The sequence below is a fragment of the Phyllopteryx taeniolatus genome, chromosome 3, assembly GCF_024500385.1.
Source record: "Phyllopteryx taeniolatus isolate TA_2022b chromosome 3, UOR_Ptae_1.2, whole genome shotgun sequence".
In the NCBI taxonomy this organism is placed as follows: Eukaryota; Metazoa; Chordata; class Actinopteri; order Syngnathiformes; family Syngnathidae; genus Phyllopteryx; species Phyllopteryx taeniolatus.
In genome coordinates, this window is record NC_084504.1 from 20,275,769 (window position 1) to 20,382,952 (window position 107,184).

The following is a 107,184-nucleotide window of genomic DNA, read 5'->3' on the forward strand; positions in this document are numbered from 1 at the left end:
GAGGGGGGGGGGGGGGTTATGAGGGAGAGACGGAAGTGTTGAATAATTCACCTTCAAACGCTGGGAAAATAAAAAAAATCACACACACACAGTCCATGTTGACGTTCTGTCAAATTCTCGCCTCTGTTTTAGGCTTTAAACTTTGTTTCAGAGCCTAGTCGGGATCTCAGCAGTTCCTATGCAAATATTTGTGGTGACAATTGCATGCAATTGAAGTCTAAAGATTGAAAAGGTTTATCTTTGCAGTGGCCTACTTTCAATTACAATCCTGTTTCTCAGTATTGGCGTATGTTCCATTCATTTTATATACAACTGGGTGATCCCAGTGAGTGGGAATTGATCTCGTATTAGCTATGTGAACCACAGCATTACAACACTGTTACTTTTGGAACTTTATTAGTATTGATTGAATAATTTAAATGATAATGAGGTAGTATGCTGGGCCTAGTGGTTAGTAAAAAAGTAAAAAAAAACAAAAAAAAACACTATAATATTTTACTTGATAATAACATAATTAGATAGAAATAAAGCGGCACGGTGGCCGACTGGTTAGAGCGTCAGCCTCACAGTTCTGAGGACCCGGGTTCAATCCCCGGCCCCGCCTGTGTGGAGTTTGCATGTTCTCCCTGTGCCTGTGTGGGTTTTCTCCGGGTACTCCGGTTTCCTCCCACATCCCAAAAACATGCATGAATTGGAGACTCTAAATTGCCCGTAGGCATGACTGTGAGTCCGAATGGTTGTTTGTTCCTATGTGCCCTGTGATTGGCTGGCAACCAGTTCAGGGTGTACCCTGCCTCCTGCCCGATGACGGCTGGGATAGGCTCCAGCACGCCCGCGACCCTAGTGAGGAGAAGCGGCTCAGAAAATGGATGGATGGATGGATAGAAATAAATTAAAGCGATTGAATCATGATTAATTCATTGTGGCTCCCTCTGGTCTTTGTCAGTTGGCCACCGGAGGGCAGTACAATACAGTCATGCAGACACAAATAAACAAGAGTTTCACAACGAATACAAGTGCCCCAGTAAAATGCTGTAATTTTTCGCAGAGGGTATAGAATATATGCCTGTGTGTGAGTATTTTTATATTGTCTGTCTCCATGTGTTGCTGCACTGTTTATGTTCAAATATCCATTGCTTTTTAACACCACCACTCAGATGCTATCTGTTAGCCTGTCAATGGTATTTCCCATTATGTGTGACCATTAAGCTAGTGGACTTAAAGGCAAAGTTATGTGGTTGTTTTAAATATACATGTAATTCTCTTTGTTTTGTTTAGTTTGACAGCAAACACAGATGACTGTGAGTGGCATTAAACAACTTGAAGCCTCTTTTTTGGTCGATAGGTCGAGCCACCGAACTTCTGCTTCTTGGGATTTAAGTTCAGTTTACTGCCACCAACTCATATCTCAATTTTTTAGTCACAAATCCAAGCAAAAAGAACAGCCCAACGACGGCTAATATCCCAAAGAGAGAGAGAGAAAAAAACAAAAACCTTACATTGGGTCACTCGCATCTCAAGGCGCCTGTTTTATTATTATTGTTATGAAAATGAACTGTATTCACCACTGCACTACCAATGGCCACTGGAGACATATTTAGGACTTTAATAATAATAATAATTATTATTAAAGTCCTAAATAATAATAATAATTATTATTATTATTATGCGGCACGGTGGACGACTGGTTAGACCGTCTGCCTCACAGTTCTGAGGACAGGGGTTCAATCCCCGGCCCCGCCTGTGTGGAGTTTGCATGTTCTCCCCGTGCCTGCGTGGGTTTTCTCCGGGCACTCCGGTTTCCTCCCACATCCCCAAAACATGCATGGTAGGTTGATTGGCAACTCTAAATTGCCCGTAGGTGTGAGTGCGAATGGTTGTTTGTTTCTATGTGGCCTGTGATTGGCTGGCGACCAGTTCAGTGTGTACCTCGCCTCCTGCCCGATGATAGCTGGGATAGGCTCCGGCACGCCCGCGACCCTACTGAAAAATGGATGGATTATTATTATCCACTCATTTGCCGTACCGCTTATCCTTATTATTATTACTACTATTATTAGTAGTAATAGTAGTCGTAGTGTATCATTCGGTTACATTGGGAAAATGTACTTGAGAAACTAAAAATAGTTCCACAGATGCAACATTTTGATGTCGTACTAAAGATGCCAAAGAGCAGAGAGAGAGAGAGGTTGACGATGGTGTGTTGAAGCAGAACGAGGAAGCTTATTATTTATAGCAAAGACATTTTGGAAAAAAATAAGAGCGTGTGAAACCCTGTGAATGTGGAATTATTTAGGCTAGCCCTTCTGTTGATACCACCTTTGCATGTCTATAAGTGATCTTTAATAATTTGGAGATACTTTAAATATTTGATATTACTAGTCCTGTAGGTGTCAGTAGAGAGTAGAGAGGTTCTTATTTTTTTTTATTTTTTTTATTTTTTTGCTGCCTGCACTTTGCACTTGCCGTCACTTGCTTGTCACATCAATCACTGAAGTTTGGTGTTTGTCTACAGGCGTCTCTGGAGTGAACAACGCAGAGCGCGCACCTCTTTCAGTCTCTGTAAGGAAATTGCACAGACGAATTCATGATGGGATTTGCTCCCTCCAAACACTTCATGAATATTTGATCCTTCCTTTCTCTACATTCATGTCAGTTCTGCACATTATTAGACCAGCACTCACATTTATTGTCTCCCATAAATCATTCTCTTAAATAACTGAGGGCATTCATCTAACTTTCATCCATCCATTGTCTGAGCCGCTTCTCCTCACTAGGGTCACGGGGTGCTGGAGCCTATCCCAGCCATCATCGGGCAGGAGGCGGGGTACACCCTGAACTGGTTGCCAGCCAATCGTAGGGCACATACAAACAAACAACCATTCACACTCACATTCACACCTACGGGCAATTTAGAGTTGTCAATTAACCTACTTTATCTAACTTATTCAAGAATTTATATAAATCTCACTCAAAGAAAAGCAGTACATCTACTGTATGTTACAATAAAGATGTAAAACCAAGGGTGCGGACAAATTAATGGGGATAAAAGTGAACTGGGGAGCATGGGTGTGTTCTGAAGGGATTTTAAAGGCTCAAATAAAACCTGGGTGCAATAAAGCACATCTGAAAGCATTCCCTACAGCCGAGTCCAAGGGCATGCGCCACCATGAAAAATCACTGGCCTTCAGCTGCCCTCCACGCTGGGAGAGGATGAAGGATGACACTGGGTCAGCGAGGGGGGCAGGGTGGTACCACAAGCATGCAGACAACCATCTGCTGAGAAGTTCACCACGAGATGCTACACACCCCATCTACTAGCTCATGACAGCCGTAATATTATCATCCCCATTGGGTGGATAATGGCCAATAGCCGCTGCATAATGGATGTGGATTATCACAGTGTGCATTTAAACCTTTCCCATTGTAACTGTTGATGGTCTATTTTGTAATTAAATGGTTTAACTAGAAAAAAAAAACAATCGCACTGAGCTGAACTGAACTGAAAGAAAGCCAGAAGAAAAATATGCAGTATTTACAGGAGTGTTTAAATTGGTGGCAACAGTGTAGGCTTATGTCTCAATTTAAAAGAAAGCAGTGGTTTGCAAGGAGTGCCTTCAGAGCCTTCTCTGCTGGCCGAAACACTATCAAAAGCACTTACCACAATTACAACTTCATTAAATTGTTAATGAACTTTTATTAATATTTATTATAATATATATCAAAAAAATCAAACCTATAATAATATGTTGTCATTTATTTCCAACAGTATTTGTTCTTCATTTCATAGTGTGTGTCTTGGCTGCCCAGCTTCCAGTCATGTACAGTGTATATATATATATATATATATATATATATATATATATATATATATATATATATGTGCAATCAGATTTCAGTTTTTGTGTTGCCATATAAATATAATCTGCACAACAAGGCCTTCAGAATCTTGAGTGCAGGTGGCACACACACCTACACACACCTACACACACACACACACACACACACACACACACACCTGCACCACACGCACGCACTGTTGAAATGGTCATCTGTTTGTTTTTTGAACCAATCAGATTTTAGATTAACCACTGCGCCCTCGCAAAAGCTCAGAGTGATGTCGGCCCTTTTCCGTCCTCTGATTGGTTCAGCTAAAGTCTGCTGTTTACCCCTTTGATTGGTTGAGCCGAATATGCACATGAGCTTGATATACTGGGGAGGACAATGTCGGACATGTTTATAAATTATTTTCCAAGGTCACTTTGCACGAAAAACTCGACTTTGTGAGGCTAGGTCAACCAACATACTTGCTATCTGACTTGTTTCAACCCGGAAAAGGACACGACTGCTAGTTTACACAGACAGGCAGGAGAAATGGAAGAAGGTCTCCTGCGTCTGTATCAGCATCTCCAGTGACTACGATATATATATTTTAAAGTTTTAACGTTTTTGTCGGGTTATTAGATATATATTCATCGTGAACTGCTATATTTTGGTATATAACCTACGACCTCTAGAGAGATTTGGAATTGTTTGGAGGTGATGTATTGGAAAGTAAAGGTTATTGTTTCTTGCTTTAGTGATAATGGTATTCGTCCTCAAATATGCAAAATGTTGCCGTCTCTTTTTGAATGTCATGCAAGTTACATAGTGTTTTTGTACATTATTTTGTGACTTCATGGTGTTATTAAGAGGTGGATTAGGTCATTGAAGGCCCAGGTCCGAAACTCACCACCCATCGCGGAATAAAAATAACTCAAATACAGATTGCTATCCAGTATATAATATATTCTAATTATATCCAGTGGTGGGTCAGCAAGGGCTTCTCTGCTCACCTAAACATAATCAGAAAGACTGACCCACATTTACCCCCTAAACTTTAACGTTTCCTCCATGAAATTCTATTAATTTATTCCCAACAGTTTATTCTCTTCAATTCATAGCATTTCCCTTGGCTGCACTGTTTCCAGTACATGTAGGTGGATGATTTCTTTTTTTTTTTCTTCTTTTAAATCAACCAGAAAGGTGGTATTAAGCGGTGAATTAAGACAAGCAAGTCCCCACTGAAGTCCCAGGTACCAAATGAACGGCGCGCCATTGGGTATATTTCCTTCCTTGGGAAAATAACGTGCGCACACGTTCTCTTTCTGGGTCGCTCCCTGCAGTTTGTGGTTCAGACAGAGGTGCTCCGTCACAGAAGAGCTGCCGCCGCCGCTGATGGTGGTGATGCACATGAAACGACTCCTGACAGCCATCAAATGCAGCCCCGGCAAAAGTAGAAAATATTCACAGGAGAGCCTCAAACAGAAGGAGTGCTGTTGTTGTAGCACTGAGCGCCTCGTGCCTTGTTTGGTGACAGGGTACCCGAAGAGTTTATGATGACACACTCGCGCAGAATATGAGGGCTTCTCTGCATACATCCAAGTATGTTTAGAAGTAGGATTAGCAATTCGCTAAGAAATTCCACGAGTGCTAAGAGATGCCGTCGTGGAGCTGAAATGCCGATGAAATAAATCAGCGCTTGTTCAAACATCCTAGCATTTCATAGCCATCAGCGTATACCATTCGAATATGACTGATGTTTTAAAATTAGTATTATTTAAACATTTGTAAAAAAGAAAAAAGACTTTCCCCCTTGAGCTACAACAGTGGTGCCTTGAGAGACAAGAAACAAATCTCTGAATTCACTTTCCAGGGTCTTTAAGTGGATGAGGCACCAGTGACTAATTGGAGTCGATTATGCTCTTACTGTACATTCTTGAGCCGGCCCATCACTGCTCATAATGTCACGCAGCAAGGGAAGGCTGGCGAAAGGTCAACATGTTTCCTAGGAGCATAGCTGTTTTGCTTGCATGAAACGTGACATTGTGGCCATGTGGGAAAATCCCATGTCAAAGACATGGTGCCCACAAGAAGGTTTTTATTTGTATTCTCCCCCCAGCCGGGGGTGATGGCGGTTGGTGGGGGAGAGGGGAGGTGCAGGGTAGAGGGATTAGGCTCCATTGCGGCCCCTTATCATTTAGTTCAGTGTGCTGGCTCAGCGGCAGGAAGAAAATTGAAACTAACAGGATCTGCCGTAGCTACTACCTCGTCATAGTAATACGGCAGCCATTAAAGGATTACCCTTCATGCTGCCAAAAGAAGTGCTGTCCCCTAAACAAAAATCACTTTGAGCATTTGTTAATATGGGAATCCATCTCCTGGAAGTGAAAGCCAAGAATATAGATTGTGCAAGGACGCTGTTCTGCACCGACTTTGGTAATTCATTAGTATAGTGCTGTGGATGTGGTTTGGAATGTAAAAGCGCTGGGAAAACTGCTATTCCGCCACATTTATTGACTCATTGCATCACTGCACACTTGTAATTTACACTTCATTTGAATAACCGGCATGACGTGTCATATTCACTTTGGAAGTTTTAGGTAACATTTTCCACGATAAATAATTTGTCACCTTGTGCTGGTGCAGTCTAAAATACACCCCCTCCACCCCCATCGTAACTGTGACAAAAGCAACCTAAGTACACAGAAGCACATGCGAGTTCAACTCGTTTTAAATTCGAAACATACGCTAAGTTTGCTAGCTTCCAACGTGGAATAAGACCCTTGAGAAGAAGCACCTCATTAAAAGCTAAAAACCTTAATTGACCCAAGCATGACTTTTTTTTCTCTCCAGAGGTAGTTCACATCTGCGGAGTCTAAAGAAACTCCGCTGATTCACTGTTAAAATGTATTAATCTCACAACTGCTCAAAATGTTACACATTGAAATGCAATGCTCATATATATATTCAGTAGGCAGAACATTTTTTTTATTCAATGACTAGTAAACACAAAAAGTCCTTCCGGAATATTTGAATTACAACTCTGTGTTGACAACACAGACAGCTAAGTGTTGTCTGTGTAGATGCAGAATACAGTACAGTATGTGATAGCAGTAAGGCAAACAAGTATTTTACTTCATCGATTGCCACACATCATGGAGTCCACTCTCTCGTTTCACTCTCACATCAAATCCAACACCAAATCTGTCTTTTTCCTCGTCAAAAATATCTCCAGACTCCACCCTTTCTGATTCTATTGCAGAGACCCTCATTTATGCCTTCGTCTCATCCCACCTGGACTACTCCAACGGAGTCCTGTTCGTGCTTCCCAACAAGGCCCTGGACAGGCTCCATTATGTCCAAAAATTCAGCTGCTAGGGTCCTAACGCTGCGCCAAGCCCTGGCAGCACATCACTCCCACTCTCATCCATCTATCTCCATTGACTTCCTGTTAAGTCCCGCATCACCTACAAAATCCTGCTCCTCACCTATAAATCCCTCCATGCACGTGGCCCCCAGTACCTATCAGACCTCCTTCACCCATACACCCCATCCAGGGACCTTGGGTCTTCCAACTCTGGTCTCCTCTCCACCCCGACTACCCGCCAGTGGACCCATGGGGCCAGAGCCTTCAGCGTTGACGTCCCCACCCTCTGGAACTCTCTCCCCTCAGACATCTGACACGCTCCAGTTCTGGAAACCTTCAAACAAAAACTCTAAACCCACTTGTTTCACTCAGTTTTTGATTTTTAGTGTCCTTTGTTCTGTGTTCTTTGTTCTTTACTTTGTGTAAAGGGTTCTTGGGTCCCTTGAAAGGCGCTATATAAATGCAAGCTATTATCATTATGAAAAATAAGAATGATAAAACCCGCGGTCATAACTTTAATGACGACGGCACAATGTCTGTTTATCTCCTTATCAATGGAAGTGTGAAAAGAAGTGAAGCTCTTATTTGACTTAGTTCCTTTCGTTTGTAATGAGTGTTTGTAAACAGCACAAAGGCAAAGACAAAATGGTAGTTCGAAGTTTAGTGCGTCTTTAGAGGGGTATTCCCCCCCCCCCCCCCCCCCCCTATATTCTGGTAGAATTCCAAAGTTTAGAAGCGTTTCATTTTAGAGGCTCGACTGTACAATTAATGAACAGGAAAAAGAAAAAAAAACAAGCCGAGGTCTCCCCTCTCCTGTCAGCTGTTTTTTATTCATAATTAATCACTGCCAAATAAAATATTTTCAGAGGAACGTCTGCACAATAAAACAGTATCCTATCATTTTACCCCTCGGCTACACTTCAATGAATAGTCTTATTTTGATTATTCCAAAAGTTGGATTGTGTGATTAGATGGATGCTGATATTCTTCCAAGGGGAAATCACACACACATAAAAGTGCAGTGAGAAGATGCTATCGTGCAATGAGATGTGAACAATTCACTGGCGCCTGCTGGGGAATTGAAATAATGCAGAGGGGACTTGAAGAAAAAGCATCGAGCCACATAGCGCATGAATAAAGCAGAAGGGAGATGGATGCAGCAAGGGCTCCACTCCAGCCTCTAATCGGACGGCGCAGGTCGGCAGGCATCCTTGGTTTTAATCAGGCTCACCTCAGCGTACCTCAGCGCTGCCGTGCTATGATGGATGACCCACAGCGCTACATGCAACTGCAAGGTCTCCGCTAGGCTTTGCGTCGGCCAATTCGAAGCATGAGGACCAGTGAGGCGTGCACTCCAAGCAGTTTGCAACAATTCCCCCTTTCTTAATTATGCCGCGTCCCCACTTTGTGTCTTGGGGAGATAATCAATGGGAACGCTCCTGCGTGAGACCTTCAAGTGAGGACACAAAACGCTTCCGGGGCTTTCCTGACATTTTGTCTTTTATACCACGCAGCGGGAACGTGCGTGCGTCATTGCGTTTTGCTCGCGGACTAACATCATGTTGTGCTGATCGAAAGATGTCTTCTTTTCGCTCCCGCGCTATACATTCTGTTCTTTGACAAGTACCTAAGGCTCACTTGAATCTATTCACACACTCCTTTTCACGCCGGTCGGTGCCTTCGAAGGCCGAGGCTACTGCTGCACACGTAGCACTCCTTGTAATTGTAATAAATTATGTATGATTGATTAAACAGTCTGGGAATTCGCAACCGGTTGGCGACTTCTCGCTGAATAAGAAAGTTTACCTCAGAGCTTTTCCGCTCTTGTCACACCGTTGTCTTATCAGGAGTTAGACAGCTGCTGCGGATCAAAGAGCGCTCAGTCTGTTTGAAAGTCTGCTTTATTACAATGCATTGCAACGTTTCAAGTTGGCTGCGAGAAAAGAAAGGCGCCCCTAATTTTGTCTCCCAGAATAAGTCACCTGCCGAGTGTCAGTGTGAGTACCGAATGTGAGTGCCAAGCGGATTTAATTAGCTGCTTGGAGCAAATGTTTTCATGCTTCAGAGACTCACTGGTTAAGGTCAGAGAAAGATGGTCTTCTCAATTCATTATGAAAAAAAAAAAAAGAAAAAGTGCATTGAACTTCAATGAATAAATTTACTTTTTAAAAAATTACAGAATAGAAGCATTGGTTGCAAACGGCCTTGCTGTTAAATTCTTTTTTCGAAAACTACTGAAATTGACTGTTGCATATTTTATTTATTTCACATGTTTCTCAGTCTACAATGACAACAATAACTCATCTTTATATGTCTTTTGGCCAAATAATCCTCCTCCTTTGTATTCAACATTTGGACAAAAAAAAAGGCATTAATTTCACGAACAATTCAAGACTACTTATCTGGTGCTATTGGCTCGTGCTACGTTTAATGATTAACATGTCAACTGACCAATGTCTGCTTGAAAACCTTGTCACGTGTGACCAATCTCTGCATGTAATAATTGACGTAAACTGATAGATCTGCACGATGACTCAACCACGTGATTGTTCTCAACATTGGTGCTCCTGAAGGCTGGTGTCCCAGTCCATTACTGTACTGTATTATTTAATTAAAGATGGTGTGACTAAACTTTGCAGATGATATTTATTGGCCTTATTACCAACAATGACCTGTGTGTTTGGTGCCTCAAGAACAACCTATTGCTGAAAGTTGCAAAGTTATCTGACAATTAAACAAAAACACCTAGGGGTTGTATGTGAGTGTGATTATAATTTTAGGATTGTTGAACAGGATGTTTTATCTTTATTTCCTTTTAATGTACAGCATATGAAGAATATAAAGGTGCATCTGAATAAATCATAATATGGTGGAAATCCACTAATATATTTCTGCAGCACTTTGTGGTTTGATCTTCTGTGGCCGACCCTTGACCTTCCTGCCTTCGTCGTTCTCCCAGGAATCTCCTCATTCTCCACCAGTTCAGCCTTAGCACGTTTGCCCGTCCCCGTGGCTGTTTGGTGTTTTTCTACAATGGAAAGTGTGAGTTTCCCACCCTGGACTCTGTGGTTTACGGAGCAATACAGGACCTGTCCATCTCCAACTAATTGCGGATTACGGAGTCAGAATCTTCAAAGGCTCTTTTTCTGTACTTGAAGTTAACTTCTCTGGACTGTGCAGTTTACCCATTTCTCACTGGAATTGTCACAGTTGATTTTAATTATCATTTCCAACTATTGCTGTGGTTCGGTATACTGCACTTAGGTTCACTACACAGAGAGTGAAAGAGATCTTGATTTTGTGTTTCATAATTTGCATGATTATAGTTTACTACTAATAAAAAAATCTTAATTTAACAACTCCAGAAATTGCAATATTACATTTGAAACAATCCAAATGACTTTTCAAATTGAAATTCGGGAGGAAAGTATTTTTCTGTCTTGAATGACTCTATAATATATGTGTTTTGAATTTGCAGTGAACTACTGAAACTGCCCTACAATATTGTAATTTCGAGTGATCATCTGTCTGACTGATTGATAGATAGATTGACCAATGCCTGGATGAAGACTAAGTTACATTATCGTTCCATCGCTTTTTGTGACGATTGATACGAGACTGATCAACGACTGCATGAAGCTTTGCATCACATCCTCTATTCACGGGCGCCGTGTGCAAGGATGAATGTGTACACAGGCCAATGACTGTGTGTAGTCTTTACAGTTAGTGGAAGAAGTTAAAAAGAATGGCAAGTAAATGGCATGCAACAATATGGCTGTGCCTGCGATTGGCTGGCGACCAGTTCAGGGTGTACCCCGCCTTTCGCCCGAAGTTAGCTGGGATAGGCTCCAGCACACCTGCGACCCGAGTGAGGATAAGCGGTATGGAAAATGAATGAATATGGGTGTGCATCTATCTAGAAGACCAACATTCAAATATTTACAGACTTTGTGCTTGGGTGACATGTTTGTATTGCACATAATAGAAGGAGTGCGGTTCAAATGGTGTTGTTCGCATCGCTAGATCTTTACAGACCGTAATGTATTCGTACAACACTGGGAAAACCTTCGCTTTATCTTCCAACCAAAAGTTTATATTTCACTAAATTCTCCTCTAATTAGCGAGGATATGAACCGAAGCAATTTCAGTTGCGTGGGTTGGGGATCAACGCACCAAAATAGATGGAATAAAACTGAATCTCAGCGGTTCAAATCAAGTTCAACGTCTTGTATGTTTTAGATCTCATTTATAGTCTATTGTCAGGCTGTCGAGCATGACAACCTGCATGCCTACGATGCTAAAACAATTCTGCTATCAATTCTAGAGTTTCCAGTGTCATAGTATTTGTCCATGAGTGTAGGCTGAATTGGCAGTTACAAAGAGGAAATGTTACGAAGCTCAACTAGGGTTTTAGAGGAATCTGGAGAATATGTCTAATATTCCTGATGGGAGTATGGTGCGAACACAAGCAGTCAAGCAGAAAAGCATATTTCTAATTCAACTGCCAGTGTCTTTGACAGACTCTGACCTTTCACAGGCAGGAGGCACTTAAACGCTTTTTCAGGGTTTTTGTGGAAATGGAAGTCATTTAAGCTAATGCCTTGCTGAGGCACTCACCAAATCCAATAAAGCAGGAGGTTATAAACTGTCCGTTCAAGTCTCCCACCGAGCCATTGAGCGGCCCTGGCTAAACGCGCGTATCTTGTTGGGACCCCACGAAAGTCAAACTGAGCGGACAGGTCAATAACAGAAGTCACATTGACTGTAAGAAGCCATGATGCCCCACTTGATGCTGTGCAATTTCTGGGGAAAAATGCACCTCTAAAGTTGTGCAAAAACTTGCGTGACAATGCGGGGCCTCAGCCTACTATACAAGACCTCAGTTGAGCAAGCAACAAATGATTAACTCTGCATGTTTTGCAACAGCCACAAAGTAAGCGCACATCCAAATCAGTGAGGCTCAATTTACACCGCATGGTTCAATTGACACAACTATGATCATTTTGCTCTCAAGTAGCACAACTCGGATATGAGTCACGGCAAGCAAAATAATTGGTCAGTAGGCCAGTGGTGTTGTGTCGACGTTACCCTCATCTAAATCCATGAGATGAAGACTGTCCCCAGGCCAACTAAGGGATATGTAATATTTAATATTTGTGTTATGTATTCTTTGTTGTTTACTTTCATGTTGTCACTACTGCCGAGTGTTGATGCTTGTGGAGTTACATACAATTTGGGTGTCAACAAAACAGGTTGAGTTTCAGGCAATGAGGCTGACCCGCACATTGACAATTTGGTGTCAGAATGTCAGGAGAAACTTATCTCTGTGCAGACCACGTCTAATGTTTGGTCTAATGTGATTCTTTTGAATTTGATCGGGGCGCTGCATGGACATGTGTGGTGGACGACAGATGTATTTCATTCCTAAATATGTGAACAGCGGGCATCGAGCCCTCTGAATCATTGTAGAAATTAATTCATTGAACACATTATTATTATCATTATCATTATTATATTTTTTTTAAATCATCCCACTGGCCAACAAACCGGGTGTGGATAGATACGCCGCCCACTGTTATCACCAGCTCATACTGTATTGAATCAAGTTGTCTGTTACCACATCAGTCAAGAGCAGTGACAGTGCTCCAGTCACGCACGGATCGCTCTTCCGCACAGACGTCTCCATGCGTAAAAAAAATATATAAATATATATATTTATTTTATTTTTTATTATTAGATGTCTTTGGTATATCAATGATGCAACACGCGTTCACATAAAGTCATTCAGGTTTTATTGTTTTTACATATTAATAAAGTAATTGTGCACAGTATAGTAATGGGCATTAATGGACGAATATTTGATTGTTCCTACATAAACAGTGTGTATCTTGTAGCTTTAGTTTCAGATGACTCTGAGCAAGGCAGTGCTGATGCTATACAATTTTCTAGCCTGTCATTGACAGATAGCTCTCTTCGGGCTCAAAATGTCCCCCCTCATTGCAGATGGAGAGCAGCGACACAGCTCGGGGAGGTCCATTACCTTTTAGGAGCGTGCCTCTGCCTTCATTCTTTATATCCCCTCCATTAAGGCCAAAATCGGCCGAGCAAATACCAGGCACAATCAATGTAGGCTAAGTGGCCTAGAATTTGGAGTCAATTTGTTGTTGAATGCACCAAACATTTAAATGTATTTACTTCAAACTGCTGCAAAAGGCTGCAGTATTGCACATGTAACTGCTATTATGATTTATCTTTTTTTTGGAGTGGTCAAATTCACAGATGGAATCAATTTCTAAACATTGATTTAACTCCCCCCAATGACTGAACTCTTAGGTAAGCTGTACATTGGATGTGATTTGACGTCGTGATTCTTTGCCAACTCCAACTTGACCACAAATTGTCTGCTGGCAAAACAAAACCTAGCTGAAATGGAATATGTGCACTCAGTCTAATGAAAATGTGGAGGAGGCACTCTGGGATCCGTCTGAATTTTATGTCCGCGAGAGAGTGTGAATACATAAATGCAAAAATCCTGCAGACATTTCATAACAATACAATGTGACAAATGAATCTGACAGTGAAAATAAAGAATTATATTATGGTAATTTGCCTTCCATGCTGTAAATTATTCCTTTATTTCCACTCACCCACGTGAACAGCGAAAAGGTCTTTATATACTCATGTAGACCCACCGATGTCCGGAGTCACATGATCAGAGACCTTCCCAATGTTATTATTATAATAACAATAATTATTATTATTATTATTATTATTAATGTTTATTCTGTACACATTCCATATGAATACAATACAATAAATCCACCAGTAATAAAATAATTATTGGTTCATAATTAGGTTTTCCATGCCATATTATTTCTTGTTTGACATATACTCTTTTTCTTTTTCTTTTTCTTTGAGAAAAATCCAATCCAAAAAAAGAGGCAAATTTCTGGGGGACATGGTGGATCGGTATCCACCATGTCCCCCAGAAATTCCATATGCTTCCATATTAAGGCTTGACATGTAAACATCCCAAAAGAAGGACAGCCACAAGGTTAATAGCACGACATTCTTCATGACTGGGGAGGATGATTACTTTGGTAATTTGCTGTTTATAAGAATAGAAAAATATATAAATAGTGGAAGCTCTGCAAAGTGGCAATGTGATTATGGCTTTGGCGACTCCAGATAAGCAAATCGTGTTACTCGAAGTAAAAAACCCTCCCTGGGATTCACTTTCCTCGACCTAGAAAGTCCCGACGCTCCCACTCAGCCGCATTCTTATTTCCCCCTCAAGATGTTTGAACAAGTCCGTTACGCTCCAAAAGAAGCAGGTCCTCTGCTGGTCGAAAATAGCTTGTCCTCGTTTTGCCCATGTTCAAATGTTTACAGCTATGTGAATCAAAATGGGACTGCTCACTTCATGATGTCATTGGAATGTCAGGCACTCGCTGATTGGGATTTAAAGGAATTCGCTCAGACTTAGACGGGGTTTAGAGCATTAGGACAATAATGAGTCAGCTATAAATTCACTATTATTATCTCACTAGTTGATAAAAATGTCCAATAAGAAGGCTTAATGCTGCAAAATTGTGGCGGTACAGCGGAAACTCTAAAAGTGAACGCCATTGTGGCTGAACAATTTGTAATTTGTCAAGATTCAACATTTAAAACCCAAATCAAAACTTGCACCCTCACTCTAACTGGAAATTTGCACTCCACCTGTTTGTTTGACTGTTTTACTCTGTTTTATTGTTCCTGTTGTTTTATTCATGTCTTATTGATGTTTTACTGTACTTGCATTTTAACCCTGCCGTACTTTGTAAGGTCACCTTGGGTGACATGAAAGGCGCCTCTAAATAAAACAAATTATTCTAAATGGCTTTTCTATTATCTGTCATGTTTCACTTTTTATTTGGCCTTCCAAAAGAAGGGTCAACCTCAACATGGGCTGTTAAGAGAAGAACATGAGGAGAGGGGCGGGGGGGAAAGGTTATACATCAAAAGTTAGTAGAAAAAGTGTGGTGGACTCCCACTCAAAGCAGTAACATCACTATGCACATTTTCAGATGCTTTTACCTTTTAGTGGTTAACTTGTAGTCACTGTGTAGTGGATTTTAGAATGGTTTACTGCAGGTTGGGTCTGGGAAGGATATGGAGAATGGATGAGATTTGGCGATAAAATTAAGTTACTTGAGGCAAGAGGGAGGACTATATGGGACGTAAGAATTTAACTCGTCCTTCTGTAAAATACAATATGTGCGTTAGTCACCAACTGATGAACCTTTGGCTGTTACAAAACAGCAGTTGTTTGTTTACATTCAAATTCAGCTTGTAGCAAACGTAACGTCATGCACGCTGTGTGCAAGGAATAAAACCCTGCGTCAACAGAAAATAGGCGTGTTTTTCTGCAAATAACAGTATAGGTTCAAAAGATAGAATTGTCAAATAGGTGAATTTCCGAGTAACTAATGTTGATTAGTAGGCAAACACTGTATAATAGGGTGGTTAACCTAATTTTTTATAGTTGTATGACAATCAGTCTGTTCTATTGTCTTGATCAAGTTCTCCTTTTTGGCTTGCCTTCACTTCATTTCTGTTTCTATTATTTCTACATTGAAAAATAGTGTGTTCGCCCTTGAAAGTGCCCATATAATAAGGCTTGCCTGTTGTCAAGTCTAAATGAATGCATACAGCGTGTGCAAATTCAACAGGAGCGCTTACTGTAGCACGAACGCCCCTGTAAAGATGGTGTGTTTACGCTTTTACGGATGAGCTTTATTCAGGTTGCGACAGGTTGTGATTGGGCGATTTGACTCAATAGCTGTATGTGTCGCAGCACCCAGTCAGCCATGCGATATTTCTCAGAACAGTAATGTTCACTTGAGGATCCTTGATATCTGACATATAGTTTGGAGTGTGAATTCTACATTTGCCTTAGCTTGTTAGCCCTATAACACCTTTAATGTTAGCGTCTTTCGTTCGTCCTCTGCTTGGCCATGCAGTCATGAGTGAAATGTGAATATAGACACAGATTTTTTTTAAACATCAGTAAGGAATAATATCGCCACGAAACACACTAACACAAAGGCTTTTGTTTTGATATTTTATGCGTTCAGAACCCATTCAATTTTGTTGAGATTCTGGATAGGTGCATCAAATAAACTGTCCAGAATAAAAAAAAAATAGCGTACGTATTCCTCCCTGAACCAGGAAGTAGCTTGCTAATATCTGATATGGGCCCGATTAGCTATCCCGGGGGATTTCCCAATCTGGCCAGACATATTTTGTCGGGAACAATAAAAATTCTTGTTTTGGCCCTACGACGCCAAAATGAAAAGTCTAGCATGTTTGATTTTTTGGGGATATCTTCCGTGTGGTGTGACATACCAACGACAAAGCTCCAACAGACCAATAGGATTGCGCATTGCCTCCTGTGCTTGCCGTTGTCAACATACTTGGTCGCCGTTGTCAGGATTTATTCACGCGCACAAACCGACGCTTACCGAAGCTTTAGTGCACGATTTGATAGAACGCAGGCATGTTTACGTACAAACGTAAGTGCTAGCGCTAGCGTGCTAGGCTAGATAACATTTTGTTGCCTGCTTGCGAGCCGTATCGTATTAAAAGTATGTGAACATACCTCAAGCAATCCTTGAATGTGCAGCTCAAAACGTCATCTCCCGAGCACGTTTTATTCCTCCTTTTGTTCTTTTTCCCCCAACATTCCCCACCACGATCAATTGTATGACATCAACTTGTTGTTGTAACAGTTGTATGCGGTTGTGGTGAAAGGTTACATGTTTTCTTATCACGCCTCCCCGACAGTGTTTGATTTGACAAGATAAAGCCCAGTGATCGGAAAAGACGGGATACGGTGGTTTTGGAATACACGTCTTGTATGTTGCCAGTGTTCTGACTGAGATATGGCAAGATTTTATGGCAGGAGTCTGACATAGTGCCATCATGAAAGACCAATGTTGTCTTGTAGTCTGATCCAGGCATAACTAACACAGCAACTCGGTCAGGTACACAATTTACTTTCCAATTGCAGGGCACATATACACAACTATTTACACTCACAGTCACACACCTAAGAACAATTTACGGTCTTCGATGAACCAAACATATTTTTGGAATGTGGGAGGAAGCCAGGGAAACGCCACTAATGTGGGTGATCCAAGGTAAAGAGTGTGATGTTGTTTCCCTAATTACAAAACAATGATTTTTAGGGGCGGTACGCAATTATCACATATCGATGCTTTAAACGATCATTATTCCCTACTGACGTGTGAAACCAAGGCAACAAAAGAGCTTCGAGTGAGTGACCCACTTCGTGAGCTGCCAGTCCCTCACGTTCCCAAAGCAATAACGTCAGCTCCTGATTGAGGCGACTGGAGGCTTCATATGTAAGAAGACGCACTCAACAATCACATTGCTCCACGGGCGAAGAGCTGCATGCTTTCTGGTGCCTTTGCTTGTTAAGCTGTCACAAGAGCAACACATCCATACTGATCATAGCTTACAGTGTAGCTAAACCGTCTTGCAGCACAGTGTGAAATGTGTATGTTTGTCTATATATTATCACAGCACAATATCCATCCATCCTTTTTCTATACCAGTTATCCTGTTCGGGCCCACAGCAGGTGATGGAGCCTGTCTCAGCTGTCACAAGTGAACACAGGGCGAAAGTGAATGAGCATCAAGCGACCTTCGATTTCACACCGGCTGCATGAAACTCAGCTATGAGAACCAATACACCACCTGCAAAGCATTATTTTGTTGCATAATACTCTGACATCAGATCGCTTGAAACCTTAACTTCACCATCATTTCAAGCTAAAGAAACTTCGAAACGTTATTCAAATCAGTTTTCCCCTTCAACCTTTCTGGAAATCGCCACAGGTTGACTGGATAATCTCAATTAATTGCAAGACTCCAATGTTAAAATACACCCATTAATCCATCCATCCATTTTCTATGCTGCTTAGTTTACCTCCCGTGTTCATGGTCACGGGGAACTGGGGCTTAGCCCAACTGACTTTGGGCAAAAGGCCGACTCCCCAGTCAATACAGGGCACATTTAAAGATAGACAACTAACTACTCACTGAGTGGGAACTGAAGTCAGCCCACAATGTCAACATACATATTGTTACTTTTTGTTACCATGTTTTATTGCTTTTACAATTACCAGTGGTGGTTACCATATTTGTACACTTTTATGACAATTAAAAATGTTAAAAAGTGAGACTTGAGGTAAATCTGCAAGCTATGGTTTTTCCTTGTTTGACTTCTTTTAACCACGCTGACCAAATGAGTGACATCGGGCAGTGATCTGCAACTAGCTTTCATGGTGATGTCAAGGAAGTCATCGAGAGTGGGCTGGAAGGGACCCCGGGCCGGTTCAGATGAAGTTGGAATATCTTCTTAGATCTAACTTTGAAGTTTAAAGCTCCCATGCCATCAATTTTTCTTTCTTATTTTTCATTTCCTTTTATCAGGGTTGCACGATAATTTGTGTTGAAAATGCCAAGGCCCTTTTTCAAGCTAGTCTGGTTGGTCTTTTCTGCCTGGCATTTGAGATGGCCGAAGTTCTCGTTAATATTCGATATGGAAATAAGCTTTGCTCTCATTGGATCATTGATATTTCAACTTTAAAGATGGAAACAGCATTGCTCTAATTGCTCCTTGGTGACATCTCGGAGACCATCTTAGGGTGTTCAAGCGTTCATAGCGACGTTGCGACACCCATGAACGTGCCTCACTGTGGCTCAAGCATAATGCTGCACATCAACTGAGGACATACAGCATATACAATGTCTCTTTACAGCTGATGTCTAAACGTGTCGTAAAACTGACCATCTTTGACGAATTCTGTCTAAACATACTTCCCGATGATGTCTCTAAATTGTCTTGAGGTGAAAATGTGAGTGTAAATGTTTGTTTGAACTGATTGTTCTGTTCAACAAGTGCTCCTGATGTCACACTCCTTCTCGATGATTGAGCCAGACTGCAGTTAGCGCATTAGCGAGCTAATATTTGCCTGTCAGTGTGACTGTCAGAGCTCAGAGTGATGGGAATGTGGTTGCTTGACACGAAGTTGGTTGGTTGGAATGAGGTCCACGCCAAATGACTTGTCAGCCTCCAACGTGCGGGTGATTAAAGTCAGCGGGGTTCCTGAATATTGGACCAAAGTTCACGTCAATGCATCCAACCTTTGAGTTATTTTTGATGTGAATGAACAGCCCAGTGAGGTCCCGAGAGCCAACAGAAGTAATGAAAAATGTGCTTGTGTCAGTTTGAAGGTTAGTGATGTGGATGAACGCATCTCAGCTATCATCGATATGTCACGCTGCCAGTGTCATAGCAACCTTGTTACTCTCGCTGGATCCATGCTGGCGGTAGCATGATTTAATAAAAAAAAAAAAAAAAAAAAAAAAAGGAACATTATGCAAGTGAATAGAAAGAGAATCATAATAATTGGAGTGCAGTTCCTTGACCTAGTGGTGAAGTTGGTGAATTACAAATAAGCACAAACTATCATATGTCCACACGCAATTTTCAGAAAGTTAATTTTTGTTGTTTCTTGACCAAATTAAAGCTGGTGATACCCCTCAATCCCAGCTGATTTTGGGCAGTGTACTCCCTGAACTGGTCACCAGCCAATCACAGGGCATATTGAGACAAACAAGCATTCACACTCACATTCACACCAAAGGTCAATTTAGAGTCTTCCATTAACCTCTTTCCCAAAGTCAGCTGGGGTAGCCTAAATCTCACTCGTGACCCTGAACAAGGTAGGTGGTAGATGATGGATAGATGTAGTATAATTTTAGAACTTCAGTGTACCACATGGACGACAACCTCAGCAGGTGCAAATTTGTTAACCAATTTGAATAATTTAATGTAGTTGCTTTTTTTTTTTTTAATGTTTGTCTCATCTAAAGTGATTTTGGAATACCTTTTGCTGCAGTCAGCAGTTGGCACAAGACTACATGCAATGTGTGGAAAAAAGATTTACCATAATGCACAACACCCCTTGAGGTAGCACAAAGGGCAGATGTCTTTTCCTCCAAACCCCCTTCATTTAGACCGGGCCTTCTTTTGTCATCACTGTTGCAAAAAAAGACAAAGAAAAAGCAAAACACACTTTAGCTTTACAAAGGGTTGGTGTGATTTTGTGCAAGACTGCTTTATGGAAAATGTTTTGCAAGAAACCGCAAAACAGGCACAGGGTTATTCCTTACTGTTAGGGCAAATTCGTTATTTCAGACATGTGTATCAAACTGGTAGCCGTTCACATTAATCAGTAGCCCAAAAAGTAGCTCTCAGTGTCCAAAAGTTTGCTGACCCCTGCTATACTGTGTATTAAGCCTCGTTTTGTCTTTTCTTGCTTGATTTTAGGTTTTCGATAATAGCATTGTACTCAACGGACAAGCTGTGAACCGGTGAACAACCTGTTAAACTTGTAGTCAAGTTCAGTTTAAGGCCAACAAACCGCACCTATTTTGCCCCTAAAATTGGAAATAGTGCGAGTGAATTATTCATCTATTTTGGCATGTGCGACCAGTAAATTTGTTTTTTTGTTTTGTTTTGGTTTTTTTGCCACAAACAGGTGGAGTGCTTCACATTTCAGCCCAGTCGTTGGGGGGGGGGGGGGGGCAGCCACTGTGATTGGCTAATGTGTGAAAAGAGGCGGGTCTTGGGGTTATCGTGCAAATGTACAGGTTTCACATAATTTTGTAAACAAAGAACAATGGCGAAGAGGACTCTCAGTGCTTACTTTCTCCCCAATAAAACTCTACAACTCCCATTTAAGCTCTATAACTTGCTCATTATGTTGTTGTGTCTTACACAACAACGTGTGAATTTGGAGCCCCGCAATGGACAATTTATAGTCTTCAATTAACTTAACATGCATGTTTGTTTGTTTTTGAGAAAATGGCAAGCACGGGGAAAACATCCAAACTCCAATTTGGAACCCCAAACCTCAGAACAGTGAGGCAGATGTGCTAACCATAATTCTTTTTTTTTTTTTTTTTTTTTTTTAAAGTGAGGAGAACAACTGCATGTGGCATGATGACATTAAATATAAAGATTTTGGGACCCATTGTCTGTGAGTGTTATTGCTCTGAATAATGAATGCTACAACGTCAGCAAAATGTCTTTTTCATTTTTTACAACACACTACAGTAGATTCCGCCACCACTTAGGCTAATTGCAGTCACAGAAGGATCTCAGATACCCTGGAAGGACCGGCGCTAAGTACATTGGAAATTCGAATTGAAACACTGTGTTGACAGTGAGGGGCCATAATTAAAGGTTCGTGGGCAGCACACTGTCTGCGCTAAGCACCAACAAGTGAACCGCAAGGACGACGTGCGGTTTAGCATCGTTAGCATACAGCGTGAAAGACAAGTCGTCGGCGGGCGCCGTGACAGACTGTGTTCAGACGTGTAGCCCCACGCGCGCAAATGCACACACGTCGTCTGAAATACAGCGTGACCTATTTGGTGTCATCCCGCTGCCTGCCTGTCGCCTTGACGCGTTTGAGTCCACTTTGCGCTGACAGCAATGCCGAGATGCGAAGCTTCGTATTTACATCAGCTTCGTTTTGACACGTTTCTACACACACACACACACACACACACACACACGGATGCAGAGACCACTCACAATGCTGCTCTTCATGACTCACTGTTAAACCCCATTGCCTTGATTTCATGGGCCTTTTCAATGTTCAGCATGTACCCACTGGAAAACAGACAAGCATGAAGACCTCCAGACAGCTCTTCGTGCTACGTGTTGGCAATCGTTTCTGGAACAACACTTTGTTTTTGTAGCCGTTGTTGTTCTTGTTGTTTTATCACAGGCTAACAGTTCTAAAGTGCTCATGGAGTAAATCAGCGTTCACTGATAAATGTGTCAAAATCATCTCAAGTCATCAATGAGTGAACGCATAGTGTGTCTGGTGTGATTTATTTGTGTTCAGTCCTCCACCAGCTATTACCAAAGCACACCGTGGCCTGTACGCCAATAAACTTTGGAAAGGAAAGGAAAGGAAATCACCACTTTTTTAAATAGTTCTTAGTTCTTAATTTAAAATAGTTTTTTTCTTGTGCTATGTTATCAAAACATATATTGTATTTTATTGTATCGTGGTGAAACTGTAGTTGTGTTATGTGAAATGGTGTTAAGAGTTCTATAAGTTCCGACTGTCTGTGAGGCAATGAAGCTGTCTGAATGGGATTTGTGATTGGATGAGTGACTCATGGGGGGAAGCGAGGAGAACAGGTGGAGAGTTAAGAGTTAAAGGTCAACGGACAAAGATGTTGAAATTTTTATTGATAACTCTAGAACCCCTTTACAAACCACATCTGCCATTTTGAAGTGATTATATAGCAGATATAGAGCAGTTAAATCGCTAAATATGATGCAGAATGCGCCTTCTGCTTTTTGCATCCAGCACCTTCCGGTCTTCGTATCTTTCCGGCACTGTGACGTCACACGAGCCAGACAGCTTGTTCATTCGGCGTTGTGTGCTATTGTTCCATGCTGTTGTTCCCGTCCTTGTGTATTTGTTGTCACATGATTTAGCGATGTCACCATGGTTTATTGTGTGTCATTTGGTTGTACAAATGGTTCAGGCAGTGGCAAGAGGTTTTTTGGGCTTTCCAAGTGAAAAAGGAATAGGTGACCAGTGGATAGGGAAAGTCACGCGACAGGGGAAGAAACGTGGTCAGCTATGGGTGCATAGCAAGCATTCCAAACTGTGCTGATCACTTCGAACCGGCGTGTTTTGAGAAAGACTTAGCAGAAAGCATTGGATACAGAGGTAGAGGCTGAAACCAGCTGCGGCGCCAACTATTTTTCCTACGGCCAACTAAACGTTGCAGCCGCTACAGTGACGCGGCGAAACGGCGCAGACAAGAGGTGAGCATTTGCCTGTATGTACCTATAACACTATTATGGTTACTATGCACTGGGCAGTAGGACAAAAAGACCCACGCAGTACTTTTCAGTACTGTCGTCTGTACTTTTGCCGATATGACAAGCCAAGAGACACGGCAAAGACTTTCTGTACGGCGTGTTATAACGCGAGGGGCACACAGTATTTCGGAATACTGCATCCTATGTAAAAGCTCGTGCCGTGTCACTGAAACATGTATGACTATATGATACGTATAGTCGTGCTAAAAAAAGGCACAACGTCCCAACTTCATTGGAATTGGAGTTGTACATTATTTGTAGTAAAGTTTTCAGACCAATGAAGTGAAATTGGATAATTTCCTGCGGAACACCTGATGATCTCTCCCTGCTTTAGAACTGCATGTTTTGAAGTGTATTGTTCAGTAAGACACAAGATCCATGATACAACATGAGGCCAGGAGGCATCGGGTCTGCCTCTCAGAATAACAGCACAGAACAAAAGAGATGTTCTTTTCGATGCTGCCGTCTTCCATGACAGAATAATTCTTGGTTCATCCTCATCTGCCCTCTTTATCGGTATCTTCTTTTCAAGCTCTGTAATCTCCGCACACTTTCTTCATCTTGTCTTAATTGCTATCTTAGCTGCCGGGCTCGTTCATCGACGTTTACCGCGTGGCCCTGAATGGGTGACAGAGATAAATGTCAAGAGGCCTTGGTGACTTTTTCGCTTGTCGGATTTGCCCCGAACGATAAAGTGGTGAGCAACCCCGACGACGCCTCCCCCACGCTCTTTTTCACTCTTTTCTAACTTCTAATCTCTCATTTACATTTCGAAGGCACCACTTTACATGAGCAGAGTCGGAGAGGTTGTTGCTGGATTAAATGGAGCAATGATGAGGGTCTGCTTTTCTTTTTTGATTTCCTCCCCCTCAAAAATGGAGTTGATTCTCTGTCTGATGGCAGGGAACAAACCCAAACATCGGCATCGTGTTTGCACCCTGGTGAACATCTGCTTGACTGCAATTGACTCGTTGCTAAGCGATCATCAGACATGATGACTATTACCAGATGCTCAAGGTACGTCTTTGAATCTGGTGCGAAAATGAGAGAACGAAGCCTCAATGGGACTTTGAAGCAGCCATCCATCCATCCATCCATTTTCTATCACGCTAATATAGAGCACCTATTCCAGCTGACTTTGAGCACAGGTGTCAAATTGAAGGCCCAGGGGCCAGATGCTGCCCCCTACATTTGTTTATGTAGCCCTCTAAAGCAAAGCATGTGCGTCTACTTCCTGTTTCTTGGGAAAATCTGGACCAAAATTGACTTCACTTTTAATCATGTTGGGATACTGCAAGCAAAGAGATAGGGGTTGTGAATAAAAGCCCGACCATGAATGGCGAAAACCCACAAATAATCATTGTAATTGCATGAAAGAAAAAATTGTGAAAAAAACCTTCAATAAGCAGGGTCAGTTAAAGAAAATGCAAATAAGACGGGAATCAGGAAAGAAATACCGTGAATAAGCAGGGGGTTCCACGAATAACCTGGGATAGGGTTCCCCGAAAGTATAAAAAAACAAAATGTGAATCTGCCCAAGCCGGCAAGAACATGCAAATTCCACACGGGAAACTGAGATTCAAACCCTGCGCCTCTGTTAATCTCACATATTTATACCACTATTATTAAGTAATATTGAATTTTTTATTCGTGTGGCTTCATTTAAAAAAAAAAAAACACAGAAAAGCAGACTCTCCTTTGATTCACTTTCTTGTCATTTTAACTATTTTGTACAGTTTATAACAGCAGATCCTAAACTTTTCTACACCTCATCGCAAAGTAATTTCATTTGAAGATGAAGACATGAAATTAATTGCATGCAAATGATGAGCAGCCAATTTTCCTCTATGCAAAATCATTAGACGAGTGATTCTCACTAGGGTATGGGTACCATTAGTGGTAGGCGGACTCTCTAGTGGTACGTGAAAGAATCACTGACAAAGTACAGTTCAGTTGTATTTAACTTTTAAGTTCAATACATTTGCATTTAATCTTTAAGAATTGTTTTCATCATTTGATGGTTTGTCTTTAGTTGGTTTTGTTCTTTAATCCGGTGCACCACGCACTGACATGATTAAGAATTCTGTAATATTTGTTGCATTATTTTAAACTTTTTGTCCGCTAAAATTGCATACTTTTTTTCATATACAGTTTCTTGTATAATAATTGTAAATATTACAATTTCAAAGTTTTTTAGAAAATGTACATATACAGTCAACATGTTTCTGTTTATTTTATTAAGTAATTAGTTAATTCATTATAATTATTTTAACAAATATTTCTTTTTTTTTAGCTCATTTACAAATGACTCGGTCCATCTTTAAAAATGTAATGTGGCTCTTGAGCACAAAATTTTGCCCACCCATGGGCGAGGGGCATTCAGGTTTTGAAATTCCACTGGGTTCGAGAATGTGAGGGCATCCATTCCCAGACACTTCATTAGGTTCAATACAAATCAAAGATTGTAGCTTTTTTTTTTTTTTTTTTTTTTAAATATAGCGGTAGTAGATTGGTGAGAGGTGTATCGGTCTGTCAAACAAGCCTGCAAATGTTTCAGGCTGATGTGGTTTTGATGTTGAAGGTTGCAGCGTGTCAGAGGAAATAATAATCATGTAAAATCAGATTAGGTCCATCAAGATGCCATGAATACAAAGAAGACACTCCCCTGTCATTTCTTGTGGGGTGGAAGGACGATTACATGCTTTGAAATGTCCATACACAGAAAAGACCTTGTGGCCGTGCTCTGATTGGTGACATTGCACACAGTCGCGGGTCTTTGTTTCCCGCCAAGGACGCCGCTCCGACGCTTGGAAGAAGGACTTTCTCGTTACAAGAATTTTCATGCTGGGATTTTCATTAAAGGGCCTGAACAATATCTTGATTAGACTCTGTATTTTCATTTAAGCAGTGTGTCGTTTTGCTTTTACATTAGATGCACCATCCTGAATGTCTTTGTTGGATTCTTATACTTGGACAAAAAAGGCAACTGTGCCAACTTGTGTTTTTTTTTCTGATGAGTAGAAAAGAGAAACACGACTGTTTGAATGTACAGGTTGTTCTCTTGTACCTTGTTATAGTCCTTAATGTAATAAAGACATAAATATACAAGAGGCAGAATATAAATCGGAACAAAAGGTTGTCGCAGTACTTTACTTATTTATAAGTGCCGTTTCCTGCATACAAATCTTCATTTCGTAGAGTGCAACCTAAGGATGTTAAATAGCTTTTGGAGAGCTCATTAAAATACATTTCTAATATTTTTTTGGTGTGATTAATGCACACAACTGTGTCAGTTTTGGTTTAAAAAAAAAAAAAAGTTAAGGAACTGGGTTCTATCTTGTAAATGTCCTTTCGTGCAAACCTTAAATAACAAAGAGTTTATTGCTTTAGTGCAATCAATTGTGTGCCCCTGGGACTATCTTGTTCTTGTTAATTGTACCACTGCATGGACACTTTTAACTCACAAGCCACCTCATCAGGAGTTACTGTAATGACATCCAATACAATTCGTCCTTTTTCATTTTCTGTAGGTCTTGTCTTCATCAGGGTCGTGGGTGAGCTGAAGCCGATATCATACGGCAACAATTCGCACTCACATTCAAGTCGTGAGCGGGAATTGAACCCACGCTACAAGTACAAATAAAGTGCGGTTAAACTGTTATTATAATGGCATGCTTCGATTTTGAAGGCTTTTATTTTGTCGGAGTGTTTCCGAGCAGACCGGGAGGGTTGTTATTGCCTTGAGTTGTGAATAAAAACTTGAATTGTGGAATACACCCTCCCATCTGTTGAACTCTTGATAGACAATATGACAGAATGTTCCGAGTACCAGCCATTTCATAAAGAAGCTGAGAAAACACAACTGAAATCAAGAAAGAACTCGAAAATGGCGCCCCTCTCCCGCTGTCACTGTATATGCCATAAAGAGTCTTCGATAAGGTAAAAGTGATGTTAAATGTTGATATATCCACGTCAATAGTCATGTATTTACTGTATTCCACAGTTTTTGTATGTAAATCTTCTATAAAATGTTTTATTGTTAAGACTTTTGGGTTTCTGGAACAGATTTGTCTTAAATTATTTTCTCTGTGAAAAATTGCTGTGGATTTCTTACAGTTCTGTTGTTGTCACATTTTCTGGAACGGATTATTACCGAAAAGCATAGTTCCACTGTATCTAATATTTTGGTGGTCTTATTCTGTTGTCTGAAGTTGCAGCTCTGTTTCATTCAAAACGGCAAGCATAATAACAAACATCGACAATCTTGTCAGTCAAAAAAGGTGAGCATTGTTACCTTTGTGTGAAGGGAGTTCTTTGATGCATCTCTCTCATTAAATTGCGCAGACAATAAATTCACTGCAACAAATAAAATAGCAGGAAACCTCGTAAATATTTTTAGCATTCTCCCCAGAGTAAACCAACTTGCTGAAAGGTAACTCTGTTGTCATTTCCTATTGAAAAAGTTGCACTTCTAATAAAGCAAGGAGCAAATAGTCACAAGGCTTTTTCTTCTATTAGCAGAAAGCGGCGATGCTCTGCAGGAGAATTATTCATCTTCCTGCAAGGATGCTGTTGACAGCGGTGTCTCTTCTCGCTCTCTCCGACTTCCATTAGGCCCTGGAATTGCAATCCGATGTATTCAAAGGCTCGGCCGCCTTTAAAAGCCTCGGAAAGCGGTAGTGAGAGCGAAAGGCAAAGAAAGAAAACATTTATTGTTTATGAATGTGGTGTCACACAGGTCCTGTCGGGGGAGAGAAAAGGAGGACCGGTCTTGATTTGAGGTCTGCAATGATCCACCTCTCTCTCTCGCTCTCCTCCCGACAGGCAGCTGCACTTTGGATTTGTTCCCCTCGAGAACACTTAGCACATTCATTTCAAAGCGGTACATTTGCCATTGCAAAAGACAGTCTAACATTCCACATGACAACTATTCTCAGTGCAAAAGATACCGTATAATCTAAAATAATCCTAAAAAAAACTGTACCCTTGAGAAATCATAAAAGTCCCTTCACTTAATTGCAGTGGTTTTCAAAGTGTGAGGTGCAGCAGCAGCAGGAGAAAAGTAAGATTTTTTTTTCAACTGTAAAGATAACTTTTTTGCTTTTTGTTCTTGTCATGAGAGGAGAAAGCGTGGAAAGAACAGAAAACCTCAGAAAATAGGCTCCAGAAAAACTATTTTCAGTGTTTGACCCAGTGCTTGTTCAAAAATTCTTTGACTTAAAACTTCTTTGCAACGAGTTTTTAAACTGTTGTTAAAATGAAATTTAGTGGAATCATTTTGGCGTCCGAAGCACTCTGACATGTTAAAAACTCTCAGACTTGAACATTCTTAATCATACTTAACTTAGTTTTCAAACTGTTGTTGAGAGGAGATTTATTACAAGGATTATTGAATTCTTGTGATTTCAGACGCATCGTGATATGTTAAAAAATTTCACTTGAAATGTCTTCATCTCTTTTCACTTAGTTTTTGAATTGTCTTTTGGATTCACTAGTTGAGAATATTCAGGTTTCACTGTGATATGTTGAAATATATTCTAACTTGCAATTTCTTAATTTCTTTCCAATTAGTTTTTAAACTGTCATTTAAAATCTAATTTAATAGATATATTTAAATGTCACTGTGACATGTCGAAAAATATTCTCCCTTGAAGTTTCTTCGTCTTTCAAATTAGTTTTTGAACTGTCATTAAAATTAGATTTAACAAATTAATGAATTCTTGTGAATTCAGACACATGCTGTTATGTAAAAAAAAAATGCTCTTGACTTGAAATGTCTGAATTTCTTTCCAATTGGTTATATGGGATGGTAATATGTAGATTAATTACTTATGTGTCACTGCGATATGTTGAAAAAATACTCTACCTTGAAATCTCTTAATTTTTGCACTGCTGGTAAAATAAGATGTGCTAGTTAGATTAATAAATTCCTTTGGTGTTAGACCCCAGTGTGATATGCTAAAAAAATGCTCTGTCTTGTCTCTCTGTATTACAGTAATTTCTTTGCGATACCTTTTTAAGCGGTTTAAAGTGGATAAATAATAGGATTAAATAGATAGATTCATAAATTCTGTCAGGCGCAGAGTGTAATATCTTACCTTGATATTTCTTAAAGGCTTGTAATATGCGTCTCCCTTATGGGGATATTTTGAAGTTTGTCTTGAAAACTTAAGGTTGTAAGGAGCCCACACTTAGAAAACCCTTCAATTGAAATGCAACCAGCCCGTTTCAATAAATAACCAACAGAAGCAGTTGTACAGTCAACGTCAGATAGCAGCCTTGACTTTGAATGCATATTCACAAACAAAAGCGCGTGTACTAGTACAGCACACACTCATATTTCATTAGAATGACTTATATTATACATACAGCAGTAATACTTGCACTTGTCTCCATGGTAACTTACAAAAGTGTGAAAGACGACAGTGTGAAGCCCCCGCGAAGCGATCGCTCAAGAGCAGTGAGCGAAAACCACCCCCGAGCATCTTCGATCCGGGTCAAAATCGATAGGAGTCATTCTGCCATGCCACATCCATCCATCCATTTTCTATAGCACTTGTCCTCATGAGGTCACGGGTAAGCTGGAGTTTATCACAGCTGGCTTTGGGGCAAGAGGTGGGATACACCCTGCACTGGTCGACAGCCAATCGAGGGGACAGAATCAAAAGGATAACAGAACAATCTGAAGTTTGACGACCTCTTTGGAAAGTGGGTCTAACGTATGAATTTTTCTTTTGACCTCAGCTGCCTAAGTCAGTCATCGATAGGGTTCTTGCTTTGACCCAGTACAATAATAGTTGAAGTTGAAATATTACTTGTGCCCTGCAGAGTGCTGAAAAATAACATACTGATTTGACTTTAGCCTTCAGCTACCTCGCCCAACTGTCCTAAATCCATTAAAAACAATGGGATCCTGGCTTTGGCATTGTACAGTAAACCTTCAAGTTGGAAGCAGACATTGTAAGGCCCGTTGCACACCGAATGAAGCGGGCGAGAGCGACTGAACTGTCGCGCAGCGTGCGGGGTTTGGCATCTTCTTCCGAGACAATTGCGCTATGTTTTTGAGGTTCAGTAAAAGCAATACATACAATACAGTGTATTGTATGTGGCGCCTCAAAACCCGATATAGGGTCGCAGTTTTTCCACTGTAGCGTGAGATGTGCGGTGCTCAGTAACCTTGTGTGCGGCAAAATCACCAAGTGTAATTTTTTCAAAATGGTCCACTTCAGTCATGCTGCTCGGTGCGCGGTGGGCCTAAGTTGTGACCTGTCGAGATCTGAAAAACAACTTGCACTGATTTGATGTTTGACCTCAAATGTATTCTATTAAAATCAATGGCTTTAACATGGCACGATTGACCTACAAGTTGAAACATTAGCTGAACTCTGTCGAAAGCTGAAACAGAACACCGATCCAACGTCTGACATCGGCTTCCACTGTTACTTTTGTTTAGCTATGTTACAAGTACTGAATTTGGCTGGCAAGCAGTCTAGGGTGTACCCCGCTTCTGGGATAGGCTCCAGTTTACCCACGAACCTAATAAGGACAAGCGCTAAGAAAATAGTTGAATGGATGTTAAAAGCAATGAGGTTCTTGCTTTGACTGGGGAAAATAATCCAGCTGTCATAAGACTATTACTGTTGTGAAAGGGCTGTTGTTGTGCCCATTGTTCTCTCATCCCTCCCCCCGTCGCTCAACCTCTCTAGTCTGTTTTCTCTTTCTGTCTGTCCCTCTACGCTGTCTCTCCATCTCAACCCAACCGGCCGAGGGAGACGGTCGCATCACAAAGCCTGGGTTCTGTTTAGAGGGTGTTTTTCCTTGTTGCTGTCACCAAGTGCTTGCTAATGTAGGGTTCAGTTGGTGGTCTTATATATAGATACATGAGGTGTGTGGTTCTTGATCTGGCCTTGAGATAACTTCTGATGTGAATTGGCGCTATATAAATAAAATTGACTTAACTTGACTTGGTTGGTTGGTTGGCTGGCTGGCTGGCTGGTTTAGCCATACATACAATAATCCTGAAGAGTTTAAACAAGATTGGTTGGTGAGGAGAATTCCGATGAGAAAGTCTACTGATCGAAATCGTGAGGCGTTGCATCGCTTCACGGGGGACAACAATTGTAACTACGACAAGTTGATCAAATCAAAGAACGGGTCATTATCTGCATAAAAGTATTTACAGCTGTTCTTCAAGTTCTGTGGCTTATTTCCCGTGTGAACGTCCCAAGTCAAAGAAGGCAATGAAGTGTCACTAAGGTAGAAGAGGGGGAGGGTGAAAGTGTAGGAGTTTATCAGCTGGTGCAGATGCTGTTTATGGAGATGATGGCTGGGTCGACCAGGCCTAGTTCCTCATGCTCGTTGACGCACAGCTGATACCCGCAGCCTCGCCTACGTTTCAGCGGCGTCACCTTGGCGTCGGGTTTGGCGCGGGGTGGCAAGAGGAAACCCACGCTGCTGGCGATCAGCATGTGCCAGATACTGTGGATGTAGAAGTAATTCTCCTCCGTCTCCACAAAGGCGTAAAGGGCCACGGCGGATGTGGCGATGGCCGTGCCCGGGAAGAGGAAGAAAACCCAGCGCTTCCAGGTGGGCGGGTAACATCGCCGCCGCCGGATGGTGCGCACCGTCTGATGGGCCCAGAAAGAAAGATATACTGTATGTAAAATATTCGGCGGGAGGCCTTAACTTGTACAAATGCATTTTGTCTTTTTATTATGTACCCCACGTACCGAGGGTTGAACGACTTCCGATATTTTGTGGTTGACGTTAAGGTGATAACAATCGAGTTGACATCGACTAATCAATGACATCATTTATATCTTTTCAGTTGTCTACTCACTTCCCACGTAACTGTTTGCCTTCAGCCTACAAATACAAGCTCATGCTCCTCGTCTTAGATTTACAGTATGCTCCCCGCCGTGTCTGGGTGCAGTCACCCCACTCCCCGACTCACTTATCCAATCGCGTTCAGACACTCGTTCATCCAATTACATTCAGACACTTGCACATCCAATCACATTCCGACACCTTCACTACCTCGCAGACAGTCGATAATTGTTTACTTTGAACTCGAATTCTCTTAACACAACTGCAGGGTTGCTACTTGCTACAGTACTACTGTGGACCCCCACCATTCATGGGGATAGGGACCAAACACGACCAAAAATAGAAAATCTGCAAATAATTGATGCGCTTTTATAATTGCCATGAAAAAAAATTCTAAAAGAAACAAAAAACAAATAAGCAGAAGATCAGGTGAAAAAAAATACAAATAGGTGGGGGTTTTGGCAAGCAACGGGTTATTGGTTCCAGAAAAATACACTAACAGGTAACTTTGCGAATGTCGAACCGCGAATATGTGGGGGTCCACGGTATAATTTTAGAAAAAAATTGTTAAAAATCACAGAGGGGACTGCAATAATGTATTGTAGCGAACCCGGCTACCCTCCATTTTACATGGATTCTTCGTAGAGTTCTATAAATTCCAACTGTCTCTGAGGCAGTGAAGGTGTCTGAGTCTGACTTGTGACTGGATGAGTGAATCTGGAGGTGGGGTGACTGGAAGGAGGAAGAGAAGCGTGCCGGTGTGTCTGTCTGCAGGAGCCAAACAATAGTTGGATGTTGTTTTTTTTTTTACTTAATTATGGTTGACATTCCACCATTCATTTTTACAATAAAAAGGTTGTTGAGCGACCACCGCTTGTCCTCATTTCATCATCTAAGCAGATGCTAAAATATAATCTCCGATAGCCTTTTCTCTGTATCAGGAGGGCGTTTGGTGAGCTCTCTGACAGCTGAATTGAGGATTTAAAGAACGAAAGAACATTATGTGGAAATACTGAAGTAACATCTCAAGACATCTGGCAGGAAGTTAAAGCTTGGGCGAAAAAGGTCTAAATGTGTCCAAATGGACAGTGACCTGAAGCATACTGCCAAAGTGGTTACAAAGTGGCTTAAGGATACAAAGTAGTAATCTTTTTTTTTTTTTAGGGGGGGGGGGGGGGGGGGGGGGGGGTTCAGTTACACCAGTTCTGTCAGAGGGAAGAGGCCAAAAGTCCTGCTTCCTATTCTGGAAGAATGTCCAAAAGGTTTGAACCAACTCATACAGTTTAAAAGCAATGGTAACAAATACTAATGAAATGTACTCTATATGTAAATTTTTTACTTTGAATAAAGTAATGAAAAATTATCTAAAAAAACATCCTTCTCTCATTATTTTGGCATTTAGCAAAAATAAATCATTTCGGTTATCCTAATCGAAACAGAAAAATTTAGTCTGATTTCATGTCAGACAGAGAGAAAATGTATAATGTATGTGTTATATAATGTATGTAAACTTCGGGTTTCAACTGTACACGTACACTATATATGTTGGTGTGTATGTAAGGGAATATATACTGTATGTGTGCTGGGTTGAAAACGAAAGAAAAAAGAAGTACAAGCGCATGTAAGTGCAGACGCACAACTGACTTCTTAAAACGAGTTTAAATCTTAAATATGGATTTAGTGTTTCTGGGTAACAGCTTTCATCGCAATTAGCATTTAAAATTTTCACAACTCAGGGACTATTTTCTTTTGGAATTGATTTGATGTTCTTGCTCGGTGAATGTAATGATCATACTTCACGTTTATTCGAGGCGGCAATCTCGCAAGCCCAGAACGTGACGGTTGTGACAATCAACTGATCGATGTTTTCATGGCAACACTGCACCTCGGCTGCCATTAAACATAATTAATGTTGTTATTTGCGCCTTGTTGTTCCCCTGTGTTGCGTCATAACTGGATGTCATTTTAAGTTTAATATGGAATATTCTCATCCACACATAAGTGGCCCAGAAAGGCTGTAAATGCTGACCAGATAGATTTTTCATGTCCCTCTCATCTATACATAACTGTTTTTCCCTCTTATCCCCACTTCTTAAACGCTTATTGCTTGCATTATATGTCTCCCAAGGTTATAGATTGTGAAGACAGATATAGAGCACCCATGAGTGACCAGAATAATTACATGGATTCCAGGTGGAAAACGGCCGTGATTAAATTACCATGCCGAATACATGAGAGGTTAAAGAAATAATTTAAGTGAAGCCAAGTGAAAAGAACACTGCTGTGTTTTACTGTCTGTTTGGACTGGGAAGGCCTTTTTTATGCATAAGTCAGGAAGCTCATTTAGTTTGGGGAATTAGAGAGTCTGGCAGTGACACATTTAGACCACGATGCACACGACACTTCCTGCAAAGCCGCCGCCATTCGGTGCCCTCCACTTGACTGATCTAATTCGCTTCTTTCTGCGAACGTACACAATGGGCGCATCTGCGGAGTTTAAATGAAGACGCCCTCGATGAAAATGCTCCAGATAGAGATGTGCGACATGTATAGAGGAGGGACTCCGAGCAGACGTAATCAAAGTACTTTTACACGGCAACGTTATTGTTCAATTGCGGCTATCATGACCTGTCGGCATGTGCTTTATTGCCGTGCCAACATCCTAGACTATCTGTCACTGCTTTAATCAGCGCGGACAAGATGCGCGCGTTCTTTTCTGTTGTGCAGATCTCATCATTGTATATCACACAACATTTGCATACGCATGTTGGATGACAAACGAAGAAGTCATTGGATTAAAAAGCAGTTGAATAGTTGTCGCTCACGATGGCCGTAATAATCAAATCTTAGTCGAACCCCCAAAGGTCTTTCATTTCACATACAGAAACTGGAGAAACTGGTGTCAAACTCAAAGCCCGGGGGGCAAATCCGGCCCGCTGCGTCACTTTATGTGGCCCACGAAAGCAAATAAAGTGTCCAGCTAAATGGGTTTGGGCTTTTCATTTTGGGCAAATTCTATACCGAAATTGCAATTTTTCTCCACTTGTAACAGATATTACAAGCGTTTCTCCACCAAATCCCTTCTCAATATAAATTGAAGAACAGTTTACGAAATATTAACTCCTTCACTACTGTGTATGTTTATCTTCATTATCTGGAATCCAACCATTTACTGCTACCCACGTATATATTCGTCAAGTACATTTTTCAACAGGTAGGCGTGGAAGAGGATTGTTTGTGAAATTCAGGTTTTGGAAACCGCTGTAATGACTAACCGATCCCTGTAGATGGCAGCATTGCACTTGAGATTTGAGATTAGCACAGTTTTTGAGTAGACGATAAAAATTAGGTGGTGAATCTCGGCTTGCAATCAACTTCTCCCCCCACACTCTGACCTCTGCGCATCCATCATTCCTTTAAAAATAATCATTAAGAAATAAGAATGAATCATTAATTTTCCCATTGGTACCACCTAATGATTTTGAAACGTAAAGAAGAGTGAACATTTGAATTGTTGTAGGACTGAAGGAGTGTCGTTAAGGGAAAAAAAAGACTCCTGTCTGTGATAAATTAAATAATCTCCTATTTCTGGTACGAAAAACAAAATGAAGGCAGTCGATTTAAACATCCACGATGTCTATAGGGTCCCTCGGCCTACAAAACTCCCGCATGCATCAATACATTGTTTTCTCAGTGGAAGCGACACACTGTGTTCTTGCCAACTCCTAACAGAGGTGTGCTGTCTTTTTCTTACAACCTGGCTTGAAAGACTTATTTTTTATGTTCTCAGTTCGGAGAGCACACAAGGTCTGTGAGAAGAGTCAGTTTAAGTACAAGATGACTTGTAATGGAACTGCAAGCCATGACTAATACCCACGCAGGCTGCAGAACATTTAAAAGCACCTCAGTGATAATGTGAAATAGCTTCATTGGTCAGAAAGGCATGGTTCTTAGCTATGCACATGTGAGCCTAAGTGACGGATTACACCGACAAGCAGGAGGAACGGGAGAGCTGGTGCACTCAAACATGCCCTGACCGCATTCGCTTCAACGAAAATATCCCAATGTTGCATTGGTGTAGTCTAATAAGGGTTGCGAAGTAATAGGAATTTTCAAAGGTGGAAACATTCCATTAAAAAAAATATGGGAATTAACAGAAATGTGTAGTAAAAAACATGACATTTACAACATTGAAGGTTGGCTCTTAATGTAGAACTTAAATATACAGGGTGTCCATACATAGGGGATAAAAATAAATAAATAAAAATAGTGAAAACCATTTTATTTTTTTTTTATAACTTTAAACATGCCCTGCATGACTACTGTGTTTTTATCCTCCACTAATGAATTAATCAGGAAAATGTAAATTATTGGAATAATGTTCATTCTGACTGGATGAGTCAGATGAAGAAAAAAAGTTGCCGGAAAATTGACGCTGTGCCAGGATAAAGGGGGACAAAATTATTGGACTTTTTTTTTTCTTGATGGAAATCTTAATGCTGAAAAGTATTTTAACATATTGCAAGAACAGATTTTTCCATCCCTGGTGAATGAGGATGGTAACTTCCCAATTTACTTTCTGCAAGATGAAGCTGCTTCTCATTTTGGTATTCATGGGGATCATTGGTTAGGTTGGATTGGTCGGCGCGGTCGGGTGCAGCGGCGTCCCAGGTCACCCCACTTTATTATCATGGGGGGATTTGGGGTCGTTTGAGGACCATGGTGTATCAAAAAAATTAACAAAACGTAAATCTCAAGGAACCCTGAACTGGTTTCCAGCCAATCGCAGGGCACATACAAACAAACAACCATTCGCACTCACATTCAGAACTACGGGCAATTTAGAGTTGTCAATTAACCTACCATGGATGTTTTTGGGATGTGGGAGGAAACCGGAGTGCCCGGAGAAAACCCACGCAAGCACGGGGAGAACATGCAAACTCCACACAGGCGGGGCCGGGGATTGAACCCCGGTCCTCAGAACTGTGAGGCAGACGTTCTAACCAGTCGTCCCACCGTGCCCCGTATTACATCATAAAGACAGTTTTCATTAACAAAAAAAAGGGTCATGAAAATCGCCTCAAACATACAACAACAAAAAAACATTGAACTTGACTAGGGCCTGTGGTACATATCAAATCCCAGCAAAGACAATGCGTAGTTTAAAAAAAATTACACTGGAGAGTAAATATTTGACTTACCCATGCCACTGCCATGATGCCCAGAGCAAACAAGCTGGGTCCCAGCAGGTTCCACAGACCGTGACGGTCCAGCTGCAAAGCCATGGACAGGGACATGGCCCCCAGCAAATACAACACCTAGAGGGGGGGGGAAATAACAACAACAACATGCATCAATGTCGGGTTGCGCTAAACGCTGCAACCGCAGAGAATCGAAGGGTTTTCCTTTTTCACATTAAAATAGGGCACACTAAAGAGACAATAATAGCAAAAAAAAAATAAGAGGTAGAAAATATCTTGCCTGCAGCCATTTGGTACCACACTAAAAAAAGGTCTACTGGCTTCAACTGATTGGTTAGAAAGCATATATTGTGAGGTCAGTTGTCTTTTGTGTGATCAGACAGAATAATCAGACAGGAACATCAGTGGGAGTGCATTTTTCCATTGAATGCAAATGTTGGCATCCCGGTTGAAAATCTGTGTTATGGGCAGCTAGAGATAAGAGATCAAAGTCAATTTTCTTGTCAATATTCAACCTACAAATTCACAACCAATGAAATGCATTTACCAGATGTATCTAATCAGGTGCGAACAGAGTAATATTTACAGGTCCAATTTAGCGAGCATATTAGTTGACTGGAAGGCTTGATGACATCAACATACGCATAGCTGTGACTCAAATACTGCATCCCTCAACTTAAAACACTCATCTCAAATCATCTTTCCCCACTGAAATGAGAATGTAAAGAACTGAAGTTTGGGCATTGTGCTGGTCCTTCTGATGTATGCACCTTGGCCACCAAAGGGCAGTATAATACATACAGACACTAAACGACACATATGTAGATTTGATGATGAAACAGAGTTCTGCCGAGCAACAAGTGACTGTGTGTGTTCCATCCAACCATCCATCCATCCATCCATTTTCTTTACCGCTTATCCTCATTAGGGTCGCGGGCTGCTGGAGCCTATCCCAGCTATCTTCGGGCGGAAGGCGGGGTACACCCTGAACCGGTCGCCAGCCAATCGTAGGGCACACAGAAACAAACAACCATTCACGCTCACATTCACACTTACGGGCAATTTAGAGTCTTCAATCAACCGACCACGCATGTTTTTGGGATGTGGGAGGAAGCCAGAGTACCCACGCAAGCACAGAGAAAGCAGGCAAACTTCAGACGGGAGGGCCTGAGCCGAGTTTCAAACGCAAAACCACAGAACGGTAAGGCAGACATGCTAGCCACGAGTAAATCTGTTGATACCAATTATACTTAGTCATATAGTTTATATAATAATTTACTTTTTACTTTCACTATTTACTTTTTGTCAATATCGTACAAGTACATTGATTGGATATGACTCAAATGTGAGATTTCGTCTGGAAATCATGCTTTGTGGTGAAATTATCTTATTAGTCATTCTTTATAGAGTAGTGATTCCATTATGAAATTAACGTAAATTTAAACGTCTTTCATCATCTTTCAATTGTTCATTACAGCCAGCTCTCCCTGCCCTTTTCTGGTGATTAGATAAATTCTGCCGAGCAACAAGAGACCACTCGTGATGTGACCAGTAGAAAAAAAGAAACACTGCACAGTTAATATCTATATATTTTGCAACTCTAACAAATACATGAAGTGATCCTTCTCTCTGGCAAGAGGCCCGTCACAACAATGAAAACAAAGCACAGGAAGGAGGATGTAAGGCAAAGTCTATAAATAACCAGCTTAAGTTTTCTTTTTTGTCAAGCTCACAATTTGACACAAAGCCACAAGCATGTAAGGAAAAGATAAAGTGAGATTGGGAGGGAGGAATCAATAAGATATGCCACACACGCCTGGTGTCTACGTTGTGTCTGCTCGGGGAACGTGAGGAGACATTTTCAGTTTTCTTCAAGCAGAGAAGGGATGACCCGCCCGCAGGAGAACAGGACTAATTGGAATAGATGAGGGAGGAGGGGAGCGGCGTCGTGCGGCAGCAGTCATCAGTCATGGCGCACCGCTGGGTCACACATTAGCAACAGCCCAACACGCACGTAACCCGTGTACTGTATGCACGCACGAACGCGTGACCGCTCGCTGGCAGGCCGGGCGCCTTAGTGAATCGTCATATGTCATCGTGATGGACGAGCGATGTGAGGATTCAAGTGGGAGGATTATTTTTATCTGTCATTTACACTCTCGCCATCACATGTGAGGCATAAAATACGTACGCATGATTACCATGTTTTTGATGAATCTGTGTCGAATGTCAATTCAATTACATTAGCACTCAGTAAAGTGAAGACATCAGCCAAGATTTAACTATGAACAATCGTAGATTAAAAAAAAAAAGGAAAAAAAAGGAATGTAACGTGTTTGTTTCATCACATTTGGCGAACAGATTCTGTAATCAGCAAGGTACGCGTTAAGACCAAGGCAGTTGATGTTAAGGAATGGGCTCAATTGTGCACAAAAACGACTCCAAAAACGACCAGATGTCTGTCCGACTAACTCCTGGTTAGGCGTGGGCCAGTTACCGGTTTCCAGGTATTAGCGCTATTAGCTGTTTTTGTTGTTGTTTTTTAGTCGTCAGTGCAGGAAAAGTGACACGACCCCCTCCCCATTACGCTGTTGCCGTTTTGTTGTACTACGTTTTGATTTTATTTCTTCTGTGTGTTGTTGTTTTAAAATAAAATAGTTTGCATTCAATAGAAAGAAGTTGTTATTTACTCAAACATTTCCAAATAATACATTTTACAGCTGTTATTGCAATACTGTGATAGCGTGAAACCGCAATCATTTTGGCCACGGTTATAATACCGTCAGAATCTGATAAGTGCCCATGCCTACTTCTGGTGGAACATTCAATTCATTCATCCATTCATTTTCTGCAGGCCTTGTCCTCATTAGGTTCCCGGATGAGCTGGAGCACGTTGTAGCTATCTATTAAGGATGTGCTTTTTTGGTTTTTTTTTGTAGCACATCCCAGTGGTCTTTTTATATGGAAAAATTATGGGGCACCAACCACCTAGCTAGCTTCCATACCAGGAAAAATACAATACTTTCTCTTACTATCACACAAAATCCTATTCCACTTCCCACCACTATGTACTAAACCTCCAAGACAATAAATTGTCAATGTGATTCATTAGAAGACCACAACTGAAATAGAATTTTAACTTTAGAGTAAGGAAGTGCATTCTTCAACGAACCTAACGTGTTTGTGGAATTTGGGAGGAAGCAGTAGTACCCGGAGAAAACCCACATGAGCACAGGGAGAAAATGCTCAGTGAAGGCCAAAGCCAAGATTCGAACCCTGAACCTCAGCAGTGAGCCAGACGTGCTAACCATTAAGTCGACGTGCTGCCCTGTAACATTAGATCTTGTTATTAGAACAGAACCTAAGTCCCCAAAAAGCGTTTCATCTCAAATCAGCTTTCCCCATTTAAATAATGGAAATAGAATTAATCTGTTCCACCCCCAGCCCCCCAAAAAACCAGCAAGCATTTTTGCATGTTTTTTTTTAAAATAAGATAGCACGCTATAATATTGTACTTCATAAAAATATACAGTAATGACATAATTAAATAGAATGTAAAGAATTAAACAGTTTGTCACATTTTTTTTTTTTGTGGTTCAATTCAATGGACATTGTGCTGCTCCTTCTGGTGTCTGTGCCTTGGCCAACTGGGGGCAGTAAAGTACAGAATAATACAGAGACACACGAAAAAGAGCTTCACAATTGACTCACTAAGATTAGTCATTTTCACAAAGGATAAAGAAGATATGCATGTGACGTGAGTATTGGTATATTTTCTGTCTACATGTGTTGCTCCACCATTTCTGTTCATAAATCTGTTGCTAAAGGGCTATAACACTGCGAAACCGATACCATTCGTTAGCCTGTCTGTGGTGTTTTGCATCGTTTGTTAGCATTAAGCTAAACTGGCTTTATTAAGGCAGAGCTATGTGGTTGCTTTAAATCCACAACTCTTTATTTTATGTTCATTTTGATAGTAAACTTTAACCAGTAATGACAATAAACAGCTTGAAGCTTCTTTTTTGAAGAATTGTTCACTATCTGTCAAATTGTTGCTTGTCAAATTTTTGCTCGTAAGTCAAAGAAATCAAATCAGCCGAATGATTGCTCATATCACAAAAAAACTCTTAAGTCGGGTAACTCGGGGCAACACAGTATTTTTTTTTGGGGGGGGGGGGGGCACAGGAACTCTTGTCATGATGGCAAAAAAACGCAAAAATAGAAAATAAAGCCCTATAAAAGAAGTAGAAAAAAATCATGTAGCAACATAGTTTTGTCAGGTTTCTCATGGAGAATGACTTCACATGGGAAAAGACGAGTTGTCCCATTGTAACGACGAAAAGAGACTTCCGTGCTGGACACATGCCAACACGTAATATTTCTCATCCTCACGCTTTCTTCCTTGGCGCCGGTAATAAACTGACAAATCCATTTTGTCTTTAAATACAAGTGTTTGGTCCCACTCACCGCTAAAGTAATTACTTGAAACACATTATTATAGTATTAAGTCATTTCATTTTAAATCACACTTGGACTAGTGGGTCATTTTTTACCCTTGTGTGTAAACTTGAGGAAATATATTTTTGCTAATAATCTTTGATAATTTAAAAAAATAAATAAATAAAAAATAGATATTTAAAGACTCATTGGGGTATTCAATCATAAAATAGATGGACAGGATGAAATGACCTGGGAAATGAATGTGGGTTATTTTGGACTCACCTTAAGCATGTTAAGCTGCTTCGGCAACTATTTCTCATGAATGACGGTAAACACGGCCTCCTTGACCGTTAAGCAGCTCAATTATCACTTTTCAACTGAATAGAATATTAATAAGCGAGTTTCTACCTAACGACTCTCATGGACAGACAGTGGTCTCTCTGCTAGGCATGCTAACGACTGTCCCTTTTTTACATTCCAAAAGAATGATACCATCCATGGTTTGAGGGTGTGCCTGCAATTTGGAGCATTAATAGTTGAGTTTCTCCACAGCAACTAGTCTGTCCTAACTAAGTCTTGCTGCATGAACTGATGACGCCTGCGAAACATCTTCTAAGACACCCAGAACAGTCCAGTTGCGATCGATTCAATGCCCTGAGCATTCTTAACATGGTTCTCAGCTTTTCTTTTGAGTACAATGCTATCATCCAATTGTAAAATACAGGACAAAACCACAAAGAGAGACGTAATACACGGTCAAGCATAGACCTGAAGTGTTGTAGTGTAATATTTGATTCGTACTGATTGAAGGCACATTAACCTTGAGTCGGTGAAGATTAACGGCTCCCTCGAGGCTGTTACAAAGTCCTTGTGTGAAATTTTAATTATAGTATATATTTACAAACAAGCACGCTCTCTGGTCCTTCGCTGCTGCTGCATACATCCACACACACATGCATACACACACACTTCTTTGTCTACAAACACACACAACACACGGTTGCACTTGCCAGTCCTGACGCGCATTTGATTAGAGGCTACGGACTGCAGCGCTCAGCAAAAAAGGAAAACTCTAGAGGACAGCAGATGTTCATACCCTCCCATCGGTTCCCCGCCCACTTTCTGTCTCATTTATGGACGCAGATACAGACAGACAGACACACACACACACACACACACACACACACCATCCTGGCTCTCAGCAGGACCACGGTGACCCATGGAGAAGCCGCACCTGTTAGTGTTTGTTCACCGCATAATGTCAACAAGCAGAGAATCACAAAGGCAAACATATTGATCTTTATGTTTGCCAGACACAAAAATCATTTTGACTTATTACTCCTTAGCAGTCCACTCCTTCATCAGACCTCAGCGGTAAAAGTAGAAGAATAAAGTAGAATCTCAGTAAACAGCCATCCATTCTCAATAGGGCTTGTCCTCATTACGATCGTGGTTAAGCTAGAGCCTATTCCAGCTGGTTTGGGAGAGAGGCGGGTACACATATATACTACTCACAAAAAGTTAGGGATATTGGGCTTTGGGGTGGAAATTCAGAGTGACTTTTGAATGCACACGCCCAACAGCGTGTGAATATGAATGTAGAAAACTAAGCATTCACACTGACATTCTCACCAACGAACAACTGAGAGATCTCAGTCAACGTACCTGTTTGATGATGGACTTCAGCCTGGCCATGGCGATGACCGTGACCCACACTGACATGAGCGAGCCGAGGAAATCGCAGAACTGCAGAACGTCATACTCCATTATGCAAAAGACCACAATGCCCGGCTGGTCACATGCGTGGTAGAACTGTCGGGAGGCAGACAAAAAGTTAGATGTGAGAAGATGTAGTAATAATGCATAAAATAGGGCTGACATTGATTGTTTGAACTTTTTTTTTTTTTTTACTTTTTATTTAAGATGTGTCTGGTCATAAATCTGACAGACACACTTGTACAGCCGTTCTGGATTAGCACTTAATCTGTCCAAGAACCCTATTGTTTTGTTAATGTATACAGCGGCCCTTCTAAAATCAAATGCCAGTAAAATCGTCCATCCATCCATCCATTTTCTACCGCTTAGTCGTGGTCGGGTCGCGGGGTCAGTAGCTTAAGCATGGACGCCCAGACTTCCCTCTCCCCAGCCACTTCCTCCAGCTCTTCCGAGGGGATCCTGAGGCATTCCCAGGCCAGCCGAGAGACATAGTCTCTCCAGTGTGTCCTGGGTCGTCCCCGGGGTCTCCTCCCGGTGGACGTGCCCGGAACACCTCGCCAGGGAGGCGTCCACAAGGCATCCGAATCAGATGCCCCATCCACCTCATCTGGCTCCTCTCGATGTGGAGGAGCAGCGGCTCTACTCTGAGATCCTCCCGGATGACCGAGCTTCTCACCCTATCTCGAAGGGAGAGCCCGGACACCCTGCAGAGGAAACTCATTTTGGCCTTGATCTTTCGGTCACGACCCACAGCTCGTAACCATAGGTGAGGGGAGGAACGTAGATCGACCGGTAAATTGAGAGCTTCGCCTTTCGGCTTAGCTCCTTCTTTACCACAACGGACCGATACAAAGTCCGTATCACTGCAGACGCTGCACCGATCCACCTGTCAATCTCCCGTTCTATTCTTCCCTCACTCGTGAACAAGACCCCAAGATACTTGAACTCCTCCACTTGGGGCAGGATCTCATCCCCGACCCAGAGAGGGCACGCCAACCTTTTCAGACTGAGGACCATGGTCTCAGATTTGGAGGTGCTGATTTTCATCCCAGCCGCTTCACACTCGGCTGCGAACCGCTCCAGTGAGAATTGGAGATCACGGCTTGATGAAGCGAACAGAACCACATCATCTGCAAAAAGCAGAGATGCAATTCTGAGGCCACCAAACCGGACCCCCTCTATGCCTCGGCTGCGCCTAGAAATTCTGTCCATAAAAGTTCAGGAATCCCCGAGGGACACGGTCGAACGCCTACTGCAAGTCCACAAAACACAAGTGGACTGGTTGGGTGAACTGCCTTGCACCCTCGAGGAACCTGCCGAGGGTGTAGAGCTAGTCCAGTGTTCTACTGCCAGGACGAAAAGCACACTGCTCCTCCTGAATCTGAGATTCGACTTCCCGACGGACCCTCCCCTCCTGCACCCCTGAATAGACCTTACCAGGGAGGCTGAGGAGTGTACTCCCCCTGTAGTTGGAACACACCCTCCGGTCCGCCTTCTTAAAAAGAGGGACCACCACCCCAGTCTGCCAATCCAGAGGCACTGTCTCCGATGTCCACGCGATGTTGCAGAGGCATGTCAACCAGGACAGCCCCACAACATCCAGAGCTTTTAGGAACTCCGGCGAATCTCATCCACCCCCTGGGCCTTGCCACCGAGGAGCTTTTAAACCACCTCGGTGACCTCAACCCCAGAGATAGGCGAGCCCGCCTCAGAGACCCCAGACTCTGCTTCCTTATGGGAAGGCGTGTCGGTGGAGTTGAGGAGGTCTTCGAAGTATTCTCCCCACCGACTCACAACGTCCCGAGTCGGGGTCAGCAGCGCACCCATCCCCACTATACACAGTGTTGGTGGTGCACTACTTCCTCCTCCTGAGATGCCGGATGGTGGACCAGAATTTCCTCAAAGCCGTCGAGAAGTCTTTTTCCATGGCCTCACTGAACTCCTCCCATGCCCGAGTTTTTGCCTCAGCGACCACCAAAGGTGCATTCCGCTTGGCCAGCCGGTACCCATCAGCTGGCTCAGGAGTCCCAGAGGCCAAAAAGGCCCGATAGGACTCCTTCTTCAGCTTGACGGCATCCCTCACCATTGGTGTCCACCAACGGGGTTGGGGATTTCCGCCACGACAGGCACAGACTACCTTACGGCCACAGCTCTGGCCGGCCGCCTCGGTAATAGAGGTGTGTCATTGCCCACGGGAAAGTCCCCCAGTAGAACGATGGAGTCCCCAGCGGGAGCGCTCTCCAGCACCCCTTCCAAGGACTCCAAAAAGGGTGGGTACTCTGAACTGCTGTTTGGTGCATAGGCACAAACAACAGTCAGGACCCGTCCCCCCACCCGAAGGCGGAGGGAGGCTACCCTCTCGTGAACCCCAACGTACAGGCGCCGAGTCGGGGGGCAATAAGTATACCCACACCTGCTCGGCGCCTCTCACCGTGGGCAAGTCCAGAGTGGAAGACAGTCCAACCCCTCTCGAGAGGACTGGTACCAGAGCCCAAGCTGTGTGTGGAGGCGGGCCCGACTATATCTAGTCGGAACTTCTCGACCTCACACACCAGCTCGGGCTCCTTCCCTGCCAGAGAGGTGGCATTCCACGTACCTAGAGCCAGCTTCTGTAGCCGAGGATTGGATCTCCAAGGTCACTGCCTTCGGCCACGGCCCAGCTCACACTGCACCCGACCCCTATGGCCCCTCCCACAGGTGGTGAACCCATGGGAAGCTGTAAAATCGTTCAATTTGGAATTTGAGTAAAATCGTTTGGAAGAAATAGAACAGGGATCAGCAACATGGAGGAGTCCCCAAGGACCACATGAGCAGCCTGCAGGTCTGTTCTAAAAATAGCTCGCTGTTGACGGAACATTGCGATTTCCTAGGAATATTGTAGGAAGTGATCATTTTAGGAGAGATGTAGAGAAATAAAGTGTTGCATATATATATATTTTCTACCTTGTTAAAATCATTGTCAGAATCACATCACTACGTTTTATTCATCTTTCTATCAGCCTCAAATCTCAACTAGTCTTCCTTTTGATATTATTATTCTATGTCAAAGCAAGCTCCTGAGAGATTTTAAAAGACGTCTGACACAAAATTGATGAAGCAGTTAATTTCAAATGTCAGATTGGTCGATGCGTGTTCCTTGTCAGCGCGCTGCCCGACAGGCCTTTCCGTCAATCCTCGAGGGTCTTTTGTCCTATCTTGAAACAAGTAGAAAGGCACAGCAACACAAAAGGTGGTTGATAGTCAGTAGTGACTCACGGTGGAGAAGAACATGGTGAAGATGTAGACGGAGGCCTCGAGCAGGTAGTGGTTGCGTACCGCGATGACCACGGGCGGGATGAACATGAGGTTACTGAGACACAGCAGCAGGGTGGAGAGAAGTTGGAAGCTGTACGAGTAGGCCTCGGAATTGTCCGTGCATCCCCAGCCTTCCCAGCCTGACGTACACAGCAAACACACACACACACACAAGCACACGCAATCAGAAGGCTTTTGTTCTCATGTTGACTGGAGATGACCTCTTTCCCTTAGTATTGCTCTCAAATTGAACAAAATATTCTCTCATCAGCTCGTCCTTGTAAACAGCGCATCTTTTTCTGTGGAGAAATATGCAAAAGCAGGTATTTGGGAAATTGTTAATCCGGCACAACGGAGCCTCCTGGTAAAATCGCCTCTGCGCAACATGAATTGGATCGCGATCAAGAGGCAAATTGGATAAGACAGTGTGAATTAAATATTTGTGAGCACAGTTGAATGGAGAATTTGAGGCCAGGGGCAGGAGCTGAGCTGCATATAAGCAAAGACGATGAATTTACCGCCACCGATAAAACGGCAATCAAAGTGGGATTTTAAGAATAATCCTCAAAGGATGAGTTTTGTTTATCTTTCTAAGCTCATATTTGATTGAAGACCTGCACTTAATTAAATGCCTTTTTTATTGTACTTTCCAAATTGCTCAAATCAAAAGATTAACATCAGCCGCTGTATGACCTGAACCCATAAATTTCATCAGCAGATTGTCAAATCTGTTGTGAATGATGACCTCTGCACTTTGCTTCTCTATTCTACTGCATGATGTATTTTCTGATAAGATAATAAAATAAAGTAGATGATCCATTGCCCTGTTGAAACTTGGCTATTTTATGAAAAAAGGCTTTTGGCACACTGATATTTTCCTAAGTGTTAATTATGGATGAATAATGACTGGCAATTAGGACAAAACACATTCCATAACTATTTTCCACAAACACAGACATTCATGCAGTCCTTGGCGAATGTGATAATGAAATCAAAATAAGGCTTGATTTGATTTAAATGGAATAAATATTAAAGCATGGGAAAAAAATTATTTAATGCAGTGCAATGCAATAATGGGTAAATTAGCTCCTTACCTGCTTTGCATTCACATGCAGCATAAAGGTAGTTGTTGGTGCGCAGCAGCTTGCACTGTCCGTACGTGCCGCAGTCGTTGATGCACGGCGTCAGGTAGGCGCGCATGTACACCTCTGCAGTGATGTTGGCGCACGTCTCGAAACTACAGCGAACATGGATACGGAGATTGAGATTTTGATCAGCATTAGACCCCCCCCTAACGCGGCCAGAAAAATGCATTCAGTATATCAAAAGCTTTTAAGATGGTCAGTATTCATGGATTCCCAAACATTAGAAATACTGTTATGGTGCATTAACATACCACAGCTCTTGAGTCTATATGAGAAACATCCACTATTTGAGAGAAGATTGGTAATTAAGCTTACTTTTATACCACACCTTAATATTTGGGACGTCATTGTTTTTGTCGGACAGCATGGTCCATTAGTGGTTAGCAGCTCCCCCGTGACCCAAAAGAGGACAAACTATATACAGTAGAAAATTATATTTTGATCATATTAACATAAATGTTATTTAAAAAATACAGTTCAACCCCAAAGTGTTGATGTTTTTTGTTTTTTTTAATTTGGTTTGTTTGGTGAAACATCACAGAGGAATGTAAAGTATGATTAGAATGTTCAAGGATATGTTTGAAGTTAGCATGCTAAGCTAACACAGTTCTCCAGTCTGCTCATGTTTGACCAACAAAGAAGCACAGTACAACTTCAACATGACAGTTTTACACTGACGTCCTGGTTGTAGTGTATTTTATGATAATATTCTAGGTTTAGGATTGTCAATCTTTTGTAGCAACACAAAGAGAATATTTTGAACCACTCCTATTAAATTTGCCATGTTTTATTCCATGTTATGTTTTCTCTTTTATCCTTACCCTTTCATGCTAAATTGTCTGTTAATCTTTATATGCACATGTCCTAAAAATGTCTAAAGTTGAATTATTTATTACAGAACTGTACAAACATACTGTAACACTAACTATAACTATTTTATGCAACCATCATAACAAACTGCCAACTGTTACCACAAACAAACAACGAGCCAATGGATTTATTTGTAATCATATTGATATGACAATTTGTGGACGGGAAATACATGAGTGCTCGCATTGTCACTTCACTAATGACCGGATTGTGCAATCAATCACGGCACTTGAAATTTCTGGAGGTAACAAATGTCTTCGCTTGCCTTTTGCCAGAATTCCTATTTAATTGACGCAGCTGATCGCCTGGTTATTTTTCACGTTTTATAAATCAGCTAAATTGGACTTGTGAAGCACACCTGTCACTCATGGTACCTACCATAGTACATGACCTGAATAATTAAGCGCAAGTAAATATGTAAAAATCTCCGATTGCCATGTGCATATTTTTCATAGCACTGCGAGGCTCACTCTCACCATCTGTTATTCACACTGAGTTGCAACTCCCGAGTGGATTAGGGAAAGAAAAAACAAAACTTGCTCTATTTCATTCTGTTCACAATTTTGCTCTTTTAAGACTCAGACAAAACAGCTCAATGACTAAAAACACTGAGATTTCTCAATGTGTCTGACAACTTAATAGAAACAATTTCCCCTATTTTTTCTTTTGACTTCCTCCAAATGACTAACAATACACGGAGAGAACAAAACATGTACATATTGTATTTATTTCAAAGCGCAGCATTAGATTTTGCACTAGAAAACAGAACCTTGTTCCTTATCATGTTCTCAGCGTGCGCCAGAGGCAATGTAAGAAAATGTGTCTCAAATGAGAGAGGCAGAGGTCATTAGTATACTGAATTATTGAACTAGGTAAAGAATCTAGATTTAGATTTTGAGTTCAGACATATTGACTGTTTTTTTATTTTAATTAATATTGCCATCCAGTAGTAGGCAACAAATATTGTCTAGCCGTGGTTGCTTGGGGGAAAATTAGGCCAAAGAACTGATTACATGCTTTTAAATATTCATGAGCATCTGTCAACACCTGTTTCCATGCATTTTGCACTTGTAAATAACGGGCAGAGGAAGATTCACAGTTGAGAGGTTCTGGTTTTCAATCTGGGCACCGGCCCTCCTGTGTGGACTTTGCACGTTCTCCCTGAGTCTGGCCTCCTCCCACATTACAAAAACATGAATGTTAGGTTCATTGAAGACTCGAAATTCCAGTCCATAGTTGTGAATGTAAGTGTGGAGGATTGTGTATATGTTGTATATATGGCGTGTGTTTCAGGAGGATGTAGCCCACTGCTCCTAACATTTGTCTTTCTTTTTCGATTTTTCGTTACGTGAATTTAAACTCTTAATGCCAAATTCTAAAGTACATGAATCTCTTTCACAAATCCAACATAACCACTTGCAAAGTTTGACTCCATTTCATCAATCAAATGGAGGCAGGCAGTCATATGACCGCACACAACCTCTCTGCGGCCCCACACAGAAGTTTTCAAAGGGACTCATTTACGTGATACACAGCAGAAATAATACAGGAAACGATGGCTATGCCTGGTGAACCTTTTGTACTGTTTCAAGAGTGCAAACAATGAAACTTAAGTTAAGACCATTTTTTGTGGCCGGAATTAGATGTATCATTGTTTTACTTAAAGTGAAGAGTACAATTTTTGGCTACTCCACTGCACAGGACTAACACCCATTCACACTCCCAGTCACACCTACGGACATTTTTGAGTCTCTTGAACCGAACCTATTTACGAAGGATGTTTTCAAGGCAAACACAGAGAACAAGCAAACCCATACAGAAACGTCAGAGATTCAAAACTATAATCCATTTCAAGTTACCTTCTATCACTATACATCTCTTGAAACAATGTCTGGAGATAAGGACTTGAAGACATTACTCTTATGGTATGTAGGCCAGTCTTACCCATGTTCTGTGGCACATAGAGAGCGCAGACTGAAGTACCATGTGCCCGTCTGGGGGTATGGAATCCTGAGTTTGGTGATATTCGTGGATGTGTTCACGGAGAGGAAAAACCCAGCTACAGATTCTTCAACAGAGCAAAACAATGAAAAGTGTCGAGAACACAGTCATACTGTGCAAAGAGAACATTGTTCATTTGTAATCGTCACGTGGCGCTGGTAAGAATTTGTGACTTGTAAAGGGTTTGCTGTTTCGCTGAGTCGGACATACCTGATTCACATTTCAATGATGAGTTTTGCCAGAGGAAGAGAGGCATCCCATGAGTCAGGCAGCCAAACACGGTGACGTTCTTGTCTTTAAGCGTCGACTACAACACGCAAGACGAGAAAACGTAATTACAATGGACAATACGTACTAAAAGAAAAAATGAAAACGGATTCCGCCCTGTGATTGACGTTATCTGGGATTGGCTGCAGTAACCCGCAACCCTAATGAGTGTAGAAAATGGATGGACGGAAAACAGATGCCAGTCTACTCATGGCTTAACTTTACAGTGACTAAAAATGTAGAAGCAAGATGAGTCATTTATTGACAATCGCCTTTTAGTTGGAAAAGAAAATGCAGCATAGTGTACAGTATCGTGAAGCAAGGACAGTGTTGATTAAGGAAAGGAGCCAGCAGACACGTTGCCAGGTGCTTCCTGGAGTCACCATCTGGCCTACAATCTCATGATAGAACGACTCAATCAAACCCAATTTCAAAACTCGGCCCATAACGAGTCCTGCACCTCCCCCGATTACACTTGCATTTCACTCCCGAAGCAACAAAGTGCAAACTCTGCTCAGAAAGTTAAGACTGAATTGCAGTTTTCGGCCAACTTTTGGAGACAACAACCTGCAAAAGTCTTACTAGCTTCAGGGGTCCTCTTTTGTGAAAGTGTGTGCATGAGTATGTGTGGCCCCCAGGGGGCAACTGCCACATAGCAAGACCCTCTCCGTTTACAGCATTTTTGATTCAATGCCTTAAAGAGAATATAAAGCCACAGAATGAAATTATATCCAATAAAAGGGCTAGATTGAAAAGAAGATGACCGTAGTTTGTTGTTCTCAAGGACAGATCTAGTCTGTGTCCAGCAAAACACTTTTGGCCAAATGAAGATGTTGTATAAAATAAAATAAAATAAAATATATATATATATATATATATATATATGTTCAAGACCCCGACTGGACCATCCGCCAACATCCCCCGGACTCATGGGTGTGGTGTCCTTGAGCAAGACACTGATACCCCGAAATGCTCCCCGGGCGCTTCAGCTCCCCCCTGCTCCAATGTGTTCCACTAACATGTGTATGTCTTCACTGTGATAGGTTAAATGCAGAGAACAAATTTCGTGTGCGTGCATGCATGCATGTTCGTGACAATAAAAGATGGTTCTTCTTCATGTATATATATATATACATACATACACTATGTAAAAAAGATAAAGAGACACATTTGAAATGAAATGGTTAAAGACAAAAGAAATGGAAGTTGAATGTCCTGGAGGTCGTAAAATTGGGAATTCAACCAGCATTTTCTGGAAAAATATGCCTCTAAATTTGAAAAAAATACTTGGAGGTCAAGCCGGATTCAAGTGTGACACACCTCTGGCCTTGCTGCCCAGTACATTATGAATAATTATAATGACAACAGCTATTTTTGACATAACCATCCCCTCACTGTCTGCCCACATTTAAGAAAGGCAACTAAGTTTTTGGGGTTTTTTTGCCATGTGGTCATTTGTCAGTGCCTCCATCGTTGTCCAGTTTGTTCAGTCCAATAATTAGTCAACAATAGCAATAATAGAATGAAATGTACAGTACAAATTTGCCCAAAACTTCCGTTGTTTCTATTTCATTTCAGGTATAATTCGGACAGATGCGAGGCCATCAGTATTTGACAGCTAAGGCTTTGCAGTTTTTCTAAGCATATCATTTCTTTACCTATAGCTTGTCAATTGACAGTGGAGTAGTACATTTTATGCTATCCATAGCAGGTTCCTGAAAACCGGATCTGTTCTTGACAAACCACCAGGCAGAAGGTCTGCTGTTACCACCACTGATGAAAACACTGAACTCTTAGAGCAGCCATTCACGAAAAGTCAGGGAAAGTCTATCTGGATGGCTGCAATGGAACTTAAATTCCAGAAAAGCTTAATTCAGTGGATGGTTCGGAGCGTGATAAAACTTGAACGGTACCACTTTCAGTTTTTTGAGCATCAAAATCTTGAATCACAAGAAACCTTTGAACACACATGTAGGCATAGGGGAATCAGTTCCTTGTTCAAGCCTTTCTGCCATTTCTTTTGTCAGCAGTGGGACACTAACCATGACCCTCCGGTCCCAAAGCTGACCTATTGCCTGTGTGCTGCTTGAAACACCTGCACATTAATGTCACATTGTGTACATGCTCCTGCTTGCTCTTCAATAGCATTTTTAACATTTGTCGTGTGTATTCATTGCTGTTTATGTAGTCACATTTTTGTGAAAATTTGCCTCAGTAATCCCTTAACTGGTTCCAGATCCATTCTGCTGACAGCGTCGTGCTTGATGAATGCCAGTTGATATCACTTCTCTTTTATTTGCTGCGTTGGGTGGCGAGCGATCGCTGCAGAGGCCATCAAGTCAGCTGATGCAAGAGCGAAGAGGAAGTTGGCTGCATACGCGGAACAGACCTGCCCTTGCACATTCCACTACCCAAACTAATTAAAATAAACTTTCATTTAGCTCCTTAATGTACACACATTCCCATCGATGTGATTTGCTGGGGGGGACTAAATTGGCTTTTGCAAGACTCCCCAATTTGTGTTGACTCAGTTCAACACCTCCTGCTAAATAAGTTCCGCAAAGGAGGTGCATCACTGATTAAAAAAAAGAAAACAGTGCAATGTACAAGAGCTAATAAGATACAGAATGTCAAGGACTAACTCATTACAGAGCATATAAGCCTGACTTCAAGAAAACTTTGAAAATTGGATCTAAAGAGATTAAACGAATGTGTAGGGGTAAAAAAGTCATCTTGCATCCCCTTTCGCAGTCTTTTCAAAAGAGTGATGCAATGCAGACAAGATGTTCTTGCTTTTGTGACTGCAAATCTGCCAGGATTCCCCAACGGAAGCTTGTGACAAGCAAATGACACATTATGACTTAGGGGGAGAAATGTGTCTGTAAAATAATAAAGCACATGACAGCCTCTCACAAGGCCACATCTCAAGACTTGTACAACCGGCCAGGTTTCATCTCACCATGATGTCCACAAGTTCAAATCTGCACATATGGCTATTCTGGACACTGTGGTTGTGCATGTTGAAGGGACTGAGGGTATTTGGGGACAACAGAAAGCCACAAAAGTAGAACAGGGGTTACTATTATTGTCTGTCTGTGAGGTGACGGTAATCACTGTCACTCCACGACATCAGTCAATAAAACATCTAATGAATTATTCAGTCCATTAATCTCATTTCCTGGAGAGGAAGCAGGAAGAAAAGGCAAATGTGCCTGTTTGCTTTCTTGCGGCCGCTTAGATGAGATGATCAATTTCATCCGTGCGCGTGTGTTCACTGGAGATGAAAGACGTGTTTGCATATCATACGATGTGTGAACAGAAGGGAGACAGCATTCAGGTAGTATTTCAAGCCTGCGAGCTGCACCTGTTGGAGCCAGTGGCATAGTATTGGTGGGCGCAGGCTGCAAATCAGATTTTTAAAAATTGGATTCAAAACAACTGAGGATTTCGTGCCAAGTGAAATAACTTACTTTGGGACCCTCCACTTCAATGCTACAAACTGATGTTATTTTCTTGGGCCCCCCGGTGAAGAGGATTCTCATCACCCACCACCACTCCCTTACAGTGGCCGTGGCTGCAAGTATGATACATCACAGGAAAGTACAATGTACAACACTGGGGGTCTTTGGTTCTTGACTGAGTTCCATTACATTGGGACCACCGTAGTCGATCACTAATGCAGTGATTTAAAAAGAAAAAAAAATAAATAACACTTCTAGACCAAAAATTAGAACAAGGCAGCAAGTGAGGGTGCCTTATTGGGCAAAGTGATAACATATTCTTATGTTGGGTGCCGTTTCAAATCTTGAAATGTGGAATTTTAGGACCGTCATAAACAGAGAATGATGCCTTGAAATATGAGTAAATTCGTTCCGTGAGTACGCTCGCAACACAAAGTAACTCAAGAAAAATAGCACTCTACAGTCTTATACTTTTCCCCAAAAAATCCATCCATCCATCCATTTTCTACCCCTTATCCAAGGTCGGGTCGCGGGAGCAGTAGCTTTAGCAGGGATGCCCAGACTTCCCTCTCCCCAGCCACTTCATCCATCTCTTCCGGGGGGATCCCGAGGTGTTCCCAGGCCAGCCGAAGGATGTAGTCTCTCCATCGTGTCCTGGGTCGTGCCCGGAACACCTCACCAGGGAGGCGTCCGGGAGGCATCCGAATAAGATGCCCCAGCCACCTCATCTGGCTCCTCTCGATGTGAAGGACCAGTGGTTCTACTCTGAGATCCTCCCGGATGACCGAGCTTCTCACCCTCTCTCTAAGGGAGAGCCCGGACACCCTGCGGAGGAAACTAATTTCGGCCGCTTGTATCCGGGATCTTGTTCTTTCGGTCACGACCCACAGCTCGTGACCATAGGTGAGGGTAGGAACGTAGATCGACCGGTAAATCGAGAGCTTCGCCTTTCGGCTTAGCTCCTTCTTTACCACAACGGATCGATACAAAGTCCAAAAAAATAGTACAATTAAATAGAATGTAAAGCATTAACAACACATGGCACCAAAAGTAATAGTTTTATATAAGACATGGCTTTGGCCTGAGCACAGCAAATAGGCAAGTTTCTGAGTGAATAGCGGAGGATAGGTCCCCCCCCCTCCCAAAAAATTATATCTGTAAATTCTGAACCACAAATATGTAGGGTTTCACAATATTTCTATGACCATTATTCCCTACATTAGCACATCTGTCTAACAGTTCTGAGATTGTTGGTTGGAATCTGGACTCTGGCTTTCCTGTGTGTCGTTTGCATGTTGTCACCGTGTCAATAAAGTCATCCCTCATCTATGACATAGGGTTAGGTTCCGGTCCACCCCCGCAATAGGCGAAATCCGCGAAGTAGCGACCACATTTTGGTTTTTTTATTATTTATACAATTTTTAAAGCTGTATTAACCTCCCCAGACTCTTATTAATCTTCCCCACACTACTATTAACCTCTAACATACTCTTTTAAATACTTGTTATACTCTTAAACACCTTTTAAACTCTTAAACTTACAGTAATGCACAGTAGTACTGTACACTATGTACATTTCATTCCTTGTAATAAGTGTTTTAACCAATTTTTTTTCGTTTTTGTTTATTTAACAGTTGTAATGTTTTAGCCTCGGAAGCATTGATTTTACCGGGAAAAAAAATTACAACATGCACTCAGAATCCTGCGATATGGTGAATTATGCTCTATATGAATATGAATAAAACATTCAGCAAAGCACCGACTCCGCAATAGGTGAACCGTGGTATAGCGAGGGAGCACTGAACAAACAAACAGAAGAGGCGTGTTCTACCTCAGAGTTTACGCTATATTCTCTTCATAAAAGCAGGATGTGTTATACGGCACTCTCACCGTATCTTATTAGAATGCGCAGGTGTACCTAATGTTGTGTATACACACGTAAACCTTAAAGCTACTTAAAAGCTAAAATGACTGCTGTGTGCTATTGCACAAAGATATTGAAAGACATCCATCTATCAATCTGCCAAGAAGAAAGGAAGAGGGCATATTACGCCGGCATACATTTGAAGGGAACAGTCCAAGTTTTCCGCCGGGATTGGATGTGTCATCCACTTATTTCAACGCTGACTGACTGCTTTCTATTAAAAGTCCATCTGGCAGCTCCCCAGCTTGTGTCTCCCCGCAGACCTCCAGAGTCACTGCAGGTGCGTTGTTAATGCCATTACCAGCTGAAGGACAACTTAACAAAGATATCCAACTCTTCCTGACAGTTTCTTTATGCATTTTCCTCACTGCAGCATCAGTTTAAAAGTGACATGATTAGTGGCAAACTATTGCAGCTCCCACAGCATGTAATAAGCATTCAGTATTTAACACTTTGAACTAGGTTTTGGTATAATGATTAATTGATCATTAAGAATTATATCAATTGTGTGGAATTGACTCCCCCGTGCTTGTGTGGGTTTTCACCAGGTACTCCGTACTATTTCCTTCTACATTCCAAATACATGCACAATAGCTTACTGTAAATAAAAACTCAGTTGACCATAGAGGAGAATGTGAATGGTTGTGTGAATATATGTGCCCTGTCATTTCTATTTTAAATCTCATCTCCTTGTCATGTGGTTAGAAGTAAGTATTCCTGACAAATGCAGAATACAATGTATGAATTTAAGAATCTAGACGGTATATAAACTGGTGTCAACAGTGTAAAGATACAATCTCCAGTTAAGAGAGCAGGTGGCTCTGTGGTGCAATTGGACTTCTAGATGAGAATGTAACAATTCAAAGGTTGTGGGTTCGAGTCCCACCAGAGTCAGTTTTTAGTTCATGTCAGTTTAAGCTGTTTGCTAAAAAGAGGTCAGTTCATAAACTGAAACCTAAATCGTACTTTGGCTCAACCATGCTGTAAACTAAAATTTAATTGAATGTTATATTTAACACAGAGTAGCAATTCCATCATGCATCTTGAATCATTATAGTGCTGCTTTTGTAGTAATAATTGCTTATTAAAACGGCATTAATGTTGAATAAGTACTAATTTTATCTTGACAATCAGTGGTTTCCAACGATATGTTTTCATATAAAAACACCGCAATGATCAAGCAGAAGAACTCACCATGTTGAGCTTCAGCTCCATGTTGAGAACCCCCCCGCTGTCTAAAACGGGCATGAGGTTGATGGCGAACACGGCCGCCCTGTCAGGCGGAATGGATATATTTGGACCAAAGAATACGTAGAAGTGCACAGAGAAGGTGTCCAGCTCGTTGCGAAGAGTCGGACGGATGGGCCAGCACTTGTCGGTGTCGGTGGGGGAAGCGAGGTAAACGACGCTGTCCCCTGAGGTGTGCAGCTGAGTGGCGTTGTTCGACGGCCCTCCCGGGACCGCCGCGGAGACGCCGTCAGACAAGGAGAAAGCCATCGGCGTCCCGAACGATTGCGGCATGTTCATGGAGGAGCCGGCTGGGGACTGCTCCTTGGATGCGTTGGACTTGCTGCAGTCTAGTTAAGACAGAGGAAAAAATACACGAAGGGAGTCAAACAACTGACGGATGATTTGTTTTAGCTCGTCTTGAATGCTGTTATGGGGCCCTTGAGCAAGGCACTGAACCCCCAAAACTGTTTGTAGAATCTATTTGTCATGCATGTGGATTGATTATGTGTGTAATAATACAGCAAATAGTAATAAGCTGCAGCTATTGAATATTTTTTTTATTGATTATTCTCTCAATCACTCATTTGATGAATCAAATAATTGGACAATTAATTTTGCATTAAAGTTTATTGCAAAAAATGTTATTTCGATTACTGTTTATTAACTGATTATTGTTGTGTATTTGGTATTGCTAAATGATGAAAGAAAACCACATTTTAAAAAAAACAATTAAGCAATATCATATGAGAGGGAGTTATGTTGTACTCACCAACCTTTTCAAAAGATGAGAGCTACTTCTTAGGTACTGAAGGGCTACTAGCTTGATATACACTTCCAAGGCTTCTTCAGGGTCAGTTACAGGCTATTCATACTATGGCTGCAAATAACGATTATTTTTGTAATAGATTAGAATGACTATTTTTTTCCATACATTGATTAGGATTCAGTTAACAGTTTGGTCCGTAACTTGTCAGAAAAGAGACTGAATGTTGATCATTGTTTTCCAAAGTTGTTTGCAAATGTCTTATTTTGATTAAACACAAAATTAATCAGTCTGGTTTTATGAAGGACTACATAAATCTGAGAATATTTAATGTTGATAGGCTGAAATTCCAAGGATTTAGACAAACGTTAAACAAGGTCTCGAAACGATTAATCCATTATGGTAATAGCAGTAATAGTAATCTTTATTGCAGACATAGGTCCATATAAAACAAGAGCATACAAGTATATAGAGAGAAAATAAAATAGAAGAAAAAAAATAACCACATATAAACCTGTCCATAATAACATTTATACAAACTATTGCACCAATGCCAACTATAGGCTCAGAGGTAAATCTATAGTAGCTTTTCATTGGACATAATGGGATAATATATTCCAGGTCCTGAACAGTGAACACTTCACAAAATCAGAGCATATAGAAAAGTTGGGTCGATTAGTTATCGATTAATGTGATAATCGATTAGTTGTACATTAATCGATAAACTGTTGCAACTCAACAATAGAGTTCCAAAAAAGTTTCCTCCTGGGATTCTTACCATTATTATTATCACAGTAAATAAATCCCGGCCCCGCCTGTGTGGAGTTTGCATGTTCTCCCCGTGCCTGCGTGGGTTTTCTCCGGGTACTCCAGATTCCTCCCACATCCCAAAAACATGCATGGTAGGTTGATAGAAGACTCTAAATTGCCCGTAGGTGTGAATGTGAGTGCGAATGGTTGTTTAATTTATATGTTTGGGTGGCGTCCAGTTCAGGGTGTACCCCGCCTCTCGCCCAGGGTCAGCTGGGATAGGCTCCAGCACGCACGCGACCCTAGTGAGGATAAGCGGTAAAGAAAACGGATGCATGGATAAATAACTGCACACTACTCACAAAATGTTAGGGGTATTGGGATTTCTGGTGAAATTTCAGGATGAACCAAAACAATGCACAAAAACTTAATTTGACCTTCTCAAACTGTCCCATGTTTCACTACTTTTTACATAACATCACTGTTCTCTAAGAAAGAGTTGAGCAGCAAATTTCACAACAGGTGTTTGATTTATGAATCGACCAATACATTAGCAAGGACTTCCGTTTCTATGCCTTTCTGTGACTCTTCCAGTCTCTGTGTATCTGTTGGAAGCTGCTGATGACACTCTGTGACACTCTAAGCCAAGTGGCAACTTCCTTCTGAGAAGATCCCGTTTGAAGCAAGACAATGGTGACGTACTGTTGATCAATTGTTAGATGCCGTCTTGGTCTCCAATGTCCAATTAATGGATCAAACAGCCGCCGTGGGTTTTGTCTTTTATTTTTTTATTTTTTTTTTAAATTTGTATGGTTCAATGTCTGTAACGTAACGCATGACCAAACAATTGAGCTCGAGAGGACATGCTAGCAGGCGCTAGCACGATAATCTGGGACCTCGAGTATCGTATTTCGTACCATATCTTGCGTAAATGTGTGTTGCTATGACAAATAAATTCCTTAAATCCTTGAATTGTGAAGTGATTTGAATTCAGTTCTCCGTCACCTGTATTTTTTTATGACTCTACTTTTCTTTTTATATTTATTTTCAGAGTAAAGTCACAAGGTTTATGTTACCGTGCATTACATGACAGTTTACTTGAGTCGTTGTGGTGGGCGGGAGAGTAAAGGCGGGGGTGGTAATCCATAGCAAGTCCTACACAAACAGGCAATAACAGCCCAGGTTATTGTACTTGCAGTATTAAGGCGCGCTCTGCAGAAAGAGTCGTTTGCACATCATCCCCTTCGGCGGGCTTCTACTATGTAAACAGGAAGCTTTTTAATGAGACAGAGATTCACAGTAATTGCAAGCGGTATGCTTTCACTGAGCACAAAGCGACCCGTTGCAAATTGGTCATGGATGGCAACAATCAAACAGCAGCTGTTACCCAGGGGAAAAGATTGCAAAGGTTTTTGGAGCCTAGCCTGCTTTGAACAAATGTTGTCTTTGCATGGCTTTAAATCGTTTGTTCAGGATGCTAAAATAGCCATAAAACACTTAATGCTACATATAGTATGCTCCGGTCATTATTATTTTGACTGGAACACACAAACCAGTGTGGAGACTCGAAAACTAAATCAACTCTTTGTGTATGTGCGAAGGTGGAACGGAAAGGAATAAAAACCTTCATGACCTTCATGACATTCATAATCCAAAGATTTGGCTCACGTTAATCTCAAATGCAATCAAAGAGACTCTCTTCAATGCCAACTTCTCGGCTGAGGCTACAACCTGCACGAAATATGCTGCAAAACCGCAATATTAAATAATAAAGAGCAGCCTAGTTTCACTCTTTCCTGTTTGGAAAGTCTGAGTGCTCCAACAACAAACTGGATTATCCTGAAGGGTTCTTCAATTTAAGACCACGAAAGGTCAAGTAAGATCAGGCTGGTCCAGCAGGGAAAAGACATACTGTGAATAATTAGTGCCCGCGTTGCCATGGTGATAAGGTGCACTGTATGTAGTACAATGTCGAATAGAGGAAGAAGAGCAGACTTCCCGCAGATTTCTCAGCCGCCCCAGCCCCCCTGCAGGGTTGAGAACACGCAACATTTCTGCTCTTTGCAAACTAAAAACAGCATGTAGCGCTTTTGCAAGGAACCAAGTAATACGGTCCCACGCGAAGAGCCCCTTTTTTGGGTGCAGCCTTCAGGAACAAGCCTTCTAATGGGCCCGTTGATACATTTTGAAGTTGGATTGGGAAAACCGAAAGCCAAAAAAATGTGTTTTTTGTTGTCACATTGTTTACAACATGCCAGTGTTTACTTTGGTTAATACTGCAGTTGTGGCCAATAGGGTTTTAGGAAAAACAAGAGCAGCTTTTTAAAATAGGATGAGGATGATAAATAATAAACAACATTTGTGCTGATAAGAGTCACAATGTTAATATTTCAAATGTATTTGTGCCCTAATGCTAACTTTATATTGCTCAATAACTACTTTGTGCATTTGTGTAAAGATGATTCTAATTCTGAGTTAAATGATTATGATTAATTTACAGAGCAAGTAGAATACCGTAGTTAGTGTAATGTAAATCAATATCTCATATCATGTGGTTATGTTTTAAAAAATGACATCATCAGCAACTAGTCAGCGTTGATTCGACTTCACATCATATTATCGTCGACTTGAAAAAAAAGTCGTACAACCCATAATATGGAGTATATAATATTGCCATCATTGTATGAGCTGATAAATACACTGAATGGCCTTCAAACTGCACAATCTAATGCAAACTCTTGTACTCAGGGGCAACATTTATTTTTTTTAATTAGACGTATTGGCCAGGTCATTGGTAGAAAAAAAAAGTTAAAGTGAATGTAAAATATGTACATTTGTATTATGAAATAATAGTTCATGCTCACTTTTTTATTTTATTATTCTAAATTAATGTAATTATAATTAATTAATTATTTAATTATATGAAAAATGGTTGTAATTGTTTTTTGATTCAATTATTTACAATAAATCAAGTGGCAAATTATTTATATACATTAATTTTAAAAAAACAATACTTTTATTCAATTTAAAAAAACGGCTAAATTAATACAACAACTACTATAGCACTCTTGGTAATGTAGTAAATGCGTGGTGGGCTAGATTAAATAATGGAGCCCCTTGGGCCATACTTTGCCCACCCCTGATCAATTAACATCCCACAAAGAGCAGCATCCACAATTGTGCCTTTACAGTGTATAATAATGTTCCAAGTTGAGGTACCAAACTATATATTTACTCAGGTGTTTGTAGTTTGCAGTTGTGGAGAACTATATTAGATTGTACTAAGAGTTGATGCTCTATTATTTAGACATAATAGGGTCCAGCTATTAGAAACTAATTTTGTTAAATGAATACTACTGAAAAAAACAGAGCTCTTGTATCGGATCTCATGACACTGTTCAGCCGTATCTTTGTTGACAAGACACTCACCTGTAACCTGCACGCCGATGCGGAAGTAGACGTTGGCGTTAGTGAGGTATCGCTCCACCTGGATGTAGTACCATTGCTCCCAGGTGGGTACCGAGGCGTCCAGCTCGCAGGGGCTCCACTCTCTGCAGTCGAGGGCACTCGAGTTGTGCACGGGGGGCGCCCGCGCTCTTATCTTCAACACCACGGGGCAAGTGTTGCCGCTCTTGTTCTTGACACCGCAGTTCAGCAGCTGAACTTTCACCTTTGATATGTAATTTGGCGCAAACACTCTGCACACACACACACACACACACACACAAACACACACATTTCAGTGTAGGCTTCACATGAGAGGATGCAGTACAGTTACTGAATTGTAAGGTCACTGTCCAATGAACAGCATCCATGGAATCCGTTTTCTATTGCGCTTGTCTGTCCTCAGGTTTGCAGGTGAGCTGGAGCCTATCCCAGCTGACTTCGGGTGAGAGGCGGGGTACACTGGTCGTTGGCCAACCACATGGCACATATATGAAAAGCAACCTCTCTCTATTCACCATATCTATGGACCATTTAGAGCACGGGTGTCTGAACGTTTTCCTCCGAAGGGTCACATACAGAAACTGGGAGACTGACATTCTTCAACTTAAATATATTAAAGACGCTATAAACCAACCCATCAAGCCATTATCTGTTGTGTTTATATATACTGTATTATGTTAACTTTTTGTTAAAGGTGATAAAGCAACATTTTAGGATTTTTCAGGATTTTTAGGTGGCCCAGAGCCCTTTATTCCACTGGAGTAGGTCCGCCCCTGCACTGAGTAGCAGCCAAATTACATCTCCACATTCCGAACCAAAAAGACCAAGAGAAATCGAGAGTAAGCTGACAAATTTGTGTGACGGTGTTGACTTCATCATTAATGTCATAATGTCATATCATGAATGTGATATGTTCACAAATCCGACCTTCACACGGAGCAAAGCGTGGACCATTTTTGCTTCTGAAACAGAATTATCTTTAACCATCGGGGCATTATGAGAATTTTAGTATCATTTATTTTGTTTAATTTATTTCAGTTACAAATATAGTGGTGCCTTGAGATACACTACAAGCTGAATTTGTTCCATACTCAAAACACTCATATCTCAAATCTTCTTTCCCCATTGAAATTAATGGAAATACCATTCATCCATTCCAGCCTCCCACACCAAAAAAAGTTTTGGATTGTTTTTTTAAAATAAAAACAAAGATAGGATGCTAAAATGTAGAATTTTATAAAACCATCCTGTGATGACCATTAAATAGAACATAAAGAATTAATCAGTTGTTCCCATATTTTGTAACTTCAATTCAATGGACATTGTGCTGCTCCTTTTGGTGTGTGCGCTTTTCCCACACGGGGGCAGTATAGTGCAGCCATAGGGACACACACAAAGAAGAGTTTCATGACTAACTCAGTATGCTGCAGTAATTTTAGTCATTTTTCGTAAAGGATAAAGAATATATGCCTGTTAGTGCTGTTACATTGTCCATCTACATGTGTTGCGCCACAATAAGTTTTAACACTGCGACACCGATGTTATTCGTTGGTCCGTCTATGGCATTTTGCATAGTTTGTTAGCATTAAGCTAAACTGACTTTCCTAAAACTAAGCTATGTGGTTGTTTTAAATACAAAACATGTAATTCATTAAACTTCAACTGGGTGTGTTAATAAACAGTAAACAGTAACACATTTACTGTTGACTGTGAATGATGCACTCTGTTGATATTTTGTTTATTCACTACTTTTCTATTGTATTTAACTAGTTCCTTGTTTGCTTTTGCTTTCTTTTTCTAATTTGGGTGAGCATCGAAATAAACATCTTAATAGATAATAACCTACAGTGTATGCCCGAATGTTGTTATTAAGCGTTATGCATTATTCACTGGGAAATTGAGGGGAAAAAAAAAAAAACATTCCAAATGTGCCCCCCAAAAATTTAAATGAAACATAAGCAATTAAAATCTATCCTACTTGAGGATTAAGTTACATCTCAGTAAAGAAAGACACTAAAAAAGCTATATTTATTTAAGGGAAAAAAATGTACTTCCAGCCAGATACATCCAGCAATAGATCCAAACATCTTGGGAAGATTCATCAGAACACTGACTTAATGGCCCAAAAAACAAAACAGAATGTAAAATACTTCATATTGCTCCTCTGACACCTCACTTTTACAGGAGGCAAAATCTATAAAGATGCAGAGAAAAATCAATTTTTTTAATGAACAAGTTGCACTCCTGGACTACAGTAATAAGATAGGGGAGCCCACTGAGACAAATAAGGTTTTAGTTTTAGTTTTTCCTCATAGTGCAGAATAATGTGACTTTGGGTAGCTAAAGGGGCCAATTTCCCTCCAAAAATATAGAAATATTTGAAGCGTAGTTTAGCAGATGATTTTTTTTATATATATATATTCTTTTGCAGTCTTTCCAAGGGAATTAATGAGAATTAATTTTTCTTCCACAAACTAACAGCCATCCATCCATTTTCTATAGTGCTGGTCTTTATGTCGCAGGTGAGCTGGAACCTATCCCAGCTGAGTCTGGGTGAGAGGCCACGTACAACTTGGACTGCTTGCCAGTCAATTGCAGGGCACCTATAGACAAACAACCATTCACACTTACATCCACAACAATGGACAATTTTGAGGTTTCAATTAACCTAGCATGCAAGCATGTTTTACAAGTCAGAGTACCTGAAGAAAACCCACGCAAGCACAGGGAGAACGCGCAAGCTCCACATAGAAAGGACAGATCCGAGATTCGAACGCTGAACCTCAGAACTGTGAGGCAGACGTTGGCCGCAACTTCAGCATCCTGCTCAAATTAATATTCAAACTTTTTTTTACCAGTAGGCAAGATTGTGTTTTTTCCACAACATTTAAGTTCCCTTTAGACAAACCTGACATGTATTTGTTTGTTCCTGTAAATTCCCCCTTATTCCCATCAATATACCCATGGAAAGTTTAGAACTTGAAAAAAATAATAATAATGCTGTTATTTTGCAGCCTTATAAAGCGTGGACTTACTTATAAAGAGCAGATCTGTTGTGAGCAGGGATCATCTGGTCGATGAAGTATCCCGGATAGAGCACCGCAATCCCAATGAGCCTCTGGACAATGAGCTGAGGCTGGAACAGATACTGGCACTCCTCAGACAGACCCTATATCAAAAAGACACAGACAGAGTGGATTTCAATGACTTCTTATAAATTGTGTAGGACTTTAAAGATGGCAAGAGGAAGATCATTATCATTCAGACCATCTGCCTCCAGACGCATGTGAGCATAAAGTCTGTCTCAGGGATTAATAACACATTTGGGTCCCCATACCTCCAACGAGCCAGTCAGTGAATTGTGCACCCTCCATTTCACTGCTGCTGCTGCGGTGTCCCATTAGAGTGTCACGTATGTCAATCTGTGACACGGAGCCGGCAGGCTTCTCGAACGATCAGCCGCCAAATTAGTTTGAAAAGGAACAGAGTGTCACGAGGAGGACAGGTGTGAATGACCAATGAAGTCTTTCATTCCTGTCGAGTGATCACTACCCCCTCATCCGTCTGTCGTCACAAATACTGAGGCGTGTCATTAGTGAAACTTTGATCGATTACAGCCTGCCATTTGGCTTTCAATCAAAGCTCCTGATATTTGAAGGCCCCCCCAATTACGTCAATTACGTGTTCATCTACCTCTCCATCCGTCCCTCAGTTTGTTTTCCATACCGCAGAAGATAATCCTGTCCCATCAATCCATGTTGGTAATATTAGCACGTTAAGATAATAATGTGCTAATACGCTAATAATTAAGCTATCTATCTGGCTTGCAGCTAGCTATCCATCCATCCGGGTATCCATCCGTTCGGCCATCTAATTCACAGGTGTCAAACGCAAGGCCCAGGGGCCAGATGCGGCCTGCCAGATAATTTTAGGAGGCCCGTGAAAACAAATCTTGTGCGTTGCTAAAATCTGTTCCAAAAGAGCAAATTGTCTTGACTTTTAATAACATTGAGATTCCAAGCATTTTTCGTTACCGAACCTTTTTTCCTTTTCCTTTTCCTTGACTTTATATTTCAAATCTATATATCTATCACTTTGTGTGTGTACTGTAAGAAATAATTTGATGAGGTGATTATACATTTATATGGTTTTACAGTAATTGCTGCCCTCAAAGGGAAACCTGAAATACAGTGTGGCCGGCAACAAAAATTAGTTTGGCATTCTAATTAGAAACTACAGACCTCTGTCCATGAAAAGATGGAGAACTGAATGAAACTGAGGCAAGCATGGCAAAATAGGGAAAAAAAAACTGAGACCAAGATTAAGTTCAGTGAAAGTGAAATGAAGTTGAGCAAAAACATTTTACATTGCATTTTATGATGTTATTACTGTATGTTTTTACACAGGACAATACTGTACCATGTTATTTTTCTTATGAAAGACAATAAAAGTTTGGGGCGGGGGGGTCTGAAATGGATGAACGCATTTTCATTCATTTCATTGGGGGAAGTTGATATGAGATACAAGTGCTTTGAGTTATGTGCACAGTCACGGAACAATTTAAACTCATAAAGTCAAGATACCACTCTATATAATTACCGGTAAATAAAGACAACTAAAAGTACATTACAATGACTAATTAATGACCAATTTTATTTAAAAAATTTCAACTAATCAAAATCTAAAATTAAACAATTTAATGAGGGCTTTCCAGATACAGTATGTTATTATTTTTGGTCAGGGCAGCTTTAATGTACTGTGTTGATCTATGAAATCCTCATGAATGCAAGAAGTCAACTAGGTGAATCACTACACTACCAAATGACCCAACAAATGATTAACAGTTAAGTGAGGGGGAAAATGAGTCTATGTCGGTACTGTTGTGTAACTAATGAGAGTCTCATTGTTTATCAGGGAAACCGACACGTGAGAGAACAAAGACGGATGGTCGGACGCTCGGCTACACAGTCGGTATCTTTTACATCTCATATCGCCTCCCATTAAATCCCTCATTGAACGCCGAGCTTTGCATGATGGGTAATCATGAGGCGGCGCGCGGCGCTGATAAGCTGTAAAATCAGACAGTATTAAATGGCGCCATTATGTGCCAGGCTAGTTTTAGTCAATGAGGTTGAAACTGTCAAATAAATAAGACTTATGAATGACTAGGAGATGTGACGTTTGCACTAACAACACCCCTGTTCTTGCTAACGCAAACCCTGTTGCTAATATTAGCATGCTAAGCTATGACATTACAAAAGAGCTGGCTACATTACCATTTAAAAAAAACAAAGCACGCGGTTTTAGCTTTTCAGTCATTTCTATATAATTCTACACACATCTTTTTTCTTTTGATACATTACTTTTTTATGTTAGTGATGATATTCAGTCATGAGTTTCATGTGGGGCCTGAGAGACATTAGCAGTGTAGTTATGGTCACCATTTCTAACCTAACAATTAATTCCCATTTTATTATTACTTCATTAATATTAATACTTAATTAAATTGACAAACTCATGCATGAACCTTTGAAATAATAACAATATTCTTAATACAGTAGTACTTTGACAATTTAGTTTAGTTTTTCAAGTTATGAGCCATCACTTGATTGTTTTGTGCTTGTTTTTTTTTTTTTTTTTTTTTTTGTGTTGCCAGCAAAAATTTGACCTACATGTAAATGTAACCAGTTTTAGTCAATGAGGTCCAAACTGAAAAATAAATTACACGTATATGAACGACTACGAGACGTGCAGTGTGCGCTAACAACACCTCTGATCTTCCTGTTTGTTAATATTACAGATCAATACAGCAGGATTTATTACACTTTATATGCGTGCACTTGTGTCTGCATGTGTGTGCGCAATCAGGCGTGTATGCATTATTCCTCGCTTGGTGGAAAATGGCTTCAGAAAGCAGAATTTGCAAGAAGCTATGAGTTTTCCATTTCCGCTGTGTGTCATTGGTGTCCCTGAACCCAGCCAATTACACGTGTGAGGCAATTTCCGATGACATTCATGATTTTTTTATTTTTTTTGTGTTCAGCCGCTGGAGACCACAAACGAAAGGACAAGCAAAGGCATAATAAAATTGCCTGCAATGGAAATCAGCTGGTGTTGATGTGACCATGTAGACGGACGCGATGAGATGAAGAAAAACTCTTCAGACACGGTTCTGCCTCTTTAGGTTCTGCAGCACAATCCGGAATACTAATCTCTTTGAATACATCAGTTGGGAGGATTTTTCTTCTTCTTTTCAGGTGAGGAAAACACAAATGACCAAAAGGGGTACCTCGAAAGGTGAACGGCCCGGAGGATGTGCAAGGAATACAATGAACACACATTCATCACGGGGGATACCTTCCAGACCCCCCAGCTATAGGCGGAAATCTGAGATATAGCTATAAATATATATCTATATATTTTTGAATAGGCCTATATATTTTACAGTATACAGTGATGCCTTGAAATAAATGTTTTGGAGATAGTCTACGAGCCATCGTTCGGACGCTTTTTTTGCTTTGACTTGTGAGCAAAGATTTTAGATACGAGCACTGTAAATTGGCAGTGAACTCAACCAAACTCACAACAAGTAGCAGTTCGACAGATAGTGAAAAATTCTCCAAAAATCAGGCCTTATGCTTTTTAACGCCACCCCAAGGTGAAGTTTACTGTCAAACTAAACAACAAAACAGATAATTACATGTTGTGTATTTAAAACAACAACATAACGTTTCCTTAAAGGTAAGGGGAAACTCCATAGATTGGCTAACAGATAGCAGCTATGGCGGTGTTAATAATGTTGAAAGCAATGGGTATTTGAACACAAATGGTGCAGTAAGACATCTAAACAGACAATATAACAATGCCCACAGGCATTATTTATCCTCTGCAAAAAAATGACAAATATACTGCAGCTTACTGAGTCACATTAAATCACATCACTCTTATTCATTTGTGTCTGAACTATATGCCCCCCGCAAGTTGCCCACAGCGAAAGAAGCCACAATTAATCATGATGCACAAAATGTTTACCAGTAATTCTTTACATTTACATATAACAATCATGTTATTACTCTATGTGTTTCTAAATTACAATTTTATAATGTTTTCCTTAATAAAAAAAAAACAACAACAACAGAAATTGTTGTTTTTATGGGGAGGCTGCAATGGATTAATGGCATTTCTATTCATTTCAAGCATAAAATGTATAGAATATTCCATAGCCTTTATAGTGTCTATGTGTCTATGTGAAGCAGGGCCTGGTGGGTTGGTGTGCATGTGAGTATCCAGGCATGAGCTGTGGTCGACAGCAGCTCCCGCGTGACTGTGCTCTTTGTGTTTTTGTTTTATTTTTCTCTCAGCGGTCATTAAATGGCTGAAAAGTGCATCGTGACTGTGGCTCTACTTTCCCACATGCGAGGGCATTGCAAATTACCAAAACATTGCCTTTAATGATTTTGCGGAAAAAGTATTTGGGCTGGAGAAAAATAAATCACCATAGAGACTTGGTGGAGTTTGACTCCATTTCAAAATGACATTACTATTTTATAACTGTACATAGTAAAACAACAGAACATATAATAGTCATAGTTTTGTTAAACTACACAATACTCTTTTTGGTACATTTATTTGAAACTACATGGAAATGCGACGATGACTTCCCTATAAAAGCTGAGGATATGGGTCAATGTTTTCGTAGTGACTGGACAATTGACTTATTGATCCATATCAATGTTTGTTTGCTCTTTTTTTTTTTTACACTGCAATGCTGCTGATGCTGCATCGTTGTGTTTCTATCTGGAGGGGAAGGGAGGAACATTTTGGTCCCTAGGTCAGCCAGTCCATCACTTCGGCACAATCCGAGCACAGCTCATAAATGTGACGAAAAATAATAACTACACAGTCACATCATTAAAATGCTCCTTCCTCCAGAGCTTTAAGAACGCCACTGCAGGGATGACAGTCGATCATAAAAGTAGTCATGTGTGGATCTGTTTAAGTCGTCGGAGGAGGACGAATGGGGCGACGGCGCTGCACAAACACCTGACGCTTACTGACGATACACAAGATAATGAGTTTATAATATCCCAAATTAAAGATCATCAACCCAAATCTGCCATCTGCGTTGCAGTGACTAATAATCTTAATGGTTTATTTATGAAAACTATTGTACCATGTCGAGCGTTACTATGGCTACCTGTTGCTGTGTCGTGTTACTCTTTGAGTAGTAAGGACATGTATTGTGCAGAATAACATCTGCAGATGAGATTTTTTTCCTTCAAAATAGTGACCACAAGCTGTGATTGAGCCGTCACTAAGCAACAAATAATTTAATTTCAGCTAATTTGGTCATTTTATATAATTACCGGCCTTTTCATGCTACTGTGTAAATGTGCGCTACTACTCTCACACATATTGCGGCTACATAATGCACACCATACAAAACCACTAATTGAATATTATGTTTATTATTTGCATATTGTTATGAACTCTAACTCACTGGTTCTCAAATTGGGGTCATGTCATGAATATTTAGGTTTAAAATTGCAAAAAAATAAATATTCCCATGGCATTCAGGGGGGCACTTGATTGTTATATTTAATAGACGTTGAGATTCTCATGCTGCCCTTGGAAAAACATATAACTTGTAAATGGATCCCTGGATGAATAAGGTTTGGAAACCCCTGCTCATATTGTTAACTTATTCCCTTTATCACACAAATTAAGGCCGAACGTGACTGAACTGGACAATTGCAAACACATTACATCCAGCCATCCATATCCACACACCAGACAATTAACCCTCACACCTATACCAACTCACTAAAATGGGGAAAAACTGCTACCTCAGGTGGTGAGGTGCCACATTATACTACTGTATTATATTTTTAATTGAACCAAAAACAATATGGCACTGGTGTCAAAGTAGACGCAGATTGCTCTGGCTACAGTAGCTATATTATAATACAAAGACAGAAAATAAAGGAGTGAATATACAGTATATTTGTGAGGCTGTTGGATCCATTCATTGTCTGCACCTGTGAATTTCAACAACAGACTCTCCACGCTTCGCTATTTTAGAAACATGTACAAATAAAATTACAAACAAAGTATTATTGTAAAACAATATATAATTGTCACTGTTGGGCAGAAACCTCCTATGTCCAAATCTGGTCAATTTCATATTTTTTCACAAATCCATACTATTGGTCAGTCCCCACGTGGGTCTGTTACTTTGACAAATTATTGGCCGACCTAAAGTGTTGATCGTGGCTTTCTCTCTTTAACGAATGTAAATTGCCCAACAAACATACTTTTTTTTTTGTTTGTTTGTTTCCTTAAAAGTCATGATTTTGGAGATGCGAGGATTTCGCTCGACGCCAGCGATAAACTGTATACATTGGTAAGGCTTGGCAGCTGCCAGCTGGATCTTGCTTCGCGCCCGGAAATGTAATTTTTGTTGTCAAAGCTCTCGTGCATTTTGGCAACAAAGACTCTCCATACTTCACTAAATATAGTTAAGTATTATAGTAAAACACAATATGTACTTAATATATACTGTGTTTATTGTGGTACGGCTTGGAAGCAGCTGGGTGGATCTTGCCTGGAAACATAATTTTTGTGGCGAAAGCTCATGTGACACGATATGGCATTTTTGATTGGCTGTTACATCTACGGCGTTGCAATGCCATTTTCCTGCAATTTCAATTTCAAATCGCAGCAAAACTCGTGGCTGTAAGTCAGCCACTAATTAAAAGTAGTTGCAGAACCCTGCATAACAGTTCACTGGCGTTCAATCGCGTCGCTTTATTCGAGGCTCGCCGAACAATGCCATGTTTGTTGTCATGTTACCTTGACTGAGATCTTGCCTTCATCCTTGGGTAAATGCGCAGCCAGGAACCAGTCCCCAGGGAGCGGGCTGGTCACGTTGAGCACCCCCGTGGTTCGGTTCGGGAGCATCCAGGTCAGAGTCACCGCAAAGGATCCTGGGACAATTGTATCCCGAGGGAAGTGAGTTTTCAGGGGGTTGATTACCGGGGGAGCACCAGACCTTACGTACCTGTCAATCACAAGACATTTTTCATTACTACTTCCCCGCTCGGGTTCGTAAACAACTGGGATGTCAAACACTCACTGGCCACAAAATTAGGTAAACCCGTAAAATCTAATGAGATCCAATACACGAGCTGTTTCACTGTTCACATTGTGTGAGAGAAAACAATTGAGCATTACACATTGATGCTGTGACTGTTCGTAAACCGAAGCAATACTGCTTTGAAAATCGTTTGTTAACCAAAACTACGAGCTATGTACATTGTTTTTGTTAGGGTTTTAGGATTCCCACAAAGAATATATTTTAAGTGTAACTTCCTTGCACTCTAGCCACAAGCCTAATCTGTAAGCGCAAACAGTGCTGCTCAGCTTCTGGATTTTGGCAAAATGTCAAATTTGATAATTCAATTGAAACAGCTTCACGCCAACCTGAATATCCGTGCATTATGAAAAAAAGTTAACGTTAACTACTCGCAGAATTTAAAACAATAACAAATGCCAGAAAAAAATACTGTTTTAAATAGCACTTTAATTTATGCTGTTCCAACTGTTACTGTTGCACTTGTCTACATCTTTCATTTACCAAAACGAAGACAAACTATTGAAGTTTCACTTTCATTAAAAGATTTAAGCTATTGATGTTTCATTTTTAATGTTGTTAAATCTGTCATTACATTTCTTTTGGATTTTGTTCCTACACTGTACTGAATATGAACTTAACCATGACAAAGGTACGTACCAAACCAGAAAACTATTACACCTCTAGCGATTATACATTTATGTGGTTTCACTGTTATAAGCAACGCCTTAAGGGGAACCAAAATGTTGCCTGTGACACCCCTGGGATAAGGCAATGTATCATAAACTATAATAACGATTGAGCCATAACCATTTTATGGGTCAGAACTTAAGCTGACCACATATTTGAAATAGTACCTGGTAGTACCTGCTTTTGCCAGTGGAAAAGTTTTTTTTCCCAAAACATCCATCCATCCATTTTCTAAGCCGCTTCTCCTCACTAGGGTTGCGGGCATGCTTCAGCCTATCCCAACTATCATCGGGCAGGAGGCGGGGTACACCCTGAACTGGTCGCTAGCCAATAGCAGGGCACACATACAAACAAACAACCATTCGCACTCACATTTACACCTACGGGCAATTTAGAGTCACCAATGAAACTACCATGCGTGTTTTTGGAATGTGGGAAGAAACCGGAGTGCCTGGAGAAAACCCACGCAGGCACGGGGAGAACATGCAAACTCCACACAGGCGGGGCCGGGGATTGAACCCCGGTCCTCAGAACTGTGAGGCAGACGCTCTAACCAGCCGTTTACCGTGCCGCAGTTTTTCACAAAACAAACGCAACAAACTTAACACCAGTTTGGAAACAAAAAGTGTCATTGACTTACACAGCCACATTGCGATTGGGACAGCTGTCACCAAAGGTACCGCCTTGTTCCTTGAAGATAATGAGGTTCCATACGGCCATCATGGTGTCATCAGGCACATTGAAGTGGAACAGTTCCACACTGGCGAAGGAGTTGTAAGCACTGAGCTTACGAGGCGTTCGGGTGAAGTATTCAGTCACAAAAAGGCAATCTGCGAAGGAAAGAGAACAACAAGTGAGAAGATGAACACAATGTTCCTTTTGGTGTGTGTGGTTCTTTTTGTGGAGGGTGGTGGGGGGTGATCTTCTAGACTATGGTTGCCAAACTCCAAGAGAAGAAGAAAATGTAAGGATGCAAGGGCCACTTTAACATCATTCAACTCCAGCAGCCCCTGACCCCATTGAGGAAAAGCGGTGAAGAAAATGGATGGATGGAACTTTAATTCAATAAAACCCATCCATCAGGCAAGGCTATGTTGTTTTTATACAAGTGTGTTATAGTTATTTGGAAAAACTACGTACTACCTCACAGCTTTCTGTTGAATTGATAAGGTGAATAGTTTCTTTTTCAGGACTTTGGGGGTGACCCGCCGCCCTGTATCCAATGAGAACAGATCCGCCCCTGCATTGAGAAACAGCTGAATCATATCTTCACATTAAGAGCCCCCCAAAAAAAAGAGCATTCGGTAGTTAAGCTGAAAAGTTTTAACTTGACGGTCATAAAATCAAATTCTGGATAGAGAGGTGACTGTCGGTTTGAAAGAGATGTGAAAGAAGCCATCTATGTCAAACTAGAAAAGGTTTGAGGCATCGCCTGTTGTCTGCTGATAACAATGTCCAGACATACCTCCCCGCAAAGATTATCTCATTCCATGGGAAGAGGCCCTAAGGAGCTGTTTTGCCACCAAGCGAGTGAAAGACCGGTTGCCATGAGACGGTCATTGACCATCCACGTCGGGCAACAACAGCAACACCCTATCGTGACCACCTGCGGGCCACACCCACCAGAGGCATAAATAGGGAAACTCCACACATAAACATTTAGAACTGAAGAAGTTATTTTGGGTGAAAGGGTAAGCGTCTTCAACAAACAAAAAAAGTCCAGCTGCCTTAATGACTGAGAGAGCACCTGCGCGTCAGTTGTGGCCAAGCAGCTCGAGTATGAATGCGCTTATTGTGCGTTTATTTTGTTACCGTTTGTTCAATAAAACGATGCTTGTGGGGACATTACAATAGGTTCTAACTAGCAGGGGTAAGCTATATTAAATTAGCTAACATACCTCATGTTGGCCATCGTAGACATGCTGTCGTGGTACGGTAGTTAGCTTTAGATTTTAGTTAGCTTTAGCTTTTAGTTAGCTTTTCCAGCTGTGTTAAAACTTATAACCAGGTAATGCTTGATTTACAACCCTGACACAATCTATGATATGACAGTTGAGCACACGGCGATGTTTCAATGCCTCCTCTTGAATTGCTGTAATGTGTTGCCACTGACTCGGCAGGGGCTTATAATGGTGCGTACTGCATAGCTATTAGTTGATAAGCTAATTAGCCACTTGGAGCTATTGCTAGCTAATTGAATAGCAAAGAGTTTTTGCCCAGTGTATCTGATACGATATGAAACACCTCCGTGAAGTATCTTATTCCAAGGTAGGGCGTGTCCATATGTGGTGTCTTTTTGTTGTTTTTTTGACATGCCCTGCAAAATTCTAAATCTTACCAAGAATGTTTTTTCCAGTCAAAACGAATTAAAATTAGATGCATCACGTGAAAAAATTTAGAAAAAAAAAATAATTGCCAGTGGAGTATAAAAATAAAATAAAATAAATTACTCCCCTCGCAAATTTTTTGTCTACTTCAAGTAAAATTGGCTTGAAATAAGTAAACATTTTCTAAAAACTAGGTGATGTGTCTTAATTAGGATTTTGAGTTTTTGCAGCATGGGTGTTTATTTTCAGTTAAAAAAAAAAAAAAAAAAAACTGGCAGTATCAGGTCACTTTCATTGCCTTAACTACATGTGCTAAATCTGGTTAAATGTTAGTTTACGAAGGACACCTTATGAAACACTGTTTGCAGATGGACATACGCTGTTTTTTAAAAAGAAGTCAGCCAGGTGCAGGTGAGAGACTGTAAAAGAAATACATTATTGCATGATAATGAGTGTGTCTTCGTTTGTTTTTTATGTAGTTGTTAGACTGTATATACTACATTTCCAACAGTGTTGTCTCTTACTCAAATCAAAAGGTGACCTTATAAACTTATTTCCTCTCGAATAGAGCTAGAGACTAGCCAGAATGTTTTTAATATTCCTTTCCTCTGAGATGAAATACTCATATTGTATTCATACCGTTACCAAAGGTCTGTGATTTCCTGATATTAAACCAGGTGTTTAGAATGTATTGAATAAATAGATATAATCCATTCTTTTTCTGAACCCCTTATCCTCACAAGGGTCGCGGGAGAGCTGGAGCCCATCCCAGCTATCATTGGGCAGGAGGCGGGGTACACCCTGAACTGGTTGCCAGCCAATCGCAGGGCACACATAAACAAACAACCAATTGGCACTCACATTCACAACTAGGGGCAATTTAGAGACTTAAATTAACCTACCATGCATATTTTTGGGATGTGGGAGGAAACCGGAGTGCCCGGAGAAAACCCACGCAGGCACGGGGAGAACATGCAAACTCCACACAGGCAGTGCCGGGGATTGAACCCCAGTCCTCAGAACTATGAGGCAGATGCCCTAACCAGTCGCCCACCGTGCCGCCTAAATAGATATCCATCCATTTTCTGAGCCGCTTCTCCTCACTAGGGTCGCGGGCGTGCTGGAGCCTATCCCAGCTAACATCGGGCAGGAGGCAGGGTACACCCTGAACTGGTTGCCAGCCAATCGCAGGGCACATACAAACAAACAACCATTCACACCTACGGGCAATTTAAAGTCTCCAATTCCTGCATGTTTTTGGGATGTGGGAGGAAACCGGAGTACCCGGAGAAAACCCACGCAGGCACGGGGAGAACATGCAAACTCCGCACAGGAGGGGACGGGGATTGAACCCCGGTCCTCAGAACTGTGAGGCTGACGTTCTAACCAGTCGTCCACCGTGCCGCCCTAAATAGATATAATACTAATAATAATAATGATTGGCTGGCGACCTGTTCAGGGTGTAATAATAATAATAACATTAATAATAATTAGGCTAGCCCTATTTTGCGTCGTCCACCAAATGGACTTTTTCAAGGTCTAAAGAAAATCTAATTTCAGAAGGGTACTTCCAAAATGAGGTCATGGGCTCAGCACACCCAAAACACTCGACCTAGACTCGCAGTAGACATTATTTTGTCTTTTTTAAGTGTGAAATGATCCCAAACTTTGGACAGTCTCTGTTTTTTACACACTCCTCCTTATTTCTACACGGAGTGGTGCATGAGTCTGCAGCAACATTAGCCCACGCGTAAAAATTATCATTGCAACGTTTCGAGGAAGAGATTTAATTTTGACTTTTTTTGTAATCGAATTACTCGAGTTATTCAATTAATCATTCAGCTTTAGTCACAAACCACCACACACTTTTTTTTTTACACTGACAGTTTTCACACTGGCCTTAGCCACTTATTTCATTTTTACATAGCTTTGCAGGTCATGTCAAATATTATTTTTACTGTATGCTGCAGGCCCCAAGAAAACATATGGCGGGCCACCAATTGCCCCTCGAGTGTAGTTTTGACACTCCTGCTATAGCTTTCTTTTTTAAGGCAGCTGTGTGCATGTGTGCGCACTGGCATCCTGCTTAATGTCAAATCCTTGGATTACATCCAGCCAAGGCTCTGCATATAAAAGCAGCAGATCAAGCGACAGGTGTAATCTGTCACATTACCCGCACGAGCCAGGCTGGCACTGAGCTCAGCCAGCAGGTGGGCAAAAATCCAGCAAAAAACAAAACAAAAAAACACATTTAATTGCTCTGCGCTGCATCTCCTATGAACGTTTATAGAATGTCTGCTGTTGGCCTCCATCGGAATGTCGAGTGAAGAAAATCAAGGCACACACTCAACAGCCTGTTCTGATGTGTACTCGGAAAATGAGAAACACACACATTATATATATATACATATATATATATATATATATATATACATATATATATATATATATATATACACATATATATATATATATATATATACATATATATATATATATATATATATACATATATATACATATATATATATATATATATATACATATATATATATATATATATATATACATATATATATATATATATATATACATATATATACATATATATATATATATATATATACATATATATATATATATATATATACATATATATATATATATATATATACATATATATATATATATATATATACATATATATATATATATATATATACATATATATATATATATATACATACATATATATATATATATACATATATATATACATATATATGTATATATATATATATACATATGTATATACATATACATATATATATGCATATATATATACATATATATATACATATACATATATATATATATATATATATACATATATACATATATATATACATGTGTGTATGTGTGGTATTTTTTCTCATTTATATATATATAAAGCACACAGTAGCTCTCTCAGAAGTAACCTTGAACGCTTAAGCTGAGAATTGTGAAGAATGAAGCAGTCTTGTCGTCAAGAGCTAAACTTTGATCCTGTACAAAGCTCTAAGCCTCTGTTATTGTGCTCTCTTGCGCCGCCTCATACAAGAGCTTTCTATACATTAAACTGCCTCTTTGACTTGAAGACGCACCAAACAAATGAAAATACCGTAGGTGCATTCAGTCACCTCACTGAGATTCGAGATGGAGGACAGCTCTGAACCATATTTTGGTAAATTAAGTCAAAATCACAGACATCAAACACCTCAGTGTTAGGCATTAGAGCCATGTGATTTCTCCCAGCCAATCAAAGAAAGCTATTGATAATAGTAATATCAAAATGTTTATTTTAATATCAAAATTTAGTTGTTTTTTTTTTTACTAGAGTAATATATGATGGAATGTTACAATTACACTCTTTTTAGAGCTTACTGTTTTATTGTTGATTTCTAATTTTACTGCTATTGTTTCTGTCACATTGTCATTAGTAGTAGTAGTTGTAGCAGTAATAAGATGAAAACAGTCAAATTAATTCTAATTAGATAATTCGTATAACACTGGACTATCATTGAAAGTCATTTAAGAGTAATCAATGTACTAATGTATATATATATTTTTAAATGTTTTTATTTTTACATGGCTCACAGTGTGATGAGTGGTTAGCACATCTGTCTTATAGTTCTGAGGTTTGGGGTTCGAATCTGGAATTCCTGTGTGGAGTTTTCTCTGGGTTTCTTCCTCTCATAGTCCAAAAACATGCATGGTTGGTTAAGTGAGGACTCTAAATTGTCCATAGGTGTGAATGTGACTGTTTATTTGTCTATATGTGCCTTGCGATTGGCTAGCAACCGCTTCAGGGTGTACCCCGTCTTTGGCCCAAGGTAGCTGGGATAAGCTCGATAGGTTAGCGTAGTAGAAAATGGACCGATGGATGGCTCATACACATACGATAAAATGATCGACTCCTGTCCAACGCAATGATATGAATGATAAACATCATCAATACGGTGCTGTGTTGTGAAGAGAATTTAGTAGGAATTTGTACAAAAAGTAAAAGGCTGTATTACATTTAAACTACGCTGACTGATCAAGTCAGACTGCAAGGTTAGTCACACAAATTTATTTTTGAAAAGATTTCCATATAAGTCCATATCCATCTATTTTATCCACTTTCTATAGCGCTTGCACTCATGGGGGGGTCGTGAATGTGCTGACATTACACATCCTCCATGTATGTATACTATTTTTTTAAATCCTAAAAATGTGGGTTTCCGACTAATGAGCATTGCTTTTTTGCTTGTGAGGTACCAGACAATGTTGCGTTTCAGGTCAACAAAGACAACTGTACCATATTTCCTCATGTAGTAACCACCGCCCTAATAGTAAAGGTTGCGCATCTTTCATATGAACAGTCCTAGTTCCGCCCTTTATTTACACAAACATTTGAACAATTTCTTTTAAAAAACAATTCCTTAACATCACTAAGGCGCTGGTGCTATTTTTGCAGTTGTGTTTATAATATGTGACAGAAGAAACTGCAGAGGACGATGAGTGCTCCGACTGTCACTGCACTATTGAAAAGGGAACAATAGCTACGCAAATAGAAACTGTTAATGTGAGCCAGCTAACACGGAAGTAACAATTCTTCTTTGACAGCAGCGTGTATAGCACCGCACATATACAGTACATAATTTGTGCAAATAAATGTCTTACCCAGACTGGGGCGGTGGTCCCCCTTTTTAAGAAGGGGGACCGGAGGGTGTGTTCCAACTACAGGGGGATCACACTGCTCAGCCTCCCTGGTAAGGTCTATTCAGGGGTGCTGGAGAGGAGGGTCCGTCGGGAAGTCTAATCTCAGATTCAGGAGGAGCAGTGTGGTTTTCGTCCTGGCCGTGGAACAGTGGATCAGCTCTACACCCTCGGCAGGGTCCTCGAGGGTGCATGGGAGTTCGCCCAACCAGTCTACATGTGTTTTGTGGACTTGGAGAAGGCGTTCGACCGTGTCCCTCGGGGAGTCCTGTGGAGAGTGCTTCGGGAGTATGGGGTACCGAACCCCCTGATACGGGCTGTTCGGTCCCTGTACGACCTTAGTCAGAGTTTGGTCCGCATATCCGGCAGTAAGTCGGACTCGTTCCCGGTGAGGGTTGGACTCCGCCAAGGCTGCCCTTTGTCGCCGATTCTGTTCATAACTTTTATGGACAGAATTTCTAGGCGCAGCAGAGGCGTAGAGGCGGTCCGGTTTGGTGGCCTCAGTATTAGCCTTCTGGCTAATTCTGGCTTTTTTAACCATGTGTACTTCATGTGTTTTATGAAATTGCATTGTCCCCTTTCAAAAATAAACTAAACTGAAACTGATTGCATCTCTGCTTTTTGCAGATGATGTGGTTCTGTTGGCTTCATCAAGCCGTGACCTCCAACTCTCATTGGAGCAGTTCGCAGCCGAGTGTGAAGCGGCTGGGATGAGAATCAGCACCTCCAAATCTGAGACCATGGTCCTCAGTCGGAAAAGGGTGGCATGCCTTCTCCAGGTCGGGGATGAGATCCTGCCCCAAGTGGAGGAATTCAAGTATCTTGGAGTCTTGTTCACGAGTGAGGGAAGAATGGAACGGGAGATCGACAGGCGGATCGGTGCAGCGTCAGACTTTGTATCGGTCCGTTGTGGTAAAGAAAGAGCTAAGCCGAAAGGCGAAGCTCTCAATTTACCGGTCGATCTTCGTTCCTACCCTCACCTATGGTCATGAGCTGTGGGTCGTGACCGAAAGAACAAGATCCCGGATACAAGCGGCCGAAATGAGTTTCCTCCGCAGGGTGTCCGGGCTCTCCCTTAGAGATAGGGTGAGAAGCTCGGTCATCCGGCAGGATCTCAGAGTAGAGCCGCTGCTCCTCCGCATTGAGAGGAGCCAGATGAGGTGGCTGGGGCATCTGATTCGCATGCCTCCCGGACACCTCCCTGGTGAGGTGTTCCGGGCATATCCCACCGGGAGGAGACCCCGGGGACGACCCAGGACACACTGGAGAGACTACATCCTTCGGCTGGCCTGGGAACGCCTCGGGATCCCCCCGGAAGAGCTGGATGAAGTGGCTGGGGAGAGGGAAGTCTGGGCATCCCTGCTGAAGCTACTGCCCCCGCGACCCGACCCAGATAAGCGGTAGAAAATGGATGGAAATGTCTGACTTCATATAAATGCCCGGTAGTCTCTGCAGTTGAGTAAACACGGAAGTAACAATTCTTCTTTGACCAATCGACGAACAACAGCGTGTTGAGCTACACACATTTGAAATGATTTGTGCAAATAAAGGGCATATTTAAAATATTTCACAGGTGTCAAACTCAAGGCCCGGGGGGCAAATACAGCCCGGCACATCATTTTATGCGGCCTGCGAAAGAAAATCATTTGCGTCAACTTTCATGAATCTGTACCAAAATTTCTAAATGGCATATGTAACAAAGACTAATGCTCACATGTTGCCAGCATTTTTTTTTTCTTACTAAACCCCTTTTTACAGTAACTTGATGAGGGAGTGGGAAGGTTTAACAGTAATCCTGTTTAACATTAAAGGACGCTGGAATCCAACACCCTACCTCGACAATATCTTTTGTATTTCACGAGGACCAAGTGTCAAACATTCAACAAGAATCAATGGGAAAACGTCAAAGGTACTAATCTAGAAGTTGTGAATCAATTTTACTTATCATTAACTGTATACTATTTATCCTACTCATCTGGAAGTAGATATAGATATAATTTGCAATCTTTTGATTTAAATATTTTATTTTCATTTTCATTATTGCACTTCTGTCCTTTTCAAGGAGCAGTGGAGCGGCACCCTAGCGCCCTCTACTGATGAGCTGCCACTATGGTGAGGCGATTAAACGTGCTTTCACAGTCATAACGGCCCTATGGGAAACCGTACCCACAATGTGGCCCATGACAAAAATGAATTTGACACCCCTGAAATAATTACTTGGTACGATCTGCAATTGAGTATATGCACACCATAAGCTACTATTTGAGGAAATTTGGCATCTAGGCTTAATACTTTCATAACGTGAATATTTGTGACTACAGTTCATACTTTTTTGCAGGCAGGATTTGGCTCTAGTGGTTGACAAGTCTGCCTCACAGTCAAGACTTCATGGGTCTGAATCCATATGGCGTTTGTTTCTATTTGATGAATTTTCCGTATTAAAATGAAACTACTATCCCACCACCACCTCAAAAAAGTGAAAAAAAAATTCTAGCTGACTGATACCTTGACTAATTCCAACGTTTTGTCACAGCCCTGAAGGCAACACAGCGATCACAGACTTTGTTACGGTGTGTTTCACTGGCACATTCACACCACGATTTTGCTCAATTTGAAGCCCGGATCAATGCGCATATGTTTTGGACTCTATGTTTCACCCTGCCTGCCGGTCGTTATCCCGCTGAGTCCCAGGTCCTCGTCTGCCCCACCTTTTCCACCATCTGACCTCGCCAGCCCACCCCTTACTCCTCCACCTCCTGTTTTGCCACCTGTTCCGTGTTTGCTCATTTGTTGTTCTGTTGGGCTGACAGAAGTAGAATTTAGCAGCCCTCCCCACTGTAATTGTGCTTGTACTGGAATGCATAAGAAACAATTTCCATTAGGATACATTATGGATTTTTTTAAATTGGTATTACCTACTCTTAAAAAAAAAAAAAAAAAGTAGTCTGTATGATGACTTCTACATCACAACTAGACATGCATAGTCATATGACCCCAAAGGATCCCTGTTGGAATCTTATAGATTTTTTTTTTTTTTTGAACACACATTCAAATACATAAGTGGATGAGAGCACAATTAGAGAGAATGCATTTGTGTTAAGCACGATATTAAACATATCCATCAAACCATTTTCTCTCGAGCTTGTCCTCATTAGGGTGAGCTGGAGCCTATCCCACGTGACTCTGGGTGAGAGGTGGGGAATACCCCGGAATGGTCGCCAGCCAATAGTCTTCGTTGAACCTAACATGCATGTTATCCATCCATCCATTTTCTGAGCCGCTTCTCCTCACTAGGGTCGCGGGCGTGCTGGAGCCTATCCCAGCTATCATCGGGCAGGAGGCGGGGTACACCCTGAACTGGTTGCCAGCCAATCGCAGGGCACATACAAACAAACAACCATTCGCACTCACATTCACACCTACGGACAATTTAGAGTTGTCAATTAACCCACCATGCAGGTTTTTGGGATGTGGGAGGAAACCGGAGTGCCCGGAGAAAACCCACGCAGGCACGGGGGAGAACATGCAAACTCCACACAGGCAGGGCCGGGGATTGAACCCTGGTCCTCAGAACTGTGAGGCAGACGCTCTAACCAGTCGCCCACCGTGCCGCCATGCATGTTATTAAATGTAATTTTTAACACTTCTGTGACAACATGTCATTCAAAACTGAGCACTATCTGTGAAAGACTTTTTTTAAGACAGTGCAGGTGTACCTAATATAGTGGCCAGGGAGTGTCAGTGCTACATTGTCTTTGGGTCACCAATTGACTTGACTTTTATATCTTTAGAATAATTGTGCTCAGTCATCTGTAACATGTATCCACATAGGGCAGTGGTTCTCAAACTTTTGAAACCAATTACCACCTAAAAAAAAATAATAATAATCTTAGCCGTTCAAGTACCTTTATACCAACATAAGCATACAATAGCGCAGTAGGCCTAAATGTTCATCAAAAAAATAAGGCAAAGGTTTTATTATATCAAAAGTACATTGGTATGTATGTTTGATATGTACACAACGATATTACATTGTAAGCCACAGTAATATTATCCACAGTTGGGACATTAACAGCATTTAAAAACAGTATATCGGAAAATACAAAAAAAAACTGATGATATGCAAACGTTTTGATGTAAAATGTTTATGTTTCGATACTTTCACATACCACTAGATATACCACATACGACTAGTGCTTACTTGTACCACACTTTGAGAATGACCAATGTAAGGCCCTTGGTTACATTTAATTGCCCCTCTTCTAGCAAAGATTTGCATGAGTTGAAAGAATATTCACTGTAGTAACAAATACACACTGTATACTGCATGATTTATGTGTAAATCATTTGCCCCAAACAATGTGAACACACACACACACACACACAAAGACTTTCAACAGTCACAACCCAATTGTGCTGAGCTCCCCTTTTCTGGCTACATCACATCCCAAACAGTAAAAGTAAGTGCAAATGGCCCTTTTTTTTTTTTTTAAACTACAGTCCCTCCAACTATAGCAGCAACACAGAGCGGACACAAAAGGTATGCGCACTGTCAGAGCTGATGTCTTTGTTTCATGCTTGGGTCTCACATAAACGCCTTCCAGTTGAGTCTCGAGGGCTGAGAAAATCGGGTCAAAATGCAAAGGAGTTGACTTGTTTCACTGTGACAATCTGATCCAAGCAACTCACTGTTAATGTCACTTGGGCTGTATTGGTCATAACTTGAATATTGTGCAATAAAAGCAGCCAAAAAAAAGAAAACTAGAGTGTACTTGGGAGAAAGCGAGAAGGAACGCGTGTCATGTGTCATACAGGCATAACATGCCATGCAGTACGCAGTCGAGGGGGCTGCTCATCGGCTACGTTTCAGCACCAGGACCAGATGAACAGCTCCACGAGAGATCCCCACCACCACAAACCACCACGCACACATCCACATGCACGTCCACGCAGAGCAGTGCACTCACCCCCAGGAACGCAGACGAACGTGTAAACGATGAAGAGCAGCATCCTCCTCACGGGGCAGCGGTCCACCCTCCACATGGTTCCGATTGTTCGTAGCCGTGGGCTCGAGCCGCGGTGCAGCTCGCTGTTGCCGCTTTACATTTTTACCCCCACTCCGCTCCCTCTCTCCTCGGCCAGCTGTTAGCGCATGACGTCATTCAGACAGCGGCCTGTTGGTTGGCTTTGATTGGCCACGGCTCGGTAGTGGGCCACTTTCGTATTGGACCGCGGATGATGTCAGTCCGTGGGGGTTGTTGCGCACACACATTGCAGCAAGCGGGGCGCGCCACGCACGCGCACGCACACTACAAACAGCTACAGCTTTTTTTTTTATCAACTATTCTCTGGGGTGGGAAGTGACTAAGTAGCTCCAAATACCCGTAAGAATTTTCCACAAAACACAGGTTCATTATAATTTTGTATTACTGGTGATTATATTTGTGTTGCAAGGACCCCCCCAAAAAAATGGGATGATGCATGCCAATGGGCTAAATACACAAAATAAAAATAAACATTACATCTCAGAATCTAGATTTTATTTACTTTTACTTCAGCAAGGGAACTGAAACAGTACTTCTACCAGTCTTTCGACAAGTATCCATGTAAAGCTTTCCTATTAACTATTATCTATCTGGCCTCTTATGTGTAAGGTATTTTCAAATTCTCTCCTGAAGTTTTTTTGTTGCTTTTCAGATAAAAGAGCAACATTTGAAGATACTTTTCACTGGAGCCTGCAGCAATGTGTAGTGCATCCAAATCGTATTCACGGTGCTTCACTTTTTCCACCTTTAAATTTACAGCCTTTGTCAAAAAAGGATTAAATAGATTTTTTTTACCCTCAAAATTTTACACATAACATCCTATTACTTTTTTTTTTTACATTTTCGTTATGGGTTATGGTTTACAGACCTCTGATGGAAAATGATGTATTTATTCCATTTTTGGTTGGAACATCACAAAATGTGGAAAAAGTTGAAAGTGATCCCTCCCATCCATCCATCCATTTTAATCATGCTTGACCTCATTTGGGTTCTGGGTAAGCTGAGCCTATCCCAGCTAAATTCGGGCGAGAGGCGGGGTACACCCTGAACTGGTCGCCAGTCAATCACAGGGCACATACAAACAAAACAACCATTCACACATACAGACAATTTAGAGTCTTCAATGAATCTAACATGCATGATTTGGGAAAGTGGAAGGAAGCTCGGGGAGAACATGGAAACGTCACACCGGAAGACCGGAGTCGAGATTCAATCCCTGAACCTAAAAACTGTGAGGCAGACGTGCTAAACACCATCCACCATTTGGAGATACTGTACATACACATCTTTCATTGGACAGCGATGCTTTCTAACTGTGATGATAACAGTATGGTGACACAAGGAGATGAATCATAGGCTTCATTGTGGTTAGGATGATTGTTGGGGCAGTTGAAAACAAAACATATATTGACAAGAGGAAACTGAAACCACTCACAAATTCAGAACACTGACTCACATTTTGACCAGTGACATCAGGTACAGTTTATAACAGATCACATTACAGTACTGTATCTTGTGCAGGTGATCGTCTGGCTAGTGAGTGTACAGTATACTATTTTTTCATTGCATAGTTACGCTCATGTTTTCTATCAATGATGATAACAGTAAGATGGCAGAGTGAGATGTTAGTCAGAGGCTTCTTCGTGGTTAGGTAAGGTATTGATTGTTGAGACAGTTGAAACCACAAAATATTGTTGCCAGGAAACTGAAGTCACTCACACAACACTGACTCATATTTTGACCAGTGACATCAATTCAGGCTTTAACAGATCACATTACAGTGAGCAGGTTTACCTCATGTTTTGGCTGGTGAGTGTATATTAAATCATTATGTATGCAAGAATACTCTGTGATTGGCTGCATGACGAAGAGTCATGGGAGTACCTGTACGCCACCTCTCATACCAGAGTTAGCTGGGATATGTTCTAAGCGTAGGACAAGCTCTATAGGAAATGGATAAATTGATAAATGGATTGATGGATGCAAGTGAAGTATAAATACTTGGGAGGTAATTAATTGATCGTTGAGAGTTGTATTAATTGTGTGGAATTGTAAATGAGTCTCAAAGCAATTGAGGCAAAATGGAGTGCACCACTTGGCTACTCAAAAATCACTGAACACATCCCACACCACAGAATACTCAGTGGTCAGGAGAATCATTAAAGTTCCAGTAAAGTGAAAATGTCTTTTAAATTTGACACACCACAGAGAAGAGTGTTTTTAACAACCAAGTCAAATTTGAATGATTTTGAAAAATCTACAAATATATAAAATGAGGGTTCAAAACAGTGAAAAATCAAGCCATTGTTGGTTCTTTTCTCGAACGCTGTGGGCGTGTCCGATTGTCCGCTGAATGCACTGAAATCCCACTTAGCTCAACTGTCAATCAAATACCACTGCTATCTGTTGAAAAATGGATGCTACTTTGTCTAGCATCTGCCTACACACAACTACAATTTTGATCCACAAAACTGTATATCTGCCTCAGTTAATGCTGTATCTCCAGAACTGAGTACTAAATAGTTTTCAATCTTTTTAAATGTTTTCAGCAATTCTCTTCAAATGTATATAATGCATTTTGAAACAAAGCTCTGACTGCAATTATTTACATTAAAGGGTATTTAAAGAGATATCATTCAATATCAGATCGGAACTGACCAGAAGGCGGGAAAAATATTGGAATTGAACATGATTGTCGGTACGAGTGTACCCAACTTTGGGTTTAAACTTTGTACAGCAAAAATTTCAATATTGTTTTCGAGTACTAAAGTGGCAAATAATGAGAATCTGATCAAGAGAGAGCTGACACCGTGGGGGGAAAGGCCACAAGCGAAAGTAACGAGCAACAATCAAGCTCTCTCCAAGAAGTGGACACTGACTCAGACTTGCAGTCAGGATTATTTTTAGGCTGCTGCTGCTGGGTGACTTCAATATGAGTCATAATTGTCCTGAGTAGATTCTGTCAGGGAGCGAACAAGCTGGTGAACCGAGGGCATCTATTAAACATGACATTGCACACTTAGCAAGCAAATATGAGCACATTTCTTGGCTAAGGATGAAAGATGCTGCTCTCTCCACCTCTCTGGTGATTAAAACTTTGTTGCGGGATGAAGTAATGGCTCAAAGAAGAAGGGGCTGGAAGAATTTGGGGAGGATTTGTATTAGGAATTGGCAAATGGTGTTTGTAATCGCTCTTCTGTCAGCAGGTTTCAGAACTAGCCTACTTATAAAAAAAAAAAAAAAAAAATCTAATCAAATAAAACACCTTTATGGAGGGGTGAATCATGGGTCGATAGGGAAGGAACTAAAACTCCAGCCATCCATTTTCTATACCATTTATCTTGTTCAGTGTCACTGCAGGGCCTAACTTAGGTTGAGAACTACACTCTAGATTCGTCCCTTGTTTTTCACAGGGCAAGCTCCACAGATAAGTGAACCACTATATTATAACAATAATCTAGGGACTAAGATTGACAGTCCAATTTTACAGACGTGTCATTCTAGTTCAGGGATGGAAAAGCATTTTCCAATCGGTGGGCATTTCAGTTCATTTAATTCAGAGAAGAATGCGACGTTTTTTCTTTTAGTTTTTCGTTCAAATTTGAGAACTTTTGCTATTTCCATAAATTTGAAACTTTTCAGACTCATCCATTTTCAATGCCTGCTTCAGGGTTATTTGATGAAAGAGGAAGAGGGGATGGCCAGTAAAACAGCTTTAAAAATTGGTGCAGATGCTAGAGGAGGCAGTGTGTGGGTGGCATTCACACTCACACAAATACACACACACACACACACCATGGGGTCTGAGTTATTTCTGCTGTCAACAGCTTCAGAGTGCAGCAGCAGAACCAGCGGACTTTGTAGTTTCAAACACAGAAAAGCACTGCTGCATCAAATTTTAAAATGTCATCCGGTGGAAAAAAACGGACGAGTCATTATAAGTTATCACGTTAATTTCGACAAATAAACTGACCATGAGGAGAGACAGCTCTGGTACACATCACCGTGCGCTCCTCATGCAGCTACATGGCATCCGATTCATTCCTGTTAGGACACAATATTTTTAAATCGAGAGAAAACAGACGGTTGGCACAGAAGGGAAAAACAAACCCACCTGGTTCCCTGCTCTCAAGACATCTGTTTAGAAGTTTCCTAACTGGAACTATTATGGATACTCAAACCCTTTTGTGGCCTTAAAATATGTTTAATCGCACCATTTTGCTCCAGGAAATTTTTTTTATGGCGCAACAGCGCCCCCATGTGATAATCCATCCAGATATACCTGGTGATGCGCCTGAAGAAAATTCATCTGAATGTCTCATTTTGTTGAAACAATTTATAATATTTAAAGGAGAGAGACATTTACAAATTGTAACAGTTAAGGCACAACTTCACAATGGCCCTTAATAATCTGTCAGTACATCATCCAATTACACCAAATTATGAACAACATCCTGCTGCTGTGGATGCTCTCGTGTTTTTTTGCAACAACATATATGAAACCAAAAGGACTATAATAACTATATACATGTCCAGGCTGAGCACATCACATTCGGAACACTCCGAAACGGGTCTTCTTCGTTGGTGCGTTAAGCGCGGCACTCAGACTCAGCCCCAACACGAGGCGAGTGTCAGCCGGATCAATAATTCCGTCATCCCACAGCCTGTGGGGAAACATGAAGAGTCATAATATTAGGACCAATCTGGTGCTTGCTGATGTCGAGTCAGTGGATATAAAAAGTCTACACACCCCTATTCAAATGCCAGGTTTTTCTGATATAAAAGACAGAGATAAATCATTTTAAAACATGTTCCACCATTAAAGGAACCTTTAGCCTGAAGAACTCAATTGAAAGAAAAAAAAACATTTGTGAGAGGGGAAGTTGCACAAGTGTGCACACCCACTTAGCCAATCGTATTCAAACTCATGCTAAAAGGGAGGCAGCACACACCTGCCACCTTAAAATGTCTCCGATTAACCCCAAATAAAGTTCAGATATTCCAGCGAGCTTTTCCTGACAATTTTGGAGTCACATCTTACAGTACAAGCCATGGTCTGCAGAGAGCTTCCTCAGCATCAGAAGGATCTCATTGTTCAAAGGTATCAGTCAGGAGAAGGGTACTAAACAATTTTTAAGGCATTCAACACTGCATGGAACACAGTGAAGACAACAAGTGGAGAAAATATGGCACGACAGTAACAACACCAAGAACTGGGCCCAATTTGATGAAAAGAGAATAAAACTGGTCAGGTAAGCTGTAAATAGGCTGCCAGCAACATTGAAGGAGATGTAGAAATCTCTGGCAAGTACTGTTCCATATATGTGACAGCAATCTCCCCTCTTCTTCATATGTCTGAGCTATGGGGTAGCGTGGCAGCCTTACAAAGGAAAATATCCAAGCCTAGCTAGATTTTGCAAAAGCAGACTTAAAATCTTGAAATGCAACCACATTATTTCAATTGATTATTTGTACTTACCCCTCTCGAACAGATTTCTTTTTTTATTTTCAATGGAAGTGTACATGTTATAGGTAACTTTAATGGTAGAAACAATTCCGAAATGCTTCTTGGTCTCGTTTGTTAGTAATACAAAAACATGGCATTGGAATAGGGATGTGTTGACTTTTTACTGTATAGCCACTGTTTGCAAGCAAGTCGATTAAAATTGGAACCTCCAAAGTCAAACAAGTGTGTTTTTATTCATCTACAGATAAGTATTTTAAAAATCATGACACATGGAGTCCATGTTTGCTCCTCCTACATCATGTCATCAAAAGGCGAATAATTTGACTATATTTTAGTCTTATTTCAACTTATAATACAGTGGTTTTAGACTTGAGGAATGTTTAAAATGTTACTTAAAACAGTGGCGAGTGGTCAAGGGCCTTCTCTGCTGGCCTAAACAATATCAGAAGCACTGACCTACATTTAACAACCTAAATTCTACCATTTCACTAGTTCCATAAAATGTGAATTTGTTTATTCCCAACAGTTTCTTCTCATTTTGTTGCGTTTCTCTTAGCTACACTGCTTCCGATATGTGGATGTGTTCGATGTTTGGTTAATCAGATTTCAGCTTCTATTCGCTGCCATGTCAATCTAATGTCCAGGGCCTTCAGAATCAGCTGTGCTGGCTCATAACTACATTGGCAATGGGAATGTTCCTTGAACAAATCAGATTTCAAACTGGCCTCACAGGGCCAGCTAACTGGCCCACAATAACATCAGCATTTCATCTAATTGGTTGGTCAGAGCAGGCCAAGTTGAACTGGTAAAACAAATCTGTAGCGATCTGCACACATCAATACATTTGATAATAAGCATCGCTGATGAGTATTTTTTTTTAAAAAATTTTTGCTTTTGTTTTTTCATGTTATTAGATAATTATTGATTCTGAACGGCTCCAGATGATCTATGTGGCACAGTTGTGAAGTGATCGTGGTGGTGTTAAGAGGTTGATTAAGTCAGGTAAGTCCCCAACTAAGGCCCAAGTACCACATGCACTGCCCGTCACTTTTAAAACATAAAGGCAACAGTTGAATCCCTTTTTGGTCCCATTATATCTTATGGGTAAAACTTGTTTGTAAATATGAACGAATCTGGCGATTGACCGGTGTTCAGAAACAGATTACGTTTGATTTTGGAGGTTCCACTGTAACTGCAAAGTCCTCCTGCACATAACACTAACTGGCCAACATCACCTGGCACTGGAGTAGTAGGGACTTCCTTCTTCTTCAAATCTCCGCACTATCGGTTCCTTCATGGCGGCTTCCTGTTCTGCTGTGAACTTTTGAACATTTTTCAAGAATGAGCATGAGGCCAAGATGTCTACATGAACAAAGAAATAGTACACATTTTGGCGAGGACATTACTGCAGAAGGTTTTCCTGCATCTAGTCGTGTTAGCAATGTACAGTATAATGTCTCATCATCTTAATCATCAGTACCAAGCTGAGGTGTCATTTTGCAGCTATTAAAGCTCTCGACACATCCCCCACAGGACATCTAACATATTTTAATTGGAGCCAACGACAGCACTAATCAGAATCATTACAACATTAAGTAATGGTGTAATGCTGATCTTTAAATAAAAGGTGTCAAAGCATTATGTTTATGCTTTTGGCAGGATCTCCTGAAGGGCCTTTTGTTACCTCTTTTCCCTCCCTGGCTCGCTGATCCTTGGTGATGGTGGCCAGGACGGTGGCGGCTTGTTCTCCGCCCATGACGGAGATCCTGGAATTTGGCCACATGTAGAGGAATCGGGGGCTGTGAAAGGAGACGCGCACGTCGGTTAGCGTGCTTTGGATAAGTCAATGACAACGGCAGAAATGGAAAAGTAACGAAACACACAAAATGTGATTTTAGAAAGCTTGGTGGGAAAATTGCCGGCAAGGCAAGTCTAAAAGCACTGTTGTTCGATTGCAAAATGGAACGTCAAACAAAGAAGGAGCAACACACAAGCAGTTCATCACCTAACAACCTAAATTACTGTTATTTTCCTATCAAAGTGAACTTGAAAGCAGCCATTCTGGCTCAGAATTTGTGCACTTCATCCATTTGTACTACTACTATACTCAATTCCGGAGTCGTCCTACCTGTAGGCTCGCCCACACATGCCGTAGTTTCCAGCCCCGTACGAGCCGCCGATGATAACTGTCAACTTGGGTACGCTAGCGCAGGCAACAGCAGTGACCATCTTAGCACCGTCCTTGGCAATACCTCCGGCTTCATACTCTCTGCCCACCATGAAACCTTACAGGGAAGTCACGTCAACTTCAAATTCACTGAACATATCAGTGATTTATTCAAAATCACTCTTAAAATAAGACTTGTCGATTTAAAAAAAAAAAAAAAACTTTTTCTGATGATTTTTTTTAAACATAAAAATTACATTTTTTTTTTAAATTACAACTTTGTTCTTGAGAAATTGCAACTTTTTTTTCCCAGACATGCCTTTTTTTTTAGACATACTTCTCATGTCCTGGCAAAAACTTTCACAATTTATTGTGGAAGAAAGTGTTTTCTTAAACTTCAACTGTCTTTTATCTTGAAAAATCTTTCTTTTTTCAATTGACTGTGTACTGAAGAATAAATTTTTTTTAACACAATATGACTTTTGCTGATAAAGATTGACTTTTTTTAAATATTTTTTTTTTCCTCTGAAAATGACATTTTTCAATGCTTTCCAATACACACGTGGATGAAACGACGATTCAAGTGTCTACCTAGTGGTACAACAAAGCCATCAAATTGGGAGAACTTTTGGCCCATGTTCTGGTATGTTATAGGATTGTTATAAACAAACATTCAAAATAAATTATGACCTGTGTTCAGCACACACTACAATCCAGTACAATCCAGTGGTGAAGTAATCTTCACCACATAGTTGTGCTCAAAAGAATTCAACCTGCATTTTAAACTACAGTTATTTTCAATATACTATAGTCTATATTGTGTTGAATTGGGAGAAACCACTGGTAAGACTGTGTTAACTGGGTGACTTAAATTATTCTTGTTTAACTAGTTCACTGCTGAGCTACAGAAAGCTTGTACATTTTCAAATGTAATATAAATTGCAATCGGGATTGAATAACTTGACAGCAACTGTAGTAGTCTGCAAGTAGAATGGGACTTGGTAGAACAAATAATCCTAATTTGGATCTACATCAAATGTCTGCCTCATAATTACCCACTTTCTGCATATCGCAGCAATTTGTGATTGGCATCCATTCCCGGAGATGATAAAAAATACAGTATGTTGTTGTTTTTCATTTAAATTGGGCTATGCCCACCCACAAACACATTTCTGAAGTAGTTTCTAGGGTGGCCTGGAAGTGCAAAACAATCTAACAAAATGTGAAACACTTTTAGATTTCAGAAAACAAATTAACAAAAGCCAAAACACTTTTATATTTCAGAAAACAAATTAACAAAAACCTAAACACTACGTTGCACGCGGTCTTTCCGTCCCAGTTTACATTAAATCAAAATGCACAGAAGCTTTCCCCTACGGTGAAAATACATTTACGGGTTTGCGAGCCGTGCCGCCGCGTTGCCTCAGCTCAAGCCATATAAATAGTAAATAAAGCATCAAATGTTGTTTAACAACAATGCCAAACTATATTCAAAATGCATAATGTGCCTGTTGATTAAAAAGCATAACTTGTGAACAGAATGTTTGTAAGGTAGATCCCTTGCTCGGTACGTTCAAAAATGAATGGAGCTGGCAGCTTCCTTTCAAATAGCCACACTTTTCCTTTAATTCTCTCCAGCATCCTCTCTCTTTAACAACCTGCTTCTTCCTTAACTCTTAATCTATCTTTTTATGGTTTAAGAAATGTGATCAAGTACAATATATTTTATAGACATCATCAAACGCCTATACAGGCGTCCATATATACAATTGCTATTTGGGATGGACATCTCGTTACATCTGCGTAGCCTACACTTCCCACAATGGAGGAGCCAATCATGTTGAAGCAGGGCGGGTCTTGCCGAGAAAGGGCGTGGGATTTCTGAAATGGAACGTTCCCTTTCCGGGTGTTTCATATTTTGTAATTTGTATTGTTGTTTTGTAAAAGCGTTTCTGCTTTTCTTAATGTGTTTTCTGAAATGTAAAAGTGTTTCGGCTTTTGTTAATTTGTTTTCCTAAATGTAAAAGTGTTTTGGCTTTTGTTAATTTGTTTTCTGAAATGTAAAAGTGTTTCATAATTTGTTATATTGTTTTGCACTTCCAGGCCACCGTAAGTTTCTGCGTAATACTGCTAACAATGAATGAATAGCACTCAAAGAATATCAATCAAAACTCAATATTTGCAAAGAAATAAGAGCTTGTACTTGATCTACCTGGACAGTGTTTGTATGTTGTGAAAGTTGTACACAGAAGATAGCAATTCCCACTCACCTGTTATGTTTTGTAGGAAAATAAGCGGAATGTTTCGCTGGCAACATAACTCGATGAAGTGTGTGCCCTAAAAAGGAGAAGCAGATGAGTAAATTTAAAAAAGTTCAGATACCTTTTTTGGAGGTTGTCTTTTAAGTCAATTTTTTTAGCAAATTGGGAGACTAATTATCAGTCACGTCACTTTACAACAGCTTGGATCCAATCGTTTCTTTGCAGCCTTTCACTTTTGCAAAAACACAAACAGCTTTGACTGAAGCATTTAGCAACACAGAAGGCCGCCTGCTTCATCGGCGATGACAGCACGTCTCCAAATGCGGGCACAGTATTGATTTTCCTCTGATGTGCTCGCCGAGCTTAGTTGAAGCACCGCGCCCGTCGCATTCAACAGCAATCGCTCTGATAAAACAACCAATGTTCACACCGAGACTGGAAAATGAATCAGATTTTTTTTTTCCTCAAATCGAATCCCAATTGTGAAAAGCGTGTGAGTCTATAATGACACCATCATCGCCTCGTCCATTTAAAGGGCGGCTACAGTTCAGCTCTGTTCACACAGAATTGCCTGGCAAATTAAGTGAACGATGTTGAATGAAAATGGTCCGTGGCTTTCAAATGCAACGCTATTACGATAGTATTCAGGGGCCGCTCAGGAACGGGCCCAGACAAATGCAATTAGAAAGCTTATTGTAGCAGCCCCTCCACTAAGAAGGGTCAGAACAAATCATCTATTGGGAGGAGGTGCTCTCATGAGAGGAATATTGGTATTCATTGTTGGAAGCAGCACATATCCCCATGGGAGGGGGCTTACTCGGCTAATGCGTTTAAGTCCTTGACACTTGGAGAACACTGCGGTCTCACTCTTTGAAAAACTTTCACATGACTGAGCCGCTGAGGCCGCTTACATCTTACAAACAATATTTTACCTTTTTCGCAGATTCTGAAAACAACACTCCGTTGTTGCCGATTATTCCAACAGGGTAACCAAAAATTCTGGAAAATCCTGCAGGGAAATATTCACAGTCAAATAATAGTAGTGCAGGCTGACGATTCCATTAAAAAGGATAATTTCCTTTATGGAAATACGCATCCATCCATTTCTTACACCACTTATCCTTTTCAGGGTCAGTTGGAATTGAACCCCCACGGCCTGCATGGAAGTCAGGCGAGTGTACTACTACACCATCAGTGACCCCTCATGATAAAGTAATGTATATATAACATATTCGACTATTTTATTAGATTTAGTTACTTACCTGTCACAAGAGTGTCTCCATATAATGCCTTGAATTCATCAAATTTACTCCCGTCGACAATTCTGGCAATGACCTACAAGCCAAAAATCACATTATGTGTATCCATCCATCCATTTTCCGTACCGCTTATCCTCACTAGGGTCGCGGACGTGTTGGAGCCTATCCAGCTAATCCTGGGAAATCAAGGACTATATTGTTGGATAGTCAAAAGATAAGGCAATTTCCAAATACAGTGAATCCCTGTTTATCGCAGTGGATACCACTTGTGATAGGTGGAAATCCACCATTTAGAAAGACCATATAATTTTACAAAACTAGTTTTAAGCTTCCCACATGCTTTAAACACAAAAAAGTTATAAAAATACACATTTTACACACATTGAAAAAGTATTGAAACCTGGTAGCAATAATACTCTACGTACTGTAGTGTTTGTCTACATGCATGTTCCTTTGAGAAGCAGGGCCCGGTGAGTCTGCTGGGATATCTATTACTATCACACACGCACGCACGGCACACACGCGCACACAGATGTGCTGATGTGGGGAGAGCACCTTCTGCATGAGTGCGCTAACTGTGTTTTACCATTCTCCCGGCGTTCAATAAATGGCCTAAAATTGCATCGGCCATTGTGGCTTTCCTTTACACACACATCTTGTCTAAAACACCCTTATTAAAGTATTCCTGAGTGCCTGTTCCCACTCTCTCCCTCGCACAGTTCTCAAAATATAATGCTTACTTCTCTTTTGTTCAAACACCAAAATGTTGAACCAAACCATGCAAGTTCTTTACTCTGTGGGAACAACTAATACTGCAGACTTGTTGGGTACCTCTTCTGCCTCTTCTTTTTGCTCTTAATTATGCTGGTCATTGGTAGATTAGGTTAAAAAAATAAATTTAGATTTACAGTATACTGTATGCCAAATATATTAAGTTTATTTTAACGATAAAATGTATTCATGTTTTTAATTTCATTATTCATTATTAAGTTATTCATCAGCAAATGTATAAAATTGTTAAATGTACAGTATGTGTAAAATAGTTTACTATTTTCCATTTAAGTATTTAAAATTAATTAACCAATTATTTAATGAGTAGTGAAAAAAATTAATACATAACCAATTTTGGGGGGCGCGCGGCCGTGCTAAATTGCTGTAAAAAAAAATACTACAAGAATCTTTGTAATATGCTTGGTGGGCCAGATTCCACGGGCCACACATGGCCCACCCGAGGTCTATCTCTGGGATAGGGATGAAAATAAAAATGTGCCAGGCTATGACAGAAAAATACAATGACTTGAATCAATACAGAGCACAGCCAATGTACCTCTCTGACGTCAAAGTTCCGTTTAAGATTGTCTCCAACGATGCCGTAGAGTTCATCAGCAGGGTAAAGAGGGGCTTCAGTCGCTTCTGTAGTAACCTGAAAGACATGACAACATCTTATCTCACACACACAGACACCAAACAACTGACATAATCTGGATTTACGTCAAGATTTTTCTTGTAATTGAGACTCCGCACGGCCTTCCGTGCTAAATGAAGAGCGTGGTTGTCATCTAAAGCGTAATGGTCTGTCACGCCGGACTTCCTGTCAAATAAGGACATCAATCAGAGGGGTATCGCACAAAGGAAAAACTGCAACCCTGAATCCGGTTTAAGGGATCCACATGCAATAAACTGTACGGTATTATTTTTATTTGAACCACAAAAACATGGCGCGATTGTCAAAGAAAAATCTAATTGCCACAGAGAGAGGAAACGAGAAAGGAGAGTATTGCCACGATACCAAAATTCTGACTTCGATATTGCATAAAATTCCACAACAGTACCGGAACAATACCACAGCAAAAATCTGAAACGTCAGTAAAAGCAGTGGAATGAAAATTGACAAAATAACTTCAAATTCTTTTTAGATGTTTTTTTATAAAAATAAAAAAAAAATAAAAAAAAATAAAAAATAAAAAAAATAAAAACTTTTGGACATATGTCCACACAACAATAAACATTGTTCAACACTGTCTAACATTTGAGCACAAAAATAATGTCTGAGTTATTGTTTGGACAAATCTTTGTGCACTTTTTTGGCCACATATGTGGGTGTAAATATGCGTATACACCTTTTAAAATCTTAAAGATACAGTAATGCACAGTAGCACTGTACACTATGTACATTTTAATCCTTGTAATATGTGTTTTAATAATTTTTTTATTTTGTTTTTGTTTTATAGAGTTTTAATGTTTTAGGCTAGGAAGTGTTTATTTTATGACAAAAAAGGTACAACATATACTCAAAATCCCACAATATGTCAAATTATGCGCGATATGAAAATGGAAAAAAATAAATCTGCAATGCACTGATTCCGCAATAGGTGAACCGCGATATAGCAAGGGAACACTGGACATGTGAAATTATATATTTAGTTAAGTATTATTGTAAAACACTATATACACTTATACTCTATGTACTGTATTGGTGCGGCTTGGCAGTGCCAGAGCAGCTGGGTGGGTCTCACTTATGCTTAGTAGTTATCACCCGCAAATTTCTTTTATGTCAACGCTTATTTGCAGTTTTGATTGGCTGGGACATATGCGACGATACAAGACCATCCATCCATTTTCCGTACCGCTTATCCTCACTAGGACCGCGGGCAAGCTGGGGCCTATCTCAGCGAACTCTGGGCAAGAGGCGGGTACGCCCTGAACTGGGCGCCAGCCAATCGCAGGGCACACAAGACTGACAATTAAAAAAATTTAATCACAGTAAAACCAGCAGTTACTCATGAAAACCCCACACAATGCGAGACAGTTCAACTGAATTTACCGCCACACTCAATGTATAGTGGAGATAAAACGTGGAAGGGTTAAAACTACAAAAAACAACAATAGTAAAAAATAATAGTAATTATATGGTCACCCTATATCACAGATTTTCACCTCCTGTGGGGGGTTTCTGCAACGTATCCCATGTGATAAATGGCTGCAATTTTAATTGAGATGTAAAAATAAGCCCTCAGTATAACCGCAGCTGACACAAACTTTTGAGCAATGGCAAACCTGGCAAAAACCAAAGAACTATTAAGTGAGTTTCTGGGACTTCAATGAAATGTTACTATAACAAGAGAATCTTAAAAACTAGCATCACAAATGTCAAGAGAAAGTGGTTTTCAACCTGCAGTGAAGATCCGCACCTCCAAGGTCCTCAGCAGAAACTTGCTCTCCAGTAGCAGCTTTGACCTGACACACAAGTAAGGGGATTTTGTTACACTTTAATAACTGAGTATAGACAAATCCCAGCCTGGTATCCGAACCTGTGATCATTAAGCAGAATTATGCGTCAATCTGACAATAACAAACATTATTTTTGTCATTCAATAGAAAACTTAAAGTACCAGTGGAGGTCCACCGAGGAAAATAGTTCCTTGCTTCCTGACTATGATGCTTTCATCTGCCATGGCAGGGACGTAGGCTCCACCAGCAGTGCAGGAGCCCATCACCACCGCAATCTCAGGGACAGAGATAAAAGATAGTATTTTCAAAAGCGATATTCATGAAGTTGAGCCCGAAAAAAAACTTTTCTGCAGTGGAATATTTTCAATAACATCAGGTAAGAGCTGCAGTATTACCTGTGCTATTCCCTCTGATGACAGCCTGGCCTGGTTGTAGAAAATGCGGCCAAAGTGATCTCTGTCGGGAAAAACATCTGCCTGTCTGGGAAGATTGGCGCCTCCTGAGTCCACTGAAGCGATCAGAACATCATGTTTTGAGTAAATGTCGCAGACAAATGTATTTTTAAAAAGAAAAGTTTAACTTGTGCCTCACTTAAAACTCACTTGTGACGCCTGCTGCACGACAAGCGACACGGCCAAACATGACTTAACTGGACAATTGCCAACAAATCAGTCGCCGAATCCCACTCGCATACCTGGCAAATATACTTTACCAACTCACCATGAAGGAAAAACTGCGACCCCTGAGAACAAGATGTTGTGCTCCACATTTAATGTACAGTATTCATTTTTATTGAAAATTATTCAATAACTTTTTTTTTTTTTTTTTTTTTTTTTTTTAGGACCTTCAGTCCTATTTATTATTAAAACATAATTTATTTGTGGGGAAACTTTTTGGACTGTAGCGATGTTTCAAGAATACTTGAGCCTGTTTTTCCCAACTTAACTCTTGGACTTGAAAACTGAATGTCTCGTAGACCCTATTTTACAAAGCAACTGCTATACAGAATTTGTTGGGTCCACATTTTATTTGTGCTTGGCCAAATCTTTAATAATACTCTAAAACTCACCTAGGTAGATACAGGGCAAATGGTTCTGCTGGGCAATCTCTTGTGCACGAAGATGCTTCTTGACTGTAACGGGGTAGTACGTTCCGCCCTTGACTGTCGCATCATTGGCAACTATGACACATTCTACCCTGGTTAAGAAAAATTGACATAATTTGATTATTACCCGACACACCTAGAGTATATAACATTAAATGAAAATGTATATTTATATACATTCAGAAGCACATGGTACACTTAGAAAATGGCATTACATCATTAAAGGCAGAAAAAGAAAGTACTGGATTAATTATATTGTGCAGGTGGACATGCAATTACCCATTGCTTGGGCACAAGCATCACAATTCACAATTCACGGCGTCATGACTCGGGGAGACATCAGCTTTCCCCACACATATGAAGACTTTTGGTCATAAATATCAAACACGTTCATTATTTAAGATTGTCGACCCTAATCTGTTTCAGACCATAAAATCGGGGCAAATCCACTCGGAACACACCTCAGACCTAAGGTCAATCTTATAAGACATAAGATTGTCGGGCATTTGTGGTGTTTGGTCAAGAAGGGGCAGAATTGGGAGAAAGCCCGATTGTCTTTATGTGTGTACCGTCCTTAAGACAGAGGATTTACCCAGAAACTCGTCCAATCCCAGTAATCATCCCGCCTGCTGGCACTTCCTCTTTTCCATACAACTCGTACGCTGCAAACTGTGAAAATTCTAAAAAAGGAGTCCTGTTGAACAATCGGTTGACATCATTAGGCAAACCAAAAGCATCTTTTTAAGCAAATAACAAGAAATTATTAGGAGTAAATTTGAAGAATTCATAAAATTAAAAACTGAAATGCTTGTTTATCACTAAGCCTTGATTTTAGAGTGTGTCCAAAAAGTGATGCAAGCATCAAGCAGTACCCTGGATCCAGGAGTCTGTCGATACGTTCTCTGGGTAATAGTTTACCACGGGAAGTGTGAAGTTTTCTGGCTTTTTCTCCCCCACCTGCAATCACAACAACAGAGTCAAACCTGAAGAAGTCTTGTGAGACCACTACATTGCATCATGAAAGTCACTATCAGCACATATTATTATCTCATGATTCCACAAACTCAGAATAGTCAGAAAAGCTTTTCTTCTTTTCTTAATAAAGATAGGTCTTCCAAAATATTATAAGAGTCATTATACAGCGGTGACATAAAAAGACAATTTCAAAATACTCACTAATAAATACATTTAACATTACATACATGTTTGCTGTGTTATATGAAAAGAATGTGCATAGTAGCATCAACCACTAATCCTAATTTACATACCTAATTTCATCCATCCATCCATCCATTTTCTGAGGCACTTATCCTCACAAGGGCCATGGGACTGCTGGAGCCTATCCCAGCTATCTTCGGGCAGGAGGCGGGGTACACCCTGAACTGGTTGCCAGTCAATCGCAGGGCACATATAAACAAACAACCAGTCACACGCACATTCACACCTATGGGGAATTTAGAGTCTTCAATTAACCTACCATGCATGTTTTTGGGAAGTGGGAGGAAACCGGAGTGCCCGGAGAAAACCCACGCAGGCACGGGGAGAACATGCAAACTCCACACAGGCGGGGACGGGATTTGAACCCCGGTCCTCAGAACTGTGAGGCAGACGCTCTGACCAGTCGCCCACCGTTCAACCATAACTAATTCCCACCCACCTAATTTAATCTTCTCTGTCCGGGTTTTCAACTCATCAACAAGAGTTTGCATCCGCTCATAATTCTCCTAGAAGACAAAAATAAGATTTGTATGTTCTGCCATGGTTTCTTGACACATGTTCATACAGTAGTAAAAAGCATGCTAATATTATAGTACAAGCATACCAAACTACATTTGTATATATTCTAAAGATAGTATAAAAAAATAAACAAATAAATAAATAAAAATCATGATTGTCTACCCAAATATCATGGTATCATTAATAATAATTTGTAGACCACATACATTGAATTACACTGAATTTACCCTTGATGAATAATGGCATGTAACATAATATAACATATGTTGCATTTAATGTACGAAGAATTAGAAATGGGGGAAAAAAAGAAAAACTGTGCCAGACAACTACAGCTCTGGAAAAAAAATAAGAGACCACCACAAAATTTGCCATTTTTTTAATACTGCTCTTTATAGGTATTTGTTTTAGTAAAATGAACATTTTGGTTTCATTCTATAGCATAAACTAGTGACAAAATAACTACAAAATTCCAAACAAATTGTATGAAATAAAAAAAAATACTTAGCTCTCCAAGTACCACCATCATGACCAACATTGAAATACAGTAGCATAGTAGGCTTAAGCGATCATCAAAAACAAGGCAGAGGGTTTGTTGCTAAAAAGTATATATAATCGTATAGTATGCCAATGCGACATTACGCATCATTGCAACATTAACACTGTACTTAAACATATGGAAATAAAAAAAACGATAATGACGATTAAAGATAACAACTTAACAAGTTTAAAAAATTGTCCCTGAATTAACCTTTGAAAACAAACAGTTCTAGGAGAGGGGGGAAAAAAAGGCACTGTAACATTATGAAGGGTTTGAACATATTAATTCAGTGATTATTTCACGTACCACTAGAGCAGTGATTCCCAACCAGCACATTATGTGCCGTGGGAAATTATCAAATTTTACTTATTTGCTAAAAAAAAAATATATATATATATATATATATATATTTCCAAGAAATACAGTATCTTTATTCATCTATTTATGCCAGTGAGGCATAGTGACAGACAGAACAAATAAATGCTCTTCTATTAGATGGCAGGAAGCACATACAGTAATTAATGTATCCTCTATGTATTTGTATTTGTGACATTTTTATTTGTTGGTGTGCCATGAGATTTTTCAATTTTAAAATAGGTGCCTTGGCTCCATAAAGGTTGGAAATACGCATAACACATGTTGAGAATCACTGAGTTAGACCATATAGTTGCAGAAAGTTAAAAATGGTCAATATAGCAAAACAAATTTAAAAGTGTTTTTTGGTCTATTATTTTTTTTCTAAAGCTCTATATGATCCCTGAATAATGCAAACATGAGATGGTAAAAGACGTAATTACCAATTCCAAACTCAATATATTAACTATCAATCTGTGCTTAGGGCTCACGGGAGAAACACCTGAGACGCCTACTTTTAGTTACTTTCAATAGAAATCAAAAGCGCTTCCGGTGTTAATGACACAAATTGATGTTAAATATATATATATATATATATATATATATATTTTTTTTTTTTTTTTTTTTTTTTTTTTAACTGCAAGGTATTTTTAGGAGGACAGTGAGAACATCCACCCAAATGCATCACTTTTGCATCAAGTTCATTCATACTGTTGCAGCTTATATCAGAGTTAAAAGTTGTGGGGTTTTATTTTTATTTTTTTTTCACGTCAATATTTTGACCTTATCCCAGCTCCTCTTATTAGCAAGGTTGCCTGTTAGCTCCAAGGGCTAGCTCGTTGACGTTAGCATTTAGCTCACCTGATAGTCGGCGGAGTGTTTGTCAGGCTGAGAGCCGAGGCGGGCGACTTTGTCAGCGTAGTACGATCTCGTAGAAGCCAGCGAGAGGCTCCTGCAACGGAGCAGCAGCGGTTTGACCGTCTTAAGAAGCATTTTCACGCTAAACTTTGACTAGATGGGAAGTTTGTTTTGTTGCTAGCCTAGTCTAGCAGCGCTCTTGCTTTCTGGTTGATGTCAGTTCAAATGGAAACCCATACCGCTCCCTGGTGGCAGTATGATGCAGTGCATTTAGACGCTTACAATCAGTGTGGGGAAGATTACTTTGGAAATGTAGTTAGTTACAATTACAAGTTACCAAGTTGAAAATGTAATAGTAGTGTAGAGATTTACTTTTATTTTTATATTTTTATTTTCAATTACTTTCACAAAGTAATATAGCTTAAATTACTTTTTGAACACTTTTCTTTATTTTGAATTAATGCATCAACAGGACTCGTGGATGTTTCCTCTAAAAACAGTGGATTAAAACCATAGATCATTTGGGAAATAACCATTAACCACCATATTTGTTCTTAACAAACTGATAGCAGCACATGATGAAATGTAGATGCATAGAAAAAGTTGTTAGTTGCAATGTGTGTGTGTACGTGTGTGTGTGTGTGCGTGTGTGCACGTGTTTGTTTGCGTAAAACATAATACCATGTTGACCTAATGACAAATGTGCACAATTTAGACAAAATCGCTTCATATGACAAACCAGATAGTTGAATGTTCCATTAAAAAAAAGTCCAAAATTATAAAGATGAAACTGTTCAAAAGTTAAATGTTCTTTTATGTGTTCAAAAGTGTAACTATGACTTTAACCTTTTCAAAATCTCAGACAAACTAATAAATTGCACTACATGATGGTGCTTTGAGATCATATTTGGAAAATGATGTTATGTTTGAGACTAAGCAGAATGACACAGGACCACAGAAAGCCAATCACATGCATCAGCAATTAGAAGGAGGAAGTGATTTGAAAAAAAAGAAATCTGAGCTTTTGCAGCTTTTTTTCAAATGTAACTAAAATTGTAACCACGGAAAGTTCCAAAAACAACTATAATTTAATTAAACATTTTCTCCCAGTAATGTAATGGGTTACACTTACATAAATTTTGTAATTGAATTACGTACTCTCGTTGCACGTAATTAGTTATTCCGCAACACTGTCTATCCTAAGTGTTTTTTGTACAACTGGGCGGCGAAAGAATACGTGGTCACGCGGCACCGCCGTACTCACTGTTTTTATAAGATAAACTTTATTAGTCCCACAGGGGAAATCTACATTTTTATTAGAGTGTTTTTGGCCTAAAAGTGATTTTTCATACGTATATTTAGAGTAATTATGACATTTTGAGGTTAGGGATGGCAGCAATGTAGTAGTTTGCACAGCGGCGTAACGATATGTATTTGATTATTTTACTTATGGCCTAGAAGTGTTTTTCATACAAATATTTACTGCAATTATGACCACTGTGTTCGCGTAGGTTAGGGATGGACTACGGTGCGTTCCGATTTCCGGACAAATTCGGCTTAGGTCGCCGCTGAACATCAGGAGCAGAACATCGTCGTAAACCGAGGACCGCCTGTACCGCAGAGAAACAAAAAAATAAGGATTGCATTTATAGATTTTGCCAACAGATGGAGACGCAGTACCTTGAAACACTCAGTGCCCGTGTCAGAGCAAATTCACTGTATTCATTATCAGAGCAACGATATTGATGCATAACCCATTATGAGGCATGTGATTAAGACGCATTATAAAAGTTGAAAACATTGAGAGGATATTGGAGGCTAGCAGACTTAAACCACTAATCATTTTCAAAAGGTTTCCAAATGTGTCGATCAGAGAAGATTGGAGATTCACCATTGATGATCGCATCATGTGTCATCATTGATGACATAACCCTTACCCCAGAGATATGTTGTCAGCCTTTTGAAAATGTCTAGTGGTGGTTCCCCTTTCAAAGTAAGAAATTAAATAACAGCTCTCTGCTTCTGATGGCCACTCAACAATGACGTCATTTCCCAAATGACTGACAGGCGAGAAGACAAGCTTTTTTTTTTTTTTTTTAATACACTTACAAACAAGTATTTAAACTACAAACAGTGAAAATCTCTGGGGGAAAAATGAGATTATTAATAGATTAAATTAAATTAGGCTCATTGCTTTTCTTTTCCTTTCGGTTCTCGTTCCACGTAAATAAAGCAGGCTAAACTGTTCGAATTCGACTGAGCGTGGCCCACTATTAACACCCACTTGTAGATTTGAACAAAAAGAGTCCTTTGTAAGAAAATTCCATACCACGGTAACACTTAAACACACGTGCTGTTTCTGATTTGGAAATGTGAACTAAAGAGGTTTTTAAATGGAAATCAGCGTCGGCTTAAAAGCTTGCAAAAAGCATCCTTTCTGACCCGAGCGCCGCATGGAGAGGCAGCGTCCATTTATCAGAGTGGTGCTGAAGAGCATTCCAAACGAGAGCTTTTAGTTCACTTCATTCCTCCTCCGACGCTCGGCCAGCGCCCCCGTGACCTCCACTCCAACGGGCTGCTCCTGTTGTCTTAGGAAACACACAATCCTCCACTCTCGCCCGTCCAGCTCGCTCTACTTTGCGCTGCCCTCTGACCCCTCGCCAACCGTGGCGGTCGAGTGACAGAATGGATGTAGAGGCATGAAAAGCTGCCGGCTGGAGTAGAGAGCCGGAGAGTGCTTCGTACAATAGACTGGGTGA

General features: G+C 40.7%; 2 protein-coding genes across 8 annotated transcripts; both read right to left on the reverse strand.

The window, feature by feature from the left end:
* Positions 1-27,873: 27,873 nt before the first annotated feature.
* tmem8b (transmembrane protein 8B) lies at positions 27,874-85,914 on the reverse strand. The gene is made up of 13 exons (XM_061767416.1): positions 85,371-85,914; positions 73,977-74,166; positions 72,367-72,574; positions 65,550-65,683; positions 62,497-62,765; positions 57,519-57,901; positions 50,884-50,980; positions 50,617-50,740; positions 47,752-47,894; positions 46,619-46,797; positions 43,313-43,459; positions 37,208-37,324; positions 27,874-31,807 (listed from the first exon to the last, which is right to left on the reverse strand). Exons 1-13 carry the CDS (start codon positions 85,444-85,446, stop codon positions 31,472-31,474), a joined length of 2,403 nt encoding a protein of 800 aa, XP_061623400.1. The 5' UTR covers positions 85,447-85,914; the 3' UTR covers positions 27,874-31,471.
* Positions 85,915-89,766: 3,852 nt separating this feature from the next.
* Positions 89,767-104,663, reverse strand: mccc2 (methylcrotonyl-CoA carboxylase subunit 2). 7 transcript variants are annotated; one of them, XM_061767429.1, is made up of 17 exons: positions 104,429-104,663; positions 102,596-102,662; positions 101,811-101,895; positions 101,531-101,632; positions 100,903-101,030; positions 100,229-100,341; positions 99,995-100,108; positions 99,775-99,839; positions 98,094-98,193; positions 97,930-98,025; positions 96,606-96,678; positions 96,276-96,352; positions 95,353-95,419; positions 93,044-93,200; positions 92,600-92,714; positions 92,151-92,236; positions 89,767-90,112 (listed from the first exon to the last, which is right to left on the reverse strand). In XM_061767429.1, the coding sequence occupies exons 1-17, from the start codon at positions 104,558-104,560 to the stop codon at positions 89,995-89,997; spliced, it is 1,695 nt and encodes a 564-aa protein (XP_061623413.1). In that variant the 5' UTR covers positions 104,561-104,663; the 3' UTR covers positions 89,767-89,994. The 7 variants fall into 7 exon arrangements, 6 of the variants coding, with proteins under 6 accessions (XP_061623413.1, XP_061623415.1, XP_061623418.1 ...); XR_009787711.1 differs by lacking the exon at positions 93,044-93,200; XM_061767431.1 differs by lacking the exon at positions 101,531-101,632.
* Between the last annotated feature and the right edge of the window lie 2,521 nt (positions 104,664-107,184).

What these genes read in the sequence shown, in the direction of transcription:
- tmem8b (XM_061767416.1), bottom strand. Translation starts at nt 85,446, where the DNA reads ATGTGGAGGGTGGACCGCTGCCCCGTGAGGAGGATGCTGCTCTTCATC. An exon ending in GTTCGTCTGCGTTCCTGGGG is followed by an intron (nt 74,167 to 85,370) that starts GTGAGTGCACTG and finishes TTTCCTTCGCAG; the next exon opens with ATTGCCTTTTTGTGACTGAA. An exon ending in TGGAGCTGAAGCTCAACATG is followed by an intron (nt 50,981 to 57,518) that starts GTGAGTTCTTCT and finishes TGCGTGTTGTAG; the next exon opens with TCGACGCTTAAAGACAAGAA.
- mccc2 (XM_061767429.1), bottom strand. Translation starts at nt 104,560, where the DNA reads ATGCTTCTTAAGACGGTCAAACCGCTGCTGCTCCGTTGCAGGAGCCTC. An exon ending in CATCAGAGGGAATAGCACAG is followed by an intron (nt 100,109 to 100,228) that starts GTAATACTGCAG and finishes TCTGTCCCTGAG; the next exon opens with ATTGCGGTGGTGATGGGCTC. An exon ending in GAGCCAGGGAGGGAAAAGAG is followed by an intron (nt 92,237 to 92,599) that starts GTAACAAAAGGC and finishes AATGTTCAAAAG; the next exon opens with TTCACAGCAGAACAGGAAGC.